We start from the raw sequence: 144179 nt of genomic DNA on the forward strand, positions 1-144179 counted from the left end.
TTTGCTTGGAAAATTATATCTGCTTCTATTGAATTCTGGAGACATGTCATTCCTATTTCATAACAAGATCCGTTGCAATAGTATAATTTAATCTGGATATTTAATAACATTTTTTAGCAGGTAGCAATACTTAGTAACATAAGAAAAGGCCTCCTACATTTAGTTTTAAGTGAATAGCTCTGCTGAATCCCTGCTCAAAGATTTCAGTCTGTGCTATTTTCCTCTTAATATCTCATGTCATTTAAAATGGTACATCTTTAAAAAAAAAAATCTTACTAGAAAATAATGTAGCAGAGTTTTGGCTTCTGCTCACATAATGACAAGACAGATATTCTGTTTTCTCCCATCAGTCTTCAGGTTCACACTTACTGCCCACCTTTTTGTTTCTGCCCCCCCCCTTGTAATTATTTTGCCCTGTACTTCCTGACATGACATATGCTTACACTAATTGGACATCTAAACCACAGTGAAAAATTTGCATGCTGTAGGCTCTGGCTTTAAAAAATGCCAAATGTTACTAGTTGAAATGACAAAAGATGTGCAGACAAGGGAGAAAAAAAGGTGTTTTAATAAACAGACGTGGAAACCTTGTTTTGATCTGTTAGTATTGTGACCATTTGGATGGAACAGATTAATAGTATTTGGGTAAAACATAGCTGGGAAATAAAGTCTTTCTCTCATAAATTCTGCAGAAAAAATATATTCTTGAATGTACAGCTCAATTTGAATCATGCCTGCTGCCCTTACAAGCATAAAATTTCTGTTGCTCTCAGTAAGGGCTGTTTTTTCTCTCTATATCCCACCTTCATCTTTTTATGGTGCATCTGATAGTATCCAGTGAGATTTTTTTTTTTATAAAGCCTCATTTCCTAGATCCATGTGATTAAAGAGGAGAAACAGAATAAAAGAAACCCGCTCAATGTATCAGCAGCCAATTAACCAGCTTTAATGGCCATGGAGAATAGCTTGCAAACATTATTGAAGTGTTGTCCGAAAGCTGAGCTCAAGGCTGATAGAAAGCCAATTTTTTCAATAATTTTTAGCAATATCATGCTTTTGGGGGCCTAACTAGATATTCTGGCTTACCATGCTGAGTCCAAGTAAATCCAATGTCAGAAGGCAAGTATTCAGCAGGGCATGACTGTGAAAGGCTTGTGGGCAAAGGAGAACACTGTAAAGCCTCTTCGTTGGTCCTGGTGCCCGAGGGTACCTCTCCAGTGCACATCCCAGAGACCAACAGGACAGGGGAGATAGAGCAGACCATTGGGAGGGATCCCACAAAAGACAAGCCTGCAGAGCACTGGGGCCCTGACGATGCTGAGCAACACCTCTTTAGCTTTTGTGTGACATCAGTCCAGCTTGATGCCCTTGGCTTAGTTGTTAAATCTTTTGGGGATGACTCAGGGAAATACAAGTTCCCTTTCAGTTTTCTGTTGACAGATCTGCAGTTTTAAATAAATAAATTGGTAACAGAATCAGACATCATCAGCTTGTTAATGGAAGTTTCATCCTCTGGCACCAATATTATCTTTGACCATTATATACTCTGGCTGGAAAAGGAAGTACAGCACTGTGTAAAATAAGATAAATAGGGGAATAACAGAATAGGATGGGCATTAGCAGGGAAAGATGGTCATTGAATTTAAGATACTTTATTAGGACTCAAGACATCCAAATCCAGTTTCCCCTTTGCCTAATGCCTATCAACTGATTGGGTGATTAAGTATATCTGTGCCTCAGCACAATGTCCTAAAATATTTCCTTTCTCCATCTCATCTAATTAGATTCAAATTGTTCAAGTTAGGGACTTTCTCTGGCTATGTACAGTGATTAACATAAAAAGATCTGTTGCACGGAGTGCGTTGGCTACATATGCCCTAGTAAATTAAATAGTGATATCTATACCTTTAATAATAGTAACCTCTGATAGTGGTCACCTATACCTTTAAATAATGCTTAACAAAAAACAGTATTGTCACAATGTACATAAATCATATATAAGATGAAATAGTGTCATAAGCCTATATACTATACTCATACTTTTTTGTGCATTGCATATAACTATATATTATATAAATATATAGTTATATTTACACATATGTATAAATTTTTATACATATGTATAAAATTGTATATTAAGTGAAGAATATGAAACAATACTTTAAATATAACCTATTTTTTCTGTCTCAAGGTACAGAACTAGCTGTTTAGCCATAATGCTCTTAATTTTGTAAGACAGTGCCAGTTTATCTCACTCCAGAATATAACCCAGGGTAGTTAACTGCATGTTATAAATACTACATGTTATTTTCATTTATACTGTTTGATTAGTATCGTATTTTACCTTTTAATATTTATTAATCTAGTGAAAAATTTCCTGTCAATAAGATAGTGTTGGACATAAAAGGAATATGTTTCTCCTTTTTGTTAAATAAGGCTTTGACTTACACACAATTACATGAATTCTCTCTCCAATGTCAATAAACCCACAGTGGTTTCAAGGTTTCAAGCTCCACACTGAATTTTGTGCAGTCATTTGGGGAAAGAATTGAAGTGATTTTCTGCCCTGTAAAAACAACTTCTGTTACTTCTAGCTACTTCTGGAAAAGACTGGGTAGTGGCATGGATTTGATTAGCTCATCTCTTTTCTTTTTACTCAGGGACAGGGAAAATAATGAATGACTAATCACTTCAGGTTACTGTTTTTACACTGAAGCTATTACAGAACCAATTTAAAAAGTTAGACAGAAAGCTATACAGATGTGATTAGGTTATAATGCTAATACAAGGAATTGTGTATAGGTAATTATTCTGCAGTACAGATAATTCCAACAAAGACTAATCAGACTATCAAACACCTAAGAATTACAGTTCTGTTTGAATTCCTTTTAACTGTCGTTTAAAAAACTACAGATATATTGTGACTTTTTAATAGAGGGGAAAAATTACCCTGGACTCTTTCCTTCCTTGCCTTGCACAATGGTGCTGTGCAGTTTACAGAAGCTCAGTTTGCACTATATTCCTGCATTAATTATAGCTGGGGTGTAATTCAAAGCAGCTTTGGATCTTCTCTAAATTCCACTGGCTGGTAATAATTTCCTAGGGACTACCCCACAACTGCAGACTACGACAGCACAGCACGTGCCGAAGCTCAGCTGACAGAGGAGATTACACCTCTGCATCAGGAGCTGCTGAGTTAGACTCAGAGGCCAGCAGTAATAACACACTTACAGCAGCCCAGGTACAGAAGGGAATACAACAGCCAGTAAATTGAGGTAGTGCTGTGCCACCGTTTGTGTCCAATTTCTAGAAATGGGGAGAGGACTGGAACAAACTTGTTTATATTGTTATTTTCAAATAAGTTCACTGTGCTAAAATCACATTTTGAAATGCAGAAGAAAAGTGCTTGTCATGTGTACGCAACTCCTCCTGACCTCCTGCACCGTATCTCCTTCTCCCCTCCCTCGTCACCTCTCTGGTCTGAGAGTCCTCTCCTCTGCAGTTGTGCTCAGAATAGGTCCTGCATCTCCCTGCCAGCAACTCGTATCTTATCTCAAAACATATGACTCAGTACCATGTCTCCTCTTTTTCATTATTTATATCATATGCCCTATACAAAGTCATGTTACTCAGTTCTGAAAACCCCAGTGCAATTCAATTAACATCAAAGCAACCAATTTGTCAGCTTCTCCATCACCTAAAAGCTCTATATTCACTGCCCGACCTCCCTGAGCATATCTGCTACTTTCCTGCCTTCTGCCACATAAAAAACCCCAACACTTCTACCATGCTATTTGCAGGGAATTGACTGATTTGATATATAAATGGTCTCTCGTCTTCCCTTTTTCAGTGTCTGCTGACTATTTAACTGTCTCCTCTTAGTGTGTTTCTTCCTCAGGGCAGAAACACTGCTCAGAAAGCATTTAGCATGCATGGAGCAGTGCTTAAGTAATAATTACTAACTTCATTGTGCACCTAACTGCACAAGCCACTGCCTATAGTTCCTGCTTTATTCCAAAACACATTTTTATATCAGTCCTGGAAATCTTTCAAATAATATTTTCCCAGCAAATGATGCCCTGTATGTGGAAAAACCCCTTTAAAATAAAACCTTTTAAGAACTGCTCCTTGAGATCCATTAATAAAACTATGTAAGGAAAATTCGAAAAGCTTCTCAGCACCAGCCAAGCCCCTGTGAGTTCAACCATGTTACCATGTCCTGCTTCTTGAAGTGTTCAACTGGAAATCCATTTCTGGATGAACACAAGCTGTAGTCTGGATGGGTTCTGAGTGTGGTATGAGTTGCAGCATGAAGTACAGTAGCAACCTAATAAACTCTTAGAAAATTGCAGTCTTATATCTTCCTAAGGTCACCTAAAAAGATAAATTCTAAATATAATTAAGCCTTGATTTGACCTGTTTCATGGACTTTATCTTTCACTAATTTTTTTTTAATCTTAATTAGTATTTAGCATTTATGCAAGTCTGTGTGCTTTAAGATGCTGAATGATATATGAGTTCAACAGAGTCCTCAGCTGAAGGACAAGTATTTTAGTGACTGTGAGACCTGACCCAAAGGCTATTTCCAGCAGTTTGTCATTTAGTACAGGGAAGGTTAGGTAGGTTACAGTGATATATGATCTTTCATGCTCTGAACCTAACAGCACAGCTGAACTACTCCTATGACTTTCATTAACTGTATGCAGCTCTTTTCTTATATAGAGTAAACTGAAAACGTGACAACCTTTCTATTCATGACCGAAAGAAAAGTGAAAACTTTTGATAAGTTTGGTCAGTCCATTAAAACTCCATGCTCAGTCCATGTAAGCCTGAGTGCAAGTATCTGCTGAGTTTATTTTGCACTCATTCATATACCAAGGGGGAGAGGGGAGAAATCTTGGCGAGGGCTCCATGTGGAGCCCTGCCAGCACGCTGCATTAAGCAGTCACCCTGGTGTAGGAGCAGCCTGGGGAACGCCAGTGAAAAACAGCACCTGCAAGTGTTCTGCAAATGGCACGAGGCTATGGAGGGGGTGGAGAAAGGATGTAAATGGGCAAAATATGATGAAAAATGGCTAAGAGCCATGAGCAAGCAAGACATATGGGCAAGCTTTTCTGCCTAAGGGGACAAGTTAGTGGAACAATTATCTTCCTTTCATGTATACATAAGAATTAGAGCTGTTAAAATTTCAAGGAGTGAGAAACGGGCATTTTTCTAAACAAACAGTATTTTGAAAATGCTGCTTTGTTTCACATTGTTGCCATTTTTCCCCTCAACATTTTCCATCAGAAGACTGACAAAAAAGAATAGAAAGAAAATCTGGAAGATACGTTTTTTTCCTCTAGCCAGCTGGACAGATACCAGCAAAAACAAATAAACAATCATTTCAAGAGGCAGTTCATAATGTAGTTTATAATCACAAACATTTTCATCAATAATGTTCCTGGTTTTTATTGAAAATCTTTTCAGGTGAAAAATTTCCATTGAACTCTAAATATAATATTGAGGGCCTGATTCTGCCTGTAGGCTGGTGAAGCAATTCTGTTGAACTCACGTTGCCTTGCATAAAACTAAGCTGAATGGAGAGCTGGGAACCTGTTGTGTGCTTCTATGTCAGCTTGGCCGTTAGCATATGAACATTCCACAAGTGACAGCCATAGCCCTTTTAAATAGTCTTCCAATGTATAGCTATGAGTCAAATAAAAGTTCAGGTTCATATGGATATGGAAAAAGGAAGCAAACTTATACTATCTTTCTTTGAGGGTAATTTTATATCCCCCCAATATCAGCTGAAGAGACAGTCCATAAGGAGGACATAAGGCTTCTCCTATCCATGCCTACCATAACGTCCTCATTAAGGCAAGGGTGAGAGTAGTATGCCAGGAACAAGTGGCGGGACATCCCTTTCTCTCCTGCATGAATGCACAGGCACTTCACCAGTGAGCATACCATCTCTGGTATGCCCATCACGGTCTGGTATCACCACCAACATGGAGGTGTGTGGTGGAGGCCTGGAGAGCATCCACAGGACAGCACTGCTTGTTTCATTCCGGCAAGCCATGGCAGTGAGAGCAGGATTCAGGCACAATGTTGAGGAATATGTCTCAGTTTACAGCCTCTTACTGTTGCATGACATTAATTTGGTAATGGAAGAGTGTTTAGAATCCCTTTAGTCCTGGGTAACCTTTCCCCATAATGATTTTTTAAAGTGACTAAAATAAGCTGGGCTTGCTTCTTAGTACTGGAAGGCTGATTGTCACTAGTTGCATATGACCTTGCTGCATGCAATCCCTCCTTTGCTCTAAGATGCTGACTCAGTGCCAAGTACAGGATGAGTCAAGTGCATTATTGCAGACGCCTTAACTTCTGTAGCTTTGGAAAGCAACTATTCCACAGTGCCTTCCACCCCTTCACAACAGACATCTGCATTTCTTCTATATATAGGCAAAAAAGCAGCCTTTGAAGGAAGGAAAAGCCCTGGCACAGTGAGCAGGTGCGGGAAGCCACGCTGGGAAGCTCCCTTTTGCACCACCGACTGCTCCTAATGTCTGCAGGGAGTTCTTGATTGGCTGCACTTTTCTGGTGGCAGCGGGGACCACGGTGGCACTGACCACACCTCTTGTTTTCCAAGAAGTTGACACTTGTATCTAGTAGTGGCCTGAAGGGTATTGCTTTTCACTTGCTTTGCATCAAGGTAAAGTTTGTGGGGGGGGGGTTTTGGTGTTTTTTTGTTTTGTTTGGGTTTTTTTTTTTTTTAACCTTAAAGTACATTAGACACCATGATTTCTAGCTTCCTTTCCTGGCTCTGCTAATCATTTAATTGTTACTTGGGGCCTGCTTATAAAGGGGGGGATAGTATTCTTTTCTTTCATACAAAGCAAGCCTAGATCCTATAAAGACTGCAGCATGAGACTTTCCATGAAAAAAACCAACCCACACACATGCAATTCCCTGCATAGAGGACCAGAATCTTAGATGAGAAATGACACTGGGCAGAACAACCTGTAACTGTGGTTATCTGCTCTGTTTCATACAATGTGCCACTCGGCATCGTCAGGGCCTGCCTGCAGTGCTCAGTGCAGCAGAGAAGCGCGCAAGCTCTCCTGCCCTGTCCCAGTGTGCAGAGGCCTGTGGTGCTGCAGGGGGAAGGGGAACCCCGCCACCTCCTCAGCATCCTTCTGGGGGGTCCAAGGTGCTTTGTTAAGGGAAAAGCAATTATGCTCATGGAAATCTGGAATATAACTGAGATGTTGCTTATTAGATTTCCTGCAAAAAGATGTCATGTGAAGATTTAAAGGGCTATGATCTTACTGGTCTATCTAAGGAAGTTTTAAAAAGTAACACTTGATTGACAAGGCACTCCTTTAAGATGAATACCAGTAACCCAAACCAGTGAAAACCACTTGTGAAGTCTCTGGAAATTAAAATCTGTCTCTGCTTTACTGCATCAGTCCTCCACATTGCTTTTAATGTTTAAGAATCCTCTGAATTTCCTCTACCAATTTCTGACATTTTTACTATTTGTTATTTTTAACCTAAATCTTCAAGACAGCTATGCTGAGAAAATTCTAGCAAACAGAACAGCATCATGAAATTAGAATGGCCTTCAGGAAATAACAAATCTACAAGGGCTTTAAATAATGTATGAAACTTTCTGTTTCAAATTGCCTTTTACAGCTGAGTGATAAGACAGACCATTTGGGGATTTAAGCTACTAAACATTTTTCAAAATTTCAGCTACTGAAGAACATGCAAACCTAAAATATTTTCTTTTTTTTCTTCACCAAAAGAAAGTAATTTAGTATTTGCCAGAACAAAAAATAGCTTGTTTCCTGCTAGATATAAGGCAAAAAAAAAAAGTCTGAATTTATCAGAGAACTTAATCCAGTGAATCACATTGCAGAGATCACACGTTACCTAAGGCCTTCTCATGTGCACACACAAAATGACACACCTGCATCCATCAGACCTGTCAAGCTGCACTCACGCATGACACCTGAGAGTGAAGCCTGGTGCCTCTGTCCTGTCCCATGGCACACACGCCTGCAGAGCACCTCGGTCACTCCAGGTGCCATCCAGGCGGTCCATTGAAGCTGGCTGCACTGAACACCACAAAAGGCGATGGGGTTGTGCTGCTCCAGCACAGACCAGGGATGACTTCTGAAGAAACACACTGCCCAGCCTCAGGCAAGGGTCCTGGTCTTTTCTCTGCCAGAAGCATGCCTCTCCTCCCACCTGGTGATGTGGGTTTTCACAGTAAGTGGTCCACAAAGGTGGTGGGCAGAAGAGGCTGGATTGGTTTTGTCCTTTCTTCAGTTTCTCAGAGCACAAGCTGGAGAGGTGTGCAGCAGCCCTGAAGGCACCTCAGCAGCTAGGGCAACTGCTGGCAAGGGTAAAGCTACCCCAAGCCCCACAGCCAGCCTGATGCCAACACTTGTGCTTACAAAGGAGTTTTCAGCTTTCCAAGACAGCTGTTTTCCAGGGTGCCAACCCTGAGGCAATCCTCTCTTCTCCAGGGAGTCAGATACCTTGTCTAGAGGGATTTCTCCTATACGTCCTATCTCTGCCTGGCCAGCTTATTTGTTAATGCTCACTTGTGGAAGCGGCTGGGAGTCATTAGCTCCCTTTGAACTGAGTATGAATAAAAATAATTCAGCATCACAAGCCTGAAATGATTGAGTGAAATCCTGGCATTAGTCAGGCAATGAAATGAATGGGTTGTTATTTGGTCTTTTGTCCAACAGATGCACATTTTTACCACCTCAACATGACCCTTCTCTTCTCTCGCCTCTTTAGGCACATCCCCTACTCCACTAGAAAGGAAGGAATTAAAGGTGAGGTAGATATTGCTGACCTTAGTAAAAATTTCCTGTTATTTCTTAACACTAGACCATGCTTTTTGTGGCTTCAAACTTTCTCAGATTTTGAAGATGCAGGCTTGAGTTTTCTATGTCTGGTGTCTTTTTCAGCCTTGGTTTTGGACATGGAAATTTCATAGTCAAAATAATTCAGCTGTTTCAGAGAACAAAAAGAGAACCAGTATTGAACTGTGCCTCTTAAAAAAAATAAATTGGAAAAAGCACAGGGAAGTTATGATGGAGAGAGTAGAGAAAGGGGCAGAAGTATAGAAGCCAGCAAGGAGAGTAAGTGAAAGAGTGTGAGTGAGTATGAAAGAAATAAGCATGCACAGAGGCAGAGGATAGGATCTGAATTGAGTGCTAGGATGCTCATAAAAGAAAAATTAATCATGTTCCCATTTTCAGAGTGTAGTATATGTCTAGGAGTTATTTCATGCAGTCTTTTATCAAACTTGTGCAAGGTGACTTGCAGCCGCAAGGGGGTAGGCAATAAGGCAGCGTTGTCTCATTGTCATCTCTTCCTGATTACATTTGAGAGAACATTAAAGAATTGTTTCCTTTGCTAGGAAAACACGTCTCTGCTCTAAATCTATTCAATTTATCAAGTCTGTTGAAGTGGGAATGATTACCTGCTTTTTGAAAGTAAAAGTCGTTATCGGTATGCAAACCATTCATTTGGTTTCAGCGTGACTGCAGGCATCTTGGGGAGAACTCCAAATATGCAGACCACGCCCAACCTCCAAATCATGAACTGACTTTCTGGTATTAAGGTTTGAAAAATAGGGAACAATCACATGGAAGACTGAAATATTCTTTTTTAAAAAGTGCTGAAGAAAAATCTTTAACATGTTTTTTCCAGTCAGAAAAAAAATACTTTTTGAATTATTTGCAGTTACTCCAAATATTAAGCTCAAAATTTTCACCTGAAAGCTCTTACCCAATTTTAGTCCACAATGTAATCTTGCCAACTGTCAATAGCAGTTTTTAGATGAATATTTTAAGATAAAATCTTTTTTTTCCTTACTAGTATATTTTATGTGTGATCTACAAATTAAAGAGTTGTTTGCACTTGTACAGGTAGGGGAAGCTGAGTCCCTTCCCTCATCACAGAGTGAATTCCCCTTGTTTATCTTATCTCCATCATATTTTACTTGCATGAAGTATTTTCCTGACTTCATCCCTTTGCACAAAGTCCTTTCTCTTAGCATGAAGGAAACTCCTTTTTTAATCCCTCACGGCATTGAGCAAAGTCATTTCCCTCAGTGTGGGCTTTCTGAGAAAGAAAATTATCTGAATATTTGCTTTCAAGGAAAAGCATTTTAAAAGAACGAAGGTTATCTGAAAGGATATCTGAAAGGATTGCTGTGAAAGCATCTGTAAAAACATCTGTGAAAGCAGAGTAATTAAGTGGTTGTTGTTAACTATGCTGTTAGTGTGCTCCATTGTCGTGGGCAGCACACATACATACCTAGCATAAGAAACTCTTTCCTTCACCTTTCATTGTTTCTACATTAGTCAGTCATCCTACAATTATAAATTTGCTTTTCTTGTGTAAAGCATGTAGTAACAACACTTTCAGGATTTCTATTGATATGAAGCTACATCGAAGACATTAGAAGAAACACACAGGCATAGGAGTTGCCAAGGTAGATTAAATCAGAGGTCTATGTAATTCATTGCCTGTGAGAAAACCACCAGTATTAGAAAACGTACAATCTTTAGGTAACTTTTCTTCCATGGAAAGTTGATGTCCGAGATCTAGCTTGTGAAACAAATTGAATCATGAGAATTGTGACATAACAACCAACATGTGAACAAAGAGTATTCTTTAGGGAGATATTATAATGTACACATTTTTAAATATGCCAATATCTAGCCTCTTGAAAGAAAGTTTTCATTTTTTAAACACAAACTCACACACATCATGCTACGTACTATCAGGAAAATGACAGCTCTTTTCACTGACATGTAGTATGTTAGCTGTGTTTCATACTTTACATGAAAGGAAATTCAAAATATGTCCCGATCTACTAGGGAATATAGTATTCAGTTGATAGTATTTCAGTATTACTAACAGAGAAAATATGTGGAAGCCTTTAATAAAGGCTGTTCTTAAACGCAGGGTCCATTACAGTCTTACTAGTTTGAAATGTTTTTCTTCTCATTTTTTTTGTGGCTGTTGCTGCTTGCACCTACAAGGTGGAGTACACAGTACAATCTTGTAATTTGTTGGAGAGAAGGATAAACTAGCCCAAAGGAAATGCTACAACCCACCTGGGGCATCTAGCTGTTCTTTAGATGTAAAAATTTCACTGAGACACTACAGAACATGCAGCCTGCACTGTGCTTTCCATGTTCACCTCCATGTACAGAGAGATTTGTTTTGAAAAAAATTGTAGATTTTTTTTTTTTTAAATACAACACTCTAAATATCATTCTAAAGCAGATAATGAAGCAGATATCAAGATTTAATTGAATTTTGTTATTTTCATTATATCTATGACTTCTAACACTTTCCATTTTAATCCAGGCACTTAACCCTTCAACATAGTAATAGAAAATATTCTAATCATTAAAATAGACACTTTATATATCCAAATAATAACTGTAACAAAAACTTAATTCAAGTATTAATTTTATCTTTATGGTTATCACTGAGACTTCTACCTTCTGTCAAGTTTGGTCAATGAGTTAAAAAATTAATAGAAAGGCATAAAAGCCTGCCAGAGAAATACAGACAGCATACTTAAGTAAATCACATTTTCTTCAGGAAAAAAGGATAAAAAAGCAGATGACTTCATTCATCTCATCAAGTAATTCACATAGCCTGACGTGTTTGGTATCAGTTCTCACTCAAGAGGCATACTCACATATATGATGTTTTTTTTACTCAAGAAGTGTACCACTCCCAAATTTCACATGCATATATAAACTAAAAAAAGCCTTACAACTTTTTGACTTTGGTCCATCGCTGGGAAAGAGATGTTTCTCATCTGCTGGCAAGGCATATTTGTCATATTTCAGGCAAGAGCATCTGAGCATGTTTTAGTTATCTATTTATTTGCTTGCCAGAAAGAACAGATGATGTTAATCACAGCAATGATGGAAGAGAGCATCCAAAAGGTCCACGTGGCTTTTGATTAAAGCATGTTAGATAGTATTTTAACTTCAAGGGTTTTGTTGTCACAGCTCCCTGCAGGGATGCACCTAATATATCTGCACTTTTTCACCAAGTAATGTATATGATATGCTAGCTCTCTTGCTGTTACTTTTAATATCTTTTTCTATTTAAATCCCTTGATGATTTGGTACTCACATCTAAAACTTTATGCAAAGCTTTAAAATATTTTGGAAAGCCCCAGAACTGAGTTATTCCACAACTCCTTAACTCGAGACATTCAGCTGCACAGTTCCTCCTGGAACATGGAGAAATCCTTCATGTGCAGCAAGATTTGGTCTCACCTTACCCTCTGATTACTACTCTCTGTATTGACATATGCTATTTTCCTTTACATACCTATATTACTGCATGGGCTTCCATGTGGCCTGTATTAGGAACTACCTGGACAGTTCTGCAAATGGAGAAAAATTGTTGTGCCTTGGCTATGCATGTACCTTTTAGGCTGTACCTATGCAAGGAAAATATTATTGTATAATCCAAGTTTTGATCTGATCTGAAATTAATACCTTTGTATACTAACTCATATGAGCACTTACAGATCTGGCACAGGAGAGGCTTTTGTTCAAAAAGGTTACCAGAAACAGTTTTGCACAAACTCCAAAATGTACCACCCAGACTAGAATGTGTCAAATGCCTTGCTCAGACAAGCTCTGTTGCCAGTACTAATAGAGCTCTCAGAGGCACTAAAATCTGCATGCTCATTGCAGAGAACAGAGTCCAGCTTTGCTGGATGATGGGACTGTGGCCACTTGGAAGCCTTGGAGTAAGGGTGGTTGGACTGGCTGGAGGGCATCACCCCTGAATACTCACAATTGCCACTGAAAGAAGTAAACACTGGTTTAATCCCAAATTAAAAATGTGAAGGCATATTCACCTGCCTGGGGTGAGGGAATGGGTGAGGATGTATCACAGAAAGGAAACTTTGAGGAGCTCGGATTCACACAGAGACCCATCTCGGAGGATGCATTTCCACAGACAGGCAGGAAGCTAGGACACTTTAAAACTTCATCTCAAGAACTACATCAAAATTCTGGTTCTTTCTAATGAACAGATTTAATCACTAATGAGCAATAACCATCTCTCTAAAGAGTCTCTGTTGTTATTTGTCATTACACATAGACAAAACTGACTTGGAAACTGAGTTGAATAGTGAGCTGAATAGTGAGGTTGAATAATGAAACAGTTGATATGACAAAAAATTCATGTTAGTCCAAAAAAGAAGTGTTACAGAAGGAATTTCATAGCACCAAATGACAGGAAAATGAGATAGCAGACACAATTCAATGTTGAAAAAGGCAAACTAATACATGTTGGTAGGAGCAACCTTAAGTGTACAAGTACACTAAAGCACGGTCATGAAAATCAGCTCTTGCCCATCAGGAGAAATGGATGCAAATAGCTCGGTGCAAAATGTCAGCTTAGTGCTCAGGGCAGTTGAAATAACCAAGAGATGGTAGAAAAGAAAGGGATAATAAGAGAGGAAACATCATCATGTCACTGTGTGCATTCCTGGTGTGCCTACATCTTGAATTCTGCAGATAGTTCTGGTTGTGTCACTTCAAAAGGGACAAGGCAGAATTACAAATTCTTCAAAGAAGAATAATAAAGTTGGGCAATGACCTCCTTGTGAGGGGTAATTACATAAACTGGAACTCTTCAGGTTGAAAAAGGAATATTGGTAGAAGGAAAATATGATTTAAGTCTATAAAATTATGAATTGCATGGAGATACTGAACAAGAGACTGATTATCCATTATTTTTCAGGATGTAAGAACTAGGAAGAACCAAATGAGATTATCATTAGGAGGTTTAAAATAAACAAAAGGAAGTACTTTTTCAAATAAGGCATAATTCAGTTGTGGAACTCTTTGTGAATGTCAAAAGTATAAGTGGATTCAAAGGCAGATTGAAGACTTTCAATGAAAAATCCATCAAAAGCTATTACACAGTGAAGTGATTACAACATACAGCTCACAAAGTCTCTGAAATGCAAATTTCTGGGAGTAGCAAGGGTACAAGTTAAAGTATCATTCTGTATTTGCCCTGTTTCTTAGACTTCTTCCATAAGCACACTTTATTTATTCTTGTCAGAAATGGGATACTGGAGTAAATGCACTTTTGAACTGATCCTGCACAGCTGTTCTGTGTGTAGTATATAACTCAGCTTTCACTTAAGCCAACAAGGTAATTTCATTGACTTTAATGGGAGCTGAATTAGGCTATCTGAGAGAATGACCCTCCCAATATGATGTTTTGCTAAGGATATGAAAGCTAAACTTGTTAGATTGGTAAATGTAAATTCAAAGGAACTGACAAAGTTGCCCAAAGCACAGAGTGCCTGCAATGTAGCTGCAAAGCAAACCCACTGTAGGGATTTATTTTAAAACCATATGCAAAATCTATAGGTTTATGATTTATCTATTCTTGAATTTAAATGACTGGTCAGCTGACTGCTTTTGCTCTCTCAAGTGGTAGCTGATCTGGTTGTGTAACTGTTCATCTGAGCTTATAAAATACATGGTCAATTCAAGGTCAGTCTATAGTTTTATGAAATTAAGATGATAATAGATATGGCCAAACTACAAACATATCACCTCCTTTTCCCAAATTATTTGCTTTCCTGAGACACTCATTAGTAAGAGCACAATTAGATCAATATTATTTGATTTTCTTTTCTTTTAGAGAAAGAAGAACTCTTTTAGAAAACAAGTCGTGTGTTTGCAGACAGAACATGTTCTTAAAAAAGAAAGAAAAGAAAACCAGACCAGAATAATTATTTTAAGAGTGTAAACCACAGAGTTATTGCTTTAGTCCTACTACCATGATTAAGTTTGTTACTTAAGGCAAGCTAAATACCAGTGGCGTATTAGGGTGGATTAACATAAAATTGACTGACAACAAATATTTATTTACATGAAAGAACAATATTTTTATTTTCGAGGAAATATTGCTTTTGCATGTGAAAACATGTTCTTAAGACATCTCTTGTCCAAGTGCTGTAACATTGCACCTATGCATAAGACATTGTATGATACATGGGGAGAAGGAAGAATTCCTTCAACTGCCCTGCCCTAAAAATGTGAAGAGTAATTCAGGTACCTAGACATAGGCATTCAATTCCAATTGAGATGCTCTGTGATAATTCAAGATACATGCATGGTGCTAATAGATATGACACAGGAATGATGGATGACTTCCACCTTTCAGAGTTGTGATACTCTGGGGCACCTCAAAATGTATTAGGGACATATATTTAGATACTTGATTAATTCCCTAACTTTCAAATTTAAGCAAGCTATGCGGGCTCTCTCAATGGAGAGTAACAGGTATGTCCCAAAGGCAGTTCATCTCAGCCTATGATACCATTTTGAGATAGATAGTACCTGTCACTTGTGGAAGGTTGCCTTTCTCTGTAGAGAGCAGGTCTTAATGGGTAACCTATTAACTCAGGCTTGACTCCTATAGTTCTTCTTCAGCCACTGTCAAGTGAGATGAATCCCACCCAGTTATTCTATTGGGGGACCATTACATTTGTCTTTGCAAGACAAATATTAATAATGCATAGGGGTCTTGTTCCCCAGAGCTCAGACCAAGCTCTAAGGACTTAATGTTAAATGTTTCTCTTTCTTGATGAGGGAATGGAGTAAGGGGAGTGAACCTGCCAGTTCACTTGGCAGGCTATCAGCAGAGCTAGCAATGCAGTCCTTGCTTGTGGATGGCTAAATATGGTATATAAACACTACTTTATCCTAATAATGAATTGTTAATAAACTGGCTGGAAACAAAGATGGAACTAATTAGATTTGTTTCATGTTACATGGTGAGTCAAATATTAAATATAACTAATATAGGTGAACGAATTAATATGGTAAGAACATTAAACTTCGCAAGGATGTTTATTGATAGACGAATGTAGGAAATTGAATGGGAAGTAAGAGCAGTAGATTTTACCTTTAGTGTCTGGACTTACTGGGGAAGTATGAATATATATCACCTCAACCAAATATCACAATGAAGAGAGAGGAAATTCATTACTGTCAGAGCAGAATATATTAACTTTACTGCAGTCTTCCACTACTCAGTAGAATATCTCTGTAGGGAGGTGTTGCAGGACTTCTGCACACTGGGAACACCTTGATGGCCTAGGTACAAAGGAAACAGTTGTTTTTTGTTTTTTGTTTTTTGTTTTTTTAATTACATTCTGTTAAAAGGAAAGCTGGGAGCATGAGAACTTACAAGTAAGTGAGAAGAGTATTTCAACCTTTCTCTGGGTAATAAAACCATATTCTTCAGTTTTACATTGATTAATGGTTGCTTTGTCTTTAACTTTTATATTTTTGTACACAGTAAGAATGCTGTTTTCAAAAAAATCTTTTTTTTTAGAATTAAAGAAAGAGAAGGATGTGCTGGAAAATGTCATCTTTTAAACAGTGGATACACATACAAAAGCATACAGTCTCTGTTAGAGAAAAAAATTACTTACTATGCATAGAAGTCTCAATATGAATATGCATGGAGTTGATATGTACATGACAAAAGTGTTAATACTTCCATCTGAAGTTCCAAGAGGTGCCAATATGATATCTAAAAGCAGTATGTGCCATATTTTTACCAATTTGGGGTTCACTAAATGTACGCTTTGAATATATTCATACATTGCTCAAAACCGGACGGTATAATCTAGTTTCTTGTATCTCTATATATCTGTTTACACACATGTAAACTTATACCTTACATATCCTAAAAAAAAAATTATATAGCAAAATTAAACCACAAAGAAAGGAATATATGTGTTTTCTCTTTCGCTATTCTCTCTTCTCTTCAGGAAAAAAAGAATTTGAAGAAAATCCTATCTATAAACATTATCATTTTGAATAAAAAGGCCAATTAACACAAAAAATTTTAGACACAAAATTTTGAAAAACTATTGCAGAAACCAAACTATGTCTTATTTTCTGTAAACTTAATTAAAAAGAAAACCAACAACAATTTCTCCATTTCTAAAAGCTGAGTTCAAATATGACCTGACACAGTCCCTTTGAATTCAAAACCTGAAGGTTATAATCACTCCAGAGTTCTCAACAAGCTGGGGAAACCTGGACAGCAAAAGTGTTGGCTCTCCTTCCTTAATTCTTGAGTTTTCCAGCTGTTGAGCTCTCCTGGATCCATCTGTCCTTCTTGGCAAACTTTTGGCATCTGGATGCCTCCCTGGGTGATAGATCAGACATGGTCTCTTACGTATTTGCTCTGGAGTCTCACTGAGATGATGATGCAATACCTCTATATTTTTTAAATAACTTTGTGTTTGAATATCTGCATAACATGCATCTGTATAAACAAACAATTCTTCAACTCAGTTTTTCTACAAGCCCACAAACCCATACTGCTTCACACCAATAATGGGCTTTGCCAGCTCTGAAGACAGAGTGGAGCTCCTCCGCTGTTCTGATGCATCAATATGTAAGTACTCAATTGGCAGCTGGATTAGTGCACAGCATGCATTTTTCTTATTTGTGAGGGTTTTTTTTACATTCAAGGGTAAATGTCAAAACAATGCTGTAAAACCAATTAAGGAGAAAGAAAACAAGATTAGAGGTGCTACTTGAATTATTTATTGTTGTTCACTGTTGCCAAGTCTTTAAATAAGTACTTAATAGACCTTACTGTAACTCTCTGAGCAATACAGTAATTTATTTAATGCAAAGTTCAGCAGTTTCTTAACATTAAACTGAAATAGTCCATATAGTATGTTGTGAGCCTTTTTGAAGCCTCCTAAATTTGGACTGTTCACCATTTATGAAAATCTTCATGCAGAACTAAATTTATTAATTTCATGCAATAATCTGATATATTAAACAGGTATTGATTTCTGTGGAAGGGAATACCAAGATTTATTGACCAGAAAGATTAATTCTGACCAATTTAAAGCCAAGGTCAATATTTATCTTGAGGGGAAATAAATCTTGATACTCAGAAAAACAAGAGGCTGCTATGTATATATTGTTATTTATAGTCTCAGTGTTTTAACCAGAAATATCTAAAAATCGCTCCTCCATGGATTTGAATTTCAGGCATGTGACCTTTTTCATTGATATTAATATGATAAAGAGGGAAAAATATTTATAGGACTGGGGAAAACCATCTTTCCTAACTCATCTCCACCAGCATTTCTAGGGAATATACTGAATTGAGTCAGGAAGCATTTACTTTTAAGAATGAACAGATTGGTCAATATAGCCACAGATTTCCTGATTTGTGGTCTGGTAAAACCAGGAACCTCATGATGTACACACAGTTCAGCACTGTTCAGCAACATCGTGTGAATATTCACAACGGCCATATCTGAACTATGTGGAGGGTGAAGGGGGTGGCACACCCGAGGCTCTCCTGCAGAGGGGTCTGGATAAGGCTGGGGCACACACCTCCTTGTGGGGCCCAGAGGCAGATCAGCTCCATGGTGTCACACACAGCACCACCAGCTTGTCCCAGCTAAGTCAGGAACTGTGCCCGGTTCTCCTGCAATATAATCTGTTTCTTATCCATAAAACCATACTGCCTTTTGTGAACTATTGCATTACATAGGACCTGTGGCTAAGGCACGAAGCAGGAATCCAAACATAAACTTAAATTATTTCTCTGCTTCATACAGAAGATAAATTCATCAGGGCCTTACCTTCCATGCTGCTGTGCAAATCAGCCTAATGAAATGGAGGATGAAAATCAGTAGTATCTGTGAGGTGCTCAGATTGTATGGTAGGTTGCCCTTCACACAGCCAACAGAAGAAGGATTTCTGACAGAGAAGGGGAATAAGTCCTGGTTTTGAGGGAAGATTATTTTTGATGCCATTTTCTGACTATTTGAGCTGCAGGTGTCTTACTCTCTAAACATTTGGGCTGAGTTCCAAATCTTTATCTATACATGTGCTTGCTTGAAAAATAGTGTCAGACACTCATTAGCAGTAACCTACAACTTTTGAAATTGACACCATTTACCTACAGGAAATTGTCTTTTTGAAATAGTACTTTGTACTAAACCATTCTGAGATAATTGTTCCAATTAAAAAATACACGGGGCATTGCTGTGCACCTCAGGATGGGAACTTTATTGTGCTGTGAAAGAAGTCAATAGGAGTTCAAAGTATTCAGCCACCTGCAGAACTGAAGACAGAGAGCCAAAAATTTGTAATGCATGCTGGAAAAAGAAACTATTCTACATGTTGATACAGTGTTGAAAAGGATGGGAGTTTTAGCTTTGCTCCTTCTCCTCTCCCACCCTGGCTCCCCCATCTCCCGGCTTCCAAAAAAAAAAGTAAATGAAACGATGAATTTCTTATGTCTTTGAGTATTGCTGAGCTCTACATAAATAGGAATATGCTCACTGTAGGGAAACAGTGAGATTCAACTATTCCCATTAAAATGCTAATGACTGTCCTTTTATAGATCAGCTGGAGAGGATTTGGGGAACAAAAATAGCACCCAGAGATTATCACAGAAAGAAAAAAATCAAAGAAGAAAACATGACATTAAAAAACTTGGTTCCAAATTTAGGAGCCCACTAAAGTGAGGCTAACCATTTATTATCCCTGGAACTACTCCATATATTAAACTGATTTTGAGAAGTCATGAATTGCTATGCTTCTAAGCACGGTTCACAATTTGGATTATTGTACTTTCATATATTTTGTGTCCTGTCGAAGCTATCACTGACATCTTAAAAGAAAGTCCTCCAGTCCTTACTACATAGAAATAAATAATGTGAGACAATAGCATTAAGCAATATAATCATAAAATTACCTGTTATTAAAAACAGAGTACAATTTTTTAGAGGAAATATATTACTCAGCTGTAAAATAATATGTTTGCCATTCAGTCTAATGTTTCAACATTATAATTCAATCTTCTAAAAAGCTGACATGGAAAATAACGACGTAATAAACCAATTCATCATAATGTGTAAAAGAAACTACTGGAATAAATTGTAATAACCTTTCAAAAACTAGCAGCTTTTAAAAGTATTAATTTCTACTCCAGATAATTGGAAAAGACACCTGGGCGGCCAGGCAATGTTTTTTATGGGATTGCCCTGTCAGGGACTCAGATTGTCTTCAGAGTCAGGAGTGATCGTTTAGCCCTAAGTGACAGTGAATCTTGCAAATGGGTCTTCCTGGATGGTGTTTGCCATAAATTACCAAACTGAACTCTCCTTCAAGGTCAACCATAAAAGAAGGCAGATATCAAATGGCCTTCACAAGAGACCCAAAGTAATCTTCAGGCCTCACGTAAGCAGGCGCTGGTTGTGTTGTATCCTGTAAAATTGACTTAATAGACTGACAACATAAATTATTATCAAACCTGGAAGATATTCTTGGGAACTAAATAGCTGAAGAATCTAATAGGGAGTTGTAGTTCACAGGAAGAAGGACTAACACAAGTTGCTCCCCATTATTGGAGCAGTATGTGCAATGATACTAAATTAACAGCATTAGAATTGAAGACATCAATATATTTCAAGGCACACATGCAAAACAGCTTCCTAAAGGAAAGCAAGACATCCTAAGTCTGTCAACTTATTTTATCTTCTGCCTTTCACAAAATCTCTTGGCATTTTTTCTCCAAATGAATAACAAGGCCAACTGTGTTTACATAAGCATTGTTAGTTCCAGTGTTTCTGCTTTGAAATCATAGTTCTGGATTAATGAAAGTTTAGCCAGTGGTGTTTATAAAGGAGCCAGCAGTGTCATAAACCTGTGCTACAAAAGTGATTTTAGTACTTTTTTCTATGAGAGACAAGAAAGGGTTATAAACAATCTGAACCCTGATGTTTTGAAATAGCAGAAAGTTCTTTATTGCTATCCCTTTTTCTCCAGTATGGAAGCTGTGTTCCAAGGGTAACAAATGTTAATTCACATTAAAAAAAAAAAAAAAAAAGGAAGAAAAAAAAAAGTGTAGGCAAATTTTGTGACCTGGCCTGTTTTGTGGCATCCGTATTTAAGCAGAGCTCCCTGTCACTTCCCATTGGAAAGTCTGTGTACGGACCAACAGTGTGTTATGGAGCACCATCCTAAAGGCTGCTCACTTGAGCTTCCGTCAACATAAAGGCAGAGGAAAAATCGTGCTCAGTACGGTGTGTGTTTGCAAAAGAAGGGAAAGCAGGAAGGTGCGAGGAGGCTGAATGAGTGGCACAGTGTGGACAGCACCCACTGCAGGGACACTAACGAGCCCACGGGACTGTTTTGCCGGAGGGAGTGCTGAGGATGCTTCAACCTTTGATACGTGTTGGTTCAGGTCATGCATGGGGATGTCACAATCCCATTGTAACCCCTCATGGACCCTTCCCACTCCACTGAAATCTATCCTCATGCTAATGTGCTTTTAAACTATTCTGTAGTGAAGTATTGGCATGCAGGAGCCTATTGGAAATCTTTAAGGAGCTGCTGCAGTGCACAGAGCAAAGCTTCAGCTAATGCAAAGTGCTGACATGTTTTTCAGAAGCCTCTCAAAATTACAAATTTCTCTTTGCATATGTTATACTGTTTAGCCTTAAAGCAGCAACAAATTTTATGTTAAAAATAAATCAAAATAAAGGTTTGGGGATTTATAGAGTGAGCTCCAGCTTAACTACACCACCTCATCCAAATATCCCCACCAGCATCCCTGTCATAACTGTGTAGTGTATTGTGTAGTATGAAAACAGGGCTTTTTAAATTAAACTTTTGATAGTTTTACAATAGTTCTTCAAGAGCCCATGAAAGAATAGAAACTTTACTGGATAAAGCAAAGGCTTTTGAATTCCTGTGGTTACCCATATGAATAAAATTACCTACAAAGTTTCATACCACGTATGTACCTTTCTTTGCTCTGCAGTGCTGCTTTCCTCCTTCCCTCCCTGTATGGTGAGCCAGTCCTTCTTGTGCTATGATAATACTTTTGTGTCTGCGACGACCCCTAGAACTGAATAGCTGTTTCATATAATTGCAAAGCTACCCCATTCTTTCCCACTAGCTTCACCTCGATCCTGAGGAATGAAACAAAGAGAGATTCTCCTCACAGTCGCTCTTCAGTGAGCTCAGATGTCTGAGCCACAGCCAAAACTAGGTCAAACAGCCTGTTTCCACCTCACATACTGACCTCTTAACAATTTTTGCTCTGTGATATTCCTAGTGGGTCTTAGCACAGACATTTACAAGAAATGGGAGGAATAAAATCCTCTCCAACACTTTCTGTAATTTCAAAATAAATTGGTGACATAGTTTGAAGTTCAGACTAAAGATGTGCTAATTATACAGGGAAAAATCTAATTAAGCGAATCAGGAAACCCATAGCAACTATTGTCACATTCTTGTATGACAGAAGCATCAATCTGGCAGTCACTGGAGCATACGCTCAATAACTGCCTGAACCCAGATCCTTTTTCATCAAGACCTGCAAAGTTAAAATGAGATACCAGCTATGACAACAGTTCAGCTTCACAGACCATATTGCATGAAGCAGCACTTCCTTCTCTCCTCTTTTCTTTCATCTACAAAATAAATAAATATATAAGAACCCCCCCCAACAAAATACACTTAGCATACTTGTACGTTGAGAGTGTTGAAATGTTATGAAAATGACATTCCCTGCTAGTGAAAGGGGCTGAGGTTGTAATATAATGTAACATATATCTTTTTCTTTCTGCAGCACTGAATATATTCCACTGAAATACCATGAATTCCTGGTTAGAAGAAAATAAGAGATTAAGAGAGAGAGAGACAGAAAGTGTCAGAAAGACAAAATCCTATGTCTGTAGGAGAGGTGAAATTGCACCACTGATAAAAATTACCACTTCTGCTGGAATTCAGCTCTTCCAGTACTCATTACTCTGATGACAGGAAGAAGTTAAAATATTATGGTCATTTTCAAGGCCCTTCCCTCTCCAAAAATACCCCTAAAAATAGGAAGAAAAATGCTAGCCTCAGAGGCAGGGAAAGATATACAACTTGTAATACTGTAAAAATGTAGGACCTATTTAAATAGGTTTGGTACATACATCTTCCCAAAGCTTTTACATTTAAAAGGTTCATCCAAACAATCTCCGGCATAATTAGCATTGCTGGTTAAAGACCAGAGGAGGTTTTTAGGGAGAGTAAGACCTTTTTTTTAAACCAGCTGATATAGCTAGAAGGAATAGACCAGCTTTAATACGTAAAAGGAAGTCAATACACTTAATGGTATGAAAAGAATGATATAGGGCAACACAGCATTTGGGAGAAACCAAAACTCCCTGCAAGGCTGATGAATGTGTTGCTGATATCCATGAAGTGGCAAGCTCAGGCGTAATATATATGTAAAGAAGAGACTATCAATGAAGCAGTAAATTCTCAGCATTGTTTGACCAAAGAACTAACAAAAACCCCAGCCTGGAACACTGCAACATACAGAAAGGAAAAAGAAAGATTTGAAAGAACAGTCAATCTGTGGCAAGGAGCACGCACACAAGGTGTTGGGTAGGATATGAGAAATGCAAATGAGGATTGGGCAGAATTCTGCAAATAAAAGCAATGGAAGGAGACACAGGCTAGCCAAGATTTTTCAGGACTGATATAATGGTAATGGGAACAGTTTGCTACACAAGGAGGTGAACTGTATTAAGCTTTGACTGAGCAGCCACATCCTTCCATGGGAAATGGTGTGCATGACACGTATCTTCTGGTTAGCAAAATTGCACTTATTGTTATTCTCCGAAAGACTCACCCACACGTTCTATGAAGAAGCTGAAGTGAGATACCCTGGTTACCCATGTATGAGGCTTTACTTAAGGACAATAGGATAAAAAACATCACAGGACTATAAATCAATATCTGAGCATGTCTAGGTCATAAATTCATTAAACAGGTAATGTCAGAGATGGATTTCTGTATTCCATTTCCACAAAGACATAGTAAGCAAAACAGCACAATAAAAGGACACAGATATGTATTTCATAGATTAGGGCAGTTTTCTGCATAATGTATTATAGAAGATACTATCACAGACTCTGTAGATTCAGTAGTACTTGCTGCACTTTAAATCCCTCATGTATTACTCACTCAGCTAAAAAATTTCACAACTTAAAAAGTAGTAGGTGCATTTATTTACATATGGCCTTACAGAATAATGAAGCAGAGAATACAGAACTAAGACTGTCTTGCTGTTCTATAGTTAGACAGATTTGATTCAACTCCATGTGATATAGAAGCTTACTGCAAAGTGTAGCCTACAAAATTTGGCCTGTAATTAACTGCTTCCCAGTTTTTTGATATCTTCATAAGGCAACAGAGTGACCCATCAGATAAAAAAGAATACAAGGTATTTTTTTATTGATAATTACATTTAATACTTGACAAAAGAGGATATAGCCATCCTTGTTATTACTTAATGTAGATTCAGCCCAAGAAGCATTTCCAAAGAAAGTGAACAAAGCCAATGCTTGCAATCAAGTGGCTGGAGAACTGTGTAAGAACATGTTGCTAATCCATGTACCATCGTCCAGAGGAAGAAGTCAAATAAATGTAAATGCATTAACAGACTGTGATAAAAATTAGGAGGTAGAAATTCCACATGAATTCATTTAAGTATAGGCATGAGACTCTTAGTGAATGAAAGGGAGAGGGTCATTTACATATTACTGCTTTTCAGGACATCAAGTCTTGAAAAACTGTTGCAAGGAGTACTTATGTCAGTGTATAAAATGGAGGAAAGACACTGAGAAACCTTTGGAGTCAATCAGAAAGAAAAAAAATTGTGGTGCTATCAGCAAAACAACCAAGAATAGTTTTGCACTAGTAGAAACCCAAGATTGGCAAAGGCAAACCAGAAATGTGGCAGTTGCCAATACTGGACACAGGTTTTCGCTAGCTGAGATGACGGTATGCTACCGCCTTTTAAAGTATGAGTTAGTTTAGAAGTAGACACTCTGTATGTGTTAAACAAGCAGATAAAAGCACTAAGCTGTTTTTTAACTAAGGAGATACTTACGTGTGCTGCTAGAAACAAAGATTGCTGGTCTGCCAAGAGAAATGCTTTGTTTGCCACAGTGATTGGGTCTCAGTTATTTGTAAGGAACAAACACTTGAATGTGACTTAATTTTAGAGGTGAAAGATATGGTACCATAGTCACTAGAATTAGAAATAATTACATTCATCCTTTTCTTCACTATTTTGGCTTGGACTGAATGAAAAAAAAATCAAAACGAGTGTGCAAGTTGTCCTTGTTGATCACAGCATCCCCTGGCTTGATCACTTTGTCAAGTCTGCACTTCTACATAACAAAAGGTAGCATCAGTTTGTTTGGTTTTCTATTACAGATAAACAAACCCCTTTGGATTTTATTGGACTGTTTCAGTTATTCTCCAGAACCCAGGGTATGAGAAGCATGAAACCCTCTTATAGTACTTTTTAAGGCAAACGATGAGTTTGCTGCTGAATCCCTGGTGCACAGAGTAGCTACCACTCAGTACCTGAGATGCTGCTCTCAGGGGGCACTTCCCATTAGGACCTACATGACAATAGCTCCTGTTATTTACACTCAAATGAGCAAATAAATGAATATTGGTGAAATGTTTGCTATAAACCAATGACATCTGTAGCAAACTAGAAAGAAACAAACCCATGAAATCCTTCCTTAATTAAATTAAAGAAACCTGATCCTTGCTGTGTGGGCTTGTACCCAACATACCAATGGATGACAGGATCATATAGCTTATTAATTATACTTCACTACCTGACTTCAGGGTAGGTTCTTCCTGATGATCAGCAAACCCATGAGTTAGCATTCCAGTCATCAGCTGGGGAAAAGTTTATGTCTAAGCAGGTGAGCCATTCCTCCACCTACAGTGGTTAAAATGTTTTCTTCAAGGGACACACTGTTTTCTTCAAGGTAACAAACACATTATTCAATATAGGCAGGACCCCTCTATAGTAAGAGTCCTTAATGAAGTCTTAACTCCTAATCTCTTGTAAAACAGCTGTTAGGTTTGTCCTCCAATGTTTTCTGTTGTATCACATCTCTCAGGACAGTTTTTTTCACAGGGAACTCACCCAGGAGATCTTTTCGTAATGCTGTATGCAACAAGTTAAATTCATTCAGCTTTTAAGATATTTATTTGTGGTTTTTTTTCCAGGTTTGACCCCTATAGGAAGACATGATTATCAATCTCAAACACTCATACCCATGATACTGGAATATGTGCAGCAGCTGTTCTTTCAAAGGAACTGAAAGGTCATTAGAAGACTGGAAGCAATGACCAGCTGCAGTGATGCTTTTTTTCTTCTAACCCAGACAGGGAGAGAGAGGGTGAAGGTGAGAGACAACATGTCTGGATGACTAGCAAATGGCAGTAGAAGGTATTGCTGTGGGTCTTAGGAGGTACACATCCAGGTGTATACTTACAGCAGTGCTTATTATCTGAGATTTTAAGAACTTAAGTATTTAAATAGCTAAGTTGTCCCTTTAAAGGTGTCATGACATGTATGCTCTGTTTAGTTGTATTGTGTGAGGCATGTTCTGTTGTTGTTGCACTGGTACATTTTCTGGAACATATTTTAACAAGAGTCCTCTAGAGAAAAGTCTCTTGTTTGTGACATTTCTCAATGCATTATCATTTTCATTTTGGTTAGAACTGTTCTTCCTTGGACTGATGGGTAATGCATCACAGGGAACCAACAGTTGTGAGGTTTTAAAAGAAATATGTACATCTGTGTAAGATGACAGCAGAAATACAAAGACAGTTCCATATATCCCCTGTATTGCCAATGAACAGGCAACAACGACCAGCCACCTTCTTTCATCCCTGCTGTCAGACAGACCCAGCATGTCCAAACTCTCACACAGGTAGTGGAAGTGACAGCACAGTCCTTTCCCTCCAAGAAGGGCCCATATTTCTGGGCATAACATCTTTAAATGTTCATAGGTTGCCTCAGAGACTGTGATGTGTGGTCTCTCATTTCAATCATCATTTTCCATGACATGAAGACAAGCCAGGTGTTGTGCTTCAGTGGTTCTCATCGAAAAATACAACATTTTAAACCAGAAGGTGCCATATGACAGGCCTGAAAGAAGCTTTAGCCAGTGTGCGGACACATCAGCTCTGGAGGCACTCCCAGGGCACACTAACTCAGCACAAGACATCAGAAATTGATATAAAGGGCCACTGGGAGCAATAATTTGGGTACTCTGTGGGCCACCATGAGAAATACCCACAGAGCTGCCAGAGCAGCACAGAGCTACAGAGGCACGTCCTCACAGCACCTGCCACTCCCCATACTGGAAAACTCTTCAGATCTTCATCCTGAAAAATTCATCACATCCCAGCCAGGCAACATTTTTGTTTCTGTTCTGATTCTTATTGAGAAGGAGAGACTGAGATTCAATATGGGTTTGAGGAAAAATTATCTGTTGGGACTGTCCTTTGGTTCAGCTTTCATAGAATCATAGAATGCTTTGGATTGGAGGGGACCTTTACAGGTCATCTAGTCCAACCCCCCTGCAAGAGCAGGGACATCTTCAACTAGATCAGGTTGCTCAGAGCCCCATCCAACCTGACCTTGAATGTTTCCAGGGATGGGGCCTCCACTACCTCTCTGGGCAACCTGTTCCAGTGCTTCATCACCCTCATTGTAAAAAATTTCTTTCTTACATCCAGTCTAAATCTGCCCTCCCTTAGTTTAAAACCATTGCTCCTTGTCCTGTCACAACAGGCCTTGCTAAAAAGTCTGTCCCCATCTTTCCTATAGGTCCCCTTTAAGTACTGGAAGGCTGCTATAAGGTCTCTCTGCAGCCTTCTCTTCTCCAGGCTGAACCACCCCAACTCTCTCAGCCTGTCCTTGTAGGAGAGGTGCTCCAGCCCTCGGATCATTTTCGTGGCCCTCCTCTGGCCTTGCTCCAACAGCTCCATGTCCTTCTTGTGCTGAGGGCTCCAGAGCTGGATGCAGCACTCCAGGTGGGGTCTCACCAGAGCAGAGCAGAGGGGCAGAATCACTTCCCTGGGCCTGCTGGCCACGCTTCTTTTGATGCAGCCCAGGATATGGTTGTCCTTCTGGGCTGCGAGACCACATTGTTGGCTCATGTCCAGCTTCTCATCCACCAGTACCCCCAAGTCCTTTTCCGCAGGGCTGCTCTCGATCCATTCATCCCCCAGCCTGTATTGAAACCGAGGATTGCCCCGACCCAGGTGTAGGACCCTGCACTTGGCCTTGTTGAACCAATTCACACAGGCCCACTTCTCAAGCTTGTCCAGGTCCCTCTGGATGGCATCCCGTCCTTCTGGCGTGTCAACTGCACCACTCGGCTTGGTGTCATCTGCAAACTTGCTGAGGGTGCACTCGATCTTGCTGTCAATGTCATTGATGAAAATATTGAACAGCACTGGTCCCAGTACGGACCCCTGAGGGACACCACTTGTCACTGATCTCCATCTGGACATTGAGCCATTGACTGATACCCTCTGGATGCAACCATCCAACCAATTCCTTATCCACTGAACACCCATCAAATCCATATCTCTCCAATTTAGAGAGAAGGATGTTGTGGAGGACCGTGTCAGAGGATTTACAGAAGTCCAGATAGATGACATCCATTGCTTTTCCCTTGTCCACTGATGTGGTAACTCCATCATAGAAAGCCACTAGGTTGGTCAGGCAGGACTTGCCCTTGGTGAAGCCATGCTGGCTGTCTCGAATCACCTCCCTGTCCTCCATGTGCCTTAGCATAGCTTCGAGGAGGATCTGTTCCATGATCTTCCCAGGCACAGAGGTGAGGCTGACAGGTCGGTAGTTCCCAGGGTCCTCCTTTGTACCCTTTTTAAAAATGGGCACAATGTTTCCCTTCTTCCAGTCACCAGGGATGTCCCCTGACTGCCATGACTTTTCAAATATCATGGAGAGTGGCTTGGCAGCTACATCAGCCAATTCCCTCAGGACTCTGGGATGCATCTCATCAGGTCCCACAGACTTATATATGTTCAGGTTCCTCAGGTGGTCATGAACCTGATCTTCTCTTCCAGTGGGAGGGGCTTTACCCCCCTGGCTCCCCAACATGTTGTCCATTGACTTGGGAGGGGTGAGGAGAGCAGTTGCCAGAGAACACTGAAGTAAAAAGTTGTTGTTTACCTCAGCCTTCTCCTCGTCTGTTGATACTAGGTCATCATTCTTGTTCATCAGTGGAGGTACGCTTTGATGTTACACTTACAACATCAGCTTTGATGTTGCACAAGTAATAAATGTCTAATCAATTTAAAATGGTTGCAGCCTAGAGGACTTGTTTTAGACACTACTCTCAGAATTGTCTTGGCCCTGAGGAAAGGCTGGGGTCAATCAACACCTTTTTGCTCTGTTGAAACAAACACCTGGAAGTTAAAACCTGTTTTCTGTAGCTGGTCTGCCAACATGTAAACAGGCTGCTAATATACAGACTTGTTTCTGGTAATACCCATAATGGGCTGGGCACTGTCTGAGCAGTAGAAGGCACCTGACCTGCCTTGTGGAGCATTCAGGAAGGTGCTGAGAAAGCAGGAGGCAAGCGCTTCCAATGCAGCAGTGGGGTGGTTTGGCAGAGACCTGCTATATCTTTCACATATGCTGCGTTGACCCATATTTTGTAAAGAATCTGTATAGTGTAGCCTTAGATATAAGCAGCTGAAGTGCACTGTGGGAGTTTGTTAGACCACTGCCCTACTGTTATTCTCAAAAACCTTCCTGTAATAAACTGATATGTATGTGATCTACACCTGGAGATAATTTTGTTTAGCAGAGGGCTGACATAAAATAGCAAGGAGATATTAAATGAAGAGATAAAATTATATAGTGCAAACAATAAGAACAATCCTGGGTTTCTTTCATTACTCTGCAAGGACTGAAAGAAGTAATAACAAACATAAGCATTTTGAGGTGTTGACTTTCAATGGAATAATGCAGACATTGCACTGACCGGTGATAGGTAAGTTATAGTATCCTAAAAGTGAAACAACTGAGAAAGGAACAATAGTTCCAACCATAAAAATAGAAAGGAAATGATAATGGATTTTTAATTAAAGCTTAAACCAATTTTCTGAAATAGTCTAAAGTTTACACATGTAAGCCATTTCTTAATTTTCCCTAAGGAAAACCTATAAATGCTTTGAGTTAAAATCTGAATCAGCTGCAATGAAAAATCAGGAAATTAATTTTTTTCAATTTTGGAAGGAGAACCTTTCTGTCATGTACTGTTTCTAACAGCATGGGTACTTCCCATATTATCTAAAAAAAAGATAAAATAATTGACATTGTCATTGAGCTGAAGGCATTAGATCAATATTAGCTTGAGAGCTCCCATAATTCTTGTAGTTTTAAGGTTGAAATGACATCGCTGAATATAAAGTGTATCAAATGTAGATGATTTGAGTATTAATTCCTCATTATTGTGGAAAGGATGATTAACTTTATTGAACCTTCACCTGAATTTCTTTGGCCAGGCATTGAAAATTTATCTTAATTTTCTTTTAGTTTTCTTTAAAAGTCCAGGTAAAGATAATACGAGCAAGTTGAATGTTCAAACTTAGATGTTGTTTACTTTTATAGTTTGTAGAGATAAGGATGCCTATTTTGTGATGTGAAATAATATGGAATTTTATGTATTCCAGTTTGAACAGTTGGTATCACTGGTGCTAATAAAGTCTCTTTAGTTCACAGAAGATGGTCTGCTATTTAAACAAGACCAGCAAAATATGTAAATCAGAACGTATGAAACAAAAAGGGGAAAATAAATCCTGGTGCTGGCATATTTCCTTTTGAAGCTCTGCAACAAATTAGAAATAATTCCAAAGAAAGGGTTATCTTTTACTAGATGACACTTTAATGAAATTGTTTTAGCTTTTCTCTTTAGCGCAGGAAAGGAATCATTACAAATAGGATACAAGTGACCTACAGATGATAAATCTCCTCCTAGCTATTTCTTTGTGTTTGGCTCTTCGGTCTTTATATTTAATAAATACAATCATTTTAAATATGTTTACTTATATTTAATTTTGAAATAATTACTACAAAAATATGTAAGCCTTGATGTTACTGCCACAACCATTTCACATTAATTATTTATGAAACACCATATAAAGCATATTAAAGCTTTGATCATCAGAAGGCCTAGATATAATCTGGCCTTTGTTGTTTTTGGCTGGTGATTGTCTACAGTAATCTGTTTATATTTTACACTATCACAGTTCTCTAAGATACTAATATACAGCAATATTAGCCAACTACAATGACTGTGGGATAGAAATTTCCATTTGCTCCAGAAAATATTCATCAACTCTGCGATGACAAAAAACACAATCACTGTAATTAGATTGTTCGATATACAATGAATTTTGACTCATCATTCTTAGCTGGATTTTCTCCAATTCCCCCTATTCTAACTCAAATGTATTTATTTTTTGCCTTCTACAGAGGTCTTTGTTATTTCAGTGATTCTGTGAGATGCTTTGGAAATAACTGCTAGTTATACTCAAATAACTAGATATTCTAATATCAAAAGTTCACTAATTCGTAGTATCTATACAACTACTTTACTATATGGATATTCAAATCATAACAGTTTCATGGGTTTGGTGGATTAGAAGATGCTTATTCTGGTTGCCTCATATGGCATGCAGAGTTTTCTCTAGAAGAACTTTCCTTGACATTAATAATCTTTGGATCAGGAATTTTGGGCTGTTAGTTGACTATCTTTAAGAATAGCATGAGGATATCTGGACTGATTTACGAGTAGTGTCTATACTTGGGAAATACACTTATGGGGCAATGAGAGACAGAAATGGAGAATTTTCTGCTGAGGTTATTTAAAAAAATTAGTTCTCAAATGCCACAGTCCCAAGGTCATGGTAATGGCAGTAGCACAAGAAGTCAGGCAGAACAGAAATTTAGCAGATCCAGGAGAGATTCTTGCGGGGAAGCAAAGAGTGCGGTGTGCCCTAGGCAGCAGCAGCTCCTGGCTCTGCTAACATCACCTGCTCCAGGGCTGGCTGGCATATTTTGAAGGTGCAAAATGAAAAAAAATAACACCAAAGACCCGACAGAAAAACAACCTTCTTTGAATTAAAAGACCCAAAAAACTCAGCTTAAATTTTAATTCCCTGCTTCATCTTCAGCACATTGAAAAGCAGTTAATAGTAGCAAGTGTTCATACTAGATAAGGGAATTGTTGCTACTCATATAATTATGCTGTTTCTATAGCTGAGCCTGGCAGTGAGACAGAGCAAGACATAGCATCACACTATTAGGACAGTTAGTGCTTTTGACAAGAATCCATTTTCCAGTGATCAGAGATGCAGTTTCTCTTACTTCTGTGCAAGCTCAAACATCAATGAAACAAACATTTTCCAGAAGACAAGTTGCCTTTAAATCATTTTTTTGCAATGCTGATGTTTTTAATGTGTTTTTATAAAACTCCAACAAAGAAGACAAGTGTGAAGATCAAGAAGAAGTGCATACAAATAGCGTCTTTAATCTGTATCTGTAATAGGAACTGAGCTTTCGCGGTACTGCAGAGATATTTTTTTTTAATGACTCAGGCAAATCTTTTCCTAAATGTATTCATCAATTTGGGGTTCTTTTGCTTTTTCCTTACCTAGCATAACGTCTTCAGAAATCTCAGTTTTCACAGTAACATTCAAAAGTTTTGTACCGTAAGTCATCTGGGGTACTCAAGAAAGTTTTTTTGTTTCAAAACTCTCCCTCCCCACGTGAAAAAAACCACCGCTGTGGACTCATGCATGCCATCTGCTGGCACTTTCTAACCTTTTATAGGCACATTCTTGTTTTGTGGCCTCTCCAGTGTTTCTCTCAGTGACACTAAGCACTCCCAGTACCTGCTAAGGTCAATCACAGTTATAGGCATGTGTTCCTAAAAGGCAGCATCTCCCCAGCTGGACGCCCAGGTCCTGAGCTATCCAAATTTAACAGGCACTTGCAAAAAGATTTCTTTGTTGGATTTTCTTTCTCTTTAAAACATGGTTTTTAATAATGCTGGTATAACTATTTCTTATGTTATTGGGAAAAGTGTTTGAAAAATACTGTTTAGTATTTACACATTCCTTCATGAAAAATATTTTATGTCAGTATGATTCAGTGTCATACACATACATCCATCTGTATGGGTAAACAGTTTTTGGTATATAGAACATGCACACTTGGTGCCAGTGGTTCATAAAATCTTGTGACTGTAAGAAAATGTTGAAAAAGGCATGCTGACATAATGGAGAATTGCATTTGCAGACAGTAGTTACTGTCAAGACTACATTTTATGTCTTTTCAATCATTTTAATAATATGGCAGTTAATTACAATTTTGCAGTATGCCGTTGCAGTTAAAAAACTTTTTTGTGAATATGTACAAAAATATGTGTCTATGCATGAATATGCAAATGCATGTATTTATATAAAGATAGATGTGGATGTTTGCATGTCCGTGTGTTTAAGGCAAATAAACCAGCAATGTCTGAAAAATTTTGAGCACTGCTAGAATTTTCTTGTATTTAAAGGTTTGAGTGTACACACAGGCACATACATATATACACATGCACTCATATAAAATCCCTCCCTGTGTCGGTAGGCTGAAAAGTAAGCAGCTGAGTCCTGTATAATAGCAGGTAAGCTGAACTTCTTGGTGCTGTTTCACATATACCCAACCACCATTCTTTGGGAAAAGATTGAAACCTGCCTGATATTCTTGTTCAGTAGTGACAGTAATCACTGGCAGGGAAAATGTTAAGAGGCTGAAGGGGTAATTTAAGAGAAGCACTACATAGCAAAGGTCCCTTTTGATGAGGAAAATGTATCGTGGTAAGATCAACAAAATAAACGGGCCCCCCCATCCTGTCTGAACAAACCAACTGCTGTGTCCTGGGGATGGGGACGAAAGCTTGTGCTCTCAGCTCCTACACAAATGGGCCAATGTCATATGAACCATTTACCATATATTAATTTCTGGTTCATCAGAAATGATATCAAAATAACAGAAAGGCCTCAGTTCAGCCAACAACTGGAAGTGAGTTAAAGCAATAAAACATCTGTCATTGAACCATCTCTTCTTTGTGTCTGTTTTATGTAACCTTTGAAGGAGTAACCACACTTATTTGCTTTTTTGCAAGGGACTGATGAAGTTGCTAGTGCTAAGCAAGGAGACAATTAAAAAGCCAAACAAACATGCAAGGGTAACTGTGTAAAGAAAACATTGCAACACTCAAAGCAATGCAAGGAGGTCTGAATCATATTTCTTGAAATGTAAGACATGGCTTCCCTGAGCCAGCCAGTCACTCTACCTCTAACCATGTCAGTCTGTGGAAATTCAAAGCTTAAATGACAGGCATTTCAGTTTAGAAAATGTAATAGTGGTTAAGCAGAGTAAAAAATTATTCCAAAAATAATCTCTTAAAATGCTAGCACATGAGAAATAAACAATTGATAAATTCTATAACAATGCACTGAAGAAATAGGGCAAAGGCATAAATCTTCTAATCTCTGCCCCTCACTCTTCCTCCCACACTATTCCAACAATGCAAGTCTTACTTTGTGGATTTGCTTGTTCTACTTAGGTTATCTCTGAAATGGCAAAATAGCACACATTGAATTTATATTCGTTTCTGAAAAAGAATATATTACATGTTTTTAAGAATTGGTTTGATAATCTTATGAAAGTTTTCAAGGCACTAAACCATTAAAGTTAAGCCTCTTATTAAGACCATATTTAGAAAAATGTCACAGTGACACATTTCTGGAAATCATAATTAAGAGAAAAGAGACTGACAGAGAAGACATTATTCTTCACAGAGGAATAGGAGAAGTAACATAAAATAATTTTTCTGTTACTTATATAAATCATTTGGTGCAATTATAACGGTGTTCAAGGATTAATATTGGAACATTACAATGATAACATTTAAAATAATTGCTTTTGTTCCTTTAATCTCCTAGTTTCATTGTTCTTTCATCTTCTGCTTAAATCCAAATGTCTGCATTTGAAAACTTTTGAAAACATTTCACCAGAAAAGCTCATGGTGATATATTATCTCTCTTTCATTTCTGACCTGAGGCTATAGTATTTGACAGTGACAGAAAATAGTTTCAAGGACGATATAATGACAGAGATGAAATAAATTAAAGGAAAGTATAAACTACTTAGTTGCAGAAATCGTTCTTGTTCTAAAACTATAGTCTGGAATAAATATTTTAGACTGCAAAAATGCCTTTAAACCAAGAGTAGGCTTTTAAAAAGCTGCTACTATTTAATTCACTGATAGCCATGTTTTGAAGGAACATTCCTAACATTATCCAATTACCACTTTCTCTGCAAACTATAAAATTGGTGTGAAAAGTTGATTACATATATATTCTGAAAGTATTTAATCATACCATCAACAGTGTCTTGCTAATCAGGCATAAATCTGAGAGATTAGTTAAAATACAGTGGTTGTTTTCTCAGTGCTGAAATACAGCAGATAATCCTCCAGTTGCTACTTCTACAGGGGCTAAAGCTGCTTCCACATGCCACGGTGGAGCTGAGGGCAGCAGACTTTTGCCTCAATAGCTGCAGGCCTTTTTCACACCCTTTTCCTCTCCTTTTCATATCACACGCCATGACCTTTTCCTAAAGCACTCTGTACGGTTTTTAGGCGATGGGAACCTCTCCTGGCTGAAGGACATGCCGTGTGGTTGTTGCTGTGCCGACTGACACACCTCTGTGCCACGGCCAGGGCTCTTGCTGGCTCTCTGCTAGGTTGTGCCTTTGCTCAAAATATGTGTGTTAATGACTTCCCTGTGGCCCAAAAGCAGTCTGAAGGTGGGTTTAACCATCTACCTGGAAAACCTTTAGGTGTACATGGGGTTTGCAAGAGTAGAAGCTTCAGTACCTTGGGGTTTCAGACGCAGACAGTTAGGCTGCAAGTCCTTCTAAGATAAGGTTAAATTTTCGCTTTATCAGCTGAGGTTGGTGCTTTGAGGATTTCCTCAACTGTAGCAGTGCTGTCATGGGCAAGAACTTGCTTTGGTTAGGAATTTCAGTGCTGGGCCCATAATAGAGTCAGAAATCCCATGTGTGATCTAGTATGTGTAATGAAACACAGAGACAGAATTGTGTGCCTGGGGGTGGTAGCATATGAAGCAGGAGTTGCTTGAGCAAAACAGTAGGAAACACCAAGCACAAGGGTAGGTGCAAAATCTCAGCCCCAGCCCAGGGCTAGGGACCTGGCTCATGCGATGGGCAGGTACCTCCATTACCCTGGGACTGAGAAACCAAAGCTAAGAAAAATGACTCAGAGTTAATGAGATATGTACTGATAACCAACATGTATCAATTAGGTCTGAACTTGCTAATAACTTTGAAAGGTACTGCTTTATTTTAGACCTGAAAGCTGGCTTTTCTAATTTTAGTGCCTTAAAACAGTTGGTCTAAGACGTATGAAGTTTCTGCTGACTATGTTGTGGCTACAGCAAAATAAATCGAGAGGCTGGTGGTTAATGCACTCTCCTGTGTAGAGGAAATATTTAAATTCCCTAAGGCCAAAGACTTTTAGTGCCCGTGCAGAAACATAAAAAATGGATCAAGAACTTTAAAAAAGTTTAAAAACAACAGCTACTGAAAGACTTTCAGCACCTCAGAAGTGGTAACATGAATGTGGATGTCCTTTTTTTAAAAAACATTGGTGTGGAAGCCCCCATGTCTACTTTCTGAAATTAATTCCAAGTCCTTTATTGTTTCTAGCTGTAATGACCAGGCTGATTTAACCCAAGGTGTCTATTATCCTTTAGCTCTTTTGGAAGTCTCAACGCTTATTTTTTGTATGGTAACAGAAAATATGACTGTTTATTACTTCAAAACCAAATGTAAAAATTTATAGTCTAATATACCAAAATTGATTAATGATGTCAGGTAGCAAAGTTTACACACTTAAAGAAACCTGATATTAAATGCTGATTTAATACTCAGCATTTTCTTTCTATGCATATCAAATGGAGCACTCACAGTGTGAATTACTGACTGCTTTTGAAAATGTAAACCTATGTCTTTCAACTCTCTGATTAACATACATAAAGGTAGCAGTATGCAATTCTTTTCAGAGTGGCTATGCTTGCAATGCCTAGGTTAAATCATTTTGAAGATGTTATGAAGAAAAAAAAAAGACAACACCACCAAAACAAAACAAACTCTGAACCTGGAAGAGTGTTTTAGAAACAGTTATTAATTTCTTTATATGTTTAGATTTATTCCACTTTCAATAAAAACACCAAGTAGAAAAGATAAAGGATAAAAAACCAAACTTTCATGAAGACAAGTTTATTTTGGGGAGTCATGGCATAACTTTTAACTACTGTATGACTACTGTGTCTCTGTAACAATTACATAAATGAATTCTGCTTTATTTCATACTCTATTCCCACAGTGCCTTGCTGTTTCCTCAAATGCCATACCCTTTCTATTTTTCTTAATACTTCCCCAGTAGCAGCCTACTAAAAGGCTTTTAAATAACTTATGCAAGCCTTTTTTTTCTTTCCTCTTTTTTTTTTAAATTAATCACCTATAAAACAGCATATTCTCTAGATACTATGAAATGAGGATTGCCCCCATTTTGCATAAATTGCTTTTTTTGTTACTGTTACAAGGCTTATAGGCTCAGCTCCTTGTTAACATGGCTCACAATAAAATTGGGTTTGCTCAGGTCACACTAGAGACTAACACTTGCCCAAAGATATTTCTGTGCTTATTGCCTTTTATCCCCGAGAAATCCTCCTCACCGAGCAATAATATTGTTAAATTTGCATCCAGTTCACCTGGGTTTGCAGTCAGGGGGCATTTCTAATGTACTTCCTTCTCTTGGTTTCACATGGGCCATAACTTTCACTTTCTAATTTCTTTTGGCTGACTGACAGCTCAGCAGTGGAGGAAAAAGAGGAAGCTTTTCTTCATCCATCCATCCAACGAACTCTTCATCACCTTCAGGCTTTTTTCCTTTTAAGTCCTGATGTAATTTTGGTTATGATTATCCTTCCTGAGCAATGACAAAGGTTGAAATGAAGCCACTGGCAAGGGTAAGGCTAGGTCAGTCCCTGCTCGGGGGGGACCTGCCTCACCAGCTGCTTGGTGGAAGGTGGCAGCAGGATCTGAGAGGCTGATGTTTCCTTCCCAAAGCTTGAGGTATCTCTGTGGCTTGCCCCCCACCATCGGAAGAAAAACTACCGAATGTCACCTAAAATAAAGAAGGGTATAGACATTCCTCCACATGTGACCACATACAAAAGCGTGTTTCCTAATTTGTTTTTCTGTTTCTATTCAAACAAGAGGGATTGCAATTCTTGTAGAAATCAGGCCTTTTGATTTTACTGACTTGTTACTCTGTTTTCTAATCAGTATCCTGGTTTAAACAACTGTCCTTCAATTCTGGAACAATTCCATTACAGTGACAATTCAATCCTGCTTCATATTGAGTGTATGCTTTTCTCCAACTTTCTCGTTATTTACAAAATGCAATATATAAAAAAAATATAAATTCCTAATTTTAATATGCATAACACTAAAATTCCCACCTCTCACCCTCCTTGGTACATGGGGTAAGCTCTAATCTCTTTCTGAACCAATATGTACTACAAGAAGAAAGTACAGTGAAGTGAGAAAAAAAAAATCTCATTGCTCAAATAAGCAAGATATGTATATTCATATATTCACAAAGAAATTCAGCAATGTTTTAAAAATGAGAGAGGTCTGGAGATTTTCCAGATTTCTTCTGGCACTATCAGTAGGGGATATTTCAAACTGCTGTTTCTTCATCACAAATGCAGAGTCACTATTCAGAAGCACCCAGAAAGATAACCAAGCCAATGGGTCTTGCTTGGTTCAGTGTATGATGGTCAGATCATAAGAATGTAAACTTTTGTTACATCCAGTGATGATGTAAGGCAAATTTCCAGAAAATAAATCAACCGTGCATTTTACTACATTATCAGCTTAACAAGTATCGAGAAAATGTGTCTTGTTGACTGAAATCAACACATGAAATATAGCTTGTTAGTAACTGTATCAATTTCCTAATCAACACTGCTTAGAGTTGACAGAGTAACGCTAAACAGTGCAGAAAACAGGGCACACACAGAAAGGCACTCTGTAATATTGAGAAAGGAGGCATTCTACGCTCGAATGAAGAAAAAGAAAAGGCAGACAAGTCTTTCTATACATCCTTTCACTCACACATTGCAAGTGTGAAAAGGATATCCAAGCATCATTTGCCACATGCTCTGAAGAGCAACTTTAAAAAAAAAATCATTTTTTTGTCACATTCAAGAATTTTACAAGTATGAGAGAAAAAGCTGAAATCGGACAGGGGTACACAACAGATGGGCTGAATTTCACTTTATACCTCTAATAGGAATGACAGTTTCCTTAAACCAAGACTTTCCGTAATGAAGCTCTCTACAAATACCAATAAATGTATATATTAACAATGCCCATGTGAGATGAGAATATTGCCAGTGTTCCCACAAGACAGGGAACTGAGCTATAGGGGTTCAAGATGAATTGTCAAAAATATCAGCTAACTTGAAAGTCAGTCTGAGAAGGCTGCAACCTGGACCTATTCTGCTGGCATCCTTGGAGGAGGGTATCCAAGAACTTCAGCTGCAGTTCGGAATTTCTGTCAATCAGACCCCAAGTATTTCCTTTTGCTTAGCCAAATGGAGTGTATTGGGAGTAAAATGCACTTAAATTAAAAACTTAAAAATAATTAAAAAAAACCAAACTTAAATTTTAGTCACCTGCCCACCATCACCAGGAAGCCTCTGGCAGAGGCTGGGACAAACCTAAGGTAGAGTCTTCTCTCTAGGTATGTTTTCTTTGGGAAGGAGTTGAAGCAATTTAAGAAGTTGCCCTCCTCTGCTGTTACAACATCCACAGCTACACTGTTTTAATGCCCTCGTCAAGAGTTCAAGTCTGCTTCAGCACAATGTCAGTGGACTTGTTTTAAACTGCCAGCAGTGAATGCAACTCAGTTGTGGAGGCAGAAACCTCCAGCTAAAGAATAGTAATGAACAGCTGGTGAGTAGTAACTGCTAAAATTGCTATACCAACTTTTGAAGCCCCAGGTGCTTTAATTTTTTTTCCGTGCATTTTTCTGCCTTAGCTGTCATAAAACTTCCATTTTTACCACATACGAGACAGGCATCCTACAGAGATTAGCATATTTTTTCTGTGTATTGCTAGTTTGTTCTCAGTGCATAGCCTCTCCTGTGCAGTGAACGAAGCAAAGGTCTGAAAAAAATAGTATGTAATCATGAACTAAAGACTGTGCTATAATGCATACACTCAAGGGGAGTAAATTAGTGTTGTATTAGGCTACCCTAGTCCCTGGGTGCTTACCTTGGCTACATTTCAGGACAAAAACCTATCATTTCTCCATGCACCCTCACTTTTCATGGCAGAAAGCTTGGGCTTGTAGGTAAGAAGCATCCTGTAGCATTCTCCCTTCTGTGTGGGAGTGCTGAGAGGTGCACTGGAGCACACAGCAGCAACTCTGGGTCACTGCAGTTGAGGCGCACCCAGAGTGGTTCCCCAAGTGGTATAAGTCTTTTCTCCTTGCCTTAAGCGTGTTATTGAAACCAGACCATGCACTACTTTGTGGAGGTCCCACCAGGGAAGAGGATGCAAACACTTCACTAGGTGGAACGAATGATTTAACTACAAAGAAATGCTGGACTAAAAACCGACAAGTTTAGTTCTTGCTGATTGTCCTTCTGCTACTGTCCCCTCTACTTGCCGTCAGCAATGCCTTGCCTCACTCTGCAGCAATTCTCCCATGGGCTTCACCGCTTCTGACATTTTTAAAGTCTACCCTTTTCACTCTCCCCTGCCCATTGTGCCCCAGATTTTATTCCCCATAAAAGCTTGTTTGCATGCTCCCCCAACATTCATCTCTGTTCAAAATAATTCTTCCCAATCTGTAGTAAATAATAGAAGGAAGAATGCCCTGTAAGCAGATGCCCATTCTATTTATGTTTTCATATAATTCAATCACAGTCCTTTTGTGCCTTGAAACTTGAAAAACCCACATTAATAACAACTGTAGGGTTACAGAAGTACATCTGAAAGTGCCAATTCACTTTTATTTGCACACTATACTGAAGAAGTAAAAGGCCAGAGGCAATAGAACGAGGAAGACTGAAATGTTGTTTGCAGTTCAGTCTGCCCTTGTCTTTTCAAAAGGTTAAAAATATTATTATTCTCTCACATGGTAGCCCTATGGATTTGTTTGTGTCTTGAATTGTGAGCTTCCTATTTATGGCTTTTCCTGAGTTTTGTCATTTGCCTTGCTTGCAGAGTCTGAGTGTGAGAGCTGGAACATGCTTCCTCTGTGGAGCAATTGCAAGAGTTGCTAAATATTATGAACATGATCCCACAACACATCTGGCAGTGCACTACACTACATAAGCTTGCTACTTCTTTGTATGGGGGAAGGCCCTGAGGAAAGCATCATAAAAGTGCCAAAAGAATATCTACCGATGACATCTGGAAAAAAAAAAAAATTCCTCTAATGAAACTGCGACAACTGAGAAACATGCTGAATGGATGCAAAGTTCTTCATGCAATAAGAGATTCCAGTAGCTAGGGCATTAAGAAACCCATCAAGTATCACGGGACTGAAGATAACATTGCGGGGACGGCAGAAGTGAGCAATGGATGAGTTGGAATGACTCATGTGTTTGTAAGCCCCATTCCCTGTTAGCGGTGTACTTACTCATACAGAGTTATCTTATGCATTTGTTACTTTCATTCATTTTAACCTGCAGGCTGTAAACACATTTGTTATGAAAAGAATAAAATTACACAAACTCTGTGTGAAGCCCCTGAAATCTTGCTACAGGACTATTCATCACCTTCCCATTCTCATCACAAAGGCACTGCACATTTGTTATTATTAGATAACACGAGAAAGAGAGGAAAATAGGGAAAAAAAAAAGAGAGAGACAACGCAGAATGGAGTTGGGAAAATGGACAAAATGCAGAAGAGACATGGTGGTGGTGCTGGAGGACAAAGAAAAAAGAGAGAAGACATGGGCACGACAGAGTGATGAGACTCAATTCAACAACAGACTTCCTTTATAAAAATATATTTTCTCTTGCCTCACTACTTTTCCTATTGTAATAAGGTGAGGCTTTTGAGTAATTTTGAATAGTGCCATGGCAGTGATTATCAGAACAGTCTCATGAGTACTTTTAGCCAAATAGTCTTCAGAAATTCCTAAGTCCATTTTGTCAATTCAATGGGAATTTTAATTGACTATTAAAACACAGCACTACACAATAAAGATGTTACTGCACTGCTGCAGAAATACCAGCAAATGTGCCATCAATAGAAAAGGCGATTCTCTTCTGTGGGTTTATCAGAACTTCTACAAGAGCATAAATAGCCTGAAGCAGCAGTAATTGAGGATAGAGAAGAACTTTCCAAATATGCTTTTCCCCCAAACATAAGCAAAACCAAGCAAAAGTCCAATAATTAGAGCATTAATTTACATGATTGGGCAGTTTCTCCCTTCCTATTACTGCATAGGTAATAGGTCATATTTTACTGTCTGATATAGAATGATGGGCTGCGCATTTATACAACAAAGGGCAAAAATTACATGATTAAGTGAAATTGCCATACGACAACACTCCATAGAACCCAGCCTCTTTGAGCTTATTTGCTTTCTTTCTGATTTCCAGAACAAATGTCCTGGTAACTGCACCGATGTAAGATCCGAGGTTTTTTGTGCCCTCAGCTCTGCAAGCTCGCAGGGGTGGGCTGAACCCCCGTTTTGCCAGCTGTCTCAGCCGACAGTTCCTTCCACAGCAGGTTCCTCTGGATACCACCACAGGTGGGAATGTGCCTCACCATTCCCTGCGAGCTCTCTCACACGCACAGCACAGGGAGATGTTGCCAGTGTCCCAGGCATCATGTCAGTGACAGTCTGTACCAAAATCAGCTCATGGCTGAGGCCAACGAAGCTTACCATGGCTCTGCTGTTCTCAGTGAAAGGTTTATACCATGGTCTAAACCAGCATAAGTTGTAAACAGAAAACTTGCATTTTGAAGAAATGATGTGTTCACGGGAATGTGCGTATCTTAAAGTCACATTAATCAGCTGAAATTGTATTTCTGGAAATCACATAAATGAAACAGCATTTCTCCATGCAAGTGACCTTCAATTTAATCATGAATTTGCTCATTAGACAGCAAACAATTGAGAAGAAAGCGTGGCAGACTCTGTCAAGGAGCAGCATAAAGACCAAAAACAGGAGGAATATTACATACTGCTGCTGGTCTCAAAGGGCTTTATTAAAAACAAAAGCATATAAAGTAGTTCCTGAACAGGAAGATTTTTAATTGTGTCCTCTTGGGAAAACTGTACAAGGCAGACTTGCTTGCCTCCCTTGTAGTCTAGAGGGACCTAACAAGCTCTCAACAGATTCCCTTTGGTCTAAGATGAGTTACTGATGGGTTTCTGGACTCTAGTTAAATCTTAGTGACAAATTATGTTTAGCTGGTTCTGAAACAAATGCAATTTTATTGACATCTTTTTTACACTAAAAGAAAAAAATTAAACAAATATATAAAGGGTTTGGTGTGACAGCTTCTTCTAGTTCTACTTTCATATTAGCATAAGTCTCTGAGCATACACAAACAGCAGTGTAATACTACCAAATAGTGGCCATTAAAACAACAATACCTGCAATGTGCCTGCCTGCAGTGGGACTGGTGACCAATCTGATTTGCCTTATGACTCTCAGGAAGCCAAGTTACCTGATTTATTTGGCTTTTGTAGAGTCCAAGGTTTCTTGAGCTGGATCCAGAGCAGGCAGCTGGGCACAGCACTGCAATGCCATGCTTTACACCCCTTTGTCTACACTCTGTGTTCTGCATACAACATATAGGCAATGCATGAGGAAGGCTGGGAAGAGAAAAATCCATAATAACTGTGGTAGCTGAATAACATGGGGGAAAAAAAGCCAAACCCTGTAGGAAAAACCCTCTGCAGTTAACCAAGCTAAACAATAGGGAACACCAATGGAAAGGATGTGGCTTAAATTTTGATCCTGCCTCTGTGTCATTCCAGATTTTTTCCTGGGCTAGCAGTGGGTGCTTCCCTCCCATTGGGATTTACAGACTAATGTCTGTAGCAAGATCAATTATTTATCACAAAAGATAACCAGAGGAGAAAGAGCAGAGCCTTCCTCTACCATCCCTGGCTTATTTCATAGCTTTATAGCTAATGCCAGACAAAAAACATGCACCAGACAAGCAGGACTCTCTCTGATGATTAGACACCCACTTGGAAAGAGGCAAACCAGGCTCCAGTGACTACTTGGCAGAAAACGGGACAAAGCACTCCAGCAGGGGGGCCTGGCAGTCTTCAGTTTATGTTACCGAAATCTCTATGCCAAGAGGTCTCAGCGTGACAGCCTGTAACTGGCCGACTTCTACCGAAACCAGGGGAGCTCTGCTCACAGGCACTGGCTGAGGATCTGTCCCCCCAATTATTTATGTTTGCTGTGATATGGTAACGATATGGTACATTCCCCTACTGTCCCATTGCCTTACATTGATCTCTCAGATGTTGTGAAAGATGATGAAAGTAGCAAGATGAAAGAAAAAGGAAAAGCTCAAAACAAGCTTACATTAAATATTCATAACTGGTAGTAATTACAAACAGAAAATAGGAAATAAAGCAGTAGTGATTATGCAGTGTCCAAATCATCTATCTGCAGCTCCGTCCAGGAATTTTTCTCTATAGATTTCTGTTGCTGGAGTTGGAAAGTGAGCCAGTCTTTTTCACCTGTATCTTTGGTCAGACTTTGCTACTGTGTTTATCTGATACATAAAACGTAGGCTAGTGTGATGAGTTGCGAGTAAAAGTAAGGCCTATGCCTTATTTCTACTCTCCACTAAAACCTGTAATGAAACTGTCTCCAGTAAAAACAAGATGGCATCTCAACTGCGCAAAACTTTTAGATTTCAACAGCTAAACTGTTGTGTCTGTCACCTCAGATGCTAAATGTCTTCTTTTGTGCGTTTGTAAAAGGAACTGACTTTTTTTTTAAAAAAATTTTTTTTTTCATTCTTATAGATTACATTTTTTAATGTTATTTCTGCTTATTATGATAACTCAAGTGATTCTGATTGGCCATTGTTAAGTCTGCTAACCAAAATCTTTTTAGAAAGCACATGTTTAAAAGGTTGCTTTTCAAATGTAAGATGACAGCAAACTAACAACTTTATCTGAAGGCTTCTTACACATGTAAAGCTTATATCTATTTCATGTAAAAAGTGATGAACACGTTGACTTTCTGGGAATTACCATTCTTTCAGCTACATAAAATCACATGTTTATTCCATTCTGTCGATGTTTCTGTGGTGTAAAAGCTGGTGTTGCTTAACCAATGTTAAATACCAACGCATGTAGAAGAATCACAAAATATGTCCCAGGATATTCTTACAGGTTAAGATATGCAGAACTGCTGGACTTGAATCTAATGTCAGTGCTAGAAAGCAAGGTGTGCAGTCAGATCAAGGGTGAAAAAGTTTGTTGAACTCCAGTATTAGTTTTCTGAGCCGTAATAGTCCTCTCGAATTACAGAAAATCACAGATAATTCACCCTGTTACTACTTTGAATCTTTTTAATGTTCCCATGAAGAACTACTTTGAATCTCTTTAATGTTCCTATGAAGAAGCCTCCCCCTCTGATACGAAACATCAGTTCATAGAAAAAAGCATGAATTCTACTTCCATGGTGAACTTGTCAGTTTTTGCCATCTGAGCACTCCACTCAGCTTTGGAGACCACAGTAGCCTTGTTAGGTTTCTAAGGCGCCCTAATTACATACATTTGAGATTGCAGAATGCTTTAATTTAAGCCAGCACACAATCAGATGCTGTGCTTTCAGAAATATTCAGAAACATCATCTGCCAGGATCAAGAGTAATTGAACTGATATCTACTGGGTTTTATCTGCAGCTTTGCTGCATAATTTTTCATTTTCTTTAGAAGGCTTTAACACAAAGAGAGAACATGCCTAGAGTCCCACAGAGGTGTTTTGACATTAGGCTTAATAAAGCATGAAGAACTTATTAATAAATAATGTTCTGCTAGGTTAACAAATAAAGCTGAATGCATTTGCGAGACCCAGAAGTAAATCACATCATGCATGCAGCCAAATAACTTGTTAAAATTATTGCAATGGTCCCATTTCTTCAGTGTGTTTGGCACAGCCCAACACAACATTGCACAAATAAAAAACACTGCAGCATATATGCATGCACCTTCAATTATAATGTTACCTGTCAATTTTTATTTGCACTCTGTGGGCTTGAGGGGTTTGTAAACAAGCATTCATGACAGTGACAAAGAGATATTTATATATTGTTAAGCTTTGCTGAGAGAGCACTGCTGTCTGAAGTTTCAAAGGAAAAGACCTCTTGTATTCATTGAGTTATGCATCTTCCCATTCCTGTGTCAAAGCTACAAGCTTGATACATTTTACTGCAGACACATTTGAGTTACAGCTTTCAAGGCTGTGTCAATATTTCCATATGTCCTTATTTTCCAAGGTTAAACATTCTGGCAAGTTTTGAATCAAGGTCTGAGGAGAGCTTCTAGCTGCCTGGGGTCAATGACACAACTCCCATCAGCTTCAGCTACACTAGTATTTCATGTAGAATCCAGAGTAGGATTGTGGCAACATTAGGGTCTGGATTCAATCTCCATCGTGATAACTTTCTCAGTTAAATGCCTAAGTTGGGAGCTAAGTCACCTTAAACTCTCCCTATAATCAATGCCAAGAGATGAACGTTTCCAGAATGTGATTCAGATCTGGGCTGCTGATTACAGAATCAGCTTAAAATGAGCAAGTTCTCAATTTAGAGACTTCTGCTATGTGCTTATGCTTCTAGGCAGGAAAACTCCTCAGTCCCTCCAATGAGGCCAAGGAACAGATTGTACAATTCAAGTTTGGGCCTGTGAGATCTACACAGTTTGTCAGGGGAAAAAAAAAAGGAAGACGTTTCCTTATTTTATTTTTAGCTTATATTTGAGATATAGTCATATTCTAAATAAAGGAGTCATGATATTCAGAAACAGGGACAAAGAATCCAAATGCATGTCTTCAAGTCTCCACCACAGTTTCTATAAGCACAGAAATGCTACATTCCTCTATGTTAGTTCACTGTCATTTGTAAGTAATGCAACTATCTTGGAATAAATACTGATTAAAAAAAAGTATTTCTTGTCATCTATTTACTGAAAACCCAAATTCTAGTATATTTAGAGTGCTTATAAAAATGAGATTATTTTTCACACCTGACTGAGCTGCCAAGTTCCAAGAGTTACTGTGAATAAGAGGATTGGATGAAGCTATAATATCTTCTGAAAATGACTTTAAATCTCTGCTATATTTGATGAAAGAAATAGCTATTTAGGTGGGGCAAACACATCTTTCCTCTTTTTTTTTTTTTAAGAGAATGTGTTAAGAAAATAGACTTCAGATCCATGCCATTTTTACAACATAAAATTGAGAAGAACCAAACCTTTTCATCTGAGCCACAAATGGGGTGATTTTCATATGACATTTTGAATTTTGCAAAACAGAACAAAAGTAGAAAAACTTTTTTTTAAACATCCACAGATTTAAGCTGTTCAGGGATCTGAAACATTAAATAAGCATCTGTGATATGGGACAGTAAATAGAGGTGGATAAAGTGCATGGCCCATTTATTTTTCATGTTTTTCTTCCATTTACTGTTGAACATCATTTCTATCTATGATAACATAAGAATACAAATGCATGAGCACAGGTCAGTGAAAACTGAAACAGTAAAGTATTTTAGTGGATACACTTTCCATATGTTATCCTATGGCTTCACAATCTCTGCTGACTTGGTGTTGGGAAGCAAACTTGATGTCGGTGACCTCTGAAAGTGAGAGAGAGGTAAATTTTAGACTCCAGTCTCTGTTCCCTTTTTTTCCCTAAGTAAAGCCTAAGTACTCAAACTCGGAAAAAACTTGGCCATGTTCTCAGGTGAGAAGCACAGGATTGCTGAGAAATTTTCAGTGTCTGGTCAATGCAGAACACAAGTTTTTGGAGGTACCTGGCTTGTGAGATCTGAACTGCCTGTGGAACATAAGAGTTAGCTGAATACACAGCACAGCCAATACAGCAATGTTTCTGGGTTGCATGATCACAGGATTTGAAGTGACAATCTTGCAAGCTAAGATACTTGTGAATCCTCAAATACTAAATGGTCACTAAAGATTTTTTATTTTTTTTTTGTAATTACACTGGTAGGTTTCTGTATCCAAATTCTGCTTGCATTATATTTCAGCTATTTACCTGCTTCTAGGACCACGCCAATAATCCAGAAACTTATATACAGACGTTGACTTTTGTTCTTAAGGACATAATTTAGGAATAACTTAGTGTTACATGACATTGGACAGCAAAATTGCATCAGAAAGTTCTACCCATTGTACGCATTTACATAGTTTTAGAAGGCTACATCTACAAGATGTTAAAAAACCAAATATCCAATATTGGTTTATGGTAAGCCTTATGACTATATGAAGGTGCAGCTGACACTTTCAGACAAGCTGCAACAGATACTCACGTAGAAATATGTGTATATTACCATGTGATAGAATCACACAATACATACAGCTGTAAAAGGAAGTGCTTTATGGAAAGAAAATACTATTGCTACCTCATTTCCATGCACGTTAATCTACAAAGAGAAGAAATTAAGAGAATTATATTTGTGCCATACAATATAAAAGTCGGCTAGAACCATCAATCAAAAATAATAAGAAAAAGAAAGCTATTTTAATCTTTTTGTTTCCTTTTGCATTACTAATTAAAAAGAAACTTGTGATTAAATTTTTGTAAACAATGTGTACATAGTTTTGGCATATTTGAAATATTAAAAGGTATTTGAAGCACTATGCAGTAGCTGTTAAAGCAGGGATCACTTTGTCAGGCCCACCAAGAGAGTAGCTTTATTCATCTCAATCAAGATACCAGCATATTAATAAAGGAGGGAAAATGCTACCCTCTATCAGAACAATGAGGAAGGACACAGAAACCATTTGGTATCTTGTAGTATACAGACCTTGCAGCTGAGTTTGTAAATCTATTTTAGGAAAGGAAGGAGGATTTAGGCTTTAAAGTAACAGTTAAAAATGTAGAAAAAACCACCAACCAAACCAAGAACCATAAATTCCCCTAGGAACCCAGTGTTTTTAAGGCAGTATTTCCCGTGAGTATCCTAGCAAATCGAAGCACGTCAGCTCTCATTATACCCCCTCGAGACCAAAACATTCACACCCCACCTTCTGGCTTGCAAAGACTGCAGAAGGCAGAGGCTGACCAGGGAAGCGTTTTGGGGTGCTTACTGCCCTTGGCTCTGCTGGCACTCCCTGCAGCGACAGGGTGTTTTTTTGGGCGATGACACAAGTAGACCCCGAAGTGGATTAGTTGGCCATTCATTCCTCAGAGGAGCTGGGTTACACAAACAGTCAAGGAAAAGAAATTCCCAGATTTCTGGAGGAGTCCCCTGTGCCCTTTTAGCTGGTCAGACTGCAGTCAGGATTTATGATTATACCTTATGATTTGAGTACTGAAATGGGAGAAATTCTGCATTGTTTCCATGCCTTCTCTAACAAGCTCTGTCTTTTAAGTACCCCTCTAGGAATATACACACAATTTGGAAAAACAAATGCTTTATTCATGATAGCAATAAGTACAGCATGGCTGTACACATACCAATTGAATAGTAGTTTTGCATTTTTTATTTTATTCCTCCCAATAACTACATGTTCCTACAAGTGCCTCACAAATGTGCACTGAGTTTTCTACACAGCTTTTAATGGAGAACATTTTAAATAGTTTTCATAAAGTGAATGAAGCTGTGATAAGCAACACAGCTGGTGAGCCAGTGAAGAGACTACAAGGAAGGAATTACCAGGAGGAAAATGTTCCAGGAATGTATTTTCCTTATGAGGCCCAAAGATTAACCAATTAAGATTAGTGCTCCAGTTCACATATGCAAAATATATATATGGAAAATAAACAGGGTGACTCAAATAGTGTCTGAAAACATCTTTGCTTGACAGAAATTTCTCTGACAAGTCTCTACCAAAAATCAAAACCATGCAATCACCAGTAAAAAAAGCAAAAAGCTAATGACCTTTATTATTGTTTTTCTCTTGCTTAGTCTTGAACGTGAACCGGAGGAAACACAAGAGAAATATTTAGAGGAGCATGTCTTACTTGGGTCATGTTGTGACCTCAGAAAATCCAGGGGGATAAACATGCACACTGCAGGTAACTGCTTACACCAACGAAATCCTCACCAGTGAGACCTCAGGGTGCCTTTTTTCTCCTCCCTGTTGAGGGAACTGAATAAAGCAAAGATAATGTTGCCAGGGAGAAGGTTCAATATTTTGACAGTGAATACCAACAGTTTTACAGTTATTTCTCCTCCATAAAGATGCTTGTAATTTTTCACTAATGTGTGGGACCAGACTCGGAGATCTGTTCCATCCTGAAATTAGACTCCAGCTTCCCCAAGAGTATTGTGTGCGGCTTCTACAACTATGTGGTTTAATGGGGTATTATTTGCTTGCAGCTTTCACGTATGATTTCACCTCTACTCGCCAGTTATTCATTTCGATAGGCTACTACTGTTGTGTCCTAGCACTTCACAGATGAAGGATGTTTGCATGACCACCTAGAGTTTAAATCACCTGTATTTCACCTTTCTCCTACCAAGAGTAGAAGGCTTGATTTTAGCAGATGTACAGAACTTCTGAAAGTCAAATTCTTTGTTGAAAGGACTCTGCAGTGTGTACAGACCCTAAGAGCTCACTGCATAACCTGAATAGATGCATTACACCCTCTTTGCTCAGAAAGTTTTAAACTGTTTCTTGTAGAAGCTGTCCATTTGTGGAAAATGAAAAAGAAATCACAGATATTAAGAGATCCAAAACGATATTACTTTTGAGAACAAGGTTAATGCTTTCTATCCAAAATGCAAATAGACTGCGAGCCTCAGAGACACTGTGGTTCAGGAACAATGTTCTTTTATTGTGAAGAGTGAAACAGCCCTGGATACAATGAGGTAGATCAGCTTCTTACAAAGTATGCAGAGATCACTGCTGCTAGGCCTTTGTCTTGGAGGCATGCAAGAGTTTTCTAGATGTTGTTATTTTTGCTGCCTCATTTTCTAAGCTCAGTGAAAAGCTAAGAAAGACTGACAAAATCCCCTATGTTGCAGATGCTTTTAATTGGAGTGGGAAGAGTTCTTGGTTCATTCTCTGGGGCCACAGCTGAGCAACATGCTTATCCCCGCCTTTTTCCAAGGATGTGAACAGTCTTATTGCAAACTAATGCTTAAAGGCATGCGCCTAGGAATCTTGCTCAACTGGCTGTCTGGATCATTTCTGTCTTTCAACCAGCATTGTCTGGATCTCACCCAAGTTCAATCTCAGCCAGATGCTATTCTCTAGGAGGCACTTTCCTCTAGGCAGTGCAACATCTTTGTGATGGCTCTGGTTGCATCTGTGGAAAATGAGATATTCACTTGGGTGTCGTCTGCAAAGCCTATAGCAGCTTAGCTGCTCTCTGAACAGTCTTCTGGAAGTATTGGAAAGGGATGTAGGGAAAGGATTTATAGCCCTATGGCCAAACTGCAGGTGCAGGATATTGGGAAGGAAAAACGATTTTACCAGTGTTGGGTTTGGGTCTTATTGAAACCAGGTTTTGTGTCTGCAAGGTATACAAGATTGGGATATATTCACTTAGCATTTAAAGGGAGAAGAAAGATAAATAATTCCTTATCAATATCTGAAATTAAAAAGTCCTTGCAAATTAATACAATCACAGGAAGCTGGATTAATGATACCAGCAAATGGAACCATGGTGCACAATATAAAACTCTCTGGATAAAACAGATAGAATAAAGACTATTGTTTCTTACTGCAATATATTTTGGCCACTGTGTATTTTACATTTAATTTTACAGTGCAGAAGACATTACTGAAAGAACAGCTTTACTTGATAATTTTCTTGTTTGGTAGAGCTTATGTATTAAAAAGGTTTATGTACTAAATTTACATTTTTCTACACTGATTATTTCTTACTCCAGTCTCTTCTTCCTCATTCTTAACCTCTTTAAAAAGAAATGATATAAAATAGGACTTCTTTTTGACAGTTTTAGTCAGAAAACCTTACTTTCCCTGCCAATTTTCATGCTCTACAAGCTTTGCCATCATAAACCACTTTGCATGTATTAAGAAGGAGTATTATATTAGATGAGGCAATTTAAGTGTATCCCATTTCACTTGGTGAAACTAAGCAGCTTTGCATTATAACTAAGTTGAGCTAATGAGAATATGCTTGAAGCGTGTGTTACCTGGAACTGAAGTTAGCTAGTCATTCAATACTGCAACCTGTGAGTTTGCAAAACGATGGCAGGAATCCTGCTGTGAGGGAGATAGGAAAATTATTATAATCTGCATTCCTAAATTGAATGAATATTTTGCTCAGCAGAGGCCTCTTGACTGCAAATAGTCTGAAATTACATCCTGCTGTTTAAAATGCTTTTTTTTCAAAGTGAGTAAAAATGCCCACATTTTCTTAAATCAAATATTTTTTCAATCTTATGTGAGTAAAATTATTGAGAAAGGAAAAGTCATATATCCTTCACTTCCTCTTGCAAAACTGTATGATATTCAAATTTTTGATAGCAGGGACAAAGTGTCTAGAGCTCATGGTTTTATACTTTGATCTTAATTATTTGATTGATAAAGCTTATCATCATATCTCCCTCATCACTTTATTACTGAAACAAATTCCATGTTTATAAGTTTCTTATTTTGTACAAAAGGAAATTGTAATATAGATATTTCATCAAAATCATCTAATAGGTGTGATGCTCGACACACTAGTAAGCTAAAAGACATACGCAAAGTATACAGAAAAGATTATACAAACACGAGCAAAAGACCATGAACTAGCAAGCACAGGCAATAAAGTTCCCCCACAACAGTAAAATGGAAAACATAACTTCGTTGATGCAAATTCTTTATCCCATTAAAGCTAGAAACGGTACCAAAAAAAGAAAGAAAAAAGGCCTGGGGATAAGTATTAGACGTCACCATAGTTGTCTGAACAATCATGTTCTACTATGTAAAAGCAGCAAACACTGCAAGGATCGTTTGCATTGCATCCTACTTCAGAGTCCAAAATGGAAGAGGGGGTGGCTCAGCTTATCCTCCTCAAATTCTCTGTCCTTTAAGTAGTGGCCAGTGAAAAGGTTAAAGATAAAGGAGAATGATGGAACAACTTGTACAGACTTGAGTGCTCCACAGGTAGAGTCAGAGGAGGCCACAGCTTTGCAACACTTGGCTGTGTGTGTGTTTGCAAGTTAAACAGACCAGGACTAATTCTCTTGCCCAGAGAGACGGGTGGAGTCACCCAGTATCTCCACCCCAAAACAAGGTGGCCATATTCTTAGCTGCTTCCTGGAAACTGTCCCTACCCCATGCTGCTCCCTGAACTACCCTGAACTACTTAGCTGCTCCCTGCTACCCTGGCAGTGTGTGGGACTGTGGGGCAAAACCATGTAGGGCATATGTGAACATATATGGGATGGGATGGATGAGCAGGAGCCAGAGATCAAACTAATGTCCAAGCCCTGTTTTGCTGCTATAGATAGATGTATATAGTTTAGGTTTGCTAATAAGGCATAATGGTTTAGAGGAAGGTATGGTTACTCTTGTGTGAAAGATGGTTCTCAGGAGAGCCAGCAAGTCAGGCAAAGGTGATGACAGGAGCAGCAACATGTCTGAAACACAACACAAATTTTTCTGGAATTTAAGGGACCTTATGCTGAGTTGCAGTCTTGTTGCTTTGGATTAGGATTCACAGCTCTAGCCTACTTCTGAAGTGGTGGATAGATCTCTTCTGTTTTTCCTCCCCTCAAAATATATCTGACAGAAGATATCTTTTTTTCCACACATTAGGCCAACCTCCCAAGCCTTGGAAGGGCAAGCTTCAGTCTTCCATGTCAGGGGACTCTCCTCCCAACCTCTGGGAGGCTACTGTAACGTCCAGGATTTAGTCTGTATGCTGTAGGCTTAGCAGAAAATCTCCAGGATCAATTTTAAGTCTAGGGTTATGCCAAACATTCCCACTTCATAAGCCATCATATCTTTTTTTTTTTTTTACTTCTTCATTCAATGTGCAATGTTTCTTTTGACTTAACAAGCTAGGTACTCATTTCAGTATAACCATCATTTATTAATTTACATCAGGGTCATTTTTTACTTTTACCACCTCAGCTTCTGCAGGCCTTGTAGATAACTCTAGCTGCACTTGTGTTCTTGCAAAAGATAAAAGTTAGCCAGTAATATAATTCATCATGGAAAATTTGGACATGTGAAACTCCACTGGATTTACAGACAGTCAAATAATTTAGCTCATTATTTTTGCTTTGCACTGTTTAAATTAACATGTCCATTATCTATCAAAGAAAGTTTGTTCTCCAATCTGTCAAATAATGTTTGTAACATCTGTCATAGCATCAACTACAAAATCCACAAAATTGAAGAATAAAGCATTTTTTTGCATAATTTTCCATCCAAATTTATATATTGGTATTAATATGTGCTTTAGTAGCAATACTGTAAGCAAAATGAAAGATACATAGGATCTTTCAGCATTACCTATCCTAATATAGCAAGGCTCTGTCAACAATTGTACTGAGTTTGCAGAACCCGTAGTCCTATGCATTATATATAACAGTTCACACAAATACGTATTACACAAATCCCCCAAGTTGAACTACAAACATGCATGCAGTGCAAGGAGGTGGAGTTCACAACACTTTTGACATTTGAACTCTGCAACTGTGTGAGATATTAACCCCTTAGTTCTGTATATTGTATACACACATGTATAAAAGATGTAATATTATAAAAAACAGTCTACACATTAAAGCTACAATATATGCCCTATATGAATTTTACTTTCTTGGAAAATATTTAGGTATTACAGTGAGGGCACCACACAGAACTAACATAGCTCTCCTCCATATGGAAATCTTTGCAAAATCTTGCAACTCCTCTAACCTTATGCTGTATTTTTATATCCATGTTCTTGTTCCTACTGAACTCTATTACAAAAACTCTCAGTAACTTCAATAGAGCTTAGATGAGACAAAACTGTATTGTTACTTTTTTTTTCTCCTCTTCTCCTATCTGGAGTAGACATTTGGTGCCAATGGGGAAACAATTCCTTTTGATGAGGGATGATATTTTTGTCTTCTATTTATTTTATACAGGGAGTAGGCATTTAGAATGCAAACAGAAATGCTAGCTAGAGTAGCAGACAGAAAGAGATTGATTAGAAAGCTATTATTCAGATGATATCACTAGAATCCCTCCACAAAAATGAGAAAGCAGAACTTAATTCATGTAGTTCTAATTGCATCAAGTTTGAGCTCCATCTGTTTTAGCCAATAGGTTTCCTGAAACCATTTTAATAGGTTGTGGAGATGTTTAATAAGAACGAATAGTATTTTGAAAGCTAATTATTAAAAAAAAATGGCCAAATCAAAAAAGATGAGGTTGACAGAGTAAAACTGTAAAGAATTTTGCCCTCTCCTCCCCCAAATCCAGATAGAGCAATAATCCTGAAGAATATTCTGCAGAAGATGAAAAACAGATGGCAATCGTAGAATAAAATCAAGGTTACTTGACTGTTCACTTTTCTTCTCTAATGCACGTACCATTATCCACATCATTATAAACATAACTTCTTTTTTTTACAGTGTTATGATTGGTGCTGAAAATCCTGATGTATCTTCATGATCTTGCTACTTTCCTTGTCAGTTATGTGTCTGAGACATGACTTGATGTGCACATATATCCACACATATTCCCCCATCTTTCTGAGCATGTATCTGTTTGCAGAATGGTTTCTTCTACATTTTCAGTCATACCACAGAAAAACAATGTCAGTGGATTGTCCTGATCGAGGGTGATTTGAGGTGGCAGAGGTGGCAGAGAGGTGACAGACTAATATCCATAGATTATATAATATTTTAACAGAATTAAAGAGATAGACAAAGCATTTTATGAAAATCTCACAGATTCCAGGAAGAGGATAGCTGCTACTAGGAAGAAATTAATTTTTTCCAACATGTTGTGTATGTCTTTGGCATTCCCTTGAAGCCCACAAGCCATGTAGAACAACTAAGCACACAGGTGGACAAACATCTACCTCCTTATCCCCACTAACTGTAACCAAGGACCATCTTGTGAACAGAGGCAAGTAGAATACTCTTCTTGTCCCCTTTTTACCAGTCATAAATCAGACAAGTGTGATTGCAATGCATTAAACCCATGCTTAGAAGTAATACCACAAAAATGGCTAATGGCAATCAAGTTCAGAGCATGGGTAGAGCCTGCTCTTGTCAGCCAGCAAGTCATTTAGAAGACATTAAGTTGCACCAGCTCACTAAGTACATTTATTCTGTGACAGTTAAAAGCATGACCTCAACTATATATGTGATGTCAATCACCATTTTATCCACCTGTGGCTATGTTTAAGCAACAAATTGAAACATATTCTGCACTGGTAATGGTTAAATGAAACAGACCTGAAACTTCAGGATTTTAAGGAATACACTAACCTTTGTGTCCTTATGCACATCCAGAAAGTCCAGTACATCTACTTTTGATGAAGAACATTCAGGAAGAATTTAACTCATCTGTTCCAATGTTCAGTCTCAAGAAGTCTTTAGTGGTTACTGAAAAGACCAGTGAAGGGATAAAGCAACTCCAGGTATGCAGATGAAAAGATCAGACATCTCTGCTGAAATGGTGTACAACTCACTGAGCCTGTACGAAAAGAGAAGACACTAGTTGCATATTTGAAAAAGAAAACAATAAAAGAAACATTCAGTTTCCCTCTTGAAGACTGAAAAGAAATCTAGTGCAGTAGGGCCCCAGAGGTAGTGCTTGCCAGCTCAAGTTTTTGAACATACTCAGTATCTTGTAAACATTGGCAGCCTGGAATCTGGAGTGCAGGTTAGGGAGGAAGGGGAAGGGGAAGGAAAATTACAGCAAATGTGTTTCACAATAGTAAGCCCCAAACAAAAACCATTCCTAATAACAGAAAATTGCTAATTACACGTATTTTAAGTGGGCTACAGGAAAAAGAATATTAGATCTTTACTGGCAAGAGGCGATATACTGCATGTGCTACTGCTACTCCTCTGCCTTTTACTCTTGACATCAACCAGAAATGTATTTTACAGCCATTTTGTAAATCAATGGAAAAACTACTTTTATACTGAGAACAATGCCAGACCCATCTGGAGAAAATGCTAATAGTATTTCGAGAGAATTTTTTGACTGTTCCTGTCTTTTTTCTGTTTTCTGTTTTTTTATAATCTATCTATGCCTCCATATTGAAGAAATGGGACACAGACACAAATGTGAATATAGTATTTAATTGCAAACCCTGTACTACAATTTCTAGCTTTAGGCATGAACATATCTACTTTATTTCAAAGTAAATCAAATCCATTTGGAATACAGTTAAACCCTCAAAATCATCAATGTCAATGTGACCTGCCAAGAGACATTAACTCTGTAATTATTCTGTTACTCAGGAAAAAATACTTCTGAGTGGAGAAGCAGAATTAAATCAAAAGGTTTCTACAGAAACATTACAAAGAATGACCAGTTTGAGCACTTTACAGTATGGTCGGAGTCTAACAAGTACAGATGCCTTTGCACACTTGAAACTAAATTTTGTTGTTGTATGTTTGATGCACCAATAAAAGAATGTAGAAATGTACAATGCAGAAACTACAGAATCTGGTATAAGTCTAGGAAAATAACAGCCATACTTTCTTTGCAATGAAGTGTTTATTTCACTACGTAATTTCCATCTACATTACATAAACTACTTATTTAGCTCAAGAGCAGTTTACTTCTGACTGCTGTTGCCTGTATGATACATGATTTACAATGCTGAATTATTTGTTATTCCACCAGAAACATTTATTTGTTAATAATTTATCAGATAAATGGATTCTGATTGAGCAATTTAAAAAATGTAGGCAAATCAATGGCAAAAGACACCAAGCAACATATTATAATGATACAATAATTTGAGCTCATACATTAGACTGGACTGATAAGGTCCCAAAAGCCCTCTTTTGATAGCTCAGTTTCATAGAGTAAATGTTCAGCTAAAATAACTAATAAAACATCTCAACTACTGCTCTGTGAAATCATGCCAGTATCATGAACAGTATCTTTGAAAACTAATAGGTTGGCTCCAGAAAACAAAGAAACAAGCAAAAAAAGCCTACAAATCTTCCCTGCAAGTTAAGTATACATGGAAATGAGATTAATAGTCACATGAAGGAGACAAATGAACTCCTCTCTCAGATGTGTGAATGGGACTTTGGAAATCAGAAGGGTCTGATTCCTTCAATGTCAGTGATGCTTAGAAATATAGATTGTAGCATTAGATCCAAACAGTGCTTGCCATCACTTGTAGGGGTGACACAGTGAGGGAAGCAAATGCGATAAACCCCTTAAGAGGGAGCTCTCAAGGGCTCTTGACTTATCACAAATAAGTCATGCTCTGAGTTACAGAATTTTCAGCTAAGTTGATCACAAGGAAAATAAAATGTATTCTAAGGGCTGTGCTTTGACAATCTTCACTACCTTTGAGGTTTTAGAGAAAAGGAGGGAGATTTGAAAACACTTTTGGAGGAAAGCTGCATATACACATTTCTCCTCTTTCTTATAAGTGTATTACATGAATTAAATAACTTAAAATTTTCCAGGGCAGTACTCAAGCTCCCTAAGAATAATGTTGCTGAAAGTCCTATCATTTTATAGCCATTCTGTAATTGCAGAATGGACTGGTTTCCCATCAGGCTTAAAGAGACTAGTCAATAATGTGTTGACATAGACTTATTTATAAAATGGATACTGTTGAGTTTAAATGAACACATATTCTGCCAAGAATAGATTGTTTTCAAACTTAGTAATAGATTCTGTTATTTGATGAAATCTCATATTGATTATAAACAATAAGTTTCAGGAATGACAGATCTACCAATAAAAGCCACAATTCAACATAGAATATATGCAAATATCAATATACGTAATTATACATAATGATCACAAATGTCATCAATTTATTTATTGTAAATAGCTTAAATGAATACATATGAAGTGAAAAATCAAATTAAGTGGAGTAACATTTTTTTTTTTCTTATTAAATTTCCAATTGAACTCTTTCTTTTTGTGCTAATGAGAACACTACAGTTTTTTGTTTAGTGGCTGTCCATTTTCAATGTACGTTTACCCGCTCTACCCAAGACTAGATTCTTTGGCCAATGTGTCCCTTCAGACTCCATGCCCAGGATCCATAGGGGTCTCCATGCCCCACAAGAGAGCAAAAGGACATGGTAGATCCAACCACTTTTAGTTCTTTCCCAGAGCAGGATTCCTTTCAACAGACTGATTGCTTTTCTTGTAAGGGTGCTATCATTAGTGCCAACACTATTAACCAATAAGTTGTGTCACTCTTTTTGCACAAAAAACCTTCTGGCTGATTTCTTTATAAGATAGATACACTCAGACATATCCAGGGGCTTTAACAAAAGAGGAGAACCAAAATTTTTAGGGATCCAAGCAGTTCCTGCATGCAAAGCCTTAGCTACTGTTTTGCTCCATGAATTGCTGCTGGGTCGTGGTCTTCTGACTGTTCTCACCTGCCTCATGTTACTTTGCTCCTGGGCTCCCTTTTGAAACGAGCCAGTTGGTTCCCCACTTGTTCTGGGCATCACCCTGGACATAGTTCATATGGATGTCACTCCCCATAGGTGGTAGAGACTAGACCTTGCCAGGCTTGACACCTTCTGTCCTACAGAGTTGTTTGAGCGTAACCCAGCCAGCTGTGGTTCTCACATACTCCCAAATGCCCTTATGATGCACCTCCTGCCCTTCCTCCATTCACTTATTGGAGAGACAGGAGAAGAGAAGGACTAAACACTAAGAGAATAACCAATTGATGTAGATGTATCATTCCCCTTCCTTACTCAGCCACTTGATGACTTAAAAGCATTTCAAAAGCTCATTGAATTAAAAGCAAAGGATATTGTCTCTCATGAGAAACTATTCAAGAGGAGTCACCTGCACTGCATAAAGGTTTGCACTGTTCCAGGCTGAGTTAGTTCCCACTCCTACCAAGGGCAGCTAGACGCTGCGTAGCTGTGTGGGTGCACCAGTGTCCAGTATTGTGGACTCCAACTGTTGAAAACCATAAGTCAAGACACACCAAAAAGTAAGATCTGTTGAAGGTTATGCTTGTTTGTTTGTTTTTAATAATGAACTTGAGTTGGTTTACTGGTTTCCTTCTCTGAATCTGCTAGATGCATTTTTTTTGTGTTTTTTCAAGTACAAGAAAGCAGTCTGCAAGAAATCTTATAAAAACAGATGAAAAGACAAGAATTTCCTTATTCTGGAAAGGCAGAATTTAAAAAGAAATATTATTTTCTTTTTTTTTTTTTTAGTTCAGAAAATAGCAAGCAACTAAACATTTGTACATTTTAAGAAGTGACCTCCTCTTTCTTTACACATGAAAGTTACTCTCCCTCAAATAATACACAAAACCTGGTCATATGCATACACCTAGTCCACTGCAATGTAAAATATAATGAGTTAGATTAAACCATGACAGCTGAATCATAAATGCTGCTTTAACAGAGTGAGACAGAAGGCACTAAATCTTAAATAGTAGGTGTTTTTTTCTCTTTTACTTATCACTGTGGTCTCTTGCAGCAGTAACTACCTGAGGTAAGTCTAAACACCAAAGATCATTCAGACTAAGACCGAATGAACAATACTTCAGTGTTTGGTTTCAGTGCTATTTTGAGCTCACATTCAGAGTTTATAATTGAATAACACAGTAGTTAATGTGCATCTTTCTAAAGCATTTCACATCTCAGTATTTTAACTGAAACCTGTGTGAAAGTTAAGGTAAATAAGAAGCAGCCAACTGGCTACTTTTCCTTGTAGACACTGCTGTGAAAACAGCACAGAGAGCAGCTATAGCTGCTTGCATGGCAGCGAAGAGGCTGTCCTGGCAGCAAGTGTCAGGGCTGCTCTGACAGGTTCAAGTCACAGTCAGAGCTGGTTCCTGCAAAAACAGTGAATTTGCCATGAATTCCATGAAAACACATTCAGACAGCCATAATTATGTGACTGGGGAGAAAGAAGAAAAAAACATTAAATACTTGAAATATCTGGGGTTCTCACACAGATTTTCACCTCCTGTCTTCCCTCTGCTCAGTGAAAAAAATTTTCAGAAGAACTCAAAATTTCTGAGCCTATGGTATCTGTCCAACCCTGACAATCAGACTGCCCCAACTTTTAAGAAACCAGAACTTCTGGTATTTTTATCTCCGGGGTAAACCTTTCTGACAGATTGCCTTAGGGCAGGAGCATTCGGAAGCCCTCCAGCACAGACCTGCAGAACTGACCACACGCAGTCCAGGAACTCTTGATGAAATCTGGGAGGAATTTCTATAGATTGCTTCTTCCAACTGCCACATATGTATGAAGTGCAATTACCCTCAGGGAAACAACCCTCCATTCTCGCAAATTTTGACATGCCACATATTACTTATTCAGCTGTTATTCAAAATGTTTTAGAGACGTGTGAAGCCATGGCATGTCATCATGGCCACCACACCACTGTGTTCATCACCAGCTTTTCAGTTCCAAGTTAAATTTTGGTTGCATGATGGAATGAATTTCAAGCAGCTCGATAATTTGCCACCAAAAAGCTGAATACGAGCAACCTGCATTTTTAAAAAGGTACATTTTTCCTTTTGAACTCAAATTTGAGTGGGATAAAACACGACTTGGACTATTTACATCAATGTGTAATAGAGGTTGGTAAACGCACTGTGCTAGTATGTCCACATTTCAAAATAAGCACAAACCTCCTGTTTCTCGTGTTTAACTGTCAAGCAAAAAGTGGCATCAGCATTCCATGCTGAGTAACGTGTTACTATGGTGTCAACCTAGTGCAGTGTGTCTACACTAAGAAAGTTACAAGTCAAAAAAATTCTCAAACTAAAATTACATTAAAAAAAGGGTGTGAAATGTGCAGTAGAACTCTTGAGGCAGTGGTCTGAAATAACAAGGTTCTATTGTAATAAAAGTTTAATAAGAAAAACAAGAATAAAATACTCATGGAAAAACTTTCTCAAAGTACCCTTCAACAGTGGTACGTACAACAAACAAAACCTCATACCTAAGTACTGTTCAAAGTACCACAAAAGAGCATGTATATACCTTTAATCTACCGTATTACATATATAAACCATATATGCAATACGTACATATCACATACAATTTATGTGGGCTCTTGTGCACCAGCTCTGCAGTAGTTATTCAATACAAATTGCTACCTGGGACAAGAGTAAGTGCTCTACTAACGTAAATTCAGCACAGTAGCACAACTGCACAGCCAGTTACAGCAGATGAAGATCTGACACATGATCTACAGAAATGGGTCAGTTTTATGAAGAAATCACTAGTTCTTGGAGGAAATAAATAGCGAACTTCCTCTTGGGGGGAGACCCACCTGCAGACACAAGGCCAATGTGAACTTTCTTAGCAGGAAACCTGTTTTCTGTGAGTCAGTTAAAGGAACAGCCAGTGGCCCAGCATCCATGCCTGTGTGCAGAGAGATGCCTTGCTATCACACTAACATGAGAGACAGTGCAAAAAGGTACAAGGAGTGTATGGAGCTATGGCACCATTCATGTTACAGCCCTGGCAGCAGGGGTACACTGTGCTCTCTGGGAAGGGAAGGCTGCAACACGTACTGACCCTTGGCAGCTTTGAGTGACAGTGAGAAGATGAGGAGGGCCAGTGGGACTCACACATGCTCATCAGCACGCTACAAACTGACAACCAGGTCCAAAGATTTCATGAACGCAGTTTAGGTACCTATATTTAAAAAGGAGACATTTATTATGGAGATATTTCTCATAATATATGTATTTCTATGTTCACATGTATTTAAATATGTGTATTCATAACAGTAATTATTTTGGGCCAAAAGGAAGAGGGTAAAATCAGCATGTATTATGATAAGTGCTACAGAAGTTTTGCCCTTCAAAACCTGAATACATATCAGCTGCTCCATCTCTTCAGAGGTACTTACTACATCTTATCATGTAGTGTCTGATACAATCTGTAAGTGGGAGAGAACAGCTGAAAAACCACCATAAGGGGTTCTTCGCTCCTATGTCATGGGTACTCTGTCTTTCCTAATCCATGAGCTCAAGGTCACAGGCAAGCTCCTCCTTATTTTAATGTTAGGCAGCATGAGGGTAGCTGTATATTTGGTCCTCTGTCCTATCCTCTTAACTGCAGCTTCCAAATATTCCAGTTATCTGGATTTTTTAAAAAGAGGCAAGAAAAAGCACCAGAAGACTCATTACTGGAGCATATGACATACAAGGAGAGGATGAGAGAACTGGGTTTGTTCAGCCTTAAGAAGGGAAGGCTAATGGGAGGCCTTGCTGACGTCTGCAGTCACCTAAGAGGAGGGTGTGGGCAAGATGGAACCATACTCTCCTCAGAGGTGCACAGTGGGAAGGTGAGAAACACCGTTCACAACACGTAACACAGGAAATTCTGGATGAATAAAAAGACAAAAAATTACACCGTGAAGGTGGTCAGCTGGAGCAGGTTGCCCAGGGAGGCTGTGGAATCTCCATCCTTGGAGATATTCAAAACTCAACAGGACAAGGTTGAGCTACCTGCTGTGTGACTGGCCTGCTTTTAGCGGGAGGTTGGACAAGAGGCACTTCGAGGCCCCTTACCCCCCCAGATGACTCTGCTGAGCAGAAGTCCTGGTTCCTCTGAGAGATCAAACACTTCTTGCAGACGTGCTTCCCACAAAATGCTGGGTATTACTACAGAGGAAAGTGAAATCCACACAGCAGTACTCCGAATCCCAAGCCAGATCATATACACATGACCCCAGGAGGCTCAGCCCCGTCAGCTTTCCAGAGGAAGTGCAGCCTCACGCAAACTTAACTTCACAGACCTGAGCTGGCTTACAAAGATGCAGAGACTGTAGAGAGCAGTAAATGCATTCTCAGTGCAAGTATCACTATGGCTTATCTTTTCAGTACCTTTGCCCATTAAAGTAAGGTTTTTTCTCATTTAAGGATGAAGCACAGGCCGATCATAAAATGATTTAAATGGCTCTCCTTAATCACTTTGTCTCCCTAAACTGATAAGCATATACATTAGATTAATTAATATTTTGCAGTTCTAATTTCTCTGACTGGATGGCTTATTTGTTTCATCTGTGTTTTCAGCAGTTTCACGTCTTCTCGATGTAACGGGATGTCCAGGGTTTTAGTATGTTTCCAGGCAGGCAGTGAAAACAATGTAATCCTGTACTGAACCTCCTGGGATCTGGCAGCATCCTTTGATCTCAGTACCTTGCCTACCCACCCCTCCTCTCTCCTGGCTGTTGCAGCAGCCACACGCAACGCCCGCAGCTGGTGGAGAGGCAGGCGTTTTCCACGGGCATGCCAAGGGACAGCTGCCAGGTGCATGAGGCAGTGCTGCAGATATGGATGCACCATGTATCTATCTGTACACCCCGTAAAAGTAGCCTGTTGCTACCCAGTGAATTGTTTAAACAGTCTAAATGGCCACCTTTTCAGAAATCAGTTCTGCACTTTGAGCAAAGATACTGTCAGCCATGAAGAATGCAAAAAAGTTGCCTGTGCTAACAAAATTATCTTGCCGTTTCCTGGTTTCCTTCATAAGCACACACAGAAAGAATTGCACTGCACCACGTAACAGCCACATTTGAGACAGAGCAACAGTCTTTATTTCCAATTTGCTTTTATGTCAGTTCCCATCCTGCCCAAATGTTGCCAACCATTATCATATTAACAGCAGATTTGAAAAGCGTTTTTCCTTTCCAGACCAGAGGTATTCAGTCCAGTCTCAGATGACATGGTTGAAGTTTCACAGTGTTCTCCTGTCACGTGTCAGATTAATTGACTCAGCCCTGATTAATTAAAATTAGAAGTTTCTTTTATTCAGCTATCTAAAATACCAAATTCCACTGATTTCCTGCAGAGATACACAGGCACAACAATTCCCACTGCAATCTTTCATTATTCTTTACAGAGATACTATGCCATATTCCATGGTCCCACTAGAATTTTACTGATGTGGCTCTACTGACATTGGTAAAATTATTCTTGATTTACTTTGGCACAAAAGAGATCAGCATCAGGCCTATTGGGATAAGATAGTTCCTCCCTATGGACATATTTACTTTACTTAAGACTACCAAAAAAAAAAAAAAAATACATTGCTCAGACAGCTTCATCATACCATCCTTTCTCATGGGGAAAAAAACCAAACCCAACGAATTTCAATCATCTGCCCTAAGGTGATCTGCTGCTCTTTGTGGTTACCTGGAAGGAGAACAGTATCAATCCAGCAAAATACAGAGTTAACTCTGATGTTCAGTTTTATATGTACATATGGTCTTCTCTATCCAATGGTGCTTAAGAACTAGATAGTTCTCTTTAGTGATGGATCTGGAAATAAGAATTTTTCTTCCAAAAAATGGGGTGGCTTTCACTAAAAATTGAGAAAGCTATGAAATTAAAACAGGATCAGCTTAAGCTGTTCCCACTTCCTGTGTTATTTCTATGCACATGTGTTTACCAGCTCTGGTAAAAAACAATGGGTCCTCTAGAACAGATGACCAACAATTGCTGTCTTTTGCTTGTGGTGTTTCGTCAGCTGAAACTGATAGGAAGGCTGGGGAAAACAACTGAAAAAGAGATTCATGGTGAATGAAGATTGTCAAGGACAGGCAGGTGAGTGACAGAAGCTGCTTCACTGAGAAAGGAAGATAAATGCTTGAAAAGACTGTCTTTTCACTTTGGTGAATATTTTCCTCTCTATTTCTGTTAAACATATCAAGATCAGTACTATCTGAAAAGCTTTTTGTTTTTTTAGAAGCCAATTAGCATTAGTGAGTAACCACATTGCTTCTCATGCATGTCAGTTTTGGAAATTGTGTATCTTTAGGGTGCTCAGGCACTGGGGTGGTAAAAACAACACAAGAACTTGAAATTAGCAGAAACTGTAAATATATTGAAGTAATGCCACTTGTGATAATGTTTCAGCAGGCTGTGTTGAAGAGTGGTGGAGCTTCTGGGGATGTGTAGAACGTTTGTTTAGCCACAAAACTTGGCCAATAAATCTGCTCTTTCAGCCCTAGTTTGCAGCCATAACATCTCCTAATTAATCTATGAAACTATGAGTTACGTGATGGAGCCAAGAAGCATTAAACCCTACCAGACCTTTCCCAGTAAAAGACTTCCATTTATGTTAATATGAATACTTTGCACAGAGAGCTTTCAAATGGGGCGCAAGAAGTTAAGCAGAGACTCTGCTAGCCCCTGTTTAACAAGTTGGACATGAAGAGCACTGATTTAGCTCCACATGTGTACTACTCCACCCATTAGCTTTAAAGACACGCAGAATATACGTTTTCTTGGGCGTTGTCACCACTGCTGTAGCACAAAAACCATCTGCAGCTGTGTGATGGATGCACTCAACCTCTTAACCAAACTAGCAATAGTTTGGTGCAGGCTCCAAAGGAGGTAAAGGCCTGAGCTGTGGCCAGGACAAGAACTCCTCTAGTTCCGATCTGTTCTCTGAGAACCCACAAAGAAGCTGAGTGAAACAGTGAGCATCGATGCATATGAGTTTGGAACACCGATCATGCGATTGACACATGAATGGCGGATGGCTTTTCTAAGACTTGTTTATCAAGGAGCAAAGAAAGTTGTGGGTACAAGGAGCCTCATGTATATCTTTCCTGTTGCATATAATCTGACTACTACACTTTATCTATAAATATGACAGCCTAAGTGAGCCTTCTTTGAGCTTTCCCTGCTACATAGCGTGGCTGCATGGCGGTGATCTCCCCTTGAGTCCCCTTGTCCCCTTGAGTTAGGACACTTCTCAAGGTTGCTCCTTGAGGCAGAGAGACCTTTTACCAACGGCAGATCTTTAGTAAGTGACCAATATCACACATAACCTTGTAGTATGGTAACTTTGATTTTGTCTTGGTACCTTTGATTGCATGCTGAATTGATAAATTTTGCAATCCCTTAGACATAAACCGTTGCCCAAGTCTGAGACTAAGACTGAACCTAGCTGCACCTAAGCTCCATCAGGAGTTTAGAAAGCAAGGGGGTCTACTCTGAACCTTGTGACTCAACGGGAAGGTCCTCCATACCCTTTTGTATCCTCAGACTCTCTGTGAATCATTTTAACTCGAGTGTAACCCAATTTTCCTGTGTATGTTTCTTCCATGCAGTAATTAATAGAGTGAATCTTGCCATCGAACTTCGTTAAGTAAGTTGCACGTTTATAACATCATATTAAAATCACTTTTGCTAATAACTTTGATGGTGATTTTTTAAGTGATCTAAATCACTCACTCGTGACAAGCTGAAAATCCTCCTTTGAATTAAAATAAGAAAAGAGGATTTTTTTCCCCCTTGTGATAAAAGAAGCATTATTTTCTATCCTTTTCTGGTGACCAAGCCTTCCTTGTATAATCAGGGCATGCTTTCCAGGTTTTATTTTTCCTACAACATGAAGTCTATTTTAATTCATTCTTCAATGAAAACTGAGGTTCTTATGTGCTCACTTGACTCTGGGCTTTACGAAAGACCACAAAATATCATTTGGCTTACAATCAAATCAAGAGCACTGGCAACACTGAAAAAACACAAAAGAAAATACTCATCCGCAAAACACCATCTTTTCAAAGCAGGTGCTTATGGAGAGAGAGGTCTCTTGTTTTCTTACAATTCCCCCTTAAGTTAATTTTACATTACATTACTGGCTATGCATTACTGGCGGATTGGGTTGATCTGGCACAACGTGTGACCCAAAAAGATTATCAATGGCCATTCCCCAGATCCTAAGGCCCACTCTGCATACAACAGCAGAGACCGCAATGGATGTCAGAGACAGCTGGATGCCAGAAAATGGAAATAGTTGTGTGGGCCTACTGAAATGCTAATGTCAGCTCTGGTTCTTACGCTCCCTTTCACTCAGGCTAAAATGACGCTAATGACATTCAGCAAATCTTCCACTTCTACCTCTGGTTTTCTTGAAGCATCAAGATAAAGGCGACAGGAAAGGCAACAGGCAGAGCTGAATTAAACACTGACTAGTCATAGACATATTTACAGCCGTGTCCTCTAACCCTGCCCTGAGCAAGTACGGTCTCAGTGCAGATGGGGACTGAGGGATGTCTGAGAAAGGGGTTTAGTCTACCAACTTTATTCCATTTGGAAGGAGTACTTTCAGGAGTACACAGAAAGAACCATTCTTAAATCAATGGCTGAGAAGATCCATGTCCAGAAAGTGATTATTCTTTTTTTCATACTCTTTTCTACAGACCTGTGGGACAGATGGTTCAAAGGACCTAAACCTTATTTCTCCAGAACAGAAGGCTATGCCATTGAGCTGGTTGCTGTCACAGCATACATATAAGCTCCATTTGTGTTTTTCTGAAGCTCAGCTTGCCCACCAGTTATAAGCTTTGTGGTGACTCAAATGGACAATGATGATTTGCCATCAAATAAGCTTAAAATTAGAGACAGTCAAAAAAAGGAAAATCATTTAGAAGAAATATTTTCCTGTATTTTGGAGGATCAAAATTTTAAACTTTTCAAGCTAGCTTTGCTGAAAAGGCAAAAGAATAATCTTATTTGCAAATATATTTATGCAACTGAATTATACCTCTCAAATGAGTACTTGCATAGACAAACTTTCAGGTTCAAGAACTCAGGTGTAACAGCTGTGGTCATTTAATTAATTCCTATAGATAAGTTTCTGATCAAACAGGTTAATTTTAAAATGTACAAAATGGACAGAGGTGCAGCAGTTCACACTACATTCAAAACAATTCCTGCTCAGCATTGCTAATCAGGAAATCCCAGCAGAACAAGTAATATGATGCTCTATAGCACTATTGAAAATCTGAAAAACAGCAAATTCCAAACACTCCAAACAGAAAGTCTTAAGAACTCCCAGTGCAACAAATCTGTTCCATATGAAAGCTTTATAGCTCTTGTTCAAAGCCTCAACAAATGCAAATATCATCACTGCGTATAGACTCTGAGCTGATGTAATTTGCCATAGCTCCATGGAAGTCAATGATGATACATTGATTTCCACTAATGAGGGTCTGACCTAAAAAATGCTGCATTCATTTACCATATAAATGCTTTTTTTCCCCCCACTTTCAGACTTTATTTAGCTTTTCTCCAGGGGAGCAGAAGTGCTGAATTAGCATGTAAGTACACTCAACATCTACACCTTGAGCCAAGCAGATCACAAGTGCAAGGAGGGCATAAGAAATTCACCAGTGTGACTTTTCTTATTATAGATTGAGGTAATCACTGTCATAGAGATGAAGAAAGAATACAGAAGGTATTCTGGAAAATTTTCACTTGTCTAGAAAACCCACAGCAGTAACTGGGAAACAAGCTAGATAGTTTTATGGTTCCGGGTACAAATAAAGTTATTTGCTGCTGTCATTGGCATTTAGGAAGAAACAATAGTAGAAAAGAGTTTACTTGGCTCATTCCACAAAAAAGTTTTCCAGAAGGAAAATTCAGAGAAGCAAGGTGGATTGGAATAATAGAAATAATTTGTAATCTATCCTGCAGTTTTGGCAGTGAATTTTTACTCCTATCAAAGAAGTACTATGTTTTTTCTGATATACTGTGAGAATGGAATATAACTTTTCTTAAGAAGAGTGATGAGTGACCCAGTTTTTGAGGTAGCATTCATATCGTTATCCTCTGGGTTTTATGTTTAAAAGATTATCTTGACATTAGGAAAGAAGCTTTTCTGTATTTTTTTCCCAGTTAAATTTTGAACTCTATGCTTACAGGGAAAACTAAGCTGATAAGAGAGAAGAAAAAGGTTTCAAACAAGAGTTCCATTTAAAAAAACCTTCTAAAGATACAAATTTCTGAAATTTCCTTTTGGGTTCCATTTCCCAAACAAAGCACTTGTTGGATGACTTATTTGACATCATCCTCCTATCTAGGATTCAAAAGTTACACACAGTGAGGCTCCTTAGGTTGCAGCAATTTTAAGTAGGACACTTATTCTCCCCACTGAAGAGAGCAAAGCTCCAGGCACCCAGTGTACTTGCCTGCAATTTGTCAGAATTATTCACTTTGTTTTGTTTAGAAGCTGGGAATCTACCACAGCTGGGAGTCACGGCTGTGACTCTATTTAAAGAAAGCATTTCACTACATTTCTCTCCTTGGTCATACTCTTACACCTTGATAGAACTGGAACCCACAGCATGGTCAGGTCAAAGAGTATTTTTCAGTTAAAAAATTCTTTCACCAGTGTCACAGGTGCGAAACTTTTATTATCCAAGAAAGCAACCTATGAAAGTAATTTATGCAAGAAAAACTAATTTGCCTGTCCAGTCAACAGTTAAAAATATATACATACTCAGTTTGCTCACATGCTTTTCTTTCTTGATCCAGAATACAAAGAAGATTCTTGTTTGAATTTATCAGTGGATCAAAATCCAGCTGGGGGTGAGATTTGAATGAGGTGTTGGTTGCCAAGCCAGATAAACAAATTCAGCCCCATTTCAGTGTTGCAAAGGTTCTAGCTGTTCAATAATTTAATACCTTTTATACAAGGATGGCATATGCCAAAGCTATTTTTCTTTTATTCCTATTAGGCGCCTAAATCATCCACTGTGGTCATCACGTAGACTCTGCAGGGCTTACTGCAGTGGTCTCAACCTACAGAGGTTGACCTGAAATATACCACAAACAGCCTGATTTAAAGCCAGAAGGAAACTCATACCCTTCACTTTTCTATAACAATAACTCAGACATGTAATGTTATTATAATATTTTTATAGTTTTGAAATGTAAAAAGCTGACCATATAATCATCACTTTCTTTTCTACATAATTATAGTAATTTTGTAACATATCCAGAATGTAAACACAAAATAAATGTAATTGTAGTTTTCTGCAACAGCTAGTGAAAACTGTTTTAAACTTAAACCCACAAAAACGCTGTCATTCCTTATGCTAGTGGTGCCTGGAACAGCAGAAAACAATCCTAAAGCATTGTTGTTTTATAAAATGTATCAATTAAACAGATGAATGAAGCTAGAAATTTCAAAGTTCAAAAAGTGGAACATCCTGAGTGGTATAAGAAAGGTTTTGCATATTGTCAGTGGAACAAAGGAGCACAGAGCATTTGCACAAAGTGGTTTCGATATCAATAGGCTGAATTGTCAAAGCTATGAATCATCATAAAAAAGCGCCTGTAACAAGTAATACAAGACTTCGTGAAACATTCTGCAGTGAATCGTAGATCTAAAAAAACCCAACAAACCCAAACTATTTTACTTCTTTTAAATGTTTTTTCCCTTATCAGAATAATATTACACAACACAAAAACCTAATTTTTACATTTTAGTGTCCTATTGTACGTGTCCTCGAAAGAACAATAATTGTTCTCTTTTCCTTTGAGGTTCCTATTAAACTTTGAGAAAATATTAAGACTGGAAAAACCCTAGCATTTCTTTCAATACTGTTGCTGGATTGATAGGATTTAAAGATTAGCATACACTGAATTGTTTCTACCTTTTTTTGTTGATAGTTCCATAATATCACTTGCATTTTATCTACCTTTTTGTTATATTCTCTGAACACGCTTTCATATCTTCAGAAGGCAGATAAATACTAAAGAAACAGTATTCTAGTTATTTCAGCTTTTCTCATCAGGAAGAAAACTGTCACTTTTGTGTGGAATAGGTAGGCTCCTGAAATACAGCATGTCAAGCTTACCCTGGTGAAGTGAAATGCAACTTGTACAGATAAATCAGATAAATTCTATGCTGTGTACCCATACGCAATTTTCTGCTTTGTCCACCACTCAAGCTGTGACAAACAGGGAACTGTTTTATACATATTCATATTTTCAAAAAGGAGATGAGGCTCCAAAGAGGCTGGGTGGCATGAAACAGAGCTGCATGGCAGCACGCACATACAGTCCATGGACCAGGGGAGCCCAACTGATCCATCAGGTACACCTATAATTGTGTGCAGGACCCTAAGGATTTCTTCCCCATTGTCCCAAGGGAAACCTCAGTTCCAAGACCCACTGCTAGAAACATGCAGATTTGCAAGTTTGGCTTGTCTAATATGACACTTGCATATGGTACAGAACTGAATGATGAAACTAAGTAATGAAAAATTTTCCAGTATTGAATTTTTCTTCTTTTAATAAACTAGGATCTATTTTCTCATAAAAAGTGCAGAGGCTTTACAGCAGTAAATAATATATAAGCCAAAATGTATTTCTTATTCATGGATCTGCTGGGAGTTTTTGCATGATCTGGTTTAGTTCTACAAAGCAAGCATTTAAACAGCGAATGCAGACTTCATGAGATTAGTTGGCAGACAGCTACTTCTTCTTTCCCTTGTTCTGGACCACCTTATCAAAAATTCATAGAAAGAAATCCATAACCTGATGGCTTTTAAAGACAGAAGATAACATTATAGGTTTCCAATGCAATCTGAAAACATATTACGATGAATTCTTCAAAGAATTTCCATGGAGCTTGGCATATCCTAAGTGTAAAAACTCAAAATCTGTGATGACAGTTAATCCCCTAAAAGAAGGGAGTCCATTCTCTAAACAGGTCACCTCGCTGAACTGAACTGCTTCATGAAGCTTTAAGCTTAGAGAACTATAGACTAATTTAAAAAATTATCTCAGTGAAAGATGATTTTGATGAGAATGACACATCTTTAAGGTACCTCATGCTTTCTTATGCAATACTTGGCAAGTGTTATTGCATATTTACAAAACAATAAATACAGTATGAAAAGCCACCTGTGAAAGGCTAGAAGTACACTTTTTGGGTGTTTTGCATCTCTGACATATTCCTAGAGAAAAACATCACGCACTGTGAGAATTTATATTGTTGCTGCACATGTGCTTAATCGTAAATTAGTATCAGTACAAAAATTGCTCTTTAACTGTTGACTGGTAACTGTGAGTTCTCCCAATAACACTGAAGTCAGTGATATCCATTTTTCAGAATATGTGTAAAAACATTCTTGCACAAAGCACCAAAGATTAAACACAGAAAAAGAAAGTCTAGATCTTCAACACTGCCCACTGGTGAAAAAAAAATATATTTAGAGTCAAAGTATTAACTGTGTGAATACAGTTTTTGGTCAACATCCGTACCAAGAAGCTCCTGCGCTGGGCACAGACGTGTGCGCAAAGCTCAGTCATATAAGCAATAAACTACAATGAAGCTACAAGGGAGTGAGCGCTGAGGAAGAAGGGGAAATTAAGTCAACAAAGCGTGATCAAATGAAAAAGAGGCTGGAAAAATGCATTGAGGTCAGAAAAACAAATCAGGAAATTATATCTGCATAGGCCAGGGTATTAAAATTAATTTTACAATAGTTTCTGCCAAAATCATAATTAACTCTAACATAATTCTGAACTGAAATTAACTCTCTATTGCATCAGCTGATATGAGTATTCTTCTTGATCTTCGTATCTAAAGAAGAGCTAATTAGGAACTAGGCTCCGACCAAGAGGAGCCTAATGACGAAGCCTTCTTACTCCAGCTACAGGAGGCATCATGCTCATAGGCTCTTGTCCTGCTGGGGGCCTTTAACCACCCCGACAACTGCTGGAAAAGTAGCACGGTGAGCTATAGGCAATCCAGGAGACTCTTGGTAATAGAATTACCTGGAATCCAGGTAATAGACAGCCCTACCAGAGGGGATGCGATACTGGACCTGTTGGTCACCAACACGAATGAGCTAATCAGTGACATCAAGACTGGAGGCAGCCTGGGCTGCAGTGACCATGCACTGGTGGAGTTCATAGTCCTGAGGGATATGGGTCAGGCGAAGAGTAAAGTCAGGACTCTGAATTTTAGGAAAGCAAAATTCCAGCTCTTCAAGGAGTTAGTCAATGGGAAACTGCCCTCAGGGAAAAGGGAGAAGAACAGAGCTGGCAGATCTTTAAGGATGCCTAGATAGAGTGCAAGAGCTATTGATCCCCAGGTGTAAGAAATCAGGAAATGAAGGCAAGAGACTGGCATGGATGAGTTGAAACCTGCTGGTCAAACTAAATGACAAGAAGGAAATGTACAGGCAGCGGAAGCAGGGACAGGTATCCTGGGAAGAGCATGGGGACGCTGCCTGGTTGTACCGGAATAGGGTCAGGAAGGCCAAGGCACAGCTGGAGCTGAACTTGGCAAGGGATGAAAAGAATAGTAAGAAGGGCTTCTACAGGTATGTCAGCCACAAAAGGAAGGTCAAAGAAAGCATACCCCACCCGATGAACACAACTGGCAAACTGGTAACAGTGGAGTAGGAGAAGGGTGAGGTACACAACAACTTTTTTGCCTCAGTCTTCACTGGCAGCCTCTCTTCCCACACCTCTCGAGTGGATGGACCGCCAGACAGGGACTGGGGAAGCAAAGTCCCTGCCACTGTAAGAGAAGATCAGGTTCATGACCACCTGAGGAACCTGAACATACGTAAGTCTATGGGACCTGACGAGATGCATCCCAGAGTCCTGAGGGAATTGGCTGATGCAGTTGCCAAGCCACTCTTCATGATATTTGGAAAGTAATAGCAGTCAGGTAAAGTCCCTGGTGACTGGAAGAAGGGAAACATCACACCCATTTTTCAATAGGGTACAAAGGAGGACCCTGTCAGCCTCACCTTTGTGCCTGGGAAGATCATAGAACAGATCCTCCTCGAAGCTATGCTAAGGCACATGGAGGACAGGGAGGTGATACGAGACAGCCAGCATGGCTTCACCAAGGGCAAGTCCTGCCTGACCAACCTAGTGGCTTTCTATGATGGAGTTACCACATCAGTGGGCAAGAGAAGAGCTATGGATGTCGTCTATCTGGACTTCTGTAAGGCCTTTGACATGGTCCCCCACCACATCCTTCTCTCTAAATTGGAGAGATATGGATTTGATGGGTGGACTGTTCGGTGGATGAGGAATTGGTTGGATGGTTGCATCCAGAGGGTAGTGGTCAATGGCTCAATGTCCAGATGGAGATCAGTGACAAGTGGTGTCCCTCAAGGGTCTGTACTGGGACCAGTGCTGTTCAATATTTTCATCAATGACTTTGACAGTGAGATCGAGTGCACCCTCAGCAAGTTTGCAGATGACACCAAGCCAAGTGGTGCAGTTGACATGCTAGAAGGACAGGATGTCACCCAGAGGGACCTGGACAAGCTTGAGAAGTGGGCCTGTGTGAACCTCATGAGGTTCAACAAGGCCAAGTGCAAGGTCCTGCACCTGGGTCAGGGCAACCCCAGTATCAATACAGGCTGGGGGATGAAAGGATTGAGAGCAGCCCTGCCGAAAAAGACTTGGGGGTACTGGTGGATGAAAAGCTAGACATGAGCCGACAATGTGTGCTTACAGCCCAGAAATCCAACTGTATCCTGGGCTGCATCAAAAGAAGCTTGGCCACCAGGTCAAGGGAGGTGATTCTGCCCCTCTGCTCTGCTCTGGTGAGACCCCACCTGGAGTACTGCATCCAGCTCTGGAGTCCTCAGCACAGGAAAGACATGGACCTGTTGGAGCGGGTCCAGAGGAGGGCTACAAAAATGGTCAGAGGGATGGAACACCTCTCCTATGAAGAAAGGCTGAGAGAATTTGGGTTATTCAGCCTGGAGAAGAGAAGGCTCCAGGAACACCTTATTGCAGCCTTCCAGTACTGAAACGGGGCTTATAAGACGGATGGGGACAAACTTTTTAGCAGGGCCTGTTATGATAGGACAAGGGGTAATGGTTTTAAACTAAAAGAGGGTAGATATAAGGAAGAAATTTTTTACAGTGAGGGTGGTGAAACACTGGAACAGGTTGCCCAGAGAGGTGGTAGATGCTCTATCCCTGGAAACATTCAAGGTCAGGTTGGGCGGGGCTCTGAGCAACCTGATCTAGTTGAAGATGTCCCTGCTGATTGCAGGGAGGGTGTTGGACTAGATTACCTTTAAAGGTCCCTTCCAACCCAAACTATTCTGTCATAGAATCATTATTAAGGTTGGAAAAGACCTCTAGGATCATCTAGTCCAACCGTCAATGATTCTATGATTCTATGATTCTAGTTTCCTGTATCTATGAAACACTCTTATATTCCCACCATGTTCAGCTAGACCATTGTGATTTCTTGGCAATGTGGCTTCTCAGCTTGTTGAGGGAAGGCTGAACCTCGGCTGAGGTTCCACGTCACATTTGGAGAATACAGAAATGGATACTGATGGTGAGCACATGCCCTGGGAGGTGTGTGAGGGCCACTCCTTGTAATCTGACAGACTTTACTGCCTTGTAGAACAGTCTGGTCAGCAGAAAGCAGTCTCAAGTCTTCTGACTTACAAACGCAGTGTTGGTAGTGGTGGGACGAGTATTAGTCCCTCATGATCTTTCTCTGACCTTCTAAGGACTTTTAGCTGATTCTGTTGCTATATCTCTCCAGGATGGAGCATCCAGTAAAATGCTGATGTGGCTTCCAGGAAGGAAAGCCCACATAAAGTTGCTAAGCAGTGTCTAAGCATAAAGTGTCTAAGCAGAGGGTACAGATACACATCTCCTTTGCTCCATTTCCTGCCTAAGGATAATTTTGAACTTGTATGTATTGGACAACATGATGTAGAAGCATTTGAGCTGGCTCAAGCAGTGGTATAGCCATGGCCATACTTTCAGGCTTTCTCAGCAGAACCTATTCATTTAGGCACAAATGTGCTGTTCTGCCTCAGGTCCTCCAAATTGCTGAAAGTGAATGCATTGTCTCAAGTCAAGGATATCACCATCATATACAAGCACTGTAGCTTTTTTCTTCACTGTCTGTCAGCATGGTCTGAGGCACTTGAATTAAGCCAAACAGAATAGGAGATTCTTACCTAAAAGTAATAGGAAATCTTTCAATAATCTTTCCTATCACATCTCTCCTTTCTTTCGTCTGTGTCCTTCCAGGCATGTAGGCACCAGGCAAACTTTTTTCCTGGTGCTCTTGCTATCCAAATACTGGATGACATGACATCCAACTTCTTTGAAGGCTAGGTGCTGAAGATTTGCAGGTCACAAAACACTCAAATATCACAAAATGTGATTAAACCTTATGATCAATTAGTTAATTTTTAATATGAGCAAAAATGCATTTTTGTACTAGACAAGCTTATTTAAAATAAACTTATTTTTCTTGAGCCCTTACTTTTAATGGATTTTTTTTTTGCCTGCAGCAGCTTATCTCAATAGTATAGCTCTTCTCACAAGTTGACACCTAATAACTTCTGTTTAAGAAGGCTGAGTTTTATTAGTAATTACTATTGGCTCTGGAAAAAAAACCCTGTAGCCCTAAAAAACAAGGGCTAGTCCCTCTGAGCTTTGGTACCAAGTGAGGCCTTGCAGGAAATCTTTAATAAGCAGCATTAGAAGAGGCCAAGCAGCTAGAGAGGATATTTTTACACCAGTGGTGATGCTTTTGACTGCTGTAAGCAACTACTGGTAGCTCTCTAGGATGACTGTATTAAGCCTTTGAGTAATGACCTATAGACAATAATGAGAGCTTAGACATCTAGTTGATCTGGACACCTACATGAGAATGCCTAAATTTAGTTGTTTGAAACACAATCTGAATCTTTTTCCAAAGTATCAGGATGAATGCCCAAATGTTAAATAAAACTTTCAGTCTCAAACATACCTAAACTCCACATTCACTCATAATCATCATCTTTGCATTAGAAATGAAAATAAAATCCCGAAACACTTAACTTTCTCCTCACTACCTAATCTTCAGGAAGTATAAATGAATCAAGGTGTATGATCTGGAGGGAGCAAGGTCCCAGGCTACAAGAATTTGGAAAGGCAGGGCAAACAAATAGGGCTAGAAAGACAGGGCTCTCTGTTTTAAGTAAGGGATGCCATTATGCGAACACTCATACCAACCGCATCATGCTACTGAGGAAAATGACAGATCTGTTCAGCTTACTGTCTTCTACTTGCTTTTTAGTTACGGTGCTCTAAATGCAGAGCTAACAATTTCAATGTTTTGTATTACAAATATTTATTCAGTACCAATCCATTATTGAAAAATATTAATGAATCCCATCCTAGCAAGTCCTGTTCTCTTATTCAGTAATGAACTTGCCTTTTTCCTGTGTCTGTAACTCAGGGTATTAGATTCCCCAGGAAGCTGGATCTGCTTTTAGTTTTACTGCAACAGTTATCGCCCCCTAAAGCCAACATAACTTGAGAAAGAAAATTATCCTGGGTAAGGGAGAAAATCGTATAGTAAAGAGTCAGGCTGTTCTGCTGACTGGTATCCTTGCAGCTTGCATACAGAAAAGCAGAGCACACCTGGGAAGAAGTGATACAGTGAGGTGCTAGCACCACATCTCCAGTTGCTCCATCAAGAAGACTGGCTGACACCAATGTTGCCACCTTAAACTGCTGCTACACACATAACCCTACTTTCTCTGCGGAGCACGGGCTGCACCCAGGTATCTGGTCATTTCCTCCTTGCACAGCACAGATACATCTTCCCTAATGCTACGTAACTGTCTTTGTGTAGCTTTTTCAGGGAAAGTGCTGATGCAGCAGTTCTGTTCGTGGATCTGCTCAAACTGCCAAAACACAAATGAGGGATGCATACATTTCAAAATGCTCCAACTCACAGAGAAATCTCTTTCTTGACTGCTAACACTGATTTCAAATCTGCACTCTTCTCTCCTGCTGCTCCCGCAGACAGTACAAGCTCTGTGACAGTGATTGCAATCCCTGATGATAACAGTGGGATTGTTATTTTCCCTTCAACAGCGCACTGCTAGCGGGAGCCTATTTAAGCTTGTGAAACATGCAAGGGCACTCACTCCCATCACATTTTTGTTTTCAAATTTCTCTGGAAAAAAAAGTTTTCTTCACTTCTATTATTATTCTCCTAATGTTTTAATTCAGTGATGAAACTTCTCCAGACAAAGGAAGAAATGTGGCAATTTTAATTTTAGTCCATTAACTACAAATATTACTTCTACCTTATCAACAAATATCTATTACTTTGCACACTCATGCATTAATCTATGTAGCAGCCAACACGGGATGTTATACAGTCATCTTTAGCACTCCACAGATATGTGTTTTCCATTACTACTGTACTCAGAAAGCTTTTCTCCCTAGGGGGGTTTCTAATGTGGTATTTAGCTTGAATCCTAATACAGCTAAGCTCCATTAAAACTGTGCACGTGGACCCAAGGCCAACTGTAAATAATGCAAAAATAGATCAATACTTATCTTGAATTGTTTATGTGTAATTCTCACGGACCTCTTATATTTATGACTCCAGCCACATCCCGTGCCGTAGTTTCTGACTGGCTGCTCCTTCCCAGTTGTGGCAGGGACTTCAGGATTGTGCAACATGAGATTTGCTCTTACGGATCATATATGAAATACAAGGAGAATTGCATTCTCTCTATATAAATACATATAAGGATATACAGAGGATATATTATCTAGAATATATTCTTCTCTAAAGAAGAATAAAATTAAGGATGGAAAATATATAATGTACCTTCAGTGTTGGTCACTCTTGTGGAGCTTAACTTTCTGATCCTATTAGGTGATTTTTTTTTATTTATCCAGCCTTTCAAGCATAAATAAACTAGGAAACAACTATGATTTATTCTAAATCTCAAAAGAAGCAAACTGTGTTTTCATATTGTACTGGTTATATCAGTAGACTGTATTTGTGTGTGTATGTCTATTCTAGAAAAAAGTCAACCATTCACAACCATTTATTGAAAAAAATATTTGAATCCACTTTTGTACTTCAAAAGTTCAACCTCATCAATAATAATAAGCATTTAATTCTTAAAGGATGTATTTTTCTTTTAAAACTACATTCCCATTAACAAACCCCTTTAATAATGTTCTAAAGGTGTTCTATTCAGAAATCATTCTGAATTATGCAGCTTCCTGAAGAGTAAAATCCCTTCCTTCTCCTCCTCTCTGCCCCCATTCTGTTTATCTGTTGTGATTTTTCGTGTTTTGTTTTTCTCCTCACCAACTCCTTTTAGGAATACCAACTGAAAAGCTGCTTTTTCAAACACTAAAATAAGTACGATTTTGAGGAAAACACCTCATTGCAGGGTTCTAGCAGTGTATTTTGCTCATTAAAAAGTAGCAGACAGATTGCTGATGAAAATTCTGTTAAGTAATATTAAAGCATTAATACCATCAGCTCAGGGTTTTGTACAACATAGCAAACCGTATGCTGCAGAGCTTGGGATTTCTTTCCAGCTGTCAGCTGACAGTATCCCTCAGTTCCTGCTAATTGGCGACACACCAAGGCAAACAAGTCAGCTAATTCCAGAACAGTGAACTGATTAACTTTGGGTGTATACATATTTATAAAGAAAGTGTTGCTTTTGTCTCAATAATCAAAGATAGGTTTAGTTTTTAATTTTAAAAGTTCTGGACTACAAAATTACTAATGGCATAAACCCCCCCCAGGACTAATTCTTTCAAAGAAATGTTTCAAAGGTGTATTAATGTCAAAAAGACAGAATGTGCATGTATGTAGAAAACTGAGAATAATCAGTCATTGTATCATTCCTGTTTACTCATAAACACATCACAATTACCTTTCCATTATATTTGAGAAAGAAAATATATCATTTTGCATCAATAACATTTTGCAAGAATATAACATTTTTCCTATTTTGATCCTGAAAAATTACATTAAAATAGACTAGTTTTTTTTCATTTTTTACCTCTTTAAATTCATACACTTTTATTGTAAAGTCATAAAGTGATAAAATCACATATTTTAGATCATATAGTATTTACTTTGGTTTTCTTTAGTGTAAATATGAATGATCAGGTCAGCAGATGCCACTGTCCACTGCCGTGTACACTGGGCAGTCTCTTGGTTCCACAATTTCAAACCTAATGTTTCAAGGGTTCAAGATCCTATTGAGCAGTCAGGAAAGCTGTTCTACTTTATGACTAGAATTTTGTGATTTGGTAAAGAAAGAAAACTAAAGAAATGAAAGAGCTGGGAAAGTAAAGTAACGCTGCAGGGTGTCTGCATTAGAAACTGTGGACGGTGAAGACAGATGGTGACCTAAAGAAACTTCTGATTATATTTTGCTCCCATGCATGCCTGATCCCCTTACAAACCAGAATGTGCAACTTTGGATAGGCCCATGTAAGTTTCATTCTTTTTAATGACCATGCTGAGAGCAACTGTGGTATATTTTTAATACAACAATATTGAATAACAGAAGCATAAAGAGTTCTGAGATCAGAGGCTGGAACCCCATATCTGGCTAATAGCAAGAGCATCTCAAATTTTCAGCCAGAAATGGGTCTCTTGTACTTCTTCTTCTTCTAGCCCCACCACTTTTGCATTCCTGGTTTCACTGTGGCCCAATTACAAGAGAGAGCTGGAAGATGTTTTCACAGAGAAAGTCCATTAGTCTGACGGTGTTCTCCAAGTGGGGGGACCTGTGATTTTAAACTCCCTGAAGACAGTAATGGCCTTGAGATTTGGCCTCCCACTTCCTAGCCCAAATCAATAGAACACATCTGTGGTTACAAGTAGAATTATTGTGCTGATATATGACCAATTATGATTAGCTTTTTTATTTCTTAGAGAAAAAAATAAATATATATATTATCAGACCCTATTTTCTGCTAAAAGATGGACAATAGTGTTTTAATCTATAGTTTGTCCTGTGTTCTATGGTCAGGTTCTCTATACACTTATTAGTGTGACTTACCAACGGAAAATCAATCAGCTTGACCACAACTAAGTTCAATTAGCCAAGAAGACTGGGGACATTATGTTTCATTATTATAGGACTGAAGACCTTATTCTAGGACTACCTCTCCACCATCTCTTTTACAATTTAGAGCAACTCCACATTAACAAACAAAACTTTCTGCACCAAGTCCTTGCTACTGTGATTCACCAACCACCTTTCCTTCTAACAGGTTTTCTTATTGGTAAGATGATAAATCTGGCAATTATTTTTAAGTGTTTTGGGTTTTTTTGCCCCCAAATCTAGTCTTAATTTTATATGAACAGCTCTCTCCCTGGAGATCATTATGTCCCTTCTGAATACTGTCCACACTCATTAAATTGAGCCATTATATAACACAGCAGGCTGCTATGCAGGCAGGAGCAGGAATCCTAAAAGATATGTATTCAAATATTAAAAGATGATATCCAATATTTTCTGTTTCCTGAATTAGCAAATCAACAGAGGAAAGGCTTATGCTTATATAAAGTATTTCAGCTCGAGTGTGACAACATTAATTATCCACTGTAACATGCTGATTTATAATTATGAAATCAGTAATTTAATTGGCATCTAATGCAGTAAAAACATTCCTGCCGGTGTCATTATCTAAGTGCCGGTGCTTGATGCTTTCAAACTTAGTTAAGCTGTCAAAAAACATTATTCTGTTAAATGCATATACCTGCAAAACTGATAACTATTTGACAAAAATGTTTTAAAAAGTGCTACTACATTACTGCTGAATATAATATCTACACATTTCAGACAAACCAGCCAAGCTCACTGCTGGTCATCAAACACATGTCTTACTGTTGGTAGAAATAGTGAATATCTATACTCGTTGGGAACAGAAGCTGCCACCAAATCACATTAAAATGATTGATATGTGGATTACTGATTATGCCAATCTGACCGTCAGAGCTTTATTCCTGGATGCAACTGCGTGTTAGCATCCATGTGTTTGTAGGTTTGTGATGGGGTAGTATGAACTACAGATTAATGTAGCACCCACCAAAAGATGAGAGTAGCCGCTTCAGTGAAGCTGCGATGAGCAGTACAAGAGCTGGGATCAGGTAAGCCAGTTCACTACGCTCGAGGTACTGTATGTTAAAGAGCCTGGGGACTAGTTTTATTCCTGCTAGTTCTTTCATTCCTGAACTAGAGATCATAGCTAGAACAGCAGGCAGTTCTTCAACCTTGTAGACTTGGGTGAAGGGCCTGATCTTCAGAGAGGGAGTCACACAAAGGAAATATATCAGAATAACCTTAACAGGACAGTGATCTGCATGAGTGATGCTCTGTCAAAGGAAGAATCCAACTTAAAAACTGGATACAGCAGGTGGTAGAAGGCAGGGAAGAGAATAAAAAACCCAGTGCTGTAGTCAGTAAATCATCCTACAATGGTTTCTTAGCCCTGCTCTACATGACGTATTGTGCCTGTGTAACTATTTCTGTGATGGAAAGGATTCCTTCTACTGAAATTGTTTTACCTCTCCAGATGCTAATGGGACTGAAGTACTACCACTCTAAGCAGTTCATTAAACCCTATGGGACTAAGCCTGGATAAGCAAGATATAACTGATGACATAACAACATGAGCTGCTGAAATATTTAGGCATAATTTTCAGTTATTGCATACTGGCCTTTTTCAGCTTCCTGGCACAGTTGAAGTGCTGCAACTGCTGAGTGTGGACAAGGCCATTTTCTCAGATCATTTTAGAAGAGTGTCAATTCTTTACACAATATGTCATTTTGATATAAATAAAAGTATTCTACTAAAAGCTGCTAAGCTAAAGATAGCTATAAGTATACCAAGAAAAATATAGTATTATCAGGAGCATGGCCTATGAGGATTCTTGAAGGCAGATATAAAACTTCACATTAAAATATCATGCTGTCAGATGTATGTATATGGAGTAGGATTCAACTTGCATTAACTAAAAGCTAAGCAACAAACTTCAGTGGGAATCCCTCTGCAGCCAGTGGAGACAGGCATCTCCCCAGGGTGGTCCATCCCTTCCCAAGGTAGTGTTGCAGTGTCGTTGTGTTTTCAATCACCAAGGGCCTACTACTTGCAACTCTGAAGCCTGCCTTTCACTCATAGCTCAAACCTCTCACCAAAGTCACCACAGCAGTGTTTTCCCAAAGCCTTATGGCAGTATGTTGCCATTGTTATTCTCACATCCTTGCATCTGCAAGCCTCAAAGCTGCTGTTATGGTGCGTTCGTATGGGAAAAGACTGACACTAGTGTGAGAGTCACCCTTTTCCCCTACATTGTGGTTACTCAGAGGACCAAATAAAATGCATGTATACGGCTTAACCAGTTGTAGCACCTGCCCCCAAAGGGTGCTTCCATCAGCACTAACAGCATCACGCCCATAAACAACTGACAGTTTAGGCAGGTCTTGAAGACATCCATACAGTTACTACAGAAGTTCATGTGTGTGTGTGTTGGTAAAACACCTTCTGCTGATGGGAGTGGGGCTTGGGGGTGCTCAGCTGTGGACCTTGTCACTTCTTTCCCCTGATGGCCACCAGGTATAGTTTTCACTTTCCTTTTTCTCTCTCTCCCCTCTTCTGTTTTTATCTTTCCCCAAAAGCTACTTTGGCTGTCAGTGTACGCCACCAGCTATGGACCCTGCTGATAAATCTCTATGCATGTGAATCTGTCTCATTTCTGCCACAATAAGTGACTGATATTTTTTAGACACCTAATTTTCTGACAGTTGGAGTTAGGTCAAACAAATCCCACCCTCAGGCAGTACGGAGATGGAGGGAGCTGGCAGAAGCCCTTTTCTAACATCTGACTTTTAAATACTTAGCTTATGTGCACAGTCCTGAAGACTGTAACCAATACACAGTAGCAGTAGGATTATAGCCTATGCTGGTAGAATAACTTAATTGTTCATGCTCAGTCTTTCCAGTATTTCCCACAGCTTCCGTTCTGTTTGAAAGTAAGCCTCAGCCTCACAAGCACTTTTAAGTCTTTGGTAACATTAATAGACCATAATCACAGAAGAATCGGAACTGTGAGAAGTAAACCGTCTGGTTTAGCACTTGTAAATCAAGATTCCTAGGCTTCTTTGATCACTATAAAAGTAATTAACTGCAACACGAAAGAGAAGTAAATACAAAAAATGTTATTGAAAAACTAAGCTATTATTTAGACAATTGAAAAAACAGGATATGCAAAAGAATGTGGAATACTTAATTCCATTTCTTTGTGTATTTTCATTATCGATTGTCATTACTAAGAAGATTCACAATGGAAAATATCATCCCAATTTTTAATCACTTTAAATACAGATTTATGAAGCATCACATAATTACCTTTTATTCTCCCTTTTGTACCATAAGAATGATATGAAAAGAGCTATTTTTAAAGTAGCATACTGTGATACATAATGGCCATGTATTTATAAAACATTAACTGTTAGTGAGACTCCTCAGCATAGTGATTTGTTACCCATTGTCTAATGAAAATGAAGCCAATTCCAAGCAGTCCCCGCTGCAAAAATACCAACTGCAGCATAGGGTACAGATTTTAATGAGAAACAGAACATCTTTAAAAAAATAAAAAAGAAATGTGAAATACAAAAAGTTTCAGACTAAGTATGCAAAACACAAAAGCCTTCAGTTATGGCATTTTAGGAGAAGGGGCTGACCCACAAGCCTCCCGAACCAGGAAGACAGTAAGTGAGATATAGCAGAGCAAATTAGCAACACGCAGACATAGTTATGTAGTTTCTGGACCAGAGTTGATTCATATTCAGCTTTAGAGAAGGCTGGGGGAAAAGCTAGCCTGGAAGAAGTAGTCTGTTAAAACATTTGCTTACTCATTTTGCTATTAGATGTAATACATAATTCAGCATTAAGTAGTTTGTTCGAGACGACTCAATGTTGAGAGTGCCCATAACCTTTTGTGAGTCTCCTGATGTGCTTTTCTTAAAGAACTAGCTTCTAGAAGTTATTTTTACTTAATTGTTGAGTTATAATTGTTAAGCATATTGCTGGCCTCAATAGCTGTGCTAAAATTTGAAAATATTATCAGAATATATAAAAACAGAAGGCAAGTAAAAACAAGTGCAAATGTTGTTGGCTTGTTTTTACTTATTTTTACATCATGACTTTTGAACAGCAAAGCTTAAGCACATGCTTATATGCTTTGCTAAACTTGAGCTGAGATCTGGTGTAAACCAGGGAAGCGAACTGGAGTGAATAGGACTCAGGTAGGACTTAAGGACTGAAAATGAAGGACATTCTCAAGGACTTTCTGGATTAATTTATTCAAATTGTTCATAAGTAATTACTGAATAAGTCAAGGAATAAAATGAAACAATGTTACTATATGGTATGTGTCAAAAAAATAAAAATAAGCTACAGAGTATATAAGGAAAAAGTATCTTTCATTTATATGAAGAAAAGTTACTTCACATAAATAGTAAAAGTAGGTTAAAGCCAAGGGAAATCCTGTACCATGTTCAACAGCATTAAAACTGACATAACATGAATGATTGTCAAAAACTGATGGGATCTGGCAATGTTAAGAAATATTAAATAGGCAAGAGATTTTTTATAATGTTTTACCATTTTTGACAGTTTATATTCCTAGAAAGAAGGCTCATTAATAGTTATAAAATGCAACCTATTCAATTTTGTTTCATATTCTCTGAGGCACTTCAGCAGCAATGAAAAGATGATTTGGGCTCAAGTAAAGGCTTTTCTAATAGCTGTCAACTTGGCCAAATACTGTTTTGAGCAATCTGGACAAGAAGTTTGACAGTATACTTAATTCAATACAAAATTAATAAAAGCAATTCAAAGCAAAAGCTTTTTCTTAAGGGGGGAGGGAAAAAGAAGGAATCTGCTATTTCCACACAGTTTTTGTCTTTCTTTCTTTCCTGTTAAGGACTAAAACCCATTCATTTTGATCTACAAGTTCCATTTGGATGAATGGCTGCCTCCAGGAATTAGCCTGTGTCTGAGACACCAGTTTCTGAAATGAAAAACAAAGTCTTTGATACTGAGTCATTCATTAACTTGGGGTCATGTGAACACAGCATTCACAAGTTTCTTCTCTTCCATTTACATTTAATAAAATATGGTTGATTGTCACTTCCTGCTGTAGCCAAGTGACACACAGTTTTTGTTTTCCAAAAACACTCCTGCTTCTTTATTCCACCATCCCCCTCTTCCCCTCATTTGCTAATTTCTCTTCTACAAGAAGAATGGCACTCAGGAGGGAAACAGGGGCACCAAAACTCCAACACTGGGTCTTAAATTAGTTGATATAATTTGTATTTGATTATTAGGACCAACATTGCCTTAGTATTTATGGAAGATAATGATACCTCTATTTGAAAAAGAACCTGTGACCTACATAAAAGAGGATTAAAACTATAAAGTCCAAGAATTCTCCCCCTCCTCCCTTGTGGAATATAGAAGCTTTGGAAGACCATAAAAAGATAAAATACGATATTAACGACAGAAACTTTTATACTTTAGCAAGAGAGAGATGATCAGAAAATGTTGCTGTATTGTCTGAAGCTGCATTTGAATGCCAAAACACAAATTCTCAAGAATATACACACTGTAAAAAAACACATTGGATCAAGAAAAAAGACACTTAAATCTATAAGGGCATGCAGAACAACTGCTCCTGCTTTCAGCATTAGTGGTTTTTCCTTTCTTCCCTAACAGTTATTGCTAACACTGTACAGCACCAGTAACTTCTGTTGACATAGTGAAAGAAGAAGCTATTCCAAGACCCAAAACTTACTTTGCCCCATTCAGATGTGTGTTTGTATCCACAAGATCACATCCTTCAGGTTAAATGTTTTCTGATAACTTTTACAATATAATAATTATTCCAAAATACTATAATCTGGACACCAACAACCCTTGAAAGGAAAACAAACATAATCATGTCACTTTAATAACTGTACAAAAAAAAGCATACACAAATACACAGAGCCATTGAAGAGATAAAGAAAAAGGCAAAATCAAAGCAGTGAGAGTTGTAAGGATGCGAACAGAGTGTCTTGCATCAAAGGAATATTTGTGCAGTGTTGTGCCACTCCACTCAGGTACCTGAACTAAGAAAGACCACACCTCTGGAACAGAGATGTAGTTGAATTGGTACAGACAGGATGCTCAGGGCAGCTCGCCCTACGTCTCCCTGTGCCACTCAGGTGCAGCTGTACAGCCCCTGGGATGCAACCTGCACAGAGCTATAGAGACATCTCAGCTGACCTGGGGTTGATGCATCTCAGTAGTTTTTGCTGAAAAGACAGCTCAGTCTACACTTTCACATGTGGCTTTTTCATTCCATTTGTGTCTATCCAGAACATTTCATCCAAGTCTGCTGGTGTTTAAGCCTGTGCTATCTGGATGACCAAATAGGACTGCCTAAAATCTAGACACTTTCATCTGAACCACCACCTCTCCCATTTTGCAGTGAGGACACATGCTAAACCACTGATAACAACTTTCGCAATTCCACAGTTTCCCCCAACTTCATTCCAGGAGACCAGAACAGGGAAGTGCTATCACAAGTCACCACAGTAACTCATATTTACCACATCACAAGAAGCCATAAAAATATTCCTCCAGAAAAGATACAAGTGTATGCAGAGAGCTGCCAACATTGCTTATTTCTGCTCAGCAGAGTGGCCCCTCTTACCCTAGAGAGGGTTCCCTGAAACTGCAGCAAAGTTGGCAGACAGTCCTGAGGAGAGGTTGCATAGTCAGGGTCTCCAAACTAAGTGAGTCTCCTCCCAGGCTTAATTAATAAACACAGTTTATATGGGCAGACAGGAGAAAAAAGTACTGTCAACATCCCTTGTCTCAGAGACAGACAGAATTTTTAGGCAATGTGCTCTAATGGGGTCTGGTTGACATTCATCTCTTCAGTTATATAATGTCAGCCTTTAGTTATCTGACTCAAATCCTACCTCTCAGTGTTAGGTATGAATCAAAGCTACCTCTGGTCAGAACGCATTATCCTTTGCCACTGAAACACCATCTGATGAAACAAGAATTATATAAACTCTCAGAGTTTATGTTTTAGGCAGTAACACGTTTTCTCTCAGTGGCAAAAAAATAGTCTTGAAAAGTTGAAAGTAGCATTAATTATGAATTTACTTGTTCATGTAGAATAATCTGTCTTTAAAATAGCTCAGCACTGAAATTGCCTCAAAGGCAGAAACATCTGCTGTAGAGCACAAGCACATACACCCTGGCTAAAAACAGAAACCTGAGATTTTACTGTTGATCAACTCTGCCTTTGCTTGTACTTAACATTGCTGCCCAATTGCATTACCAACACTATAGAAGTTTAGTGATTACTTTGAGTGGCACCTAAAACACAATATACAGGTAGGACGAGTATGTGGATGCAGAAAACTGATGTCAAAATGCATTTACATAAAATGACACAGTCCTAAGAAACCTGCCTCTTCAGCACAAAAAGCTCATACATACATAGATCTCAGAAGGATTGTATTCAAGAAACAGATGGAAGTTTGCATATTTTTCAAAATGAAAAGTGAAGCAATAGCAAATAGCCTGCAGAGAGCCAGACAATCCAGATAGTTCACCAGTAGCTTACCACTGGGGGAGGAGGAGGACAGGGAGGAAAAAAACCCAATACTGTGCAAAATCTGAAGTCACCACAATATACTTTAGTATTTAACATTGAGATTGCTTATTTTTCTTTACAAGAAGGAAGGAAAGTTCATTGTGATAGGGCGAGAGACACTAGCTGTGCAACTGAATACTGCTTGCAGTAATGACTAATCAGTTAAAAGGAGCCTGCAGCAGGGAATGAGTTTGTTATGCAGCCTCTTGCCTTGAAACGGCAGCTGGGCTTATTTTGACACTGTATAACTTCAGAAGAGTCTTTCATACCAATGTGAAAATGCATAGGAACAAGTAAATATACAAATATGCCATCTACGGCCATTCCTTGCTACTTGGAAATCAGCTGGTGACTGCGGGTCCCCAAGAAGCTTTGCAGCTTTGCCTACGTACCGCTCCAAGCCAGTAGCTCCCGGCTTTGTTTTCATCATGAATGAAGCAATGGGAACATGTTGTCCTCATAGAGGCCTCTGCTCTTCATGGCTTCTAACCCTCCTCACAGTAACACGGGGTGAAGGCAGTTTCACTAGGCAAAAGTTTACATGTTGGAGAGACTCACTGGAAATTTATTGCTGTTTGCTGTTCTAACCTCCTGCAAGAACAGACCTATTAGAAGCCTCTTACTGCTTTCAGTACACATGCACAGACTTGTTATAGTCAGCTCCTGATCTTCTGGGACAATGGAGGGCCCCAGACAATGCAAAAACATGGATAACACAGAGCATATGTAATTGTAAGGATATATAATTAAAAAGCAAGTGAGAAAAGAAAACTTAACAACATAGTATTGACTGCGGACCACAGATGTCCTAAGTGATGTGGAAATGGCAACTTGCTTTGGAAGCATTACAATACAAAGCATCACCTCACCCATGGTACAGTTAACTTGCAAGCCAGATAACTTCCCTATTCAAAAGCAAATGTATTGAGTTTAAATTATTGACTTACAATCAGGGTAACATAACATGTCTTTCCTGATAGCTGTAAAGAATTGCAGCTATCCTTCTCTCTCACTGTACATAATATAGGAAAGAAAAGAAGATAAAAAACACTTTTATATACCTGAATATCAGAGTCCCATTTCACCTCTGATAACAAACAGGAAAATCCATACAAGATTAGTCTTTTTGTGATGTGCACCTGAGAAGCACACAGCAGAATTTTTTAGCATAATAACTCACTGTTAGATTACCACTTGCCATGCACCCGTGACAGGGACAAGAAGAAACAACATCTGTGCTTTCTAAATAGCTGCAAACTTAGAAAAACCCTTCTAGAAATGTGGAAAACCAAGGTCCCAGAAGGGCACAGTAGAACAGAGCTTGTACAAAGCATTTTTAACCACTGATTTAGGTCTCACTGTGTTAACAGCTGACTCAGACCAAATGACCACTAGTATAGTCCTGCCCCATCACTGGTTAAGGATAAAAAGACCTGGATGTCCCTAGCTCTTCAGCTCGCACTAGAGCTCCACTACCTTAAAAAGAGAATGAGTTCAGTACGTGCAAGTGAAAAGGAGTAGGGAATGGTCATATTTAGTAGTGGATTTACACAATCCACTGCCTGATGAATTGGAAATCAAGAGCAATTCAAGTGTAGCCATGTTGGAATTCAGAAAACTAAGTCCTGAGAAAAATCACACATAAAGCATTTAAACAGCAATCAAATCACAGGCCCGTACTGAGACCACACTAGAATCTTATTTATTAGCAAAACAAACAATATAGAGAAAACATACTGAAAAGCTACATTAACTGGTAAAATGCTAAGGAAAATATTGTCAGAATAAGAACAAAGGAGAAACTTATTTGCAGCTTTGCAATACTATTTGCAATACTATTGCACCATAGTTCTGATGATGATGATAACTTAAATATGGTCAGGAAGATGCAGAGATATAGTCACTGGCTTTTTTTTTTTCTTTCTTTCTTTCTTTTTTTTCCATTACATCTGGACAAAGGGAGAGGAAAGCCCCAGCCAAGGAGTTCCCCTGTGACACAGTTAGCTCAAGTGCTTTCCCCAAGTCCCACTGGTGTAAAGGAACATATTGGCAGGGAAGGGACACGGTTATACTGTTCTGGCAACCTCCATCTGGCGTATTTGTCCCAGGGGTGCTGCAGACAGCTGGCATTAGTTTCAACAGGCAGATTCAAGTCTTTCTCTGGATCAATGTGTACAAATCAGACCTGTAACTCCGTTGGTCGCTGTGCTCCTGCACCAGGCAGACTTTGCCACAACTGGAAAACACAAGGTTTTGTCTTATTTGTTCATTTTTAAACCTAAAATACTACCCATTGTAACACCAGTCACTCAGCATCATCTTCGCATCTTCGTTGTCCTTCTATCAGAGAAAACTGAGTTTAAAGCCCTTCAAAGGAGATCTGTCTTAATCTGTCCTAATCTGATGAAAAAGAAAACCATTAAAAATATAGATCAATCCTTACAAACTCAGGATATCTGAACTCTCCTAGCAAAAAGACTGAGTCAGTTAAACTGAACCTCTTCTTCCACAGACAGTACTGAATGCTAACAGACTGAATCAATTACCTCTACAAGATCCTCCATGAATAAAATCTGGCTGAAATCATACCTGAAGAACCTGTGTGCTACCTTAAAAGTTTTAATGAAGTAAACTTTCAAAAAAAGCAAAAGCTGTTGCTTCCTTCTTTGTCCCAGACATCCTGAATTCATATTTTTGTTAATTAATTTAATTAATTTGATAATTTAAATACATATCAACATTAGAGCATGGAGTCAAATAACATATACGAAAAGAGCATTATATCTCTTATATAAGCTGTTCATTACAAACCGTATCATTATTCAAGACTGTAATGCATTACTACAGAAACATGGACAACACAAATGGCCAAAAATAATAATAATTAAAATGCAGTGAAATTTTACTAGCAGGAAGAAGTCTAGCAGCAAAGAGACTTCTTTCACAGTCCTACATCAGGGGCTAATAAACTGTCACTCCAATGCTGCAGACATTAGTCCTTGAGAATAGTCCCATTGAAATTAAAATGCTTCAAATATTCTTTTTTCATTATGCTTAAAGAGGTCTTTTTTAGAAAAAAAACTTTGAAATAATTCCAGTATCTGAAGCCATTGTACAGGACACAATTGCTGCTTCCATGTGAGATTTCTTCTAACAGAGAAGGGAATCCAAAAGCTGGTTTTTGAAGTTTAAAAAAATGCCTTCACTTATGTAAAATTTGCTAATAGTATGAACAATGGTACAGAACTAGATAGAAAAAATATTTTAAAAATAAATGTCAGGTTTCCCTTCACGCTGTTTTACGTGCCTATCATTCTCTTAACAGCTACACATCAGCAGAGCACCAATTGAGCACAAATTCAAATTCTTTCATGACTCAGCTATTTAATGTGAAATTAGTGTCAAATGTTTTTGTTATAGTGAAAAATAAGAATTTGCTTCAGAAGTTTCTATGTGGCATCATATCCAGATTTCATGTGGCAGTTTTATTACTTAACATTTTAAAATATTATGATCAAAATTGTAATTGGTCTTGAAAAAAACAAAAAACCTGAAATACTCCCTCTTCTCTAATCTCATCCTTCCTTCCCTTACAGCTACCTGGGAAGCTGTTCAAGTTTGACTCTCTGATAAAAAAAAGGAAAAGAATGACATAGGCGTTTAGGTCTATTTGCTGTAGCAGGACAAGGGACATACAGATTTTTAATGGTGTGTTTCTTCCATTATCCATATCCAAAATATGATCGCTTCTCTAACAGAACTTTATTTTCACCCTCTCAGACACTGTTTCCAGTGAGACACTTGAACTGCCTCTCAGCTACCCGTATGTCACTTTTCTGATAACGCTGCTATCAAAAGAGATGAAGGTCCATTAGACCTTCATTGAAGAAACTGGACTTTAAGGGTGGGTGTGTGCGTGTGTGTGTAAACCTTAAAGTGGAGGGGGCGGGGGAGAAAAGAGAAAAAAAGAGAGAGCTCCATTAGCATAATGTGACCAAAAGAGGAAAAAGAGGTATCTTCCATAAAAATGATTTCCAGAAAGCATCAAAGCTTGACTAATGACATCTCATTTTTTAGGATGCAAAGGCAGTTGAATCATTCTTAACATTACTTTCTTTCATTAATATCTATTAAAATCATTTATCTGCATATCCCAGAGCTCCTGATTTTTTTTCCCCAGATAAATAAAGCCATTTTGACAGAACTGAAGTAACAATTGCAATGCAAGTAACTTAAATGTAATAGTTCTGATCAAAAGCCCCTTGCTTTTGCTGGGAACATTTTCATTGACCTCAGTGAGCTTTGGTTGAGCTCCAAAGGAGATTATTAAAGTGTTTTGATTCAAAATCTAACTAAAATGTGGAAAATTAAGACTTGGAATGGACAGGTTTGTAGCTGCTGTAAATTTTCATAGCCCTATTGACTTTGAGAATGTTTAAAGAATTTATACCAGCAGATGATTTGCCTTAAAAATTCACAAACAACTTTCAATCCCCTTCTATTACTCTTCCACACTGCACAAGCCACATTTTGGACCATAAATATGAATGTACAGTCAGTATTTTGACTTTTTTTATTATTATCACCTATTAGAAGACGAGTAAGTTGTGTGCACATTGATTTCCTGCTGTTCTGTATGTGGAGCAGATAATAAATCCATATCACATCAAGTGTGCTTTAGAAAAAATGCACTCTGGATTTTAGAGCATATAATTAGGTCAAAAAGGCAGCCTGGATAGCTAACTTGTCTGGAATCAAAGAGCTTATCTGGAAACAAATTGAATATAGCTTGTAGACATTTTAATTGACATGAGGAGGTGACTGAGAATTTAAGTTTTGTATACATATTAATAAATCAGTAGGTAGTAAAGAAAGTAATTTGGGGATCTTGTTGTGAGAGGTAAGATGTAGAACTTTTGATTGCTATGAGTTATTGTGGTAGGAAACAAAGAAGTCTTTCATAAATCTACAAAGAAAGATTTGAGGGTGCTGGTAGAGAAAGATTATAAAGCTGGGAAGCATGCAGTTTTACATCAGAATCGTAGAATACCTTAGATTTGAAGGGACCTGTGGAGGTCATTGGGTTGAACTCCCTGCTCAAAGCAGGGACACCTTTAAAGTTAGATCTTATTTTGAATTTAGATCAGGTTACTGAGTGTAATATGCAGCCAAGTTTTGAATATCTCCAAAGAAGAATCATTCCCCAGCCTCCATGAGCAACCTGTGCAGTGTTTGACCACCCATACTTTGAAAGGATCAAAAAATGTTTTCCCCAATATCTAACTGGAATATCAATCATTATAACTCATGTCCTTTTGTTTTGCACCTTTCAGAGGAGCCTGGCTCCACCTTTCCTGCTATCAGCCTTCCCATACACCTCATGTGCTCCATCCTCTTTATCATTTTGGTAGCCATCCTCTGGACTTGCTCTACCATGTCAACATCTTTCATGTATTGGGAGCCCCAAACTGGACACACGTCTCCAAATGAAGTTCACAAGTGTCAGTGTTAGGGAAATAGTCACTTTACTTGAATGACTGCAAATAACTTGACAATGCAGTCTGGTCTGTAGTTAGACTTCAGTGCTGCAAGACCACACAGCTGACTCAAGTAGCACATTGCTAACCATGCTCACATATAACCCAGGTCCAATCTTTTAAGTTTCAGGGACTGAATTTTAGGCTGCCTCTTGCAGGCTCTGTACATGTGGCTGAGAAAATGCCTGACTTCCAGGTTCCAGCTCACTCTCTAGTCAGCCTTTCCGCTTGTGAGGGGGCTGTTGCTTCAAGGGAAAGGTGGAAGGATGTCTTTTACTGAGTTGGCTTAGCTGAGTTTTTAGCTTATGTTGTGAATGTAAAAGAAAAAAAATGGGTATTCAAATGCCTTTGAGATACACCTATGTTTTAAAGGATGTGGAAGGATAAACTTTAAGATAACCATAGATTATTAATTCTGTAATAAATTGCTTTTCTATCCATCATATATGGCATGAGGTTTCTCAAAAGGATAGGAAAATACATTGTAATATGCACAGGATACTCATTCAGACACCTGAACTTGGATAAAAGTTGATATTAATAAAGTGAAAGAAACAAGTTGGAAATGCAGATTACACCACATCTGTACAAGCCACATAAGGTTATGCAGATTCAAAACGTATGCAGCTTTTCAGATTTTTTAATTGCTCTTAAGTGTTCACATAGCAGCTAAGTAACAGTGAGTTCTTCCACCTTTGTATGGTGAGATAAAAACATTTCTTTCAGATGGGAGCACTGCTTCTGTTACCTGTGCCTCTATCACCTTGAGACAAGGCTGACAAAATACAGCCTGCGTGAAATCAAGTATTTGTGAGATCATTTGGAAGCTTAAGAATGCTGTTTCCTGAACAGTATGGCGCAAATCCTACTGTGAACACACAGGTATAACAATTCAGAAACTACACTGGCTGTTAATTTAAGAGATGCATTTAAACTTTTAATGCTCTAATTATCTAGATCCAGGCAAACTGTCTTTTTCTCTGTAAGCTGTGAGTCAGTTTAAACTGAGTTATATCTTAGCATGGTCTGTATTTAGGGCTGTTTACATCTTGGACTCACTATTCAGATTTACACTGTTAGGTTTTTTCACCCATAAAATTATGTAGTTGCTTTTTAACCACATAAATATGATCAAAGACATAATTTATGGCAGACCTAGAAAATATTTTTAGCAAGCCAATTGGTATGATGTAGGGATGACCTGTCCACTTGCCTTCTAATTTTTTCAAATACTTAATTACCTAAAAAAAAAAGTCTTTCTTTAGAAACTTATAAATGTTATTAGATTCTCAGTGACATTGACAGTGATCTAGTGATATCAGAAATACCTCTAGTGGTATCACAAAAAGCTGGCAGGTAGACCTGACAGGTAGACCAAATATTAGTTGATAGTGGAAAGCAGGGTGAAATTCATAACCTGATCTGAAGCTCATTGAACTTCTTACTTCGAATCTTTGAAGCTATCCAGTTCAACAGACTTTGGACTGGCCTTTTAAAAGATGTTATTTTTTTAAAAAAATTTGCACTGAGACATTTGTAATATGAAATAGCATATTTAAGAAATGCATGCTATGCACCATCTTTAAATGTGTCCCAGCAATTTGAGTTACGATAAATATCAGTAGAAGGCTATCTCAAATATTATTTGCTTTATTGGAGTATTTTAGTGTTACTACATTCACTTTGGGCTCTCCATGCAGAAAGGTCACTGTTATGGGAGAGTCTCAGGGAACAAGCACCCCTTCTGACACTCCCAGCAGGCAGGTGTTCAAAGGACAGGGAAAAGCATGGAAAGGAAAGGACTTTGACTCCAATAGGCTATTCTTTACATTGTTATAAATTATTAAAACTGGAGGTGGCCCTTGAGAATTGGAGGACTATAACTGGGTTTCTGAAAGCTCACACTCTTTCACTCCCCAAAGAAGAAACAGGAGATATCAATGAATCTCTTTATCATCACCAGTGGAAATTTTTACTGCATTAGTCTTTACCTGGACTGGTTACTTAATACCTTCTAGAAATAAAATCACGCTGCAGAAAATAATATAAAAATCAGGTGCTGCGGTAGCTAAAAGACAGCTTTCATAAGGAAGCACTAATCTAGTCTATTTTAAAAACTTTCTAATCTCAAGACAATGTTGCTATATTATATAGATCATCTTAAATAGAATGAGTTACCTTGTAAATGTTTCTTCCTCTTTTTACTATGTGATCTGTGACTTATGCAAGTACACCGTAATTAAGCATCAGCACTATCCATTCTGTTTAGCTGACAACAACACACCTGGCCTAAAATCTGTAAAGCCAGTCACCCACCCCACTGTCTTGCCTGAGCTGAATCGCAAGAATTCAAACTTGTCTTTTTTTGCAACAGCAGCAGACAGACTATTATTGATGGAAACAAGCAGCTGTTGATTTGTCACTGACCCCAGGGAGAGCACACAGAAATTTGATTCAGTCTCTATAGTGTCCTGACTCTGAAACCTTGTTAAAGATTTGCACAGATATATAATATTCCATAATCTCTAGGGTAGGGCATGGGTTTATAAGATAATTTTTGAGATGTTCCAAGCTTTGGCCAAAGATTAAATATACTGGGGAGGTCTCTTCTTTACCTTCAAATTAGTAATTAGTGTTGTTGTTTATAAACACTATATGCATGGTGTTCTCTAAAACAGCAGCAGGGAAAGCTATGAAAACAGGAGAAGGATACTAGACTGAACACACTATCTATGGTATTCTAAACTTTATAATATTGGGGATTTTTGAGACCTCAGTGAGATGTGTGGATATCTAGATTCTCTAATGCAGGGTGCAGGGTTTTGTTGATTTTTTTTTGTTTAATCCTATTTTACAGTTTTTTGAATTTTTTAGTAGTAAGCATATGTTTTAATAGTAGGCTATCTATCTCCAGTAACATTTAAAAACGCAAACCTATCATAGAATCATAGAATGCTTTGGATCGGAGGGGACCTTTACAGGTCAGCTAGTCCAACCCCCCTCTAATGAGCAGGGACATCTTCAACTAGATCAGGTTGCTCAGAGCCCCATCCAACCTGACCTTGAATGTTTCCAGGGATGGGGCCTCCACTACCTCTCTGGGCAACCTGTTCCAGTGCTTCACCACCCTCATTGTAAAAATTTCTTTCTTAAATCCAGTCTAAATCTGCCCTCCCTTAGTTTAAAACCATTGCTCCTTGTCCTGTCACAACAGGCCTTGCTAAAAAGTCTGTCCCCATCTTTCCTATAGGTCCCCTTTAAGTACTGGAAGGCTGCTATAAGGTCTCTCTGCAGCCTTCTCTTCTCCAGGCTGAACCACCCCAACTCTCTCAGCCTGTCCTTGTAGGAGAGGTGCTCCAGCCCTCGGATCATTTTCGTGGCCCTCCTCTGGCCTCGCTCCAACAGCTCCATGTCCTTCTTGTGCTGAGGGCTCCAGAGCTGGACTCAGTACTCCAGGTGGGGTCTCACCAGAGTGGAGTAGAGGGGCAGAATCACCTCCCTGGGCCTGCTGGCCACACTTCTTTTGATGCAGCTCAGGATAGGGTTGGTCTTCTGGGCTGCCAGCGCACATTGTTGGCTCATGTCCAGCTTTTCATCCATCAGTACCCCCAAGTCCTTTTCCACAGGGCTGCTCTCGATCCTTTCATCCCCCAGCCTGTATTGAAACCTGCTCTTTTTAGTCTTTTCCAAGCTGCTTAAAGTGTGATTTTAAATTAAATAAGGAACTACTTTCTCCTTTTAGAGACTGGCACATAGGCCAACACCAGAATTATTTGACCCCTTAAATTATGGTTTCTGCCTTAGGCAGCGTTCTCTGGTTTGATGCCATTCTAAGCTGTGAAATTTTCGCACATCCAACAGATCTCACAACACCTAAAATTCAATGTATCCAGAAAACAAACATACTAGAAAATAAAGCCCTTGGAGTGTAGAATTTTACAGAATTTATTTCAAGCGTCACACTCAGATATAGTTGGAAACTGCTAATTATGTAATGTGGGAAAATTTGAACACTCCTTTTCCTCCTAAATGTAGTTGGATAATCTATCTGTGTTTTGTTTAAAGACCAATAGGGTAAAAGTTTTCCTATGGTTTGGGAAGGACAGGTGGCTAGTTTTCAAAAGATGTTGTAATAACAATTACACAACTTTATCAAAACGAGAAGACTGAAAAACTGTTTGGATTTTCATATCTTCAATGATTAGGAAAAAAAATATATTGATCAAAGTAATATCAGGCATCTTAGGCATAATGCCAATATTTTCAAGGAAGAAAAATTGATTGAATATTTTTTTCCAACTAGTAGTGATGACCTTGCTAAGAAGAAAACTCTCTCCTTTCCCTTAGTGCTATTTCAACATTATGGGCAGTAGGGTAGGGAAAGTTCTGTAACAGTAGGAATATTGCTGATTTAAGAATGGGAGGAGTACAATAATTGGAGACAGCCATGTTACACAAGCAGTATAGTGGCTGGTGGAATTTTGCGAACCATTCAATTGCTTCTAAAGGTTTATCCATGTGCTGGATGTTGAAAGGATTGTTCTCCACTTCTGTTGGATAAAGGTCTACTTCTAGCCATTTACAAAATTCATAGCAACACTTTCACTCAAATTTGGAGTGCCTGAATCAAACATTTCACAGAATTATACTACTTATTAAATTGCTTTAGAACATGTGGCTTCTGCTCTTCTCTTGTCTGTCTTAGAATGTTTTTTAAGCTTCCCTCTTATTTGCTATACTGTATTTCCCTTCAAGATGATTCAAGTGTATTGCAACTTTATGGTTCCTGGAGTGTTAGTATCGTGCTGAACTTTTCAATAGTTTTCCTATTACAAAAATGTAGTTTAAATATTATGACAAATATCATATCCTTGTTCTGAATAGAAAGCACTAATCACAGAGATCACCAACTACTGTTCATGGTCTTAGTAGAAACTAGGAACCTACAACAATCTCTGCAATGCACCATTGGCTCTACTTTCTTTCACTGGAAGAAAAATGCAATTTTCTTCAGAATTAGTAACTCCTTGATCGTAAGTATTTTATTGCTTTTTATTCCAAAAATAAGTAAAATATGCCCAAATAATTTCTGTGAGTAGAATACAAATCCAGAATACTGACAGTTGTGAAAGAGACTTCCTTTGTGTAATTGTAACTATCTTGTAAAAACTGAATTGCCAAACAAATCAATGGGTAATTTTCCAGATACAGCTAGAAGACTGAAATGTATGCTCTGAGCCCTAGACTAGATTTTGACCATGCACTGGATTTTGAAGAAAAGATTAAAATATTAATATTCTTTTATCTGTGTTCCTGTCAGAAGAGAAGAATGTTGAAGAAGAATGGGAGTAGGCAGAATTCTTTCTTTAGTCAATATTCGCCAAAAAATTAGATAACACAGAACTAAGCAGACAGTAAAATATGGTTTACCCTTTTACAAATCAAAATAAATGCTTATTGCTTTAGGCTATAGGTAATATAATTTAAATCTCATTTGTATATACCAAATTAAATAAGTTGTAACAAGTGAACAGGATGAACAGGAAAGTCAGATATTTTGTCATGGGATTTATCTTACTTTTCTGCCCCATTTTTTCCTGTTATTCCTTCTGATTTAAGCACAACACAGAACAGTCTGTCTTTCACATGCCACTGTGAATTTTAATGTTTTCATTTAATGTGATTAATTTTAACATTTGCTGTGAGTTTGATGACTGAGTAGCGGCAGAGTGAATACAGTTTGCTAATGAATATCCAACTGACAAATACATAAAAAAGGCATTAAATTTTTGTTTTCTTCCTTGTTTTTCCTAAGAACTATGATCCTAAAGTTAAGGGAAAATTAAAACAAAAGAAAAATGTACCTCCAATGAATCATCCCAACCAGAGTTATCTTTTAGATGATGAAAGGAATTTTCTGCTGTGACCAATACTTTGGCTCAGCTTATTATTCTGCCTTGTACTTTATGTCATCAAAGATATCAAGATATTAGAGTGATGACTTTAGAGCGCAGTCTGAAAAAAAGGAGCAGGGGAAGTTTGTCAGATTGGCGTGGCTGGACTTTGACTGCATCAACAACAAGTCAATTACATGGTCCAATGCAGACTTAAAGTCTGAAAAACCTTCATTTCAATTACTTGCATCTCACCTCTGGAGAATGGGATGTGAATCTGATTCACCAAAAAAGGAGACTGAGTTGTTTGCCTGTGAAACATATTACAGGCCACCTGAGTTTGGAGCTATATTCTTTTAGACAAGTCCCAAATGGTATCAGGTATGTCTGATACCAGAGAAGAGAAGTGATGTTGCAGCTCTCCCAAAGAAAAAAAGATCTCAGTATTTGGGATTTCTCTGTCCCATACAGTACCGCTCAGGAAGTACACACAAACACTAGAAAATTTCATTCCAATACATCCAATTCAAAATGTGTCTAGCTTGATTGATGGGCTCAGCTTGATTAAATAGAATAGAGGTTTCCAATAGTGATCAATCTCAGGTGTTTTGGAAGAATACAATCCACTTCAGCTACATATTCACACACATCCATGTATGAGTGATAAAGCAAAAGAACATTTCTTCTATGTCCTCAATTTAAATTGGATAACCTCTAAAATTATGCAAAAGATAAACAAATTTTGTCTAGCTATATTGCTTTGTTTGAATCTCACTTACGAATTCAGAAAGAAGTCTTTTTTTTTAAAGTACTATATTTGAAAAATATTTACTTTACATTTTCCAACCTAAGGCAAATAGAAATATCCAGATGTGCTTGCATATTTCATGTAACTTTATTATGGCTTTATAGGAAAAAAATCTATTTTTTTTAAAACATCATATGAGATCATGTCATGAACTTTACTGAAGCATTTCCCTCCCTCCATAGGATCTGCTGTTCTGTAAGAATAAAATTAAATACGCTATCTTCTTCAGAAATCTGTGCTGATTTCTGCTCATCTTTCTGTTATCAGCCTGGCACTATATCAGTTAATATGTTTGTGACAATATTAAACTTTTTGGCCTTCCTAGAATCATCTACTAGTAGTTTTCTCTCCTTTTTAATATCAGCTATTGCTTGTTAATGTTATTACAAATGTACTTAATAGCTCTTTTTTTCTGAGAAAGAGAGAGGCTTTGGTGTCCCTCCTAACTATAGCTCTGTGTCCTGTATCTCTGTGGTATTTTGCTTTGTTCCTGCATTTTGTTCATGGTAATCCAATCTACTTTTCCCTTTCCTTAGTTTTTCTGTTTGTCTGAGAGTCATTAAACAGTTTGTGATTTAGCCATATTGGTCTCTTTCTATATTTCCTTAAGAATGGAACAATTTGAACATCTACTTTTAAAATTGCTTGTTAAAGGATCTGCCTGTTCTGCTTAACTCCTTTCCCCTTAAGCTTACTTCTCAAATCTCAGTGTTTGCTGAATTTGCCTGCTTATTTTTCTGTTGCTATTCTGCTCCCTGGTCTCTCTTCTGAAAAGCTGTGAACTCTGTCAGTTCACTGCCATTCTCATGCAAGTTGTCTTCAGCCTTCATAGTATCAGTGAATATCTTTCTGTTGACCGGAATCAGTCCAGAAGAATGTCTCCCTCTAAATCCTTTCTTCAAGTTTTGTACCCAAATCTTCTCATGGCCACATTCTTAGAAACTGCTGGGCATCATATCCCTGCAGTACTCTCTATCCACAGTCAAAATCCCCAATTGCCACTAGGTCATTCTGCCACATACTCATAAAAAATACTCACAAAAAGTCTCATCCACCGGATCTGTATTAGGTCTATTGTCTTCTAGTGATCCAAGTCTGAAGTCAAAAGGAAGCATTTGTGATGTACCCGACAAAGAACATTTCCCTTATTCCACTGTCTGTCCTTGGACAAACCGTAACCTTTTATTGTAATATTTATGTCATATGAATTAAGAGGGGTAATTGGTATGTCTCTCTTATACCAATTAAATAATATTTTTCCAGCCTGTGTTCTTTATTCCTGTATTTTCTGCATTAGTATATTTTTATGTATCTTAGATTTTCAGTAGACTGATCTATTATAATCCTTCATACTCCTCTTATGACCCTATTCTCATTAAATTTTTCTGTCCTACTTTTTGTGGTTTTGTGCAGACTTCTGCTGTTTATCATTACCTTTGGGCGTCTGTTCCTCAGGCCTCTCAGTCCATTACCTGTAAACCCCTTTTCACAAGTTTTGTAAAGATGTTCCTTTCTTCTTTTTCATCCCTGCCCCACAGCTCATGGAACTTAATCTCAGAGAGGGCAAACTGAAGTCCTCTTAGTAGCATCCTCTGTGCAGCCACACACCTGTCCCCAGGACACATCCTGTCTGCAGGTGGCTACTTGGAGGTTGAACATCATCTACTACCTATAGTTAGACTATGTATTGGCTTTCACATCTTTTCAACAGTTCTAGATTTTTGTATCTCCTTATGTGGGAGCTCATCACTTTCCCTTACAGGTTGCTTCCATTAGTTAGCTTTTCTCACAAAACATTTTAGTTTTTTAGTTTTCTGCCCTGCTGCAATATTTCATTTCTGAGATAAGATAAACAAAATGCAATTACTTAGAGAAAAACACAATCTACAGTTTGATTTTAATATATTCCATAGTCAGAATGCTCTCATATTTTTACACACTAAACAAATGTTTCAGACATTTTTACATCATCAGGCTTTTATGACCTTTAAATTCTATTACATTTGTATTTGTTTGAGACTCTCAGTCTTCTGAACTCTGAGATAATCACAACAATACATTTTATCAGAGGATCCAAAGTCAACTAATTAGGCATCAGATGATCAATAGAAAAATAATCAGTGTTACCAGGCTTAGTATTGATTGTTTGAAATGCTAAAATATATGCACATTCTAAAACTTACAGGTGCAATATAGTCATCATAAACTATGATGAGAATTCCCAGAAAAAGTTGTAAAGTTTTGGTGATTTTAATGTGATTTATCCATCCCCTAGCAAGTTGGCAGTAACAATTGCCAAAGATGGCATTTTTTATAAAGCATAGATCATATTCTAAAGTCTTAACTTGGTTTTAAGGAAAGATACTGAGTTCAGAACCTGGTTCAACAGTAAATTTGTGATGTTAGATACAGTACACCTGTGAGACTTGTTCTGTCACCTAAAATTTTAAGAGAAGAACGTAGAACAGAAAATTAGATGTTAAGTTACTGTGCGAGTCTTTGGAGTAGGTATTACTAATTAGCAGAATACACTTTCTTCCTTCTACGTGCAAAAACTCTAAAGTTTCTTAATTCTCTAGATATCCCTATATGTATTCTTCACTTTCAGACTGCTGTGACTTTTTTTTTTTATTTCAGCTATACCGGAAAATATTTATAAAGACCAAGGACATCATACAGTTTGAATGAGTAAATCAAGCACACATTTGATTTAAATGAAATTCTCTGCCCTTAAAAATTGTAACTTTCTTTATATGGGGCTTTATCTTAAGACAATTTTGAAAATTCAGCTAGTAGAGAGAGTTTCTGACAAGTTACAGGGTATTTTCTACCACAGTTTTATTCCTACCCTCCTGCTTGTAAAAGAGCAGTAGCCTGTGCTCTGCCTACCTGAAAGTTCAACTATGTGCGGCACAGTGATTGCCACTAGCAAAAAGGCCATCTCCCTGATTTAAATACAAAGGAAAAAGAGCAAGAACTTCTTAAAGAGGGACCCTTAATCTCAGAAAGGCCTTCTTCCCTCATCCAGCATAGTAGAGTCTTATTGCAGCTCTCATCAGGGTATAATAAAATGAACTCCTTTGTGCGCAGCAACTTGTCTGTGCTACACTGAATACAAGGAGTATTAAGTTAAAATGGACTACAAATGAAATCTACAGATATTTTCTCCATCTTTCAATCTTTTTGCAATGTTCAGAATTTATCTACACCTCTGCTTTCATTACTTTTTCTATTCAGAACTGATCTTGGCTTTCACTTTAAAGTAGCAAGGATCAACTTCTTTTAAAAGAGATAAACAGCACACTTCTTGACAGTCTTCATGAGTGCATAAATTACTGAAGCCTCTCTGTGGTGGTGCAGCTTTCCAGTTTACTCTTATTTGTTACTAAAATCCAGTAGGTAATTGAAAATCATGCTTCCCTTTAACTTTCCTTCTCTTCTCTCTTTCATACGTGTGTACAATGTCAACGTGTTGACGTAAGATACATATAAATCCTCTCCTGTAGTTAGCTATTGCTATCACATTTTCAGATACAACCTAATTGACATTAAAAAGCAGTCTAGAAGGATGCATTAAACCCTTCATGAATCAGCTTTTAAAAGTGTTCACTGTACCAAAAACAGTAAGTGCTGTATATCATGCTGGGGGCTTAAAATGACAAATACTTTGTTACTGTTCTTTTTGTAGGCTTGAATAATTAGCAGTTTATTAGACTTAGATGAGAGGATTCAAAGATTTCTTCCAGATACAATTATGAAAACATCATTAAAGGAATAGGGTACAATTCTAAATGCCCTCTACAAACTACATTTTTCACTTTGAACTTTGCATAAAGCTGGACCTGCATTAAGAACCTAACCAGATAAGACAGCAAAATAAAGAAAAAATGTTTTAACCAACCTTTTATATACTGATACACAGTCAGCCCTCAGAAAACCTGCTTACCTAAGAAAATACATATGTTGTATATCAGTTCAATATTTAAAGAAGTTCATATTGTCACATGATAGGTATTTTACAGTATAACATGCTAGATTTGAACCAATGTGCAAGTGTTCTTTGGTTGCACAGATTAAGCAGGAATCCACTTTTATTAGCAAGCAATCACAATGACTACCGTTTACTTCTGTACTTTTTTCAACTGCCCTATAACAGCAGCTAGGAAGAAGGAATCCTTGTTACTACTGTGCAACTGTGAAAGTAATATTTCTCTTCAAGTATACCATGAAAGGTAGCTTGAAGAAGCAACAGTGATGTACACTTGTATTGAAGGACAAATCTTGGAAATTTATGGGTAGTCATTATAAATAAAAACACATATTAGAGCATTTTTTAGTAGGAATGATCTTCCATTGATTAATATTTTAGGACATTTAAAAGTAATTAAGTCAATGGAACAATTCATTGCTTTATGAACAAGTTATTTTGCTGGTAAAATTTGACCTTTGAATTTAGTCAGAACAATATGAGAAGCCTAAGCAGAACTGGACTTTGATTCTGAAAGCTATAACCTGACAGGGGGATGCTAAATGAACAATGCTTCACTACAGAAACAACTTTTTCTTTCAGTATAAAGCCTACTAGAAATAATACTATAAGAATGTATATCTGGATTTGAAACTGATTTTTTTTCTTATTACACAATGCAACATTGCCATAGAAAAATGCAATGTAAGTACAGATTCCTTTTTGTCAATTCAGCAGAAAAGTCAACAGCCTCTAGATTTCAAAAAGCTAGACATTTTTTAAATCTCATTATATGTATAATCAGTCTTACAGAAGGCAGTAACTCTGTAGGATGAGTTAACTGTAATACTAATCTAATGTTAGCAAAAAACTTCAAAGGAGAGAAATAGTAAATCAGTGACTATGGCTAGCTATTGTTTTCCATATGTACAATCCACTTTTCTAAAGCAAACTAGACTTGAGGACCAATGTGAAATATCAGCCATATAAATAATGATCATAACCTTTAGCTGTTGAGACTGCCACCAACATGAAGCCAAATAATAAGAAAAAAAGAGCACTTTGTTAAACATTCATGCAAGATTATATCTGAGATAAAGTTATGTGTATCTTCTGGTATATACATTTGTTGTGTTTTGACTAAAATTAAGTAGTCTAAACACCAGGACAAAGATTAGGTTTTCAGATGTTTAGGAATATAGAAATTCAAACTTTAGACAAAAAGTGGAGAAAAGAAAGCTAATGTTTACAATAAAAACTGGAATTGAGGGGAAAGGAGGATTTCGGGTGTCGGTCTCTGCAATATTATTCCTATTTCTTGTACAACAAACTGCATAAAAGCACCAGCATCAGAGTCTAGGTCTGCCCTGTTAAGGCATCCTTACAGTAGGATACCCTAATTACGCTCTGGTTGAGGAATTCTTCTCGGTGCTTGTCCTTCCTGGATGACTTGCATTGTTTCCCTCACAGTTGAATAGGTCCAACAGGATGAGGGAGGCCACCCACCTACCAAGACCCTAAGTGGAGAGTCAGGGCATGCTGACCCTTATCCCAGGGAGAGAAACTCAAATTCAAGTGTCTCGCTGCCTTCAGGGAAAGAAACAAGGCAGGTTTTGCCCAATATTTCGCTCCAGACGCTGCTGCGCATGCCTCTTTTATTGTTTTTTTTCTTGTTGCTTGTTTTGCAGTCAGTGTGTTTCTGTTAGATTTAAGGAAAATTAAGTTCATTCTATTGATTAAAATAATGACCCTTTCTCTAGTCCTTTTTTCCAGTGTGAGTACTTATTAACTGTGCTGAGTTTACTTGAAGTCAATGGGTCTAGTCACACAAATGAGAATGAAGCGTGACTGAACTATACTGCAATCCCAGCAGTCATAGCTTCACAAGTCTTCAGGTTTTGCTCGTGAAAGGCCCTACAGATATGACAGCATCATTAGCACATGCTTTATTTAGTACAAGGAATGAATAACATCTTGCTGTTGATTATGATGTAAGGGAGTTCAAGACCCCTCTGATGGGGCAGCAGCTTCCCATTCCTGCCCCCCCTACGGCACAGACTTGCCTGCTGCTGCTCATATGACAGTTTGCTGAACCAGTGCAGCTCATTAGTCCAGCAAAAAGAGCAAGTAAATTTCTGCCAGGTTAGTGAGCTGAATTAGACTACTGTGAGGCTGGAGGTGCAACAGAGCTCAAACAAAGGAGGGAGCAAGAGAAGTGGAAAAGGGGGTAGGGAGCAGCTGAGGATGGGGCAAGAAAGAGGAACAGCAGAGCAGGCAGATAGTTTGGGAACCACATCTTTTGCGATATCTATGCAGTTAGATTGGTTCAGCTCCATCATCTTTCTGCCATCTTTCATCCATCATATTATGACCTCCTGACTACTTCCCATTTGAAATTTAACTTCTGATCAGGAATCCACTGGGAACAAAGAAGCAAGTAAGGGGCTGATCTTGTAATGAAGGACCTGCAGGCTGTGGTTTAACATTAATCATGCCATTTATAATAGCCCAAACAATATTCACCTTCTCTACTTTTAGCCACTCATTCCAGTTCCCCCTTGGAGATTTTTCTCTCCTTTTAGTCATGCTGATTCAGCTCTTCACATGGCTGTGGTCTAAACTAAACCTGTGAAATTAAGTGCTCAAAAAAAAAAGAAAAACAAAAAAAGAAAAAGTCTTGCTTTTAAATAAAAACATGCCATTTCACCAGTCTGATTTATAGTCAGGGGAAAAAAATGCTGAATTGGCATAAATAACCATCAGGGCTCAAAAGGAGGCAGGAATGCATGGCCGCTGGTGGGGAGGAGGGACACATCTTACATGTGATATGCTCCTGACAGAATAGGAGCATGAAGAAACTACAGGCTTAGTTCAGGCATTAGTTTAGACTTGTGAACAGTGTAGACAGGCGGCAGATTAGACTGCTTAGCGAGGTTGTGAAGTCTTCTTTGGTGAAGGTTTCTAAGAACAGATTAGACATGAGCCTGTCAGGATGTGCATAGTTTATCTGAGCTTGGGAGTTGAGGTGCTATAGCTTTGTTTTCTACCAGTTGGTGGAGTGTTCTGAAATATTGTCAATATCTGGTTATTTCTATACTCCTAATAAATTTTCAAAATTAAGAAAAAAATGTTTATTTATGTAGCTTTTTCTGAAGTAGCAAAAATGTGCTACAATGTTGTACCATCTTATTGGTCCTGTATCTCCATGAAAATTTATTTTACCAAATGGATAATAAAGCCATAAAGCAATGCCTACTTCATCTTAAAGCAAAAAGAATCTAAAACATTTTGCACTTGAATATCCACATGTATGTATACTTGGCTTATGTCAATGTCAGTAGTATTAAATTGTAGAAACTAATTGTAATTAAGCAGGCAATTTGGTATACACTGTCAAAAAGCCAGCTTTACAGAGCTGACTGCACTGTAATTGTTAAATGTGATACTGGGTGTTCATTGCAGGTGACTTGGAGTTGAATTTCAGGCTCCAAGTGGAGACAGGCAGTTCTTGAAAAATGGAGCTACTTTGAAGGCTCCCAGATATCCATACTTAAAATACCAAAAATAACCACAATAGAGTAGGACAGAGTTAACCATTTCAGTGTTTCACCCAAAGAAGTTTGAGCTAATTTGGACATACACTCTACATTTTGCAGCTCTCATATAGGAGTTTAAGAAGCACAGAAGAGTGCCTTGTTTGAAAAGCTAATCCTTTTCCAGCTTGATTGTTTCTCTAGACACCAAATCTTTACATAACCAAATTATTATTTTTTTAAAAAACCAGGACTTATTAGGACATGAAGAAATGGTATGAAGCTGCATCAGGGGAAGTTCAGATTGGACATGAGGAAAAGGTTCTTCACTGAGAAGGTGGTCGGTCACTGGAGAAGGCTCCCCAGGGAAGTGGTCGTGGCACCAAGCCTGTCAGAGTTCAAGGAGCGTCTGGACAACACTCTTAGTCATATGGTTTAGTTTTAGGTAGTCCTGCGAGGAGCAGAGAGTTGGACTCGATGATCCTTATGGGTCCCTTCCAACTTGAGGTATTCTATGATTCTATGATTATTTTGCAAGTGAAACAAATCTGGTCGCTTGAGGCTCCTTTGAATTCTTAAGACACAGTTTCAGGAGTGCTAGATATTTAAGAGTCATATATGAATGCCAAATCAGTCAGTTATAAAGTTTGGACTTCTTGCATATAAATAATGGATGTAATTTCATATCCTTTTAGATATTAAGAACATTAGCACAAAAAAGTTGGATATTATTGATAAATTAGGTGATGAAAAAATAAACACTTTCCAGATTTTAGAGCTGTGTAAGGTTCCTTGTGCCCTATTTTTTACATTGCTTATATCTTACGCAAAAATACGGATTTCCATTTGCAGTATCATATTCTTGTTTACTGAAACAGTTTGTACTAAGTTAGAGACTGAAGGAATGAAAGCCAAAAGGAAACACATTCATAAAGCCAAAAAGCCTGAATACCACTCTTGAGGCATTAGATGCCAAGGGCGGGGGGGGGGGGGGGGGAAGAGAGAAAGAGAGAAAGAGAGGAAGGAAGGAAGGAAGGAAGGAAGGAAGGAGGGAAGGAAGGAAGGAAGAAAGAAAGAAAGGAAAGAAGAAAGAAAATGAACAATATTATAAGTGGGGCAGGATCATTGCCCCAGTCTTCTCTCATGTGTAAAGCATTTCAAAAAGCAACAGCATATTATAAATTTGTGCCAAAGCTACTAAGCCATTCAAAAGAGTCCATGGAGAGATGATCGATTCTTTTTATGTCTTCTACATACTCATTAACTCTACAGCTATTAATCAGGTGATAGTCTGAATTTTGCTTCAATCACAGAAAATATACAGTTGTTTAATACTTTCCATCATGAAATCTTATTTTCAGTTGTTTGTAACCTTCCTAAATTTGAATAATAGGGGCTTAGAGAATTCATCCTAAGTATCTTGCTCAGACTGCAACATTTTGTTAAATTCCAGCCATTTCAAAGAAAGAAACTTGGGAAACGACGATGCTAAAAAGAACCCCAAGCAAACAAATAACAAAAAAACCCCAACCAATACCTGTGGGGACAACCCATTTTATAGATTTCAGAGTCTCTAGTGTTTTGGGAACAAGACCCTCAAATCTTGTACAGGTATGACCTTTGTGCCAAAGATATGCCTTTTACCTTTTCTTACATCTAAACACCTATTTTCATGGGGGGAAAAAAAAAGGATACTTTTATACTTAGTAGGTTAGACTTTTGTAGCTGCATTTTTTCTTGAAGATCCTGTTCTCAGTAGGCATGTACCAACTCTGGGTTGCTGTGTGACCCACCCCAAGCACTGATCTGAGCCTGTGAAGTGAGCACAGGGAGCTGGCATTCCAACCAGCATGCTGTGGGAAAGCCACCTAGCTCAAGTAGCAAGGGGACAAGAGCTAGGTACACTGCATGCATGTGCATGCGCTGATGGAGGAGCAGGTGTAGAAGAAGGTTTGGCAGTGAGGAGGGAGCCTGAATGAGCGATATGGGCATGGAACAGGAGACTGTCATCAGGACAGTTCAGCTAGAAGGGTAGGAGATGGGGACAGGTTGAGGAGATTTCAGATTTGGATCCATGAGATGACTAGGGTTGACTGGGTACCAAAGGTTTTTGGAGGTATATTCAGCAGGAATACTTGGAAAGACAATGATGAAGCAGATATGGGGCTAGGAGTCTAAGAAGCTGAGAGATGGAACAGGATAAAAAAGTTGAAACCAGATGGCCAAGACAACCTGAAAGATGCAGACGCTGAGGAGAAAGGGCAAAATGAGATAAGAAAAACAGAGACTAGATGGCTGAAGAGGTGGCTAAAAAGCAAGCATTCAGGGAAACTGCTACTGGTGACGGCCTGAGAAAGACATTTCACAATAGGATGAGACATGAGTATAAATCAAGATAACAGAGACTAACAAATTGGATGAGGAGCAAGCAACTGACTAGGGAATGGTCTAGGGAATAGCATCGAGAAGTCTGGGTGAAGAGCCTGAAACGACTGTAAAAGTATCTGTGAAATCACCTGGCAATCTGTGCTTGTTCCTCCTGTAATGCTGATCCATAATGATCATAACAACTCACTTTCACTAACAGTTGTATAGCACTACAATACTTACACTATCTGAGGTATACAACTATTTCCTCAAGTAAGAAACATTTGGAAGGGAATCTGGAGTGTCTCAGCTCTGCTGAGGTACTCTCAAGTATCTGTTTGATGCCCTAAGATGAATTTTTGAAGGATGCAACATATTATGTTTAAATTTTATTTCTGTTTTCTTTTTTAGTAAGAGCCTTGTCTGGTTGAGGGACAGACCTGCTGTATGAATGAGTCTAGAACATGCAGAGGAGACTGAGACCTGCAGGAGCTTTTGCTTCACCTCTTGTGGGAGATGGAAGGTGCTTAGTGATAAGGCAAATGTTTCCAGAACTGGAACAGAACATATTTTTATGGTAAAGCCACCCTGGAGATACAATCAAGTCACAAAATTTTTATGTGATGCTGTAAGAGTTGTTTAAATCAGATTAATCTCTGCTCATTTGTTCCTTATTTTCTTGGTGCCAGATTTGCAGAAATTCTGATAATTGCAGGTACAGAAAATGCTGAATTTTGATTACTTAAACTCCTGTATAATGTTGCAAGAAGTTTTTCAGTATCTCAAAGTGGACTTCCAAAGTCAGTGGACATTTTTAATTTTAATCTCCATATATATCACTTATCAAGATATATCACTTATCAATTTATAATGGAACTAGAACTCACTTCTCACAGGACATTGTGAAGAAGCATTAATATTTGCGAATCAGTCAGGCAAAATGGTAATGAACATCTGAGTAGGGAAAAACACAAGGAAAACCATGCCACTATATTCAGAATAAGCATAGCTATTACACAGCTAATACTGGGTAAAGATATACTAAACCAGGAGGACAAAGAACCACACTATATAGCTGCATATGATGCTCTTCTGTGCACTGGAAGTGTGCACAGAAAACGGGCCGTGACTGTGTGATCCCTGATACACACCCCGGGGAACTGAATTAAGATGTCATAAATACCATAATTCTGACATTTCCCTTAATACCACTCCTCTGTGTAGGAGTGGGTTTTGTGTGTATATTTGTGTGTATGCGTTTCTGTACAATACAACTGTATGTGTAGATGTCTGAGCTGGTGTTTATGTATAAGTGCAATAACTGGGATGTATGTATTTCTAGCCTCCTCTTCAGACTTCAATGATAGGACAAATCACGTCAGAAGAGTATCTCAAAAGATATTGCTACTATGTCCTGATTAAATCCCTCTCCTCCATTCAAAGAAACACATTTCTAATATTCAGTGGTTCTCATGGACTCCATTATTAATCATCTTCAGTCTACAATTAAGTATTTTCCAGCAGAGAGTGAAATCACCTAGCAACCTAGAGCTTAATTTTGAAGTTATTTTAGGATATGATAACAGGAATGGGGATTCATTGTGTGCAACGGCCACTGTGCAAAGTGGTACCATCAAAATCTTAACTGAAAATTAAGTGATTGACTATTACTGTAGAAGAACTATAGGAGTCTTCGACTGGCATACATGAGAAATTAAGTAGCCACTAAATCAAGCTGATTTATTCATGGGAGACTATCTCGTGGCTTTTGAGGAGTTCCAGTGAGGCTCCCCTGCCAAGTGTATACTGCATGACAGCAGTAACACTGCTAGTGTAATGACAGGTCCACGGTATGGGAAGAAACAAGCTCAGCTTGCTGAGGCTCAAAGCATGAGAACACCCTTGAACTCATCCACAAGTTAATTTCTGTCCTTCATACAGCTGAGTAGTAGTTCCCATGAGGAAGCATTGTCTTCTTTAGCCTCTTAACTATTTGGTTTGTTCCCCTGTGCCTTCCTTGAATTCACTGAACAATGTGAACTTTACAGTAGAGTAGGGAGGTAGATTAAAAACTGCCTGCAGCTTTGGAAACAATTTAATGTTGGGTAATTTATTCAAACATTTTGCAGCTGAAAATAGTTTGATCTCTCTATAAAGCAAAAAAGAGTTTCCTTTCAATTAAGCATACCATAAAAATGACTGTAATATGCATATAGAATTTGCTAAAATTCTAGTTATCTGATCCCTGATCTCTATGCAATATCTTCAGTTTTGCAGTTCACAAAAAGCTGTCCTTGTTTTGAACAGGTTGTATTATTACTACATTTTCACACATTCATTTTCAGTCACAACTGGGAGACATTGGCTTAAAGGACTCCAAAGGCTGATCTTATAGACAGTCAGTATGTTCAGATAAAATTAGGTTTTTTCCAGCTAATGTAGTCTGCCAAAATTCTTTCTATTAGTGGCATCTCAGCTTTTTACAATAGTAATATCACAGTGCCCTGTAATTAAAGGGCATTTATGTCTCCACACTGCCATTAGTATAAAATTGACTTGTATGGCCAAAAACATGTTAAGCATTTGATTGAGCAAAAATAGCTGAGGGAAACTGATACCATTAAGCTCTCTGGACTGTTAAAAACATTCCTAAGAGATTAAGGGTTATGTTTTACCTTAACTGTGCTCACATAAAGTATGCTGCAGTTTAATTCTATGGAACTTGAATTAAAAATGACACCATTTAATTCTCACATAAGTTTTAAGTAGCCTATATTTTTTCTCCTTGAACTGAGGGATTCTGGACAGCATATGAGACTTCTGCATTGTTTTATGGAAAGTATGTCTAACTCACTTTACCATCACTGCTTCTGCATGTGTCATTGATTTCAGGCAATTTAATGCCAGAAAGAACATTTGATCATCGAGTCTGACCTCCTGAACATCACAGCTCATTAAATGTAATCCATTTGCCAGTTTAGAACCTAATACCTTGACTGCACTGATTTTTTTTTGATCTGCAGGTGATTAACCTGTTGTGGGCAAGGCAAGAAACTAGGCTGTCACAGTTCCTCAAAACCCTAGCAATAACTGAGAGTTGAACAAGTAGGGCATGCCCAGTTAATCATACTACAGGACTCATACCACACAGTGCAGAGAAGTCTAATGATCTCTGCTGACCTGTGGTGGGAAAACATTCCTTCTTGGTCTCATGAACAGTGTAGGGATAGGTATGTGACCAAGGCTGACCACAGAAAAGTATTCTTTACACTGTCCCAAACTACTGATCAGTAACAGCTAGCATGCTATTCCAGTTGCAGCATATCTCTAAAACCTCAAGAAGAGATGACAATTAACCCCAAATATATGTGGTCCAGCTTTTCACCAGGGAAAAGCTCCTTTTTATGCTGTGCAAGGTTAAAAACTTCCCTTATTTTACATAGTTCCGTCTACATTTCTTTCTCAAGAGAGTGTTTTAACCAGCTTGCAAAGCCTGTAATGACTTGCTTCAGTTATCAAGTATGAAACTATGAATGATGCTATAGTGAATTTCTGGCTAGGTACTTAAGCTATTCATATTTTGCTAACTTTGGAATGATTCAAGTAGTCATATTTTCTACTTGTTTTACCTTTTTTATTTTAACAATAGAATCTTAAAGTCACTACCTAAAAGTAGATAGAATGGCCACAATTAAAGCTGTTGGTTTACACATTGGAATTCCCCAACTGGCAAGGCTTTTACAGTTGTTTCAGGTTATGATGCAAAATCCCACTGGGTGAGATTCTATAAAATCACTGGCTAAAATTTCTTTATTAAAAAAAAAAAGAAAAAAAGAAGAAAAAGAAAAAATGAAAAAGAAGACAAAGACTAGACTTCCCATGACGGTATTTTAAACACAAATGAAAACAGTACTGGCTAAATTTTGATGAATGGTATTCCTTGTTGTCAATGAACTCATTCTTCCACATTTGCCATGCTTCATTCCAGGAGAAAAGGCTACCCACTCAACACAAAACTCAAATGAAGACTAGTTGTGTAAAAAATGTTTACTATCTATAAATAGTTCTTAAGAATATCACAGTACAAATAGTTCTGCATTTATCAAAAATGTTAAATTTACCCTTCTTGTGATCCCATTACCATCATGTGAACAATACTAATCTGTATTACCAAATACCCAAGCAACGATGGCTGGCAAGTACAGCATTTTCATATATCTGAACTGAAAGGAGGAAAAGAAGATGACTACCAATGAGTCCTCCCTCTTTCCAAAAAGTACCCCATCTGCACTTCTAATTTTATACAGATTATTCAAAGGTAAGCACTTTAATTGCTAATGCTTTTGTTGGAGTGTAGGTTTTCTGAGATATGGGATGTAATAAAAATATAGTAACTCTTCAATGTTACACAGTCAGTTATAAACACATCTTGGGTATGAATTAGAAATGTCAAGATCAGGGAATCATTGTATCAGACGATTATTTTGAACAAGGTAGAATAACTACAGGGTCCTGACTGTCTATTCCATTGTGAAGACAGATGATGTCTCTGTTTTGAACTTGATAAATGTGAAAACTGAGATAAAGTAGCTCTTCTTCCAGAAAAACTGAGTAAAAGTTACTTGGAGTAATAACATTGTTAGCTTAGTCTGGCACCCTTCAGTGCAGGAAAAAACAGTGAAGGGCAGGACTCCTGAGAAGACATGCTGATGAAAGCAATAGCTGATAAATCTTGGATAGAAATGAGGAAGAAATACACAGAAGTTCAAGTTCTTGCCAAAATCCCAAATTAAACATGCATTTGAAGAGACAGGTTTGCTTTGAGCATTTTCTTCAACCATTGCAATTAAATTAAGCCTGTAGCTTAGTCTCTTTAAGAAAAATAATTTTAAAAAACCAACTAATTTTAGAGTTTTCTCTGTGCCATACCTATATAAGTCAATATATCTATGTGAAACTTGTCTTGCAGAGAATTTCAACATAAATTTGGAATTCACAGGATGCAGCACATGGGTATGACCTCAGGCAAAGGAAGACACAGCAGAGGAGATCAAAAGCTCAGGTCTCATCAAAATAAGATTTTTGTTTATTCCAGTAAAGAAGGAGTTACTAATAGCCTATATGACACAGGAAGGTAACCATCAGGACCAGAACAGAACACTTAAGTAGTAATCTACAAAAAAATTCATCCACAACTTCCAAATAAAAATATTTGGAGCCTAAATATTGGTCTACACAGAGATTTTTTTTATAAAATTTTACATAGCCACTGCAGTTATTACTTTAACTTTTTTAGTGAGAGTGATATACTGGTATAAGCCCTGATAAGACCACTTACACAGTAAAAAGTTTTCTAAGGTCAGGGACACTATAGGAGTACTTTGTGCTGAAATATGACAAGCAAAATGTTCCTCTTGAGAAGGCAACTTAAATCAGCAAAACTGTACTCCAGCCAGTATACTTTACTCCAGCACACCTTTCCTCTTCCTATGATAAGTAAGTTATCTTGAGAGCCTGGCTGCACTTAACAGGTTTGGTGATAAGAGCTACACTGATAGAATTACACTGGCCACTCCTTTGTAGTACAGAAATAGATCACTGATAAAATAGCTTTCTTTGTAGGTACAGCTTAACCCAGCTCCTTGAACAGAATAACATATACTATAAAAATATTTTTTTTCTGGCTTTTGAACTAGCGCTTCTGCCTTCATTACTGTTTTACTTAAGGGTGTTATACCTAGAGTGACCAGAAACGTAGTGTCTTTCAATGTAGACTACTGCTGGCAAAAGCTTAATATTCTTGGCTTAACTGCTTCTTTACATGCTTTTAGGTGCTTTTACTCCTATAGTTGTGTCAACCAGAGTGTGCACTGTCAGGTTTTTGGCTAATATAGCTATGCCAGTAAAACCTGTAACGCAAATTTAACCTTAGACCGGTGTGACTTTTTCTCTTTCTATAAGGGACTGAACTAATATATGCCCACTTACACTGGATGACTGTTTAAATCATAGTTTGTACCAATATAGCTTTTAGTGTGTACTAATGCACTAATCTTAATGTCCCACCTGCAGGGCAGAATTGCACTGATTTAACTGAAATTGAATTTCAATCTGGCATAAAGCTTTAACACACAAATGTAGTCCCAGGAATCAGCTGCTCCGATGTTCTTATGCATAATCTTACTCTGCATCGTCCTCTGTACATGTCAAGAAGCTTACCCTCCTTATGAAGGGTAACCCGTATCAAATACCTTACATTTATCATAAGGAAATGGAGCATGCACAATGCACAGTTATCATGGAGTCACTGATGCCTGGTAACATATTGTCACCCAGTCACTTGCTAATATGTCAAAGCTGATAGCTATACTGTGATAGACACCTGCACGGACGTTAAAAAAGAGTCTGTCTAAATACTTCACACAAGTAGGGTAAATTACTCTATCCCAAGTTTTATTTTGCCAGTACCAATACAATTCAGCAGTAGTCTATACAATTTAATCCTAGATCTGTGTCTCCATGTTACACTGAAATTGCCTCTGTAGCTGCACTATGAACATATCCTTTAATCTTCAAGCACATGAATACATTAATTTTTGATGAGGGATGACATCCTCACCCTGAAGAGCTTGAAACTCTAGAGTCATGAAGCAGCTTCCTGAAGAGGTAGGCACCCACACTGCCCAAAATGAGGGTTAATATGAGAATTTTTTTTTTTTTTTCATTAAGTTACTGTGGAGTGATTTGGTTTATGCCTTGACCTCTGTGTCTGTGTTCATATGTCCATGGCTTTATACCAGTGCAAGGGTGATTTCATTCATAAATCTGGTCCCAGCTGGCCCATAACATACACTGTTAAAATGAAACCAGTGTCCACAGACAGATTTTCACCTATTTAGCAAGGACATTTTAATTAATCTTTTTGGTTTATACCTATGTAACTTTCCTGTGTGGCCAAGGCTAGAGAAGGAAATGCAGGTGGTAGAAAGAATTTTTTCCTTTTTTATTGCTGTGTTCTCTTTTTGAAGAGATAAGTGGGAAGAAGGAATTTGCATTTTTATTTAAAGCAACAAAAGTGAATTTGCATTTTACCAAGAACTGCAGTTTTTTTCTCAATGCCTAATAAAATATTGATATTAAAATAAACAATGAAGGCACTGAACAAACAAAAATTTTAATTAGTGCTGCTAAATGATGAATTCAATTTTCTTTTCATATTTAGAACCCTTTCAGATGCTGCCCACTGCTCATTTTGGATTCAGGAAAATTTAGGTTTTTAACTACTGCATCTAAAACGGAGACATAGCTTAAACAACTGGAAATGAAAACTAAATACATTAGCTCTCTGCTATCATGAGCTAGAGCTTCAAAGGCCACATTTGAGCTGCAAAGAGTGACTAGAAAGAATATCAATATGGAAAATAATGCTCAATGGGAGGATGAGCAATAGGCAGGGGTGGCTCTGGGAAGGACTTGGGAAGCTTTGAGGAAAGATTCTGGCTGACAGAAGAGAAGACAATATCTTCTTGTTCTCTTCTTCTGAACTGAAGGATTGGTCTTGGCTGAAGGTGGTTGGTTTTTGCTTGGAATCCCACTATTTATTTAATAATGACGAAGGGACTAAATGGAGCTTTCCTGCTCCTCCAATTTTTGTAGGCTGACTTCTACTAACTGTTTCACCATAATTATTTGGCTTGTGCAAAACCAGGAATCTCATATTTCCTTTCTCATCCTAAATGGGCCTAGCCATGCTTTGCTTCCAAGAGCAAATAGCAGTGTACAGTCAAGCCAGCAAGGCAAAGGGCCTTGATTTTAATTGAGCTTCTTGACTTTGCACTACTGATTTCTCATTTCCAGATCAGTAAGAGCAAAGGAACAGTTCTGCTTCAGAAAAAAATGAACATATGATAGATGGGGAATGAATTCATGGAAGACAACAGGGACCCCAAAGTAGAAGTAGAGCAGATTTAAATAATGAAGTGTGCAGCAGCTTCTGCTGGGATTCCAAAAGGGCACTTGCGACACATACATGGAAGCACTTTAAATTAATAAACACTGTTATAAAAATAAGGCATTTGCATCAATAAATAAATTAATAAAGCAAGTATTTTAAAGGCATATTATATGCATTTAATGTCCCCTTGGAGCGTGGACTGTACGCTTCATGTAATTCACTTACTGTACATATGCAAGAACAAAGACAGCGTCAGCATTCATGTTAGTGGTGATCCTCTTTAGAAAGCTATTCAAGACTGTAACATACTTAATATTGCAGAAATATCTACATGCAGATTTTCAAATCCTAGCAATGTATGTACCTAAATTTTTCTTTGCCCAAACTGGCACACGTCAAGAAATTGATTCTAAAAGGCCTATGCTCAGGACTTCACAAAAATTGGACTTTTAGGGATACTTCAAGCTGGGCATGCAGAAGACATCAGAGTTATTATTCAGGTGTTGTTTTTTCCAGCTGCTGTCAATAGTTTTGACATTCTCAATGTGAGAAAAAATGATGGATACTTGATACTTGTGTTTGGGACAAATGTTCTTTTGAACATTTAGTGGACTTTCAGTTTATACTAACCTATGTTGCAGTTTGTGGCTTTCTTTTGTTGTCTGTACCCTGTGTTCTTAAGGAGAATACTTGTCAGCATGCTTAAGAGAAACTAAATAACATGGAGAGTGTTGCATCTCTTTTGTATTGCAAATTCTGTGTGCTTAGTAGTGATTTGCTCATCCAATAAAAATATATTAACTACCAAGCCTACTGTTTGTGAGGACATTATAAGCATAAATATTTTCTCCGATAAGACTGACACATGACCCCCTAATAGGCAATCACTTCTTTTTCTCTCACTCTGCTAGATAATGATACAAATATTTCTGAAAATTTACAGATAAAACCCTTGCTTTCCCTGTAATAATATACTCACCTAAAAGCAACACCTGGTAATCTCAAATATTGATTAAATTTTCATAGTGCACAGGCTACCAAGTTGGACAGGCAAACGTGAAAGGATCATGTTACATACATACAGATTCAAAAATATCCCCAAAAGCTGAGGACTAGAAAGATTAAAAATAAATAAGCAAAATAAAAGATGAGAAGAGTACTGGAGACAAAAAAGCAGTAACAGAAGGGAAGGCTAGGATAAAAAAACTCTTCTTTGATCCCTGTAAAAATTAGCTTCAAATAAAAGGCATATACATATTCGGTGATCGTATTCAATGTGAAAGACCTTCAGGTTTTGCCTTTCCAGTGCCTCTTTTTATTTTAACTTTCCCTCTCTTCTTTTGTTTTGCCTTCTCTGTGTACCTTACAATTCTTGTAACTTATTTATGTCCTTGATCACTGCATGCAAGGTCAACTATTATCACAGCATCCTCCCAAATCCTCCCACTCTGTACTTCACCAAACTCTGAGAACACTGTATAAATGGGACATACTATCTGAATATCTTTGCCAAACAGGGCATTATGCAGAGAGCCGAGTAAGCTGTACAGAGCTCTGAACTCCAGCAATATGCCAAGAGTGCAGGTTCATAATGTTTTTGTATTCAAATTTTCTGTGGACATAGTGTAAGTCAAACTCTGAGGAAAGGCCAAATGAAGGAGCTTCATGAACAGATTTTGTGAATTTGAGAAGTAATTTAAAAAGTTGTTCACAAACAGGCTGGTAGTCAATTAAAAAAATAAAGACACAAAGGGGTTTTGAGGGTTATTTTTATTTTTCTTTCTTCTTTTTCTGAATTGATGTTGTGGAATAAAGATCTTTCCGTTGCATGTCATCTTAGTGTAAATTTAAAGAGGTGTCCCTGGGTAGCAATAAACCTAGCAGAAGATGGCACCTCAACTGCAAGCAAGACTATTAGGAATTAAGGGCAGATCTCAGGGCACGTGTGATCATTCATATTATCCTTAATGTTGTTAAAGTGAGGAGCAGGAAACTAGGAGACTGAATTCAACTCCCAGAGCTTTATGTATGTATGTAGGTATGTATGTATGTATATATTTATTTTTAAGGAGCAACCAGTGTATAGTTCCTGACCTCTCCTTGTCTCTTTAGATGCTCGTATCACCTCAGAATTGAAGAAAACCTGCAAATTTCAGCCTTCTGGGTTTGCTAAGACATTTGTGCAGAAAATCACTTCCTACATGCTATTCCCTGAAAATCTCACAAGAGAGCTGTCTGGGGAGAAGTATTCCCCTGAGCAGTATAAAAGCATATGCCTTGAATACTTATTTCAGGGAAGGGAAAATGTACTAAGCATGTAACAGTGCAAGTCAGGCATGACTAGCTAGATCTCTTGGATACTAAAGGGGAAAAAATGACCTATAAAAATGATTTGATAATTAGCTAATTGCCGTTATTTGTTGAGATCTTTAACATACAAGACCCTGCCCAGGATAGCACTTCATAAATCAATTACTTTTATTAAAAGCTGGTCAACTACCTGTTAAAATCTCTAACAGTTGGTTGGAAGAGAAGGGGGACCATTCACTACTCCAGCCAAGGAGAGGGCCACGGCAGGGTTGCTGTGTTCAGGAAATGCTGCTGACCTGGTGAAGCGAGAGAGCTTTGAGTTTCAGCTGACAAAGCAGAGTTATGTTTCCTTCCATACGGTTTTCCAATTCCCCTCACAAAGAGACTGTAATGAGGCCTAGCAGAATAAAACCAGCATTATCCCATGCTGCAGTGAGAAAACACTTCTCCCTCAGCACTTCCAAAGTCTGATCTTGAAAGATGCTGAACCCCAATAACTCCTCTGAGCTTTCAAGAGGACAGTGGTTCCAACTCAGGACCTCTGAAAAAGCCCATGCTTGGCCAGTCAATGCTCTACATACCCCAATTAACAGGGGAAAGAATGAAGCTTTTGCCACCTTGAGGAATGCACTTTGACATTTACAGATTAATATGTGCTGTATGGATTATATTATTATTTCTTCTGCAAAGAGGAACATGTCTAAGTGGCATTAGAGCCAGGAAAAATCACAAGGACAGAAGAAGATATAATTCCTTCTCCCAAATACAAGTCATCAATACTCTCTTTTCCTTTAAAACTGTGTAAGCACTTCTATATCATCCATATAAAGGCTCTGGAATAGACAGAAAGAAGAGGAAAGCATTGTCTGCACTTGAAGTGACTTCTTGTTACAGCTGTGTTGCTAGAACAGGTGAAAATACAACTTCTGTGTCAGCAGGGCACAACAAACAGGGCTACAAAATCTAGTTCTGAAACATTGTTAGGTTATGTTCAAAGTATGGACTGGAACTTGCTGTGGTAGCTGGTTAGTTTCCACACTATGGGCTGGACTCCCCAGGGTACCCACCTGTGAAGCAACACCCATGCAATAAAGAAAGGGATCCTGGTGAAGTGTACTTTAGCATTGAATAATATATTTTTAAACATCACAGCTGAAATCTATGGAAATTTATTAGAGATTAATCTGGGCTCTTCATCAGTTTGTAAATAACCACTAATTTATGAGGACATTGCTGGCTGACTTAAAGTCTGACCTTTTCTTACTTATCCTCTGAAATACCCATTGACATTAATAGGAATTTGGGGTACGCAACAGTGCAGGATTGGGTCTATAATACTCAGGCATAATTGAAATATTAAAAGGTTATTCCAAATATGTAGTGTTCTTGACTGCAAAATTCTATGACTAGAAGTACTTTGAAAGCATTTTGATTGTAGCAAATTTACTACTTGCAGCCAGTGATTTATTTCATGCCCTAATGCGCTAAAAGGTCAGTAGCCTAAATTTATCTCAGCGCTTTTCAACAGGTTATGGCTTCTACAGTATGTTCATACATCAGCTCCCTTTGGATGCTAATGTTCAATCTAATCTCCAAATTCTTCAAGTTAATGGAAATTCCTTTATATCTGAACTTTGCCTTTTTTTTCTCCTGTTTCAATCTGCACATAAAATCACCTTGCAGCAAGATGTCATATTCTCACTTTTTGCCTTGTTTTGAGCTGCTACTAACAGCTTTTAATTTGGAAAGACTATCTCTGAGTTTACTGCGCCTGACTGGTTTCAGCTCAATTGTTTCCCTAGCCAACAGAGCATTTCATTTCTCCTGAAGGTCACCGCAAGCTGCCAAAGCATTGAAACACACCAGCTTTTCATTCATGCTGCAATCTAATGTTGCACTACCATTAAGATAAATGGAAGCAGGCATGTGTGTATGACTTTTTCTATCAACAATTACCAAATTTATTATAATACAAAATAAATTAGGCCATCAGTGAAGGAGCAACTGGTAATAACCTACCCTCTTCGACTCCAACCCTTTCTTCAAGTCACTAGAAATTAATCCTTTCATTACAGTGGTTTGACTGCATCCTGATAATTATTTGTATAAATTACACCATCATGTCATCTGCTTGTGGAAGTGGCTCTTCCAACCGTAGCACAACTAGTTGCAATAAGCCGGTCATACAGTGAGCTGCATGGATCCAAACTATTCCACGAAACAAACACGGTAGCCATCTGTTGGAGGTGGGCAGCCATTAACTGTTTTAAGGGCCTGGACATGGTCCAGTATTGTTCATTCTGCCACCAAAATGAAATGACCGTTCTAATCAACAATATGCATTTTTAAACTGGGTCATCATGTGTCTCCAATGCCCATGTTGTTTGGAATCAATACATAGAGTGCTGACTCACACTGCTAAAAGGCAAACTACTCCAGTCTGTTTTCAAGCTAAACTATTTTCAAGTTTGTGCGCTCTTGAATGTTCAGAATTCCTTTAATCTGAGAAATTGTTTAAAAATTTGGTAAGACTCAAATTCAAATTAAAAATGTGAGAATAGAGAGTCTGCCAAAATAGACTTAATTTCTTGACAGCTCTACTGGACATTTCACTGAAGTAGTAAAATACAGTGGTCAATAATGACCATAAGAATGAAGAATCTATAAGAATCCACAATAACATTCATATTTTTTAAAAAACTTAGATAAGATAGACAAACTCTGGAGTTTGTACAATAGTTACTCTAGTTTATTTAAAATTATTACTCTTTTTTTTTTTTTAAGACAAAACAAGGAAAGAGTTCGTTCCTTGACCTTCCATCTTTCCAGTTGAATAGTCTATTAAAGTTGGACTTTTGAGTGAATTTGGAGATTTTAAGGAGTTCTTGGATCTCCTGTTGAAGTGGTGAGATTAATGAGTTAATCTCACACCATTAACTAGGTGTGAGAAGAACATAATGAATGGACAACACTGCAAGTTTCCTCACAAAAGCTTGCCAAAAGGCATAAAATGGGTCTATCAACACCTTTGCTGTTTTACAAGTGCTACCTTGAGAAGTGTTGCAAATTATGTCTAGGTCTCCGATAGTCTTGTCATACAGATAAATACTTACTACAATCAAAATCAATTAAGTGCATTTTATTCATGGTTTCAGTCAAAACTAAGTGCAAATTTCAAGCAGTGAATAACTAGCACATTGCATGCTGTCCAAAATGGAAAACCTTGGCTGATAATTACTGATACAAGGTAAAGAAGGGTGGCTTGTTTCACATAAATACCTTCTTGTATTCATTCTTTATGTAAAACTCCAGCTAATTAAATGTTAGATAAATATTAGAATAACTAAATATTGTTTGCATTTGAATTTCAGGCACAGAAACCTGGAGCAAGCTTCCATGTCTGAAGTACTAATGTATTTATAAAGTAAATATTTAAGAAAAAAATTAGCCTTTTATGGGGTTTTGATCTATCAAAGCAACCATGTTACAGATGCATTACTTGCTGTAATGAGCTATTGAAATAATTCACAAGTGGAACTGGTCTGGTCTTTACCCAACAAAAAGGTCACCTTTCTCATCTGAATGAAGTTCTGAAATGGAAAAGGAAGCCAAATTATATACAATCAGTTTGGGTTAAATAATTCTCAAAGCATGAAGAAAACTTGCTCAAGTACACCAAGCCCAGAAGAACAAATCCAGATCATTCTTTTAGCTTTTTCCACAAAGGATTTATTTTTTGGTTAAGCACACTGAGGGAATGGCAACTTTTTTCTCTTGCCCTTCCAATGGAGTGAGCTAAGGCTGAAGTCCTTGAACTTGCAGAAGAGTGCAACTGTTTCTGATCCTCCAAGAGGGAAGTTTCTTGGCCATCGGCACTGAAATCCTATTTTAAAGATGAAAGTTATACAAAGAGGGGTTTTGAAATCATGCTGCCTCAGGAACAGAGATCTTCTGTAGAGCTGAGTTGCAGGTATGTATTGGAGAAGAAATTATCTGAACAGCAGTGTTTTACCTAGCCTACATGGCTCTGATGTAGGTTAGCTGCACAGTGGATGTGCAGCTAAAGTACCTGTAGGTTTTTTGACTCACTGTTGGTCTCACTCTAGTGTCCCTACTCTGTATTTCATGAAATTATTTGTATTGGGGCAGTGGCTGAAAAATATTTCATTATAGTATTTCACAAGCTCTTATTTTGGGTAACTTGAATTGCTGTGCAAATATGAAGTAAATCCAGAACAGGGAGCAAACATGCCTTTTTTTCAACAACTTCACTGTTGTATGAAAAGGGATGAAAGGAGTGGGATAGAGGGACACTGATCTCACCAGCAATTTTATTTCTGTGTGTACAATAGCTAAAAGAGGCAATCATTCAGTGGTACTTTCATATTTTTTCAGAAAAGAAGTGAGCCAATTTTAAGTCATCTCATAGTGGACACCTTAATGTCAGTGTGGACATTTGATTGCCATCAAATAGAATAAGAGCAATTATGGCAGTTGGAAAAAACTCGGCACCAATATAGTCCTGAATCCAGCTTAATCCGTGTCTGATCTGTGCTGCTAAGATATTTGAGCTCCACTCCTTCTACAATCTTCTCTCTCAAAAAAGAGCAGTATGAATGAGTATCTGATTCACTGGGATTCCTAGTTAAGTGATTGCCTAAGGTGGTGACTCAGATTAGAAGTCTAACTTGGAAGAGCTGCTGGAAGATTGTTTTCCCTCTTCCCACTGAATGTAAACCAACTTGCTGTTGGCTGAAATTAGCGTTTGTTTAGTACTCCCCAAAATGACTGGTTGTATGTGAGACTGGCATATTTTGGATGTGTCGTGTTTACTAAGTGCTAACCAAATAAGACAGAACTGGTCCACAACTCAGTCATGAAGCATACTTGGAGGAAAAGTTACCTGCTGGGTTCTGCAGAGCTACCTGGCCACCCTGTTTCTTTTTGCTGCTTTTTCAACTTTGGCCAAATGTTCTGCTCCCACTGCGGAGCCAGCAGCACAGTTCAGACAACTGCTTCCTAACCTGTCACCAATAAAATCAGCTTAGTTCAGACTAGCAGTTTAAACTGTTAAATAGCCTGTTTCACTCTGCCCTGGAAGCTGGCTAGGGACTTCTCATACGCACACCACTTGGCGGGGCAGTGACGAAAGTGCAGAAGTGAGCGCTGTAATGTGTTTAGCCCTGCACCAGGAAGAACCCGTCTGCTGTCTCATTCCCCCTGGCCTAAAGGTTCCAGCACCACAGGGATAACAGAAAAAGAAAGAAAACCAGAAAAGTGTTCCCATTGTTATGGAAAAAACCCAAGCTCCTATTTGAACTTTTACCTTATATTATCTTTTATTCACCATATTCTTGCCCAGCAAGAAGCAAGAAAAATCAGAAGCTCTCTCCTCTAGTGATTTGTTCTCATTAGAGTTCGGTCTCCCGGATAATTAAAAAGCCCCAGGTGCCAGACAGAACCTTGTTTGCAATAACTTATCTTGTTTTGGTCAGTTCCTCAGCTCTTCTAGCCAACAGCAACACAGCAGATACTTGTTTCCATTGTTGTTCTACAGTATAACAAAATTAGAGGTAATTAAACCTTCCAGTTGAATCAGCATAAGTGGCATGGCATACCTCTAGTTCCTGGCATTTTCATTGCCTAAAGAAACCTTCAATACATGTAGGAACGTCTTCCTCTCTCTTTGGACCCTGGTTTGTAACAGTAATAGTCTGGATCATACTGTTTGACCTAAGTGACACAGCACTTGACAGTTATCAGCAACCTAACATGATAAGAGTGTAATAAATTTGTTTCTCCTGATGTGCTGCTGCCTATGAAAGAGTAAACTTAGAAAGAAAACATAAGGTAAAAGAACAGGGGCAGCAAGTTATGAGGAATCTCCAGGATAATGCATGTGATGTTATGTTGGTTATGTATTAGAGATCCCCCAAAAGAATTTTGCAATATTTAGTAACAGGAGCAAACACTATTAAAGGCTTGGCAGAAGATGAGATTTTCTATTAAAAAATCTGTTCTAATAAAAAAATCTGTTAGACACAACTGAATGAGATCTCTTTTTTTTTTACTAGGCTACACTCTCATCATACTGAGTTTGCGCTCCACCCCGTGCTGTGGTGCACCAAAAGCTTAGTAACTTCATACTGAAATGCATGAATCCTAGGGAAATCTCAGGTCAGCTGGAATAGTGTCATGTTTCTGTCCCACAGAACCACATCCCTTGCTCTGACTTTAGCTTGGATCATTTTTATAGATTTAATGTACAGAGCAGTCAAATAGTCATACTGGAGTAATTGAAGAGACAGTGTAATCTGGTGGAAGAAGGAGTCCAAGCAGCTGGGAGCAGGCTTACTGCTCTGTTATAGATAGCCCGTAAATAAGTTAAAAGTAGGGAGGTTGTTTTACCAGCAGAGATGTTTGTTGCACTGACAGAGTAAAGGAAGTCATTGAGTCAACTTCATGCACAGGATATCCTGGTATAACCACATCTCCAATAGGGCATTATGCTAGAACAGGGTACAAATCAGGATCCCCCTGAGCACAGCAGCACAGCTTTGCCACACTTGGAAGAGCAGGGGAGGCTTGGAGAGCTATAAAATATTCCTTTCTAAGGGCTTGTCTGAACACAGATGTTTTTACTTACAATATACAAGTCATATAGGTATAACTCCTCATATGAATGCTCTCATGGTGAAGTAAGAACGGTTGTTTTGGGTTTTTCTTGTAGTTTTGTATTTTCTGTTTAAAAAGCTTAAAGCTATTAAAATGAGGGAATTTACAAACTGAATTTAGACCTGTAGACTTACATCGTTTAAAACCCCATCCTTGCTTACACTGGTTTATTTTCCCTAAGCTGACAAGACCATAATGCTAACAACCCCACTGTGCTCTGGCTCTTGCGAAAGCTGATGTATTCAAAGTGGTGTGAGAAATGTGCTGCTGTGAGGGATGCTGACCGACCGCTTCTCCAGTGCACAGAGCAGCATGCACCTTCCTCTCTCAATACTATGAAGAACTTCTGTGAACTTTACAGAAGGTTACAGAACCAGATATTGCCTGGATAGCATAAAATGAATGTCTTGATTATGCAAATCCTACTATATTCTGGAACTAAATACCCTCTAGAATTAAACATGGCAGTTTCCTGATAAGTAATTTACTTTCTCCCACCGAATGAAAAGGAAGAGGTAAAGGCTCTGTATAACATATGTCTGGATACATTCAGGTCATACATAGTGACAAAACACAATATGCCAGAAATTATTAAGTAGTTTCATACTGTTCAGCAGAAATGAATAGGGGAAGTCATAACATTTTGGCACACAGTCAGCTAGACAACACATCTTTATTGAATGAATATACATATCTGATAAGTGACCACTCAAGAGACCAGTATAAATTGGCTGTATAGCATAAAAGGTCCTCAACAAAAGGTCAAATGAACTTGTTTCAAAGACCACAAGGGGATATTTTTATGTGGTCACTTAAAAAAAGGTTGTTCATTGGAGGTGATTCATAAAGTTATCAAAAAGCAAGAATATAAGGGCTGATTCTTCGAAAGGGCAGAAGACCTTCTCTAGATTTACAAAGGTTTGCTGAAAAAGCTTTACACTATGATTACATTGGTAAATCCTAACCATGGAGACAGAGCAACACCAAAGGAGTTTCATTCCGAGAATAGAATAAGCTGTACTTGCAAAATGGCTTTTTTGCTGTTTTAGAAGCATTTCTACATCCAGGGTGTTGCTATCATACTTATGTCAGTCAGGATGGCGAAAACATCTCACCCCTCCCCAGCCTAGCTATGTCAGCAAATTGTTTTAAGGGCAAACATGGTCTAAGTAAAGAACCTGTCAGAGACCTTTTTTTAAGGTCTGCTTGTTTTAGTAAGACACATTGGAAATTATTTCAGCTTTGCTGTATTAGATTTTGTTTGCAAGATAACATTATAAATTATATTTTGGATTTTAAGCATTTCCCACAACTGTCCTCCTGCTTTATTCTGTCACTCTTTTTCTATCTTTTTCCCACCCCCTCCATAACAATGTGCTGTCTCTGAAGGCAGGGTTCATTTGTGGGAAAAGACACAAATAACAATGTTCAACGTTGTACAGGAAAGCCAATCGTATGCTGGGCTGCATAAAAAGAAGTGTGGCCAGCAGGTCAAGGGAGGTGATTCTGCCCCTCTACTCCGCTCTCATAAGACTCCAACTGGTCTCGTAAGACTCCAAGTCTCGTAAGACTCCAACTGGTCCTCAGCACAGGAAAGACATGGACCTATTAGAGTGGGTCCAGAGTAAGGCCATGAAAATGATCAGGGGGCTGGAACACCCTTCCTATGAAGAAAGACTGAGGGAGTTGGGGTTGTTCGGTCTGGAGAAGAGAAGACCCCAGGGAGACCTTATTGCAGCCTTTCAATGTATAAAGGAGGCTTATAAGAAAGACAGAGAAAGGCTTTTAACCAGGGCTTGTAGTGACAGAGCAAGGCACAATGGTTTTAAATGGAAAGAGAGTAGATTTAGATTGGCCATAAGGAAGAAATTTCTTTACAATGAGGGTGGTGAGACACAGGAACAGGTTGCCCAGAGTAGTTGTGGATGCCCCATCCCTGGAAGTGTTCAAGGCCAGGTTGGATGGGGATTTGAGCAATCTAATCTAGTGAAAGATATCCCAGCCCATGGCAGGGGGGTTGGACTAGGTGATCTTTAAAGGTCCCTTCCAGCCAAACCAAAGAGAAAAAACATATTCTCAAGTTAAGGTTTACATGATAAAAAAATACTTGTATGCCAACTCTGTACAGAAGTGGATGTCATTAATTAATTCCAACCACTAAACTGAGATTCCTCATTTGAGTAAATGTACACACAACAATAAGAGGTTCACATTTGATCTAGTCCCTCTAGGTTTTCTTTGTAGTTAGTGGAGGTACTTGTATGGCATGTTTCATCTATTCCTAAAGTAGACATTTGAAACAGGTCAAATGAATCATACCCTAAAAATGTCTCTTTCTTTTCTTCAACTATAAAGGCCATCTAACTGAAATAGTGTAGATGTTGAAAGTTAGGTGAAATGAATTCCAATCCTACTATATATAACTATCACAAGATAAAAGACAACAATAAATAGAAAGAGAGACTTGCTCATGGAAAATGAGAAGGTAATCTGAGCAAGCTTCATAAATCCATCTGTGAGAACTAAGCCTCAGTAGATAACCATAATTACCTATAAGAACTAAGGAGAACAACATCCTATTTCTTTACTCACTTGCTTACTCACGAATGGAGGAAGGCAGACAGGAAGTAACCTTTGCTTACTGACCAACCATGCTTATAAGGCCTCTGGTTCAGCCTGATACATTTCTTAGTCCATAACACTTTTGCATACCCTTGTGATCAGTGTTCCAAATTCCAGAAAATATTCAATAGGCAGAAATGTACTGATTTTTCAGAGAAAAAAAGAAGTGGAAAACATGAAAAGAAAAAAAACATCACACATTAAGCCTTTGCCATCTATTTACCTAATTGAAAAAAGAAGTGGAAAACATGAAAAGAAAAAAACATATCACACATTAAGCCTTTGCCATCTATTTACCTAAGCAGCTACAAGCACCTTTCCAATTATCTGCAGCTCAAGGAATAGGGCTGATAACGTAAATTAATACCTTGCAGCAAAACAGTGCTCCCACTTTGGCTCTAACTATCTTCCCAATAGATTTTTATAGGCTGACACTCTAAATGATATATCTTACAGAGCAGAAAATAAGATTACAAAGATGAGGAGAGAGGGAGAAGAAGCTGCCAGAGCCATAGGAGAGAGGAGAATATTTAGGCACAGGTAGAAATTGCACCTTCCAGGGAACTGAGAAACACATGGGACCCAGCATGGCTGGCTGTGGGGACACAAAGCTCTAAGTACATGAGAAGGGGTATGATTAATCTTGATGTGAGGAAAGCAGGAGAACAGAGACACACTGGGTAAACGGAAACTGGGAATATTATTATAGGGAAAGAGAGTCTGGGCAGAAAAAGGGGGACAGAATGTATAGGGAATCACATCAAACAATGAGAAGTGGAGACCTGGGATGGGAAGCAATGAGAAGCAAAGTGAAATCAATGCCTATAGCGAAACAAAACAAACAGACAAAAAGTGTTGAGTGGACTACAAGAGTCCCTGAAATAGAAAGGACAGGTCAGTCAGTACACAGGACTCATATGGGTTAGGGACAAAACATGGAGAAGTCAATAGTGGAAGTGCTTTAAAAACCAGGAGAGTTTGAGGAGGGCACACACTTTTTCTGTCTTGGTTCAGAGTTTCCATAGGACACATTTACTGTCTTTAGAGGGATATCAAGGGGTTAATTTAACTTTAGCATATTTATCCTTACAAATCTTAATGAACACCATGCAATTAAACAACATGTTTCTTCAGAAGACTGGTGACAATGGAAGCAGTTGGGCATTTTGTTCTCAGGAGAGCTGACCAACTTTTTGTTTGTTTGTATTTTTTGAGAGGATCTATGAGGGTCTAATAAAATCACACCTTTCATCAACATCAACTGCAGTGTCCTCTCAGTAGCTAAGGGGGTTATTTAAGTGGTCATAAAATATGCTGGTCCAACCTCAGTAGAGTAAAACTTCAGCTTTAGTTTAAGGATTGCTAATTTTTTTAGGAAAATTAATTCATATTTTATTAGAAAAAGGCCTGTTACAAATTATTCATTGTGGTTCTAATTCTCAGTCGAGGTCTTACCACTGAGTTCACTGAGGAACAATGTAATACTTGGCGCACGTTGCTTTGTTTAATATGATCTAGTTCTTTGCAACCATAAACTTTTTTAGCTTAGGGCATGTAAATAAGTATTTTAGAATTGCTTTGCAACACAAACTCTGCAGCACCTACAAATTAAACTGGGGTTACATTCTAAAATGGAATAATTTAAATTTTGTTGTTTTCTAGGGACTTACACATCATCTGTGACCAGTTTACAAAGTCTTTGTTTGTTATTGTTCCTAAGCGTCAGCCAAACAAACTCACCCTGGCTTCTGAAAGCCAAGCTGTGCTCTTTCCTTTTCACACATCATCACCAGTAATAAAGAGTCTGAAGGCAAAATTAAACCCCAAGATAATGCTGGGCCACCCCACTGTCTTTAGATTAAGCCTGCAATGGAATTACATAGATGTAATTGACTGAAACTGAAGTAAATAGTTCTGCTAGGGAAGAAAAAGGAGATAGACTCAGCTCACTCCATATTACCTAGACTGGTCTACAGAACTACCAAAATTAAGAAAAGCCTAGATTTTAATTCTTCAAATATTTTCTTTAATTATTAGGGCTTCTTTATTGGACTATCACTGTTAAATTTCATTGTATACAACCACATTGAAATAATTTCCATAAGAATTTCATTTTCCAGAAGTAACAAATGCATTCATCCATACATATGTCTGTGACCTATGAGGAGCCTGAAGATTCATTGTGAAATTTCCATTCTTTTGTGTAATTACTGTGATAAAGACAAATTAACAATCAATTTTAAGCACCAAGTTAAAATGAGTCTATATTATCAACTTTTGCAGAAATGCCCTCAAATAAACCAATAAAGAAAAAGAAAAATCACCTTTCCCAACAACTCAGTGCTAGAAAAAATGCTAATTTGCCACTTTTCACACAGGAAAAAAACACAGCTTTCTGGAACTCTACAAAAAATTGCACTGCATTGGATAAAACTATTGACAACTTCAGTGCTGAAGAGCACAAGCTATAGTTCCCCTGCCCCGGCTCCTCCTCTCCCCCAAAAGAAGTATATGTTTCTGTCTAAATTTAGCTGTGTAATCAACACGGTGAGGTGTGTGTGAAGAAGCCAGTCCAAGACAATGGGTGAACTCCAGATTTCAAGATAAGAAAGGACAGAAGACAGAAAGCATTAGGAGACAGGAAGCGATAATGTCTTTGACACACGTGGCTTCTGCATGGCACTGAGGATAAGGGCATGAAAGAAAGCAAGGATCCCTGCAGAGTTTATATAACCTCATTTTCAAAGTCACTGAACCCATACATCTCTCATTCATCTTAACAGAGCAACACTACTGCAAGCGAAGCCATAGGTCTAGGGTATCTCCTGATTCATTGCTTTCAAAACACTGTCCATGACCCAGTCCCCTCGCCTCTCTCTCTCTCTGAATGTCTAGGCCATTTCCACCTAAATTAGCATCTTTCTGGCCTTTAGGAAATCTAGAGGCACAATGACCTTGAAGCATAATTTAAGAAAAATTTTATAACCTGTTGCTAAGGCAATTGTGTACTTCTGTGCACTTCAACAAAAGTTGCTGAAGATTTCAGTAGGTACGCAGGGCTACTAATTAAAGAAGGCAGGAAAGAAGAAGGAGGATTACACAGAGATGTTAAATTCCAAAGGGCTGTGCAAGGCAGAAGAGTTTGAGAGAGGTTTTTTTTTTTCCCAACTGGGCTCTTCAGTTTTGCATTTCACACCTTATTGCAGCTCCTCCTAATAAAGTATTATGTTTGTGGGCTTTCCAAAGTCATTAGGAAATATTCAATGAACATATTACAATGTCCACTTTATAAAATGAACCACTGAGCCAAGTACAATTTATTCTATAATGGTGGAGGAAACATTGATCTAGTCCTTTAATAATCTTCTGATACTCGTGGCTGATAAAACACAGTGAAAACAAGTTGATAGCTCCCATCTATTTTTAATAATGGCCACTAAAAAAAAAAGCTCCAAGAGTTAACAATCAGAGAAATTGAGAAATTAAGTGAAAATGTAGATGTGCCAAAGACTCGTGCTTGGACGTCACACTTCAAGTAATATTTGTGTCAGCGTCAAGTAGTAGTCACATACATGTGGTCACTGCCTCTAGATATGAGAGGCAGACATTGAAAAGACATGTCAAAAGATATTGACAGTTTTTTATTTATTTATTTTATTTTGTGGACAAACTACAGACTTCCTTAGTTCAATAATTAAAGTAATCACTTTTGATTTGTAGCCTGGCACCTTGGTCACAAAAGTGTCCTCTTCCTTAATATTTTGGTTACCTGTTGGCAGATTTAGATTAGAGTGTCAAAAAACTACTTTATGCATTCAGAAAGAACAGAAAGCACTCTCTCTACTCATGAAATCCATATTTGGGTGGAGACATCCATGTGTAGAAGTTTATTTCCTATTTCTTTTGGGATTTTTGAGATGCTACCTAATATTAAAAAAAAAGAAAAGAAAGAGGGAATTGAGGGGTGATATTTCTTTGGGGAGGGGGGTAGATGTTAGTGAGTTCCTATAGGCATACAAGCTGTTGCCTCACAGCAGAGTGACCTGAGAGAGGCAGCAGCTCCCAGCCCCTGCTGAGTTCCTCTGGAGAAGGCAGCCTCACACTGCGACAAATTATCACTGTATGAATAACATCATTAAGCAAACTCAGAGAGAAAAAATAAATTGCCATTCAGAAAGCAGCTATTTGCCTAAAAGAAGTGGTAGCATGGTGTACCACCTCATGATAGTTTCTGTATTCCCTGGGAAAAGTTTTCTTAAAAAAACCCCAAGACATATCTACTTAAAATTAGAATGAACTGAGGCAATATATTCAATTTTGTCTTATATCTTCGAATGCTCTGTAAGATACTCTGTCATAGCTAAGTCCAAAAGAGTACATAATAAAAGCATATACAATTGTGTTTGCTTCAGATTAAGTACTTTCATAATGCATTTGTAGACTGCATAAATGTATCTTCAAGCTTTCAGTTATTCAGACTAACACACAGTATTCCGCTACTGTTACTGAATACATAATGCAATACAATGATCACAGTTATCATTAAAGCAACTTGCAAAATTCTTACAGAGTTGGCATCATTCAAAAAAGAATGTGAATTACTTTTATGAAACTTTCAAAACTGTAGACACTTTTTTTTTTTTACATCTTCATAAGACATTAGCCTATAGTACTTTCTTTATGATAACGAAGTAGTTTCATGTAGGGACTTATGGTTTTTTTCCAGTTTAAGATCATTTGCCTCATTGTCAATGAATACATCCATTTTTTCTTAATAAACAGTCATATATCTACAGGGACTTTAGAAATTGGGACACTTATAATAGATGGCACAAGAGTGAAGTTAGCACATAAAAGTTCTAGAGAGTGATACTCTTCTTCAGTGTTTATTTACAAACATTTCTGTCACTGTAAACTTTAAAAAGGCTATTTGAAATAAATTGGCGTTACAGTGTTATAAACTAATAGTTATGCCACCTAAAAATATTGACTGTCTGTGCTTTCCTGTTCCAGCCTGAAAAAGATAGTCTGACCCTTAGCACTGTCATTCACCTACCACAATCTCTATAACAAAAGTGAAGAGTTAAAAATTAAGGGAAAAATGCTCAAAAACCCTAAAAAGGGTCAGGCACTGGGTATATAACAGAAAAATCTAACCATCACAGCTCATTTCCTATACATGATGGTAACATATGACCCAGATAATTATATTCTCTCCTAAACAGATGGGAGAGGAGTGAGGTGTGTCAGAGTGCTGGAACCAGTCCTTTTGAACGTTATACCTTGTGACAGGCAACCCTAAATTGTGCAGCTGGCTTCGGACCCACCAGGGACTCCGGCAGAGTCAGATTCCGGTAGCAGACTCATGCTCTGGTAGATTATTTCTCGTGTCAGTCATACAGGCTCTGTGACCTGAACGAGAGGCCCCCGTGCAGCCACCACACTGCTGTGTCCCCGAGCTTCCCTGTGCACCACCTTCTGCAGCAAGGCACTGCACAGCCTCCACTGGTCCAGATCAGACCCTTCGCAGTAATTACTCCTGACGAGAGGCTGGAGTTTTCAAGGGACTGTAACAATATCGGGGCTTGATGACACAAGGTCCTTATGTCTACGTTGGAGGAATATATTGCTCCCTCTGTTCCCATCCTGACAGTGATATCTTGCTAGAGCAAGATAAAGATCCGTGACACTTGCACTGAATGAATGATCCTTCCAAAGGACAACATACCGTAGTCAATATTTTTTTCGGCTTTTCTAAGTCTGAGCATTGCTTTGGGGACTTCCGGTCAGCAGCTACAACCAATGGGTGATAACGATTTGTAATGCACCTGAGTGTCTCAAAACCCTGATATTAAAAAAAGGCACAATATCATCAAGGATCATGACAGTATTAAAACTTTTGGACAAGTGTCATTAGATTTGGGGGAAACCATGCGTAGAGGCAGGGGTCTCTCCTTGCCCCACTAACCCTCCAGCCTGTCGATAATCCTGCCTTGCTGTAGGCTAGGACTGGAGTAGGCTGCAGCATGATGTTGTATGAGGCCCTCTATTTTTCCTCGAACCATCAGGGGTTTACACCTGCTTACTTCATGGCCAAAAAACCACTACCAGCCCAGACAAGTGCTATTTTACCTCTCTGACTGATTTTATTTCCTGCTCGCTTTCATTCTCTAAAGAGAGAAGCAATTAGCTTGTGGTGAGCTGTGCTGCCCTGCCACATAATGGCCTCCTACCTTTCTTATCTTACCCTTTTTTCTTATAACAAGGCTCTGTCTTCAAACCCTTTCTCCCAGAGAGATTCTGTCCTCAAATCACTGTCTCCTCAGAGCACTCTGTGAAGGGGAGGTGACAGACAAGGACTAAGCCATCTAATTGTCTGTGCTAAAGCAGGTGAGGCACTAAGATTCCCCAGGATTTTGCAATGCTGATTTAACACTAGCCCTTGCCATTTGGAGACTGACTCAGATAAAATGAGTGTATCGGTGACTCTGAAAATTCAGGTGCTGGCAGCCTGAGTCACCTGCATTTCAGATGTCTCAGTGGTAACTGATCCTTTTGGCTCCAGTATGACGAGGAAGGCTACAGCAACCTGGGCTGAATAAAGCATGGCAGCACGGCAGGGTGGAGAAACCAGATTTCCTACAGAGACCATCTGAAAGCTCCCAGCCAAAGCCCTTTCAGAATTATGCAGTACGCCCACAGGTTGGCCTGATTGGCATTTTACAGTCCTGAGGCATATCAGAAGCATCCTCTCCCAAAATCATATCACGAGAACCAAACACACGTGAACCCATCACTTCTTTGGCTAAAGACCCTTGGGTCCTTCCACTAATTCCTTCTTCCTACTCATACCACAGGAAAAGACTCAACAACTTTGAATATAAAGATATTGATCTTTAGCATCTTTTACAGTTGGATTACTGAGTATTTATATTTTGTAAGATAAAAGAAAGCGGGAGAGAGAGAACTGGTTCATTGAGGGCATGCTTATCCTTTGTTGTCTCCTAAAATAAGAGATGAAACACATCTGCATTACTGTATTTTTAGTTCCAGCTCTATTTATTCAATAATCTTGTTGGATTTTAAAACTGTAAATTTGCTGTTATGGATTGCATCATGTAGTTTCTGTATGGCACTAGGGTAATTCTCAGTTATATTATCCAAGTGGCAGGTGTGGGAATCAAGCAGAAGGCAGAGCTTGTGGTAAGGGGACTGCAGCAGCAGTGTTTCAGAGGGAGCAGCAGATGCTCTGATCTGCACAAGCCAGCTGTGCTGTTCAATAGAAAGGAAAGAGTGCGCAACACCCCATCTCCTTGCAATTCGAGAGCACCACTTAACAACCCCGGGCACATCTGTGCTCAAGGACTGTGATTGCTCCTGTCCTTACAGGGGTCAGTAAGGTCACAGGAATCTTCAAATCCATGTTGGTTCATCTTTATGTGATAACATTGCCATGTTACTGTACCATATGTACCACCCATGTCTCATTTAAATCTTGGTCTTTTACATGGAGTTGAATTTACCATGAAAGATCTGGTATCTTGCACAGGTAAGCATCGCTCTGAATAGCCAACCTTAGTTTCTTATGACATACTAACATTTCAACAATTATTTTTCCTCAAAGTTGAAGTGGCTTCATAAAATTAAACTGCAAGAAGAAATGCAGTCTTTTCTAGAGTCCAACGTACATGCGATACTATATTTGCCATGAGTCTAAATAAAGAACAATCTTTTAATTTGAAATTTTAGAGAAACTATGTAGAATATTAATTAATCAACCTGGAACATAGCCAGGACACCAGAGTTTAACATCCTTGCTGTTGTAAAAAATACCATAGCATATTTTTCCTATGACATGAGAGGTTGAGGACATTGCAGAATAATGCCCATATGAATACAAAACAAAGTGTCATACTAGGGCATTGTTTCATTAGTTCCTTATAAGAGGAAAAAAACACAAACAAACAAAACCCCCCCAAAGACGCACCACTAGAAACAACTGTTTGGAAGATCTTGGATTTTTTTCTTTCTCTAATTGCATCAAAATTGAGTAATAACTGGAAATTGATAATGTAATTAATATAACAAAAAGTTCCTTTCAAACAAAGAACTTCTGGCAGTGGAAAAGGTCTATACAGTAGCTATTTCTAACACAATGTATGTGGAAACAAGGGAATTGAAAATAATTATTGAAAACATGTATTATATACATCCAGCATATTGATGAAATACACCTTTCAAATATGCAGAAAAAAAAGGCCAACATTTAAATTCCAAGCATTTTGAAACAATAAGAGATCTTCAATATAGATCTTAGATCAAGCTCTAGATCTGTTCTTGGTTAAGAGTTTTATGTACTCTAGTAAAGCATATAATTAAATATATGAGTCGATTTTAAAAAATTAGACTACCATTTTAGTACTGTAACATATTATGCAGCCCTATCTTACTCTCATATATTTTCTGAGTTGGTTACTACTTCATGAATTAGAGAGGTACCATTGCACTGTCCCAACACACACAGATTACCAAAATTCCCTATTTCAAATCCCCTATTCCCCATTTGTTTGTTTAGTTTGGGATTTTTTTTTTTATTTTTTTTTTTTTTTAGGAAAGAAAAATCAGTTCTTTGGGTTTGGTTTTAAACATGAGAAATTTGCCTGAATGAGTCATATTCTGGAACTGAACATTTGAACAGCTAGTATGTTCCTTCAGGAGATTTATTTTTTATATGAAAGAATCCAGCCATCTTCTCCACCTCCTCCTTTATTTTTCCCTTTGAGCTCTTCATACCTATATTGCAGAATTTCAAGCTGAACAGCAAAAATTAGTTCATATCCTAACATTCAGTTGAGCTTCAGTTCTGAACTGCAAAAACGGACTAATGATAACCTGTTTCCTCTTCAGGGCTGATGAAAACTAATATTAGTTAGTGACTTTTGCAAATTACAACAATGAACACTGGAAAAAGCCAAAGAGAAAATCAGGATTTCTGTCTTCAAAATAAGGCCTTGATGGCATGAAGTGAATGAGGCATAGGTTCACTCAATAAACAATAACGAGAAAAAAAATATTGAAATGTTGCTCATTAGAGTGCCCATTCTAATCTTCATACCAAGATTCCTTTGGAAAAAGTACTATGCACTCATGTAATTGAAGTCTGAATCATAATGCATCCATATAAGAGGGCTGAAAGCAAAGTGCCCTGGTTGTGATGTTTCATAACATTTGAGCTCTTGATTCCAAAACCTTTCTAGTATTTTTAAGTGTTTGCCATTTGTTATATGGCTGCCTACTTGCTTACAGCTTGGTTAAAAGGCAGTTACTGGTTTGACGTCATGATCCCTGATTTTGGTTTCTTCTGGTTTTGGATGACTAAATAAGGTTTCTCAAACTGCACAACTGAAAGCACTGGCTATTTTTGAAATCTGTTCTCCTTTTATACAGACAAGCTATAGTGCAACCAACAATTATATACATTACCCATCATTGTAAGATTGTGTAATATTACACAATACAAAAAGGATTATTAAGAGAGCCAAAATTAGTATACTAATGATCCAATTTGACAGTTTCATTATGTATAATGTGGATAAAACTGATAGAGAACTCCTTTTAAATTATTCCTGCCGTGTTCTGAACAAGATTGCTAAACCAACCTAGAATATACTAGCTTATGTTCTTTTGTAATAAATTCCTCATAATGGTGCATATGTAAGCAGCCATATATTTTTCCTTTTATACCAAATGTTCAGGACAGTATTTTGATCTAATTATATTTCATCTAATTATAGTTCATCATGGTTAAAATATCAGATTTAATGGTATGTCACAGATTAACAGAATAATTTGATTTCTACACTGTTAATTAGAATGTACATTTACATGATTATGGAAAGTTATATATGAATTACAAAATTAATCCTTAATGTTTAAAAAAACCCCTTCTGCCTGTCTCTAAGAGGATCTGTAGACAAATGAAATTATTAAAAAATATGCTTAGATATTTAAAGTCAACTAATGGTTTTCTTGAGTAACTATGCTCTACTATAGACATTATAAAAGTAAAAAACTAATTTATAAGGAATTAGTCATTCAAGTGTGACAAACTCAAACATAACCTTGGAACATCCCAGGGATTCTCCAGCTAATTAGCTCCCTCGTCTTTCTTTCCTGATGCACATCCACTGGCACTGAGACAGGAATCTCCCCTGTCCCCCGGAGTTCACCTACACTCCAGTCCATGCAGCAGTAGAACCTGGAGTGCCTGCATGCGTGCAGGACAAACTCGCTTCCAGGCTCCTGTGGTGCAAAACCACATGTCCCATCACACTGTCATCTTGCAGGCATGGAATAACTGGCAATGACTCCACAGCTAAAGAAAAGATGTATTTTCAGGATTTCCTAGGACAGACAAGCAAACAAGGCCATTCCAATCCAGAAAGAAGATGCTAATAACTACATGGAAATGGATTATTCTGGCCTGCTGCAGACCCATAGCAGATGAGTTTATGGTGTCTAATCAACTGAAAATGTTGTGCTGCTGGTGGTTGGAGAGACAAGTTATTCTGTGGTGTAGGGCTAGCTGACATGTGCTGCTCTGCATTCATGTCTGCCCTCAATATGTGGCCAGGAGAAGATTTTTCACCTCTAACTTCTGAGCTGGAAAAATTATCATGTCCCCTAGTTTAAATGCAGCTAGTATACACTTTCCATGCCTGAAAGATTGAGTATGTCAACAACATAATGGTGACAGTCACTTTGCAGGCTGCAGTCGGTCATAGGGGCAGTGGCATATGACACTATGAACTGTGCAGGAATGTGCAAAATGCTGAAGAGATTCTGCATTCATCTGTAGGGAAAAGCAGGGATTTCATTCCTTCCCAGTGACACAACTGTCAGCCCTGTTTGCAGACTCAGTACAGGAAGCAAGAAAGTCCAGCAATTATTACAGTGAGTGAGGAAGACCAGCAAAGGAAAGATAGTGCATTTTATGCATTTTTTTTTTAAATGCATAGCAGGTTAAGCTTCTGTGGTAAATGACAGCCCACTGTCACGTGGGAATGCCACAGTGTGTAGCTGACTATGAGAAACACCCCCCTTGTGGGGATGGTTTGGTTTTGGATCGTTTTAGAGTACTTTAACACATCACAAAAGCAATTTCCTGTCTTTTCCTCCTTCTTCTTCTTTTTTCCTTCACAAACTCAAGTACCAACTTACCGTGCAAACCTATTTACTGCCAGGATTTAGCAGGAATATCAGTTACTTGAGTACAATTGTTGTAGAGTTATAAATATGTAAAGGAAATTAAAGTCCAAAGTTTTGCAAAGCAAGGAAGGACTCAGCTGGACCCCTGGACATCATGGCCATTTTCTGAGTTTAAGACCTCAGAGTAACAACCTAGTATAAATGACATCAAGATAATGAGAAACATATTAACTTTCCTAGTCCTTTTATTTCCTTTTTTTTTTTTTTTTTTAGAAAAAAAAAAGAACAAAGAAATACAGAATATCTCCTCTTTATATTCAATATCAATAGAAAGAAAAAGTAACTTCCATTAGGCTGATACGCTTTTCTTTCTTCTTCTATTGCACTGGACTACTCTGAATTCCTCCCAGGAAAGAAGACTCAAGGAAAAGCAAGGTGAAAACTTAATACAGTTAAAAAAATAAAAAATTGGGAGGCATCTGGTTTGGGTCTTAATAGTACAAAATCGGAGTCCTTTAAATAGTACCAGTTCAAACATTCTATCACTCTGGGAAAGCTTGGCATTATATTACACTTTCAGAAACCCTAGGCTGATAGAAAAACAGGCTACAGGTGGAAAATATGCAAATAAGACTTTTCATCATGTAGTGACTGAACCACATATCAAAGCATGGATAGGGCTAATTAGCTACTAAGGCAGCTGTTGAAAATTTGTCCTACCTAGGTATCTCAAAGGGATGTCTATGCTGCAGTCATGCTGAGAGCGCAGCTTATGTCACACCGGTTCACGTTTGGGAGACCTGCCACCGCAGAGAGCCTGCTGTCTTCTCATGTTTTCACACAAGGTGGGACCTATCTCAGATCACAGACACTGGGTGCCATGGGCAGAGAGAGGCCTGTCATCAAAGGTAGCTGTAATTACTGGTATGGGGATATTACAGTCTCGAGCTGAGTTTACTGGTTGGTTGTACATTAAAACTCCTTCCCTGTTATGCCACAGGTTCTTTTGAGAAAGTAGTGAAAATTATTGAGCTATCACTAGCAGATTGCAAATCTGATTTCTGTTCCTATGCCTCTCTTTTAACCCAGCCTCAAACTGTACTTGGAAAATTATGCCTAGTCAGTACCTACAGGCCCAGCTAGCCACGCAAGCCAATTTTGAATGAAAAGACTCACTGCCTCTTCCTTTGAGTTGACACCCTGCCCTTTTGCCAGCTCCTCCCGACATCCTCAGAGCATTTCCACCCTTTTCCTCGACCACACATGTTCACATTTATGCCACAGAGAAGGGTGTCCATCACGGGTCTTCCTCCCCGGATCACGATCGTTTCTGTGCTGATGCAGGACACCATCCTCCCTAAGCACAGCCACGGTGGTCATCCTGCTGCTCTGCAGAGCTGGGCAGAGGGAACTGGAGCAGACCCTGGGCACCTGAGGGTTTAGACTTTGTGCAAACACATACAAACCAGCGGGTGTGTAAAGAAAGGAAAGAGTAAAAAATGATGCGTATGGGGTGTTGTTGGAAAATGGCTGT

This window comes from Ciconia boyciana, chromosome 3 (assembly GCF_034638445.1).
Source record: "Ciconia boyciana chromosome 3, ASM3463844v1, whole genome shotgun sequence".
In the NCBI taxonomy this organism is placed as follows: Eukaryota; Metazoa; Chordata; class Aves; order Ciconiiformes; family Ciconiidae; genus Ciconia; species Ciconia boyciana.